Genomic DNA, 144,179 nt, shown 5'->3' with positions numbered 1-144,179 from the left:
TCTTCCTAAATTGCACCCCGGATGGCTTTTGCCTCTTCATTAATTCGTTCTTCAAAGTTTATTGAACACACACACACACACTAACCACACTAACTAGCATGTTCTGACGAAACCAAGGAGGTAGGTACCCCTTCCGTTTTCGATTTTTGGCTCATTTTACCCTAATGTTAGATTTATTTTTTAATGTCAAAATATTGGTTGGAGATATAGAAGGGGCGCCAAAATATACGCCCGGGGAAAAAAAAAGAAATTATAATTGTGTTTTTTTTCCTTTTTTTTCTTCGAGCGCATTATTTGGCACTCCCCCTCTAGTTGGCGCTCTAGGCGGCCGCCTATACCGCTGTAGGAAAGGCCGCCCCTGCATGCAGACATTACATTTATAGCACAGATCAGTAGAGAAGCATTCATATTTATTTTATTTCATCATTCTTAGTTCGGCTAGTTATTCTGCCTCCCTGCCCGCACGTCCCTGACGTGCCATGGATGTTAATTTAAAAAGGAATCATTACGGAAAACCCTCAATGCTAGTGACTGAGATCGCTACAATATGCTTTTCCTCAAACCCTCAGAAAAAATTACTACGTTTGTTGGCTGTCTCACACTGTGATAAACGTGTTAAAGTGACAAAATAATAATCAGACAGTGGTAGTACAGTAGGTAGAGAAGTGGTTTAGTAATAGGAAGGTTAACGGTTCAATTCCCATGCCTCGCAATCAAGTTTGTAAGCGCGCGTGTGTATGTGTGTGTGTATATCCTATGAAATGTGATATATAAATAAACTTGAACTCGAACTTGTGTGTGTGTGCGCCCTGTAAGCAAAATGACGGATCCGCGATCAATTATTATATTATTTTTTTCATTTAGCTCAGCAAAAACGGTCGTTACCCCCACCGTGCCTGCTACATCTGCGGTGCGTCCTTGAATAACGTCCCCAGGACGTCTAAAACACGTTTCCCAGAAGTCACCACAATGCCCTCAGGACGTTCTTGCAACTTCCTGCAGAACCTCCCCAGGACCTATAGAAACACGTTTTCCAGACGTCACCGCAATGTCCTGGGGACATTCTTGCAACGTCCTGCAAAATGTCCCCAGGTCCTATAGAAAACGTTTCCCAATTGTCACCGCAACGTCCTCGGGATGGTCTTGGAACGTTGTGCAAAACGTCCTAGAGTTGTCAAGGGAACGATACACATTTACGTTTTTAGAACGTCCAGAGAGACCATTACAGGATGTCGAGGGGACGTAATTTTGCTTACAGGAGTATCACTTGGTCCAACGCAAGCTTGGGTTTTGGTTTATTATTTGATTTGCACCATGGAATTTTAAAAGAAAGCTTCGAAAAAGATCTAAAGCAGGGATGCCAGGGTGAAATTGGACAGGGGGCCAGATTTTTTTCAAGTGAGATCTCAGGGGGCCGGATTACACTTTTGGACTGAAAAGGCCAAATACTGACTTTACACATAGATAGGTAGGCTATTTGAAATGATTCATGAAGGCCTACACATCAATAAGAAATTGAATTGGCACCCAAATTGCCTTACAATGAGGCCTACAATTACATAGCCTCAAGCAGGAGACAGTTACTCTCTAAAAACTTAACATTTTCATATCCATGCAAGTAGCCTACATATATAAATTAGAAAATTAAAAAATAGACTAGTAAACTGTTGTATTGTATATATTGTATTTTTTTTTCAGTATTTATTTTGTATTGGTTTAAGTCGGTATTACAATATCTCATTAATAAAAACATATATTTTTTTAATTTGATAAAAATAAAATTAAAAAATAAATTCTCCCCTTATCACCCGTGGGCCGGATGTGATGTACAATCGGGCCGAGTGTGGCCCCGCGGGCCGTAACCCTGGCACCACTGATCTAAAGTAAAGATCATCACACGTTCACAGTGAGTATGCCGGTGTCTGAACTCAAGATCATCACACGTTCACGGTGAGTAGGCCAGTATCTGGGTCCTGACCTGCAGCAGGTAGGCGATGCCCGAGCCAGCTGCCTATGGCGTGATGCTTATTCATCATGACGTGGTCAATGAGGATCGCTCCTACATGCCCTCCAGTGAAATACCCATTAGCTTTCTGTCGCTCACACAACTTGCTGCTTACTGGGGGCAGGACAGACAGTGCCAATGAGAGAGAGAGAGAGAGAGAGACAGAGAGAGAGAGAGAGAGCTGTACAGGTTTCAGTATCCCCATGCCTCACAACTGGGTTTTGGGAGTAGGACTATATTCTTAGCTTTTAGGATCCTCTTTGTAAAGGCACACCACAAATCTCTCCAAACGTCCAAAAAACTGATATGAGATAGTTGTCTACGTATATTAAAATATGTGCTGTGTTTTGAAAAGCTCAGAACATTTCCTTCCTTTTGTTAGAAAGGTTTCGCCATATTGAAAGGTATTTAAACCACTATAAAAATGAAGTTCTTTGTGTGAAAAAGCAACTTTCAAGAGTATATTTCACTACAGTGGCCAAGCTGCCTTAGTTTGAGACATTCTGATGTTATTTTATAATGAGGAAAAGCATCATGAGCACTTAATACATTGATAGTGTAGGCCTACACCAAGAGGCGTCCATAGGCACCTCTTTGAGAGCTTTAGCTCAATAACGTCACTCTGGACTGCAGGGCCTGTTACGTGGGTGATGAGTGGAAAACTGAGATGGCTTTAACATTCTCCAAACATTTGGCAGGAGATGTAGGTTCCTCTAATGCGAGCTGTGCCATCCACCTCTCTCTCTTCTGTCACGGGGGAGCAGTGACGCGTCTGCATCCATCTCCAACACCCACGCCCTTCTGCTCCACACTGGGCTCTTCTGTGGTGTTGGCCACCTGTGTCCGCTGCCAGATCCGCATCATTTCAGAAGAAATAGCTTTGGTCAGGCCGCTAAACTCAAAACATATCTCTTTGGCTCCAGAGGTACATTTAAGAAGTGATAGACAGGACGCCGTGACCTTGAAGAGTGACCTGCATTTGCATGGTGTCTCTTCTAAATCCCCATATGAATCAGACTGACTGAGCCATAGCAGTTGCCTTCTCTAGCAGTCAATTCAAGCTGAAAGAAATCCTCTTCACCTACACCGACTTTCTCTCCACAATTCCCTTTCAAAACTCTGAAAGTCAACCCTCAGCAGGTGGTAAATAGATTGAGGGGGAAACATGTTGTTCCTCTTGAGATCCCTAAAAATTGATACGCCCTTTGCTTTGACCTCAAAATCAGCAGTGTAGACGGCATGACCGCAATTTTACTGCAGATTATTTTGTAGAGGCTCTAGCATCGTCTCACACCCAGTCCAGACACTGATATCTCAGCATTTGGTTATTTAATATTCACGCACAAGGGGAGAGGGATTTGGCCAGTAATACGCATGGCATGGATAATCTCTACACATTTAATTTCAAAAAGCACGTCATTGAATTTGCTGGGAATAGGTATCCCACAATGCTCAGAAATACCCAATTAACACTGGGAAAGATCTGGCGCTGAAGTATTTGGGGAAATCTAATTCCTTTTAAACTAGCTCTCTCAGGAAAGGAGGCCCTTGATCAAACACATGGCAGGAATAATTAGGTTATTGCAGTCCTGCCTGTTGTTGCTCAATAATTAGGCTAGTCTCCTATGGATTTGTGTAAAGGACATGTTAACCTTTAGGGTAAAAAAGAAAGAATGGTACAGCAATGACATCCAAGCGAAGGTTATTAACTCCAATGCTGCAGGTGTATCCTGATCACGTATTGTGTATTCCTGCATGGGGAAGTGATGCGGTGAGTGAGCTGCTGGGAGAGTAGGACACCATGCAGATGAAAAGGAATATGTGATGAAGTGCTCTCAGGTCCTCCTGAAAACAATTCGGTGTCTACTCCTCTGTTCTTCCTCCTCTCCTCTCCTCTCCTCTCCTCTCCTCTCCTCTCCTCTCCTCTCCCATCCCTGCGCTCTCTCTCTTCCTAAAGCATTTCTGCTCCCCCTGTTTGGTCTTGAGAACACAGCACAATGAGTAATGTGTCTAGTGAGACTATCTGTTGACCTTTTGGGTGAACCTTGAGGAAGAAAAAAGATTTCCCCCTCAAATCTGTCTCTCTTCATCTGTGCTGATGGATTTAAACCAACAAGATCAAGGTCTTCCACACTGGCGACATCCATTGGATCACAAATTAATCAGTTCTATATTTGTAGTTTTTGCAGTGACTTTAATGACTGAGAATACTGTGAGGATGTTGGGGTTGGGGTGGTGTTTGTTTTCATTCACACCAAAACCCCCCGCTGAGATTAAAATAGGTCATAAAGGATTAGAGCTGGGGTAATAACTTTAAAATAACATGCTATTTACACTCCATCTGAGGACACAATGATTTATTATTGAAATCTGCATTATGTGAAAACCCCTTCGTAGACAGATTAAGTTATATGAATATTCCATGGCTGTTTGACAATAAATATACGTTTATTTTTTTATTTTTTTATTTACAAATCTGAATATTGGAAAAGTAAAAAGGCACTGAACCGCGGAGGGTCAATTCCATTTTCTCATTTCTAGACAAAGAGCATGTTTCTCAGTCATCATCATGATGCAGTAGATTAGGACACTGGACAGGACAGCACAGGACATCAAAGAGGATGTTTCTCAGTCATCATCATAATGCAGCAGATTAGGACACTGGACAGGACAGCACAGGACATCAAAGAGCATGTTTCTCAGTCATCATCATAATGCTATACATTAGGACACTGGACAGGACAGCACAGAACATGGAGCTGGGAGGACAGGGGTGAAATCAGTCTCCCCCGAATCATACATATCCAGCAGGGATGCCGTTTGGATGTTACATTCTGAGCAGTCTTACACCAAATGTCACTGATCCACTCAGCTCCACGTAGCTCCATGTGATGGGTTTATCACTGAGGGCAACATGACTGCGTCGGTTAGGACACAAAACCAACAGAGGTCCTCGGTCTGGTTCATGTGTCAATTAGGAAAATTGCTTCAAAGATAGGAAACCCAGTTTATACTGGAAAAGCACATTTCAGTAAAGGATTGTATGTCTATTGTGGCTATATTTGTGTTTTAATGATAGCGACAACGAGTTTCACCAGTTTACAACAGACTAGAATGATGCTGTTTTATTCTGTACCTAATGGTTTGGCTGCTTGACTTGAATGAATAAATACAACAAGCCACATTAAGCTTGGGTATGTCATAGACCATAGACCATGTGAGTGTGAGTGTGAGATGTTGGGAGTATCAGGTTACTACGCAGCATCAGTGAATAATTTGGAACAATATGAATGTTTTCAGAATGGCAGCTCAGATGACACATTCCAGGTCAAGAGTGTGTCTTCCAGAACATCACCAGACCTTGAAAGCTGAGCAGTCTCTGACTGCCATAGAGGGGGAATCCACATCTGTAATGGAACTCCAACACCCCGTCTCCTCCAGTATCACTGCCTCAGCCGTCAGGGGTCATGACCTCTCTCAAGAATTAGCAGGTAGCAGCAGAGGCCATGGCAGGGCAGTAGGAGTCAGGTCAGGGTGCACCCCCATAATTAGAGAGTGTGTCGGCAACAGTGTGGCGTGAGATGGAGGGTCTTCTCCCTGCCTGCCTGCCGGCTCACGAGGGGTCAAAAGTTCCTCTGAGGACCGCCACAGATTAAGCCCTGCCTCAAATCCAGGGAGATCACAGAGATGCACTGGTGAGTCTGAGTCTGCTCGTACTGGTGCCATAAAACACAAGCAATTATCCCCTTTAGGAGGAGGGGGATGGATGGGGAGCTGCTCATGATACAAGATTGAGTTCAACCATATCCGTCTATAGCCAGAATATCCATTAAGTTCAACCATATCCATCTATAGCATCATATCCATTGAGTTCAACCATATCCATCTATAGCCATCATATCCATTGTATGTGTGTATGCAGGGGCGGAGTGGCCATCGGGAGCACCGGGATTTTTCCCGGTCGGCCGGTCGGTCAATAATCTATCGAGGACCAGCCTGCAGACCGGCCTTCGCAGCCATCGTGTCAAATTCATGAGCGGCCCATCGAGTTTGCATATACGTCAAATCATGGTCCCGTGAAAATCTCTAAGTTCTCCAAGGGTTGTACAGTTCAGCAGTCCAACCACTATTTATAGCACTATTTGTCTCTGTACATCACACCTATGGTGTGTGTCAAACTCACTACCATTAATCCAACCTTCTGATTTTTGTTTAGCCTCCTATATTGATGTCATTCTTTTCATTCAGACGCTCCATTACTTTCATGACCACAAATATAAATTGGCCAGCGATTTAATTCGTTTTTTTGTTGAATGTAGAATGGTCGGAGCACAGCCTCATGGGAAATGCGTATCGTTCTGCCTTTATCAAGTGAACCTAGGGAGATAAATTAGCGGCTATCAGGGAGAGAGAGCAAGTGAAGCGGACCTGATGAAGGGACATATTAAGAGAAAGGAGAAAGGAAGGGGCAAAAAGGCCAGACTGAAAAAGAGGCGGATGCTGGAGGAAAGTGCATCAAAATGTACAAGAATTACGGATGTATTCAACCAGCCGTCAACTAGATGCGAGTGAGTTGACAGGACACATTGTTGCGAATTAGCATAACATTTGAGCCAATACGGGACGCGATTTGTTCCGTATTTCCATAAATGTACATATACAAATACACTGTCACTGTCATGTCTGTCATCCACACATCAACACTAGGCTAAATCTAACAATAATGATCAAAAGCCGCCCGTTTGTTTGTGTAGTTGATATATGGGAGGTGGAGGGGATGCGGGTTGGGCCAGTTTTGGGCACGTTGTGGGCCGGTGGTGGGCCGGTGCAGTCAGAATTGTCCCGGTGGATTTTTGTGTCCCACTCCGCCCCTGTGTGTATGTGTGTACTATTTTGCCATTCAATTATGTAAATGTTCACAATACCAACAGTAATGCTCTTTATCTTTTGGTTTACAGTATTTATGTCCATGTTTTCAACAAAATACTTGTATAATGTCTGTGTTTATTCCATTACTGAAGCCGTCCGCAGCTATATTCTATGTGCATTTGTATTCTCTGTGTTTGACTATGGCATGAAGTGAAGATACAGTAAAACACTGAATCTGTTTGTGTGGAGCAGACACTGGGACACTGCAGGAGGGTGGAGAGCACTGAGTGTCCTGGTTTATGAGCACACATGCAGTTGCTGGATGACTGCCCCCATTACGGCATGAGGTGTGAGCGACATTTCTGGACAAAATGACAAGAGCGTCCATCCCGGTGGGGTCAGAGGGATTTTGGAAGCCTAGGCCAGCCTGTGTCCTGTGTTTAACCACAAAGGCTGTGGAGGACGGCCATTGTTCTCTCAATCACAAGGCTGTCTGCAGTATGTGCCTAGGTCCAGCCCCCCACTGCAGGCCATCTTGTTTGCTAATTTGCGAACTCTCAAACTTGGTTGAACTCAGTACACATACAACCACACAGGTGGGAGGTATTTCTATTGCTTCCAGGAATGCACTGAAGTTTTGACATAATGATGTGGCACTTACATTTCATCCAAGTTTATTAAAAGATAATACTGAACACTGTGCTCACAGTCATCTGAGGTAGATCCTAGTCAATGTCTATCTGCTCATGAGTACTTAATGGAGATGTACACAAGAGATGGATTTCTGGAAATAACTGTGTTGCTGTGGTTCTTCTTCATTGCCACCCAGATACGGCTTTGAATAATATAGATATTACTTGCCTTACTTGCTGTTAAATGCTCAGTAATGAATGCCTTAGATAATTCTATAATTATCTGAATATTAAAGATGAGTCTGTGAGTTATCTGTAACAATAACCAGTTTTTGGGCTGTTTATATTTGTTAAGATAAATGAGAGGACCAGGCTTCCTCCATTATCTGATTTGAGGTGAGTAATCTAACTCTCACTAATCAATAAAAATGATGGAGCTTTCACTTACTGCCCCAGAAAACATGCAGAATATCACAAGAGGTCCAAATGCTTGATATGATAAATGTGTATGTGTGATAAATACAACATGGCTCTTTGAAAAACAGTCAACCACGGTAACCCAGGAGGTGTTGTTAGTTGGAGTGAATTTCCATTGGATGTGGGGCTTGAGTGTTGATGTGTGCCTCCTGGAGGGTAAGGCAGAAATGGCAGAGCAGAATGTAGTTCATGTTGAACTTCCCTCCCCAGCACTCCATGCTATACACACTGAATACAGTGAAAGATTGTTGCGCTCGTAGGACTTTGGAGGAAAAGTGAACCTTGGACCTTGCCTCCTGGGGGTTGACACAGAGGACCCAGTGTCCCTCACTCGCAGTTTCTCTCTCTCTCTCTCACACACAAACAAACACACACAAACACACATGCATTCACGCACGCACACACACACACACACACACACACACACACACACACTCTCACACACACATACACACACACACACACACACACACACACACGCACACACACACACAGAGCAAGGTCTCTGTTCTAATAAGGGCCTGGTATAAACAGGGCACGGGGAGCGAGCGGAGAGAAAGAGTGAGTGAGAGGGAGGATGCAGCTGGGCCATCTATCTGCGTCCTGAAAGCGGAGAGAAAGAAAGAGAAACAAAGAGAAGGCAAGAGAGGCGGATTAGAGGGGGGCACCATTGGAAGGACAGAACACAATGAGTGCACCTGGCTGCCGCTCCACCACCCACACAGCACCACCATCACCAGCCCCCTCCTCAACCCCAGATGTGTTGGGGGGGGGGGGGGGGAGCTTAACCCACCTCAACCATACTCCACTAGATTCGCTTTGAGCCAAAAACACACTCTCCTCTCCTTTGTGTCCTTTGAAATCAATGGATTCCGTGCGCACTTTGACGAGCTTCCTGGGAAAGTTGTGTGGGGTTCACGGTGACCTGACACAGGGACCAGTAAGCAAGCAGCCGCAGGACTCAAGCTGAGCCTGGCCTCAGATGCTTAAAGACACAGAGGCAGTCTGCAGGCCTGAGAGGGGAGCCGACCACCTCCTGTGATAGTGCTGGGTCACTCCCTCCCTCCCTCCCTCCCTCCCTCTGGCCTTGTCTAGCTCCTCCACAGTCAATGTGCTGATGGGGCAGCCGTCAGGAGATCGCGCCGTAAAAGGAGGCATTAATGGAAGGGCATCGAAGGTCACCTGTCCAGCATACCTTTTTTTCACGGGACGGGGGAGACAGAGTATCAGCCTCACCAGGGACAACATGTCCCCAAGTCGGACGCAAGGGTGCGAGGCCAAGAACAGAAGGTTGAGGAGGAGGGCGGAGGCTACGACCTCAGACTTCAGTCCCTCAGCAGCAAGGGGGGGTCAAAGTTCAAGCCGAGGTATGTGGAGGAGGGAATGTCACTCCTCTACGCCATTGGTCGCCCACTTCTGAACCCAATGGTTGACTCACTTGCTCTGTGTGTTGGTGTGTATGTGTGACTGAGTGTGTTTAGCATGTGTTTCTCCTCACAAATTCGAAAGCAAAAGTTGAAAGGTGTTCATAGGATCTAAATAAATAAAAAATGCCAAGCTATTGGCGTGATCAGAATTTTTCCAGTCCATCTTTAGTCTCTCTCCCTCCCTCTCTCCCTCCCTCCCTCTCTGGATATGATCTCAGAGAGTATATACACAAAATCAGGAGCAGACCCTGGCCTTCTAAAACAATCTGACTCGCTTCATCTAAATGTGCTGTTTGATTCTCACTGCAGTCATGGTGGGGATATGTGAACAGAGAAGAATCTGCTTTCACGGACCAGTGCTTATTTAATTAGTTATACCCAGGGTTTATATGATAAAGCCTCTGCCGCTCCAGCTTAAGGACAAGGACACGCAGCACACACGGAGCGTTCAGAGTCCTTCAAGAAACAGACCTCACACCTCTGAATGGATCTGATCCACACTAGCTATAGTCCATGTCCACAAGGATTTGTACTAGCATATTCTTTGTGTATTGCACATGTTGTATTTAAAACCACTTTAAAACAAATATTTGGACTAAATTCCTTATCTAAGGATGATGTCAGACCCTATCTTGCTTGGCGTTCTGGAAAAACGGAAACAGTCCCTCCTTATATAGAGGAAATGCTTTATCTAGGGACATGAACATTTGATTCACATTCAACGGGTTGTTCAAAATAGGTCAGCTAGCGGCCTTGGCACACACACCAGTCTCACTGCAAACCCTGATATCAGATTATAGACCGCAGAAACAGACAAGGACACAACAGGCCAGTGTATGTGTGTGTCCTGCCATGGCTGTCAAATCCAATGGGTGCTGGAGGAGGAATATCGTCTAAGTAAAATGGCCTTTCTATGGTGCATTGGAGAATGCAGATACATGCATATGTCCCATTAGCTGGGTCTTTATATATATCTTAGAAATGTCATGTTTGTATTTGTGTGTCGCTACAAACAGCAAGACAACAATGAATGTTTTGCATTAGCATGTTGATAAACAGCATGTGGGGATAGTGTAAGGGAGGTCTCTGTGAAGATGTCTTTTTAAGAGCAGGTGTAGAGAGGGGTGCTCGCTCGGAGATTTAAGAGCTTCATTTAACCACATCTTTCCCTCCATTCTGCATGTGGCCAGTAATCTGCTGACAAGCTGGGAGGCTTGCAGATTAGAAAGCTGCTTCATTACACCCTGTCACATCAGGCCAGATTTATGAGTCCTAATGGAGAGAAGCCTGTTTGGGCAATTTACTGACCCGGGGGAAGGAGATGGGAAATCAATGGTTTTACAGCCTGGCCCCAGTCAACAGAGTATTATTCTGGCCCAAGAAAAAAGGGTTCCCCCCCCCCTCTCTCATTCTGTCTCTACTGAAGTATTATATTATCTGCCTTTGACTAAATGAGTACCCAAATATGCAGCGTTCACACTGTGCCATCCACAACCCTTGGACAGGTAGGAGCTGCTATTCCTCAGACATCTTTTTATGTAATTGATGAGTAGTTTGGGGAAATGTATCTGTATGTCTTACAGGGTGTGTTCAGGTACCAAGCATGGTCAAGGTTATCATTGATGTCACCTTTAATAAACATAGATGCGTTTGCATATTGTAGGTATTTAAAGGTGACCTTTCCTGTGCCTTTTAGTTTACAACAAAGTTGAATTAATTTGGTGATAAAGGAGGAAAAACTCAAAAAGAAAAACTTGGGTGCTCTGTTGAGACTAATGACAACAGTGCCATCTTGTGGAACTAAATAAATCATGCAGTTGGCAATTTCTCACAATCCTCCGGAACGTCAAAGGAATCCAAAGTGAATGTCCTCGTCTCTTACGGTAATATAGCACCAGTGCTACATTACAGGCAGACAACATATGACACACGTTACAGGTGACATACAATATTCCTTGAATAGCCTATAACCTATCGATTAATGTAGGATGGAATTATAGGGAAAGTATTTTAAAACGTGTTTTCAGTTTTCAGTTTTTTGCATAGGATATTTTATGAGTTGGTTTTTATGAGGATTTTTTATGAGGTGGTTTTATGAGGTTCCTAAAATAGGCCTCCCTGTAGGATGAATTTGCGGAACCAAATGGTCAACACTGTTTACATCATACCTGAAAGGACACCATAATGTTCTAATCATGTTTCGAAAACTACATGGGCTAATTTTACCTTTAATGTAGGCCATTTGGAGTTAATTTAGGGTTCAATCCAGGGTCAATCTGGGTTCATGTGATAAAGTGTGCTAGGTTGAAACACAGTTTCTCTGGATAATGATTTAGCTTATCACTTTCAGCAACAGCTCATGAGAGCAAACTTGTCTCTTCCAAGAGCTTTTTGGAGATGCAAACCAACGAACCGGTGCTTTGGCGAGATGTTTGTGGTTGTTGTTGTCAGTGGGTTCATAAGATAGCATTACTTGCATTAGTTGGTCTTAACTGGTATTGCTTGCTTATGTGTTAAATACCTGACTTATTTCGTTATATGATTTATAAGCAGCACCAGAGAAAACTTAGCCAAGCTTAAAATGAAACAGCCATGTATGGCGAAACAAGAGTAGGTGTTTACAGGTGAAATCACGCCAAAATGGTGGACTCACACTGTTACACAACCGTGTAAAATTGTACTTCAATAGGGGTTGATCCTCCATCAGGGGAACTGCAGTAGACTACGAGAGAAAGGCCATGCGTCACCGCCCAAGAGGCATGGATAGGCCTGACTAATGGCCACTCAGGTCTTCACACTGATGGGGGAGGAAGGATGCAGTTTTTTACGAGCTATGTGTTGCTCTGTTGGCTGTGGAAGAAAACACAGAAAGACAATTTGATACACTTATTTATCCAGGCATCGGTTCCTCCAACTAGTGCACTGTTTATGGAAGTTACTGTCAAATACATGATCTGTCTCTGTTTATAGAAATCACTGTTGAATACAATATCTGTCTTTGTTTATGGAAATCACTGTCAAATACATGATCTGTCTCTGTTTATAGAAATCACTGTTGAATACAATATCTGTCTTTGTTTATGGAAATCACTGTCGAATACATGATCTGTCTCTGTTTATAGAAATCACTGTTGAATACAATATCTGTCTTTGTTTATAGAAATCACTGTTGAATACAATATCTGTCTTTGTTTATAGAAATCACTGTCGAATACATGATCTGTGTCTGTTTATAGAAATCACTGTTGAATACAATATCTGTCTTTGTTTATAGAAATCACTGTCGAATACATGATCTGTGTCTGTTTATAGAAATCATTGTCAAATACGTGATCTGTGTGTGTTTATAGAAATCACTGTCGAATACATGATCTGTGTCGGTTTATAGAAATCACTGTCGAATACATGATCTGTGTCGGTTTATAGAAATCACTGTCGAATACATGATCTGTCTCTGCGGGTGTTAAGCGATGCAGCACAGAATAGATTTGGTCTCACCACATTCAAGATTTCATGCTCCCACGCACAGTTTGAACTCATTTTTATAAAGCAGCACATCACCATGACAGTATTCGCTGTGTCTTTAAAGCAGCACATCACCATGACAGTATTCACTGTGTCTTTCTTGATGAGTGTCGCTTTGTTCCACTGGAGGGCGCTGTCTATTAAATGCTACTTCCTAATAATTAAGACAATATAGCAAACAAACTGAACCAATAGAACACATCAAAATCAGATAAAAGATTTCCAGCAAAAGTGGGTTAAAACATTTTCAAATTGACGTGGGCTGTGTGCTTAAGAGCTAGGACATTAGGGCATTAAAACAAATGCAGTTTAGAGTGTGCACGAGAGACCTTATGCATACGCCAGTCATTTGAGTGGGTTTGATTGGGTCCATAATTCCAGTCCAGCATCATTGAGATATAAGGTGTTAGCTTTCCACCAATGGCCAGAGATGTTAGAGATGGCCAACCCACTTTATCAAGGATGCAATGGTCAGTATCATAGCTCTCACCAGTAATAAATCCAATGGCAGAATGATAGACTGTGTCCATGCGTTTAAGGCAGGACGGAGCAGTATTTCTATAAATGACATCTCCCCGACTGACATGAAAACCACTTCAACAATCCCTTCTCTACTATTCATAGGGAACCTGGACCTCTATTTATGGAATAGAAGCCAATTTGCAATTTGTAGACCTCATTCTCGAACATTTTCTTAAGTATCTTCTTAAATATCCTCTTCCGAACTTCCTAAGATCCCCGCAGGATTCATTAACATGTGGGAATGTGTTCTTAAACCGCCAAAGTGTTCTTAGCTGTGCACTGATTCTTAAATTGAACGTGCATTCTCAAACACCTCGATAGATAAATATATAAACGCCCCGCCAGCTCCTTATAAGGGCCTGCAACTATAGAGCCGTGTGCACACAGACTCCACAGGCAACAGGAAATCAACTTGAGACTGATCAAAATCATGTCAAAATGAAAAGCAACTTGAGACTGATCAAAATCATGTCAAAGCGGGAAGCAACTTGAGACTGATCAAAATCATGTCAAAACGGAGAGCAAACACAGATGGTGCACGGGTCCCGTAAACACAGACCTAACTTCACCTGTACAAAGGTGGAGGTATTGTTGCAGAATGTAGATGTGTCCATTCTATTCCACTCGTGATTGAGTTTAATGCTTATTTATTTATTAATTCTGTGCCATTTGCAGTGTTCGTGTAGTGCTTTTATTTAATTGAATGCACCAACACGGAGTTCTGTTCCAAAACTAGTAAGCCAACTACCTAAAAGGCATGCCAAAACCTTGAAAACACCACCAACAGCCCAATTGACACTGCTAGAAGCATGCCAATACACTAACTGGTGTCTTTTGGCAGTATAGCTGGCAATGTCATGCTGTGAAAGCTTTTCTTCCAATTTTGCAGGGTATTCCAGCCCGGCACACAGAACTAGGGCGTATCCTGGATGGCTAGTGGGAAAGTCACAGGTGTGTATCTGTCCTTCACATGACCACATGCTATCAAAAAGAATTTGAGGATGGTATCAAAACTAGTGGCCTATGAAACGGTGTCCAATTGTAGCAATTCTATAGTGCTCTAGTCATTCTTGCATGTACCCCTCCAACTATATGGGTATTACAGTGAGCGTAGAGGACATTTGATCTGTGAAAGTACAAATATGTTGTTAAACATCTAAATGTACCTGTTTTAGACCTATAGTGATAGTCAAAAATAACCTTTTATGATTTTTGAGAGTCTAAGGGCCTGATTTACTAACATGCGACCGCTGCTTAATCTGCGATCACACATTAACGCACAGTGTTTTTGCGCATTTTCCGTGGTATTTATCAAACCACATCCGCGCTGGGCGCTGTGTGCTTACTCCGCCCTGTAAAGGGCCTGATTTACTAACATTGATTTGTGACCGCAGCTTAATCAGCGCCTTTGCCAGGCGCACATTAACGCACGGTGTTTCCCCGCATTTTCCGTGATATTTATCAAACCAGAATCGCGCTGGGCAATCATTATTTAGCGCCACCGTTAAAAGACTGGAGAAATTGCCTGCAAGTTACTGCCACCATGGAGATTCGAGGAAGAAAAAACTAAGGTTCAGCGAAGAGGATATAGATATATTGGTTCACGTTCGCTCAATCACTGAACCTGATTCAATGGGTAATATTGTTGTTTTGCCCGCCATCACCTACAGCGAGATGTTTAAAAGAACATGATTATAAATAATATGCTAATAATACGTTCTACAAGGGACATGGGTTCACTACAATATATCCCCACTGAAACAAATACAAGTAGCCAGGCCTCTCCAAAATCACCGTTGCTCAATCATGGATAGATGGCACTATTCCGGAAGATAAAACTGTCATGGACAGACCACTACCACGTAAGTAATGGTCATGTTGGCATCACATATGACCTGGACATTCATTGAATATGTGTGCTTTCTGTTTTGTTAAACGTGTTCGTGGATTGAAGGTGGGACTGTTTGCATGTGGGTGCGATGAATGGCTCCAATTACGTTCGGAAAGTTTAATTTCAGCTATCGTAGTGGGGAAATGTATATTGACCAGTGCGCCGTAGCAATGCGTTGAGTACCTGGGTGAATATTTGGCTGAGTGAAGGCTGAGATATACCAACTGCTGATGCTATAACTGTTTGAAATGATCCGATGCCAATATTTGCAATGTTGTCCGGAGTTTACCAACTGATTGAATGGAATGTGATCTCCGGTTGGAGGGTTTGATGTCATCTCTGATCTGGTTCAGTAATTGAAGTATTGCGTGGCTGGTTAACCTGTACCGTCTAATGATTTGTGGTTCGCTTAACTGAAAATGTGTTATACGAGTTGAAAAAATTATTTCTGTGCGCTGTCTCTGTCTTCTTTCTTTGCCTTGCTGCCATATCAACGTTTTCAGACTCAATGGAAATGCGCTTCCTGGTTAAGATGTGCTTTTATGAGGCGGAGAATTAGCCCGCAAATCAGAGACGTGCGCTCGCCAAGCAGTTTAGTAAGTACCACGCAATACATCATTAGGCGCACTCCTCCCATTAAAGTGCGCTTCACGCCTACGTTACCACCCACGTCTCCGTGCCATCCCACCTGTTGGCAGGTACACACCCTTAAAGCGTTAATATACGACTCTACTCAAATGCGCCCCCTTAGTAAATACCGTTTTATGTTTACGATCGCTATTTTACACCAGAAATGGGAGCAATCCTGTTAGTAAATCAGGCCCTTAGTGTGTTGTAGTGTGGTGCTCCTTTGTGCCTGATGACCTTTCAGCTGTCCAAGCATTTGAACGACCTCAATGAACGAAACCTGACTTGTGAAAGCCTACGTTTTTTTTGCTTCTGGCTGTTTCTGGCTGCATGACATACCAACGAAAAGCACAAGCAACAGGAAGGTCAACCTGTAATTCATGTTGTCACCTTATACTTAAATTTGTCTATTTCCTGAACTCTACCCATAAGCTGCCAATCAGGTTTGACGGGCGCCATCTTATAAATCCAGCGGCTCGGAGTGCGGTCTCAGCAGACGAGACCTGAAGCGCCGCCATCATGAAGCTGCTGCTGTGTACTGTGATCCTGGGGCTGCTGTGCTGCACAACAGGTGAGGATGAGCCTGTTAGCGCTTTTACATCACAGTCCAATGATTCAGATATTAATGACTAACAGAATTGTCATTTAAATTATAATACTTAACTTAACAATATATTGTTATCGATTTGTCACATAACTTTATCAGCGTAAAGATTTTTAGTATACTACTACTATTTTTAGTGTACTACTTCAAAGTTTTTAACATATTGAAAATATAGAGGAAACATGCTGATTATGAATGGTGACAGAGCATGATGGACAGAGCTAGTGCTGGATTGGGTGTTCTTGTGTTAGGATGTATTTAAAACATCAGGGAAGTCAATGGGTCAAGCGCGAGGGGTCAAATCTACACATCTGCACCAGCTGTGCAAAAGTGCCTCTCATTCATTTTACTTTATTGCTTGTGATTCACTGTTATGGAAACATCTCAGGTCACTTTTTGGTTGTTGTTTGTTTTAAATATAGGCTCTCTCAGTCCAAATTAGAAGGCTTATAATAAAGAACTCCTAAAGCTTTTGTAGGCTAAAGAGAACAAACTATTCTGGCTAGATTATCATATGAAACAAATACAATAAAAAACAATACGTAAATGAAATAAAAAACAATACATGTAAATCATAGTTCATCATCATAGTTGGTTCTCTTTAGCCTACAAAAGCTTCAGGAAATGTACAATGAAATTTGTATTCTGCACCTGTATTCTGCGTTGTGTAGGCAAACATAGGCCACTTTTCAGAGTGTATCAGAAAAGTATACTCCCCCTGACACAGTCTGCACACAGTGCATGACGCAAATTTCGTCATCAGCACAGTCCAAGTTTCAAGCACTGGCTCGTGGTCAAGAGAAAACGAAATCTAATGACAATATGTATTCATTTAGCAGTACAGGGTCAGAGAGTATGGGAGGATATCTCATCATTAAATTACGTCACATACCAAATGTCATTATGCTTCTTAGAAATGCTAACCCAGGTCTAAGCTATTAGCATCATGTCCATGAATTGCTAGGGTCAGACAGGCCTTGGTAGGGGTGACATGAGTAATTTCTACATATATCAACATATGACAAATATGTGATTCAGGGGGTGGGAGTAAATCAAATAATAACTTTGAGGGCTCTGCCTTGTTGTGTTTTACCAGGAGGTTGAGCCAAAGATAAAAAAAAAAATGACATTCCCGAGGGCGTGGGAGGTGTCATTTGTTGCCACTGATATTCTGCATCATAGTTCGATGTTATATGCCAAAGAGCATTGGTCTATGACGTGTGTTTACTGGAAATGCCAACCCTTAGTTTAATCTTAGCTCTGTGTCCATGATCGACATGGGTCAGACAGCCTTGGTGGGGCTCATATCATGTGACACATGTGTGCTACAGGGATTGAAAATGAGTGTGTGCTGAATGTGAGACCTCTAGCTGGTTGTGTGCTACCAGGAAGGGAGGCCATGGATAGCATCAGGGTCTGAGAATAGGAGGTGTGATTTGACATCCTCCCATATTGCTCCCATATTATGCCAACACCACCAGCGGACCACTTTTGCTTGCCAACATGCTAACTGGTGTTGGTGGCGAGAATCCCCCAAAACATGTGTGGCTTTTAGACGGGTGGGTGGTCTTCCATTGGTTTGATGGCGACACAAATGTTAGAAGGAGAAGCACTGTTCCGTGAAACCGTCTGATCTTTGACCCCCACAGTGCACACGCTGAGATGCTACACCTGTGTGGGCGAAGACTGTAAGGTGGAGAATGATTGTCCAGCCGAGAGCAACTTCTGCAAAACCATTTCCACCCGTGAGTATACCAGAGAAGGCTCCAAGATGCCTGAACCTTCCAGAGTGTTCTCTGCCTTCCCCATGTTCTCTGTGATATGTTCTCTGTCTTACCCATGTTCTGTGTGTTATGCAGCGGACGAGTTCAGCAGAACATGTGAGGAATTCTGCGTGCCAGCATTCAACACATTTTGCTGCATGAGCGACCTGTGTGGTTGAGCAGCCCTGGGCCCTCCTGCAGCAGCACACGTACACACACACTAACACACACACACAAAGACAGACACACACGCGCACACACACACACACACACACACACACATACACACGCACACACTCACCCACACACACACGCACGCACACACACACACACACACACACACACACACACACACACACACACACACACACACACACACACACACACACACACACACACACACACACACACACACACACACACACACACACACACACACACAACAATGGCACGTTATGTCATGGAAACAGACAAATGTGTCATGGGCTTGAATACCTAACGACTTTAAAATCAGTAAAAGTTGATTAAAACCATTCATGCTGTCTTGTTTTATTTCAGTGGATAACTTTATCAGTTATGTAATGTCTCTATATTTTACTAGACCAGAATATTATCAACAGTCACTGGTTACTGTAAACACGCAGAACAGATATAACAAGATACACAAGTAAACCATGTCATCTGAAAGTACCACAGGATGGAAGAACTGAACTCATTCTACAGCTTATAGCATGACCTGTTGGTCATGTAGGAGGCCCACTTTATACATTAACCTTTCCATATATATACAGTATATGCTCCATGCGTATCAGACCCAAGACATGGTGTGGATAGACCCTTGCTGTACTGATTGAGCTACATAACAACATAAGTGATCAGAAAAAACACAACACTTAGTACAATAAAATCTGACCACATTCAACCAAACCAATGTTTCATCTGTTATTTCATAGAACTTTGTCAGATGACAGATTATGTAGAACTTTGTAGAACAATTCAGGCATTTATCATGTGGCCAAATATTTGTTCTGTACAGACTGTCCTGCAAGCTTGTATTGTGCACAAGAAAATGGCATCCTTACTACTTGTAATAAGATATCATTAACCGTCCAATCCGGCATCCTTTACACATTAAACAAAATCAAACTTCATATGAATCAAAATGGAATCACTGAATATGGTGCTTTTTGCTTTTCTGGAGTTTGATATTTGTGAGGCCACACTAGAGAAACATTTGATACGCAGGGGAAATACTACTGTTTGTGTCAGCGCTACGGAACCCTATCTGGACATTATGATAATGCTAGGTGTGAAAGACAAAGGGATTTGAGCAGCACTTCAACCCAGCCCTCCATCTAGAGAGGGAGCTCCTCTTCAGACTCAGAGGCATGGCACCTCCATCTTGAGTGTGAGCTCCTCCTCAGACTCCTTTTCTCAGAGCCATGGCACCTCCTCTAGAGAGTGAGCTCCTCCTCAGACTCAGAGGCATGGCACCTCCATCTTGAGTGTGAGCTCCTCCTCAGACTCCTTTTCTCAGAGCCATGGCACCTCCTCTAGAGAGTGAGCTCCTCCTCAGACTCAGAGCCGTGGCACCTCCTTCTAGAGAGTGAGCTCCTCCTCAGACTCAGAGCCATGGCACCTCCTTCTAGAGAGTGAGCTCCTCCTCAGACTCCTTTTCTCAGAGCCATGGCACCTCCTCTAGAGAGTGAGCTCCTCCTCAGACTCAGAGGCATGGCACCTCCTCTAGAGAGTGAGCTCCTCCTCAGACTCCTTTTCTCAGAGCCATGGCACCTCCTCTAGAGAGTGAGCTCCTCCTCAGACTCAGAGGCATGGCACCTCCTTCTAGAGAGTGAGGTCCTCTTCAGACTCCTTCTCTCAGAGGCATGGCACCTGTTGTCCCTGTGCTTCCAGGGATTAGGAGCTCAGAGAGGAGGCAGAGGATGGCAACGCCACATACATCTGGAGCAGCTGGATTATCTGCTGTAAATCCCTCAACAAATACAGATATGAATGCAATCACACACATACACACAACGGCACAAAAACACATATACACTACACTACACTTAACACTAGAAAAAATGGAGATAAATATGAGTCTAAACTTCCTGCACTATGGAACATTAACCTTCGGCACGTATACAAATATACCATCAAACATCTGCACATATACACATATACCATCAAGCTTCTGCACATACACAACTGGAAAAATAAGTATTGATCACCATTTTTCCAGGTGCCATTTACATGATGTTGGTAACAACCCATGTAATCCATACGTACAAAGAAACCAAAACAAATAAATTCAGAAATTATATTACATTAATAATTTGAAATGACACAGGAAAAAAATATTTAGCACATGAAAAAAGGGAGGTGCAAAAAGGCATGGGAAGCCAAAACAACAGCTGAAATCTATCAATATTTAGAAAGCAATCAAAATCTGAATTAATATCAGCTGGTTCAGTCCCAACTGATGGCATTTAAAAAGGTGTCTCATTACCAAGGTGTCGCACAAGAAATATCTCATGATGGGTAAAAGTAAAGAGATCTCTGAAGACCTTCGCAACCTTATTGTTGCAAAACATACTGATTGCATTGGCTACATACGCATTTCTTAACTTCTGAATGTTCCAGTGAGCACTGTTGGGGCCATAATCCGGAAGTGGAAAGAAAATCATTTCACCATAAACTGGCCACGACAAGTGCTCCTCGCAAGATTTCTGACAGAGGAGTCATAAGAGACTTTAACAAAGGAAATCTCACCCGCGAACTCCCCAAATACAGACAATTTATGAAATGCCCTACCAGAGAGGATCACTGCTACACCACAGTTAGCAGTGCCTATCATGCCATCCCCCGGCCTGCAGTGGGACATGGTCCATTTGATCCCTGCATACAGGCAGAAATTAAAACTCTGAAAACCTGCTGTGAGGACATCTAAGCAGTGGACCAGTGAAGCTGTGGAGGATCTTCAGGCGTGCTTGGACTGTACTGATTGGGAGGTCTTCAGGTCCGCTACAAACAGTCTGGATGAGTATACAGAAGCTGTGACATCATACATCAGCTTCTGTGAGGACAGCCGTTTACCATCACCCACCAAGGTGAGTTATAACAATGACAAACCCTGGTTTACAGCTAAACTCAGAAAGTCAAGGTTGGAGAAGGAAGAGGCATTCAGGAGTGGGGACAGAGACAGATATGTAGAGTCAAAATACAGGTTTAGAAAGGAGGTGAGAGATGCTAAACGTCTTTACTCTGAGAAACTCCAACACCAGTTCTCAGCCAACAACTCTCCCTCTGTCTGGAAAGGGCTTAGGCAGATAACAAACTTCAAGCCCAGAGCCCCCCACTCCACTAACGACTCACGCCTGGCACGCAAAGCAACCCGGCCAGACTCTGTCTCTCCATCCATCCTAAAGCACTGTGCTGAACAGCTGTCACCGGTGTTTACATTTCAGTGAGGTGTTACATTTTTAACACCTCACTGAAGTCATGCCACATACCAGCCTGTTTTAAGACCTCAACCATCATACCTGTTCCCAAAAAAACAAAGGTCACAGGACTTAATGACTACAGACCCGTAGCTCTCACCTCTGTTGTGATGAAGTCATTTGAGCGGCTTGTGTTTCGGCATCTCAAAACTGGCTGGGAAAACATGTCTCTGACCCCCGAACCATCAGCACCGGTTCCCCTCAAGGCTGCGTTCTTTCCCCTCTACTTTTCTCCCTGTACACCAACAGCTGCACCTCCAGTCACCAGTCCGTCAAGCTCCTCAAGTTCGCGGATGACACCACCCTCATTGGGCTCATCTCTGGTGGGGATGAGTCTGCCTACAGGTGGGAGATTGACCATCTGGTGACCTGGTGTGGTCAGAACAATCGGGAGCTCAATGCGCTGAAAACAGTGGAGATGATAGTAGATTTCAGGAAGAACCCAGCCTCACCCACCCCCATCACCCTGAGAGACGCGCCTGTTGACAGTGTTGAGTCCATCCGCTTCCTGGGCACCATCATCTCTCAGGACCTCAAGTGGGAGCTAAACTCCCTCACCAAAAAGGCACATCAGAGGATGTACTTCCTGCGGCAGCTGAAGAAATTCAACCTGCCAAAGGCAATGATGTTGAACTTTTACACCTCCATCATTGAGTCCATCCTCACCTCCTCCATCACCATCTGGTACGCTGCTGCCACTGCCAAGGACAAAGGCAGACTGCAGCGTGTCATGCGTTCAGCGGAGAAGGTTATTGGCTGCAATTTGCCATCTCTTCAGGACCTGTATGGATCCAGGACCCTGAGGCGTGCGGGGAAGATAATGGCCGACCCCTCCCACCCTGGTCACAAACTCTTTGTGACCCTCCCCTCCGGAAGGCTGCGGTCCATCAGGACCAAAACCTCACGCCACCAGAGCAGCTTCTTCCCGTCTGCAGCTGGCCTCATTAACAAGGCCCTGGACCCCAGCCCCCCAACACGGACTAATCCTGAACTCTTAATTGCACACTAGTCCTGCATTTTCCATTTAATATATTCTGTACATTTTTTAAATATATTTTATATTTAGTTTTTCTTATAATTAATAACTTAATATGTGTATAATAACTAATATTTGTATTGTTTATTGTGTATGTTTATTGTTTGCACCAACGTCCCACAAAAAAAATCCTGGTAGGTGAAAACCTACTTGGCAGTAAAAACCTTTCTGATTCTGATTCTTATTCTGATAAGAATTATCAAGGACCACTTGTGGAGAGCTTCAGAAAGACCTGGAATAAGCAGGTACAATTGTTTCAAATAAAACAATAAGCAATGCAATCAACATCTCAAAGCATGTTGAAGCTCGTTTAAAGTTTGCTGCACAAGATTCTGAAAAGCCTGTGAAATACTGGGAGAATATAGTCTGGTAAGATAAGAGCAAAATTAAACTCTTTGGATGCCATAAAACACATCATGTTTGGAGGAGAAATGGCACTGCTTAAACCTAAACCATACCATACCAACAGTGAAGTTTGGAGATGGGAACATCAAGGTGTGGGTCTGCCCTTCAGCATACTGTACTGCAAATTTCACATAATTGAAGGAAGGATAAATGAAAAAATTAACCGAGACATTTTTTGATACAATTCTGCTGCCAACTTCCAGGATGATGAAGAGGAAACGAGGGTGGACATTTTAGCTAGACAATGATCGCAAACACACAACCAAGGAAACTCTGAATTGGTTTCAGAAAAAGAAAAAGCTGCTAGAGTAGAATCCAATTGAAAATCTATGGGAAGTACTGAAGACGGAGTTCATAGAAGAGGCCAAAAGAATATTCAAGATTTGAAGAACGGGCCAAAAAATTACACCTGAGCAATGAATATGACTAGTTTCTCCATACAGGAGGTGACTTAAAGCTGTCATTACCAACAAAGGCTTTTGTACAAAAAAATATGTCATTTTACATTATAACACATAACCTAATTTCTGAATGTATTTGTTTTGGTTTCTTTGTATGTATGGATTACTTGGGCTGCTTCCAAGAACTGGTGAACATTTCATGTCAATAGCACCTTTGGAAATATATTTACTGAGAAGAATGGTGAAGTGTTCAATACTTATTTTACCCGCTGTATATACATTTGAGAATCTTCCTAATAGACCACAGACGTCGATATTGTTGTGTATGCTTAGCATCTTGTTTGGGGTGGTGTTTTTAAAACCATGCAATCAGGGGCCCCCCATGAGTCTGTTACAAAGCTCTCCACAGAGCCCACAGTCAGGGGCCCCTCATGAGTCTGTTACATAGCTCTCCACAGTCAGGGGCCCCTCAAGAGTCCGTTAAATAGCTCGTTACACAGCATATTTATTCACTTATTCCACTTTACATTTGCACATACTCTGCACTTTTATTGCTATTTTGCACTTCTGGTTAGATGCTAAACTGCATTTCGTTGTCTCAGTACTTGTACTCTGTGCAATGACAATAAAGTTGAATCTAATCTAATCTAATCTAACCCACAGTGGATCCGTTTATAAATTACTTTTCCTCCGTGGTTGAGTCTGTGATGGAGTCGGTGTGCTGCTCACATTCATAATCAAACTTGGCTACAGTGGGGAAAATGAGTATTTGAACCCATGCCAATTTTGCAAGTTTGGCCACTTGCAAAGAGATGTGTGTTCTATACTTGTAATGGTAGGTGTATTATAACAGTGAGAAATAGAATATCAACAAAAAAAATCCAGAAAACTGCATTTTAAAACATTTAGCTCCTGCTCCTCATCTTCTCCTGCTCCTTCTCCTGCTCCTTCTCCTGCTCCTGCTCCTGCTCCTGCTCCTGCTCCTGCTCCTAGAAACAGTAGAGGAAACAGTAAGCCCAAGTCTGACTTTAAATTAGCCCTTGAACACACCACCTATACTGGTTAATCACCAATTCCTAGAAATAGGATTATTGACACTGCAGAGAAATAAAGCTCTTGACATGATTACAAAGAGACAATATACTAGAACAAGAGTAGAGTAGAGTGGAGAATGAGGAAAAAGGAGACAAAGTGAGGGGTGTGTTTGGGGTGTGTGTGTGCGTGTGTGTGTGTGTGTGTGTGTGTGTGTGTGTGTGTGTGTGTGTGTGTGTGTGTGTGTGTGTGTGTGTGTGTGTGTGTGTGTGTGTGTGTGTGTGTGTGTGTGTGTGTGTGTGTGCGTGCGTGTGAGTGTGTGTGTGTGTGTGTATGTGTGCGTGTGAGTGTGTGTGTGTGTGTATGTGTGCGTGTGTGTGTAATTGAAGCAACCCCAGTGAAAATATGTCCCCATGACCAGTAGATAACAATAGATGATCACTTTACCTTCCAGGTGCCAAATGCCATGGTTGACTGCGAGAAACCTGAGCTGAAAAAGGTTGCAGGAATGTAGCCAGCCTTCATTTAAACAAACACACCTAAGAAAGGTATCTGACTCTTTTTAACCTCATGTAGAGCAGTCCTATTAACAATGACTTTATTTTTGTTTTTCTTTTCTTTTCTTTTAAGGTGTCAAAGTGCATGAACTTTTTTCTTCTGGTAAAATTCACCTTCTCCCCCCTCCTAAAACCTTCCTAATCAGTAAAATATAGAATCTGTATGTCACTTTGGTAACCTTTAACAAATCTAAATGAGACCCAGAAGTCTGGCTCTGTTGTTTGATGTCTGCAGTTTTTGTCTGCCATTTGCAGTAACAGCCATTCGTGTGTTTGCTGTGAAAAACCCTTTAGTTGTAATGCTAGAAAACTAGCCTGCCAAAAATGTCACAAATGCTATACCGACGCCGGTCTAACCCATTTTTATTAGCTCCTTCTTCGTCTATTTCATGTATGTCAATGATGTTAGAGCACTGGACCCTGTTCAACCACTGCTTTGTACTGCCCAAGACTGTGAGGGCATTCTTTCTTCTGCCTGCCTTCCAGCCTGTCTTTATACATGTAGCAGTACGGAATTTAAGCTGACGTTACTGCGCCATTTGTTAACTTTTCTCCGTCTACCTAATTTGCCAGTAATTAGGTGCCACCCTTGTCAATCTCTACAGCCCCATAAATTCACAACGAGGTGCCAACTGGGCATGCGTCATACTCCACGGTACCTGTTGGCGTCAAGCTCAGGTCCACCGGTTTGTGGTAGGTTTGACCATGTCTGGTTGGGTCCTCATTCCCAGCCTTGCACTTTCCCCGGTTTCACTCCCGGGGTTGGATTGTGCGTCATTTGTGATCTACATAAAGGTATGTTTGGGTCCTTGCTCTTCACGAACTGTTGTGGTGATTAGCTAGCTACTCACACATACTTTTTATACTCCTATTTAGCTAGCGGACGCATAGTCGCTGCTGCCTGCGTCATCCTGTGTTCCGCACCTTTAGATGTTCGGTAGGTTATCCTGCTGTTCCCTTTTAATATGTATGAGTAGTGTTGTGTGGCGGTTACGTTTTATCTATCCCATAGGAATTGGCCTGGGTGGTTTGACGCCGCTGCTGTTTTGCTGGGAGTGTTCTGCTGCTAACTCGCTTTGCTTGTTGCTATTGTTTGCTGTTCGTCTTCATGCTTCAAGTCTTGTCCTCCTCCCAAGCAGCTGCTCTCTGCTGCGCGCGTGTGCGTGTCTGCTTTTGTTTTGGTCCTGTTTGTTTTCTGTTCAATGTTCTGTTGGCTGTGCTAGGTGCCCAAGGCTTAGTCCATCCTAACCTCCCCTAGTGGTGTAATATCTCTTTTTGTGAGTGCTTTGAGAACAAATTTGGTTCTCTTTCTAACATTCGTTCGGTATCTCACTATGGGACACGCCCCCTCGCGAGTTCCCCAGAAGGCATATATCATTACGCCAGCCAATAGTCTTTGGCTGGCCGTCTGACGCAAGCGACGTGGAGGAGGTACTTCCTCCCCCCTTATAATCCGCGGCGCAGCGTCAGAGCCTCAGTCTTAAACCTCTTCTCCCCCCCTGAGGCTTGCTCTCTCGTATACAGGTGCTGTGGCTAGGAGGCTTAACTGTTCATTGAGCGAGGTAACGACTCGGTCCCCGAACGCTTCTTACGCCGCTTCATCTTCGAAGAGCATTGGTTTGGACTTGGCTAGTCTGTCTCCAAACAGTAGCCTTTCCTCTGCTAGTCTGTCTCCAAACAGTAGCATCCAAACTTCAAGCTAGTCTATCTCCAAACAGTAGCTAAAGCTAGTCTGTCACCAAACAGTAGCACCCAAGCTAGCCTGTCTCCAAACAGTAGCACCCAAGCTAGCCTGTCACCAAACAGTAGCCACCGTTTGCCTATCACCAAACAGAAACGAACTAACATGTCGACGCCTGTGCCCCCCCTCCCCGCGAGGAAGTGCGAAGCCCCTGCAAAGATGTATTTGTGTGGGAATAAGATTGCGGCTGCTGACACCCACCAGGTGTGTATCGCGTGCCTCCGGCTGCAACACGTCCAAGCCGCGATTACATCCCCGGGAGTGTGTGAACACTGCGCCCGTCTTTCCTTCTGGTCTCGTCGACGCAGACTTACACACCTTGCCTGTCTCACCGGCGACGACCCCATGCTCGGAGCGGATAACCTCCCTCCCCTTGAGTCAGCTATTACCCAAGAGCCAGCCGGCACTGGAGGACAGGGCGCCAGCTGGGGTGACCAGCTCGACGCCCTATCACCTATGTCCGACACCGAAGTCAGCCCCACGCGGATGCTAGGTGCGACTGGCGATGCTGAACTCTACTCGGAAGAGGATTCTGTCGACATACTATCCCTCGGGGATGAGGAATGCGACAACCTATTCCCCCCATTCACTCAGACTGGAACACGTCCGAGCGGCATGAGAAGTGATAGACCCGCCACTGAGGCTGACGCAGCCGCAAGCGTGGGTCTTCACGACGTCTGCAAGAGAGCAGCTGAAAAGCTCGGCGTTCCCTGGCCGGAAGCCCAGATGGAGACTGTATCCTCTCGCTACGAAGGAAAGAGGCTCCCGAAGGCTAAAAGCTCTACAAGACAACTGCTGCCCGTCTTCCTCGAGTGCCTCAAGGAAGCGACACGGGCATGGAGCAGCCCATTCTCAGCGAAAAACCCGGCTCAAGGGGTCGCGGTGCTGGAATGGCCAGACATGGAAAGCAGCGGATTCTCCCACCTGCCCCCTGTCGAACCGCTCCTGGCCTCCCACCTCCACCCTGCACAGAAGTCTGCGATGACTCCTTCGGGACCCGCATTCCTCTCCAAAGCCGACAATTTCCAGTCCGCCATGACTGAGAAATGCTATAAAGCTGTGGCGTCAGCAGTGAGAGCCCTCAACGCCTCGTCTCTGCTCATGGCTTACCAGGCTGAGCTGGAGGAAGACTTCTCGTCCTCCCCTAACCAACCAGCGGTGTGGGACGAAGTGTGTGTGGTCACGGACCTCTGTCTATGGCTACACAGATGAGCGGTGCAAACTGCGGGGCGGGCTATGGCCCTCATGGTCTCCCAAGAGAGAGCTTGTGGCTCAACCTGTCCAGCCTCTCCCACAAGGAGAAGCCCCAGCTGCTTGACGTGCCCGTGGACCCCAAAGGCCTCTTTGGACCAGCCGTGGCCACTATGCAGAAGCGGTGCGAGGAAAAGAAACGGGACGGCGAAGCGCTGCAGCTATGCCTTCCGAGAAAGGCACAAGCCCCCGCTCCGAAAGCACCCAGGCAGACGTTCACCCAGCGTTTCCGTTGTCCGGTAATTACCGGTCTTTGTCCGGAAAAAATTTAAATGTCCGAAAATATTAGATCTCACCGGTCAAATTGTCTGATTGGAATTTCTTAAAAATCCCGTCCAGCAAACACAATCTGAATTAGACCACAATCCTAATATTTAGACCTATAAAGCAAACGTGCACTGCCCTTATTATATTTTAAAGGAACCGGTTATTCTGCCGCTTGAAAGTTATTAAACAACACGCATATGCTGTATTTTAAATAAAGCGCAAACCGTCGGTTACAAACGGAGCGAACTGAGTGATAAGTATCAAACATGGCCAAGCAGACTATGAGGGTGAACTGATGAGGGTGAACCTTCTGATGAGAATGAACCTGTAATACCTGCAGTGTTGCACGCGAGACATTTCATTCTACTGTCTATGTCCGTGCGTGAGAGCGCGAAGTTGCGTAGAGGCCGAGAACAGACAGACAGATAGAGATTTTGAAAAATAGCTCGCAACATATTGAAAAAAAGAACTTGAAAAGTACATTTTTTGGAGCTGTGAACTTAGTTCAAAATGTAAACTATGAACTGAACTAGTTCATGTAGAAAGTGAACTTTCCAAACATTGAATAGCCTACCTGAAGCCCTAGATGTTCAAACAGCTTTACCAGAGAAAAGGCGTTTTGTCCGAATGAAGTTCCCATGGCTAAGGTGCGAAGTAATTGATGGTAACAGTAAAATGTTCTGTTAGCTCTTCGAAATGGCAGGACAACGCAACGGATTCATAAGAGGGTCTAATCATTTTAGAATCTCCGCTGTCATTGAACATAGTCAGAGAGCAATGACCTTGTTGCAGCGCTCAATTTTACACAGCAGGCCATTTATTGACGCGCATCAGGCATTTATGTTTTTTTCCCATTGTAAACGTTAACGTTCCCAATCTAAACGACCTGATTATGTAATTCTTTAAGCTAAACATGGCGTCAGTTTTCTTCAATAGGCTAATTTAGAAGCAGAAATAGATATATGACCGGCTTATCATCAAAATGTCCGGAAAATGAAAACTCTGCCGGTCATTTTGACCGGCAACATTTTTCTCTAGCGGAACCTCTGCGTTCACCGCCACATCGGCGCCCGCGCCGCACTACTGCGCAGCGAGACGTCAGCCCACAGCCCAGACTGCCACTCAGAGCCTCGGCAAGACCCCCGAGCTCAAAGGTACCTGGGCTAAAAAGCCCTTCATCCCCAACGCGATGCAGGGAGGTCAGCAAAACCTCAACGTGGCGCAGGGAGCGAGGAAGAAGAAGCGTGCCTAGCCCGTTCTTTGCAGGCGAGGAGGAGCGAGTCCAGCCAGGCGCTCACCCCTCCTCGAGCCACACCGGCCCCGTTCCTGGGCCTGTTCAAGGTGGCACGTTCCCTGCCCACCAAAAGGCGTGCAGAGGCCACAGAGGCGCTCGCAGTTCACAGCCCACTGAAGCGAAGAAGAGACGTGGAGTGCCAGTTCAAGCCCCATCTGTCTCACAAACACACACCAGTGTCCCCCTTCACAATAAATGTTTCGGTACGCAGCCAGGCCGTGGGCCAAGGGCGTATCCAACATCAGAGTGTAAAACAATGCCAAACGAACAAAAAAAGCTCTCACACAGGGTTACGAGCCATGTTCGGTGGCAAAAATGTGCACGCACTCCCTAATAACGCTCCACCAAAGCTCCACCAGTGGCGACGGGCAAAATAAGCAGCCCACTACGGCTCGGCCACTAGATGGCGTTGTTTCGCCACTAACCGAGCGCATCCAGCACTGGCGCACGCATGTGAAGTCAGTCTGGATAATAAACACTATAGCGAGGGGCTACCGCCTACAGTTCGTTACCCCTCCGCCCCCGTTCAATGGGATAATACAATCCCACGCCACGGGGGAATCTGCTCCCGTTTTACAGGAGGAAATAACCTCCATGTTAAACAAGCAAGCGATCAGAATAGTCCCTTTCGAGCACAGCAGTCACGGCTTCTACTCAAGGTATTTTCTGGTTCCCAAGAAAGGGGGAGGTCTGCGCCCAATATTAGACCTGCACTCTCTGAACAGATACCTAAGAAAGTACAGGTTCAGAATGTTGACCAACGACGCACTGATGCGCTTCGTGCGCCCAGGCGATTGGTTCACCTCGGTGGATTTGACCGACGCGTTCCTACATGTCCTGGTCTATCCGCCTCACAGAAAGTTTCTCAGGTTCGCCTTTCGAGGTGTAACCTACGAGTGGCTTGCCCTCCCATTCAGCCTTGCGCTCAGTCCACGCGTCTTCGTGAAGGTCACCGAAGCGGCTATCGCGCCGCTCCGGGAAAAAGGTTTACGCCTGGCTACCTTCATCGACGACTGGCTGCTGGCAGCGCACTCGCGCCAGGAAGCACAGCAACATACAGCACTCCTAACGGAGCACTTAATGTTACTGGGTTTCAGAATAAATTGGGAGAAAAGCGTTCTGCGCCCATGTCAGATCACCACCTTTATAGGGCTGTCCCTAAACTCCGTCTCATTCAGAGCGCGCCTGTCAGCGGAACGCGCCACAGCGTTTCGCGCATGTCTCGCGCTCTTCCGCAGGGGAGCCACCGTGAAATTCAGAGTCTGCCTCAGACTCCTGGGTCTCATGGCGTCAGCCTTGGTAGTCATACCACTCGGCCGCTTACACATGAGGGCAATCCAGCGATGGGTGGCATCACTCAGACTGGACCCCTCGCGTCACGGCCACCACCGCGTCGCGATCTCAGCAGCCTGCTGCGCTGCGCTGCGGCCCTGGAAACGCCCACTCTTCCTCACAGAGGGATCTCCGATGGGCGCTGTCCTACACAGGAAAGTGGTGGCGACGGACGCCTCGTTGAGTGGCTGGGGAGCCACTCACGAAGGCAGGTCGATAAACGGGCTGTGGGACGCACACATGCGATCTCTGCACATAAACCGTCTAGAACTTCTAGCAGTCTGGCTCGCACTGAGATACTTTCTGCCCATCCTGAGAGGACATCATGTCCTGGTCAGAACAGACAACACCACGGTGGTGGCTTATGTCAACAAGCAGGGGGGTCTGAGGTCCCTCCATATGCACACGTTGGCACACAGACTGATTTTATGGAGCAGCACACTGCTCCTGTCACTGAAAGCCACTCACGTCCCCGGTGTATTGAATTTGGGTGCAGATTTGTTATCCAGGGGCAACCCTCGCTACGGAGACTGGAAACTTCACAGCGATGTGGTAGCTCAGATTTGGCAGCGGAACGGTCGGGTGAATGTAGACTTATTCGCCTCCGGGGAGAATGCGCAATGTCCGATGTTTTTCTCCCTACGCGATCAGAATGCTCCGCTAGGAATAGATGCGTTGGCACATCAGTGGCCATACGTTCTACTCTACGCCTTCCCTCCGTTGGAACTGATCACTCCAACACTCGCCAGGGTGCGGGAACGGGGCCTCTCACTTATCCTGATAGCCCCGCGCTGGCCAGGGAAAACCTGGCTAGCGGAAATCATCCCGTTACTCCGTTCCCCGCCGTGGCCACTGCCGCTCCGCAGGGACCTGCTATCCCAAGCGGGCGGGGAGATATTTCACCAAGTGGCGTGTATTTAATGATTGGTGCATTAAAACAGGGACTGTAGCCTTCCAGTGCTCTGTGGACGTTATCCTTACGTTCCTACAAGACTGGATAAGAACAAGTCCTTCTCCACTGTCAAAGTTTACCTTGCTGCCATCTTGGCATGCCATGTAGGCTTTGGGGACAAAACTGCGGGCCAGCACCCTCTCATACGTCAGTTTATGAAAGGAGCGCGACGTCTCCGCCCGGTCTCTAAACCACTGGCCCCTTCATGGGATCTACCTATGGTTTTGGATGTCCTGTCTCGCCCTCCCTTCGAGCCATTACAGCAGTTGGATCTTAAAGTGCTCCCACTTAAGACGGCTTTGTTGGTGGCCTTATCTACGGCTAAACGCGTAAGCGATATTCACGCATTGTCTGTGAATCCAGCATGTATGCAATTTTCTCCGGGTGACACGAAGGTTGTACTAAAACCCAACCCAGCGTTCATTCCGAGGGTTTTCAATCCGTCACTGTCGTGCCGTCCGCACATGTCTTGTGCGAAGTCACACCAGGAAGACCGCTCACTAAGCAGTGGCTATCGTGGCAATGGATCGTGGCAGCTATTGCCCTGGCCTATACCACCAAGGGGTTGCAACCCCCAGCTGGTTTACGAGCTCACTCGTGGAATGTTGGCTTCGTGGGCTTTATTTCAGGGTTTCCCCATTGAAGATGTGTGCTTGGCAGCGTGTTGGGCGAATCCAACAACGTTTGTCAAGTTTTACAGACTTGATGTCACAGCCCCGACCTTGGCGCATTCAGTGTTAGGCACTGAGATGCCTGGTAGCGGGGCGCACTGACTCATTGATGGGGATCGCAAGCCTGTCTGGCAATCCGGGAGTCACAATATCCCATAGTGAGATACCGAACGAATGTTAGAAAGAGAACTAAAGGTTACGACCGTAACCCCGGTTCTCTGATAACATGAGTGAGGTATCTCACCAGACCGCCCTCCTTGCCTGTGGCGAGAAGAGGTTGGTTAGCTAGACTGAGGCTCTGACGCTGCGCCGCGGATTATAAGGGGGGAGGAAGTACCTCCTCCACGTCGCTTGCGTCAGACGGCCAGCCAAAGACTATTGGCTGGCGTAATGATATATGCCTTCTGGGGAACTCGCGAGGGGGCGTGTCCCATAGTGAGATACCTCACTAATGTTATCAGAGAACCGGGGTTACGGTCGTAACCTTTATTTTCTACGTACCCTTCACTAGGTTTCTGTGTGTGTGTGCATTTGGTGTGAGCAGTGCACGTTTGCTGTGATCTCCTGGAGGTAATTCACCGCTATTTAAATACCCCTGCCTGACTGGTAAGCCTCAGTCCAGTGTCTGTGTTGTGTTGTGTTCATTTTGTTGTACCTGTGTCGTTCCTTGTCTGTCCCCTACTGTTACCAACTTCTGTGTTTGATATTTGTGGATTAATAAAACATATTTTTTATTTATGGAAACACGTCTCCAGCTTCCTCAGTTGACGAACCTGTGTGCCCCTAGTGTGTGTACTAGTTTAACTCCAACTATTTCCCTGGGTGCAACTCCCAGGGTGGCGTAGTCATGCTTTAGTTAGTCCCATCTCCAATCACCATATTGTTATGCCACATACATAAACATAAACACAGTACACAATAACAACAATACATCCCTAACAAGCATTAGTTCACTGAACGAGAGTCCACTGCATGAGTTAATAGCACATTGTCCAATGGACACTGCACAAAAAGCAAGATTATCGGGCCCGTATACGCTGTGATACAGCCGCGAATGATCACCATTCCTGGCTGATCGCGGACATTCCCCCGAAGTATCCGTCTGCCGCATACGAACGGAATTTCCCGGAAAGGAACCTGAGAGGGGAGGGGGGCCCGATGTGTTTAGCATTCTCACCTCCCGCTGACAGAGGTGCGAAATGCTCTTATTAGCATATTGACTGTCAGCAGTCTAGCCACACACACCCTGCTGCAGCCATTGGTTGAAAACGACAAGGAATTGAATTAAAACGTCTTGTGATGAGATGGAATGAGATTCTGTATAGGTCAGCTTTCAACTGACAAAACGTATCCCCTCCCATTTACAGCTATTGCCCCATAAAAACGAAATTAAAATGTACACGATGATAATTTAATTAATATTCTGTCATTTGGGTTTTGCTCAGGGGTTATCACATCTCTTGATTCGCCTTCCGTTTTCAGAGTTCTGTCTTCAGGGTTTTGATTTCGGGCATATCATCTTGCTTTGCCTTTCAGTTTCAGACTTCGAGGCTTCCAATGTACTTTCGAGGCTGTTCCACTCATATTCCAGAGCTTCCTCTCTGTAATGTTCTTGAGATTCACTTTTGGCATGTAATTATACAGAGTAGGGCTTACTCTGATATTGAGATGGTCATTTCGCAACTTGGGACATGTTTGCCACTCGTAAATATCTAACCTGTGTCTTTTCAGGTAGATTTTACGCGAGCTTCGCGACATTTGAACCTGCACTCTTCAGGTTAGTGGTACTGTGTACCTAATGGTGCTATCCGCTTAGCCACCTTTGCTGGTGAGAAACTAGCTCGTCGGTGCGACCAAGTACCAAGTACCCCTCTTCTGGGGTATTTCTGTTCTGTTACTGGAGCGTGCGAATTGGGAATTGTTTAGTGGACTTATGTGACGTTTTAATTATGTTCACGTAAAGGCGCCCGAGGCAACATTAGAAACTTTAGACTCGAATAATAAACGTTCAATTTCTAGTCTTTTTTACACGTAGTAAGTTTCAATAACACCATACCATTACATCGACATTCACAGTGGTGGAGTGGTCCCTGGAGAAGTGGGCATACTCTTTATTTATTCATACAGCACAGGATAAACACCCTGTTTTGAGAAGTGGGTATACCCAATGCTGACTGAAAAATCAGTGGGTATAGCCTACTCCGTATACCTGCGTATACACTGGACTACACCACTGGACATTCAAGGAGCAAAGATGAGACGTCGTTGTGTGGTGAGAACTGATAAAAACAAATCGCCTGCCTTCTGTTTTCCACGGTAGATCGCATGTTATGCTAGAAATGGCTTAGCATGGGTGGGATGGGGAAAGATAACACCTTTCCATCCAGACGCAAATTTAGCTAATCGGAATCTGTAAGTGGTTTCCAGATATATATATATATATATATATATATATATATATATATATATATATATAGTTGATCTCTCTTATTTGACGAAGCAGTGAGTTAGCTGTCTTTCAATGTCTCTTGTCAAATTATCTCACATGTTTATGGTGGTATGTGTTTAAAAGGCGGGTGGGGGGGGGGGGGGGGGGGGGGGGGGTGGGTGGAGTTGTTTTCAATCCAGGTCAATTTAATTAACAAAACAAAACCTAGCCTGGCCACGGGGAAGGGGTGGGGGGGCTTTCACACCAATGTGGGCTTCTACGGCAATACACAGGGTCAAAGACTGTCGTAAATCCCACATTTCATGCAGTGGGACTTGGTAAACATGAGCAAGTGTTTGAGGTAATTACCTTAGGCTGTGTATAGGTGTGTGTTTGGAAAGACTGGAAAGCTGAGCTCAGACATATTCTGATTTATCATATAATTTTTTGTACCAATACGGTATGTTGTATAGATGCATATGTTATGCATATGATAATTACCAATATCAATATATTTATATCCTGCAATATCAGTATCACCCCATATTTAATTGGCTGGCGTGTTCAAAATATGGTATTCCATTCGTTTTTGAATGGATGTGGCCATTTCACGCTAAGGTCAGGTTGTGTGTGTGTGTGTGTGTGTGTGTGTGTGTGTGTGTGTGAGTGCGTGTGTGTGTGTGTGTGAGTGCGTGTGTGTGTGTGTGTGTGTGTGTATGTCTGCGCGTGCATGTGTGTGTGTGTGTGTGAGTGTGTGTGTGTGTTTTCCCCACACACCGTGTCCTGCTGTCTGCTTCAGTCTCTCAGGCTTGACCTACATCTGTCAGCAGCAAGCTCAACTCAGAGGGGCTCCAAAAACACTGCTGTCACACACACACACACACACACACACACACACACACACACACACACAAGTCTGTCTGTTATCACACTTGCTCAACCAATGCACATAGCCACTGGGACAGGTGTCTTGTGCATAGCATTGTCTGTGGACTTTATTGGTGTTTCCATTTAAACTTCCAAAAACACCCAAAGGCAGACGCAGCCAGACATCCACACATGCTAATGCAGCAATGGCATCTGAAACACTGTAGTCAAGCATACTGCTTCTGCCCTTTAAATAATGACATAAAGAGAAATGTTTACAGAAAGAATCTGAGCGCCACGTGGAGAATGGAATGTGAGGAATGATGTTAGCTAGCAAACCTGACAGCTAATTGCCATTCCAATACGCTAATGATAAAAAAAAATCATTAACTTAACAAAAAACTGTATGAGGAAATCACAGTACATATTAATACAAACAGTACATTTTGCAAGCAGCTAAAATTTTACCAAAATCATCACAATGTACAATACCTAAATACACAGTACAAATAATGCATTCATGTTTTCAACAAAGATGACATTTTCCTTCAGGCAACTAAATTAATTGCAGAGAGTGCTTTTCAAAGTAGACCTACCCGCAGTCAAGCATACTGCCTCTGCCTGGCTACGGTACAGCACCACCAGTTACTAATTGTTTAATATATTAATTGTCATATATAATCAGACTATATTTCTAACTCTGTTACACCAACACACCAAGGTTATATTAGTTATCCATTTTGTTGTATCCAATATGTTTCTATTTAATCTGATTACAATAGAGGGGTTTCCTCAGGGGTGCCCGCAGACTCATCCATGGTATGACCACTCAAGAAAGCTGTGCCATCATAGAGTGTGCCAGGCAGCAGCTCATCGCTAAACGTACAGAAAGCATCAATAGACATAAACAGAAGTGAACCTCAGAAATGCAGAGCGTGAGACGGTGACAGAGGATGTACTGTGAAACAGATCACGTTAGAGAAATCACTTGATTGGAACATTGTCTTCCTAACTTAGCCTACTTTATAATCGTGTATTGGACTGCTACTGTAAAAACATGATTTGCTCTCATTATGGCATAGCTCAGATGCCTGCTGGCTAACTAGTGGCATCTAGTCCAATCTATTTAGTGGCATCTAGTGGTAACCTGTGTATGAGGATTTATGGTGGCTGTCCGTCGCCACAAACGCAGGGGCCTCTCTAGAGCCAGTGGTTTAGTATGTCCATTCTGAGCTACTGTAGAAACATGACGGCACAACATGACAGACTTTCTTGTGAATCTATGGGTACATAATCCACTATCACAGGTCAGAATCAGTTCCCCGCTGCATCGTTGTGTTACGCCAGCTCGAGTTCCAGCTCAACTTTTACGCCACAGATGCTGTTACCTGAATTGAGCATGCATTTTCTTGAACTGCTTCCACTATTCAATTCAAAATAGTCCCGCATAGGACTCCCACGTTTTCTCCCTGTCATATCTGACTTCTTCACCTGATAATAAGGCCCACTTTAATTAGTTAGCGTCCTGACATGAAACCTTGAATGGATTTGACGTCCGCGTCTTGAAACGTTATTTCAGATTAGATTTTTAGCAGTCATTATTAGTTTCCATTTGTTTTAGTTCTAAATCAAATCAAATCAAATCAAACTTTATTTGTACGGCGCATTTCATACACAAAGGTAACACAATGCGCCTCACATTAGGAAAGAAGGGAAATAAAGGGGGGGGGGGGGGGGGGGGGGGGGTTACAAATACTTGTAAAGAGACATAGATAGATAAATAAGTAAACGTTCCATAAATGTAAAGTAGATACATTTTACATGATAACAGGGCATCACATGTCAACAGGGCATCACATGTCAACAGGGCATCACATGACAACAGAGCATCACATGACAACAGGGCATCACATGACAACAGGGCATTTTGTTTTCTATTGTGTTCTGTTTGCCGGGGCCGTACATGCATCCACTCGGCAAACAGGAAACACATTTGATGTAGCGGTACTTAATTGGGGGTTACAAACACTTGTGAAGAGACACGGATTCGTAAATAAATAAATGTTTCAAATTTAAATTAATACATTTTTACAGTGAGTGATAAGCCAGATCAAAGAGGTATGTCTTGAGTGTATGTTTAAATGTATCAACCGTTTCAGCCATTCTTAGGTATTCTGGCAGAGTATTCCAAAGGCTGGGGGCATAGAAGCTAAAAGCTGCTCTCCCATGTCTCTTAGTCCTGGCTTTTGGTACTATTAGGAGATCAGTGCCGGAGGACCTCAGGGTTCTACTGGGTGTGTACCTTGAGAGCATGTCTGTTATATATTCAGGTGCTTGACTATGGAGTGATTTATAGACTAGTAGGAGAATCTTGAAATCTATTCTAGAACTAACTAGGTAACCAGTGCAGGGATTTTAATACTGGTGTGATGTGCGCTCTCCGTCTTGTTTTAGTGAGGACTCGCGCTGCTGCATTCTGTATTGTTTGTAGTTGACTAATGGCTTTTTTTGGTAGACCAGACAAAAGAGAGTGCGTGAATCAGTCTTTCGGTGTCAGCCTGAGCGAGAAACGTTTGCACCTTAGCAATGTTTCTTAAGTGATAAAAAGATGTTTTAATCTACATCTTCAGGTAGTTTATTTTATTTGAGTTTACAGAAATAACCTCAAACCATTTTAGTTTTAGTTTCATCTTATTTATTTTTTCAGTTTACGATAATAACCCTGCAACACACACACACACAAACACACAAACACACACACATATATACACACAAACACACACACACACACACACACACATACAGTATTTACACACAAACACACACATACACACACACACACACACACACACACACACATATATACACACAAACACACACACACACACACACACACACATACAGTATTTACACACAAACACACACATACACACACACACACACACACACACACACACAAACACACACACATATATACACACAAACACACACACACACACACACACACACACACACACACACACACACATACAGTATTTACACACAAACACACACACATACACACACACATACACACACACACACACACACACACACACACACACACACGGACACACACACACACGCGCACGCACGAACGCACGCACGCACGCACGCACGCACGCACGCACGCACGCACACACACACACATGGCTCGGGTGAAGCGCCGTGGTCACATGGCTCGTGTCAAATGGTTCATGTCAATTGGATTAACTCTTTCCTGAATCTCATTTTGGTTGAACTCTAGTGATTTATCATCTATCAAAGTAAGCTGCTCTGACAATGAGTCCCTGATGAAATCATCTTTTTTTTAAGAGAATTTGAGGAGGGTTTTCAGGCTGCTCTGCAGTGAAGCCAGTAGATGTTTAGTGGTGGCTGAATAATGTATACTGCACATGGATGTACTGAAGGATGTTTTCATGTCAGCTACAAGGAAATAGTCTATAGTCTTGTCTATTAACATTGTATGTGTGGTACTGCACACTGGAAGAAACATTACCAACCCAAATGATCTATTTTGTGAAAATGATTAATTATGGGTAGACATCAGGGTAACATTCAGCTTGACTCACGTGTCAGTAATGCTGACTGTCACTGCACATGGCATCAAACTAAAAGAGCTCTCTAGGGTTGGAGCCTTTAGGTTGGTGAACTGGAGTATTGATAAATAGTTGAACTTACCTTCTATAGTAATCCTCCCTGTGCGTTGTGCTGGGTGCCTCTTGTCTGAGTTCATCAGACTCATTCAGCAGCACTTGAGGCTTGTTTACTTGTTATCAGACTAGGAGTGCTGGAAGCTGAGGGGCTTCTGCAGTGAAATCTGTCCCGTGTGGGGATGGTCCCTCTCCATCTATTGGATTACGGCAGGGATTTCATTTAGTATTAATCTGGAGCAGTCAGCCTTCAGCACAGGGTGCAGCTGTTGGCTGTCTGCTCAGTGCGGCTATTGTTTGTGAATGTGTGTGTGTGTGTGTGTGTGTGTGTGTGTGTGTGTGTGTGTGTGTGTGTGTGTGTGTGTGTGTGTGTCTGTGTGTGTCTGTGTGTGTGTGAGTGTGTGTGTGCTGAGCTGAGCTGAGCTGAGCTGGTGGTCGCGTGGAGCTAACCCCATCTCTCTCTTCACTTCCAACCTGGTCTCCTCTTCTGTCAGAATGAATCTCTTCTGCTTCTCTCTGGTAAGATCAACATTTTGTCTGGTTGTGTTGTCTGCTGCTGACTCCCCCCAGGAGTACAACAGCCATGTAGTTAGAGTTAGATAGGGAGAGAAAGCGAATGAGGGGGGGAATCATGGAGGAGTAGAGAGCTACAGCCATGTAGTTAGAGAGGGAGAGAAAGAGAATGAGGGGGGAATCATGGAGGAGGAGAGAGCTACAGCCATGTAGTTAGAGAGGGAGAGAAAGAGAATGAGGGGGGAATCATGGAGGAGGAGAGAGTGAGGGGAGTGAGGGGAGTAGGGGAGTTTGAGTTTGAGTAGGTATATGCACTATGTTTGTCTGCTATCTCAGTGTGGCTGTTTGTCTTCTTTAGCATACTGAAACTATATGTGATCATGTTTCACATGTGTTATCATTTAATATGTATCCATAACAGTATCATCTAGGCAGAACAATACATGGTGTTCATTTGAACACATTTTACACATGGTTCATTAGTTTTGTCATCAAATACATCAGAGGGACAATGACTGACTGTTCCGTAATGTCTGCATAGAAGATATGTCATTAAGAGTATAAGGATGTTTTCATAGAAGATATGTCAAAAAGAGAGTACAAGGATGTTTCATAGAAGATATGTCAATAAGAGTGTAAAGATGTTTTCATAGAAGATATGTCAATAAGAGTATAAGGATGTTTTCATATAAGATATGTCAATAAGAGTGTAAAGATGTTTTCATAGAAGATATGTCAATAAGAGTATTAGGATGTTTTCATAGAAGATATGTCAATAAGAGTGTAAAGATGTTTTCATAGAAGATATGTCAATAAGAGCATAAGGATGTTTTCATAGAAAGATATGTCAATAAGAGTGTAAAGATGTTTTCATATAAGATATGTCAATAAGAGTATAAGGATGTTTTCATAGAAGATATGTCAATAAGAGTAGAATGATGTTTTCATAGAAGATATGTCAATAAGAGTATTAGGATGTTTTCATAGAAGATATGTCAATAAGAGTGTAAAGATGTTTTCATAGAAGATATGTCAATAAGAGTATTAGGATGTTTTCATAGAAGATATGTCAATAAGAGTGTAAAGATGTTTTCATAGAAGATATGTCAATAAGAGCATAAGGATGTTTTCATAGAAAGAGGGCAACGTGTGCATGGTGGTCAAATGGCATAGTGTAAAGTCCAAACCCCTGACAGATGCTGGCTATGTTTGGCATGAATCAGGATTAATATCACCGGAGTCTTTTGGATCCCTTTCAAGACCTGGATATGACTCTGAATGAAGTTGCATAGAGCCACATGAGTTGATTTATATTGTCCATCACTCGTGGATAACCATGTAGTTATGTGAAATCAAATATAATTTGGAGAAATTAGTAAACAACATATAGAGATTCATTCCTATACACTTCTTCACTCCTCTGTAAATGCAGGGTATTCTGAGTGAAACTGCATAAACAAGTAATAGAAGATTTTTGTGATTTGCTGACTGTCTCCTAAAATCAAAGCAATATCTACAGGGGTAGAGAGAGGGGGGCATACTTACAATGAGGCAGGTTAAAAAGAACAATTAACTAGTAATAACAGCCAACACCACTACTGTCCTCCACCATCCATCAAACAACAGATAACATTCTCTGAGAGAGGACCGTGTTGCCTGGAGCTCTACCTCTCTGAGCAACCATGCTACACACTAATAACATTGATTAACATTGGTATGATCCTGAGAGGAACAGCATCGCAGTCCTAATCTCTGTGCTGGTGTGTCCTGTGCAGGAGGGTTCTCTGGATAGTCTGTATGAGGCAGTACCAGACTCCAGTAACACAGAGGTGTACAGCATCCCCACCAGATCCCGCAGTCATGCCGCTTTGCTGGACGACAACAATAAGTGGCATGCGTCTCGGCACTCCAGTTCAACGGTACCAGCACACCTCTGACAGCTCCGCTACGACATACTCATCACAGACAGGAACTCCAGCAGTCAGCGGGCACACAACTACTCTTGCAAGATGTCACTTGATTGACTGTTTTCTTTACTTTAAGTTAACATCTGTGCCATGAGACGGCCTGTGCAATACATGACGTCTATAGTGTTACACCAGAAATCTTTAAATCAGTCCGTCACCACACCCACAGTTTCTACAGTCTGTGCAGGACCAACAAATCCACTGCACACTCACATAACCTGATGTTCAAAATGACAAACTGTAGTAACATAACTGGTAGTAACATAAGCACAAATTCTGACCACATTTCCTCTTTTTCCCAGGATCTCACCCATGCCTCAAAGAAGAAGACGAGAAGGTGAGCTTGGCCTACTGTGCTTAGACACTTTATTCAGTGCTTCAGGGCTATGGGGGAGTGAAAGTGTTGTGCCTTGTACACCATGGGAGCAAAATGGTCCCAAAGACCCTGGATCCTCTAGGAGATAATACCTATGGTTGAGGCTCTTTGCTTGAATCCTGCCGCTCGATCCTATATAGTCTTTACACTCTAAGCTTTCAAGCATCTGTCTATTTATACCCAGTACCGTGCTCTTAAGGATGAGATGGGAGGGACCAGCAAAGCTGCATTAGGTAGAGCACAGAATTCCTGGCATTTCTTTCAAACTAAAAGCATGGATAATGTTCATTAAAATGGGTTGTTGGTGTATTGGCTGTCTTACTGCAAAGCTGTTTGGAATTTGAACCACAGAAAAAAACACATTTATGGAATTGCTAAGTGCATGTTCCTCACACAAGCATTTTAAGTGGATTCGGCTCATCCATTTAAATATCCCTGTCTGACTGTTGAGGGCTCAGAAAAATGCAAATGCTCTTCTAGATCTTTCTAGATGAAGAAGGATGTTTGACTCACATACTATAACCTTCCATGGGGTGGATAAGCACCATGGAAAGTAAAGATGCCCCACTAAAAGTCCCTTCAGTGTAAAGAAGCCCCACTAAAAGTCCCTTCAGTGTAAAAGCTGACATGACAGGGTGACCCAGTGAGAGCTTAAGCCTCTCCCCACATCCACTTAAAAGCACTTCAGATCAGCAGCAAAGGCTGCACTGACCCCAGCTGCTACAGATCACAGCAAACCTGCATGGGGCAGTTAACCTGCATGGGGTAGTTAACCATGGGAAGGTTGGCTCTCACTTAAGCGTAATTTATGCTCAGAGGCGCAAGCGCAGGCACAAGAGGCCCTTGCAAGCCCCTTTTCACGCCTTGCGTGCGTCGGCTGATTTTTCTAGACTTCAACAACATTTTCAACAACATTTACACAAGCCTCGCAGCCTGCAAGGCTGTGATTGGTCTGCTGGTGGGTTGACTACGTCCTGTCTGGATGATTATAACCCATCGTAATGAACCGAAACCACTTGTAATGAACCGAAGTTAGTTTGAATTGTTTATTTTGATGAATATGCTATTCGCTAGCGCGGCCTCTATGGAATTTCCCCTATACGTTAGCATTAAGCTAACGTAGTTTCTATCACAGTTTAAATATGCAATGCTATGTGAAACGAATGTTACGACATGAGATTTCTAAAATGTGTTCTGCATGCCTACTCAGTTTTACAGTGCTTCCCAAGTTAAGGTTTGAAAGAACTTCAACCTTTAGACTTTCTGTTAGAGAACCTGTTATCTATCTGCCGAGCAAATGTCAGGCTCCTATACAAAAACATTAACGTGAATTAATTGATGCTAATACCTAGCGCGGTCTCAATGGAATTTCCCCTATACATTAGCATTAAGCTAACGTATTTTCTATCACAGTTTAAACATGCAATGCTATGTGAAACGAATGTTACGAGATAAAGGTTTGAAAATAACTTCAAGCTTCAGACTTTCTGTTAGGGAAACTGTTTTCTATCTGCAGAGCAAATTACCTATTGTTCTGGAGGTGAATTGCTTTGCAACCCAGGCAACCTTTTAGGGAGCATGAATTGCTATGAGTACATTTACACAACATTTACACAACAATGTGACACCGTAGCAGAAGCATGCTGGCCCCTTTAGCTGAGAGGACAGACTCTAGCCTCTGTAGGGCATGCAATGTCCTCTCCTCTCTGCACATATAGACAGACCCCATACTGTATGTTCAGAGTAGGAGGGAGGACTCAAGTTCGTGGCCATATGTTTGTGTGTTTTTATGATGACAGGGATGTTTCTGTATGAACTCATTTATGTTTTTGTTTCCAGAGAGATGATGTCACACTCTGTATCTGACAATGAAGCACTAGGTATGTACAGTGAATTCAAGCTAATCTGTTCAAATTGGCTACTTCGGGAAAGTTATTAAGAGCAGGTTTGTTGAAAAATGTACACTGCTAAAAAGAGATTAAAATCTTCGCCAGAATAATCAAATATTGCAAACAAATACCTGCCAACATTTAAGTTTCCTGTCCTGCCCTGGCATTTAAACAGCATCTAAATTAGCCAGCTTATTCATTCGGCAACTGGCCAACCTGCCTACACATAGAGTGGGTTGTGGGTTACGGGTTGCAGTTAAAGATGGGTTGAAATTGCTTGTAGTGTGTGGATTGTGTGCGTAAATTGTGTTTAATAGAAAATCTGGCATCTTGAGTAAGGTAAGACCAACATACAAAGTCTATGGATCCGTGTATGATGATTATTCATAATAAAGTTTGAGGGACGGGAACATTTCCCAGATTTCCCCTGAGTTTCCCAGGAGAAACAACAAAACTGGAGGGTGCTGGGAGATGGCCTTGTAATTCAGAACAAACACGGTAGTGTTGGCAAGTACACAGCTGCTCTCTGGTGTTCCAGAACTGTCCACATAGGCACAAATAATGAACATTCATTTTTAGTTTGAAAAAAGAAAATAGACTTATTTTGGTACTGTGGACGTTGACCATAGAAAAGAAAAAGGGGTCTGTAATCAAGTCACTTACTTCTACTGGCTGAGGTCTGCCACACAAGGTTGCACACACACATTTACTAGATAAAGGGAGGGGTAATCCAGACATTGTAACCTACTTGTTGTCTGGGCAGCAAATGTGCTTCATCTGTGTGCTCTGAGGGTCATGTGACGTGCTGCAGCTCATCAGCAAATCAGAATATAATGGTTTTGCTTTTTTTCCTTCCTGAAGATAACGCCTCCAGCAGTAATGGTCCCCCACTCTGGCTCCCCGCCAGAAACCCAGAAGATGTCCTCCACATCAAGACCAATCAGAATGAAGGTAAATGATTTACTCCACATCAAGACCAATCAGAATGAAGGTAAATGATTTACTCCACATCAAGACCAATCAGAATGGAGGTAAATGATTTACTCCACATCAAGACCAATCAGAATGAAGTTAAATGATTTACTCCATATCAAGAACAATCAGAATGAAGGTAAATGATTTACTCCACATCAAGAACAATCAGAATGAAGTTAAATGATTTACTCCATATCAAGAACAATCCGAATGAAGGTAAATGATTTACTCCACATCAAGAACAATCCGAATGAAGGTAAATGCTCTGAGGATCTGAGCGTTTCTCTTCACGCCCACAAGCAAAAGTAGAGTGTAGTATTTATAGTATTGCTGGCCAGATAAAATAGTATAGCATAGTATTTATAGTATTGATGGCCAGGTGAAACTGGAATGGCAATGGCACCAAATCCTCCGTGGAGGCGATAGAAGAGGCAGGCAGACATCAGTTCTGAGAGTGTTTCTTAAGGCACTTGGCTGTCATGTGCAGGATTAATCAGGTGACAGATGGACTTTCTGAGCAAACAGATTCTGCAATGGAGCCTCCCGACATGAGCCCAAATCACAGCTTACCCTGAAACACAACCGATCCTAAACTGGGTCGCTGGGTCGGACCACCAAAACACTGACCATGCGGACGTACAGAAACAGACATACATCTTTAGGTCTTTAATTCTCACCAACATGAGCTGAATAGAAGGGAACAAATCCTGTATCCAATGGCAACCAAAGGCAGGCAGACACTTTCCATAATGAAGCTCTGTGGACTAAGCAGCACTCATCAAGGGGAAGTGATTTCCCTGCTGAACACGGGGGACTTTTCCCCTGATTCAGCAGACATGGCTGTGCCGCACTAACAGGACTCGTGCTGGTCTAGTGGAGTCCCTTATGGCACAGTTCACTCATTACGTAATCCTTCCCCTTTGTGTTTTAGTCCTGATTACATATACAACATCATTTCAAAGAAACTGGGTGTTAGTCTGGATGTTTCCTTTGTTTTATATTTAAATACTGATAATACTGAAAATAAAGCACATTCATATCTCATTCGTAGTGGTCAAAAATAAACGGACAAACCATGAATATTTTATGGAAAAATAATGTTGGTTTTAATGTCTTTTTCAAATGATTAGAGCCGGCAACCTCTCTGAAACAGTTAGACCACAGGACATCACATGAAAACCTACACCTGAAGAATTCAGGGCCAGTGAAGGTGAGCCCTTGTCTTAAGTAAGAGAAATACTGCTTGCTCAGACCCAACGAGTGCAACAAGCTCATTTGTGTTTTTCTTGTGTGGCTCCCGGATCGTCTGTTATGAGGAACAGGACCCCAACCAACAGCTTCAAAATGGCAGAGAGAGAGATCCGGTGAGTTCCTCATCCTGCCACCGCCTCCTCTAGCCACGGCCCCCCTCTCACCCCCCTCTCCCCTAGGCATGCTTGTTGCCCTAAATGGGGGTAATCACTTAGGGCAGATGCTGGGTGTAAATGCTGGGCAGATGGTGCAGAGAAAGGGAGAGAGGGTTCTCCTGTACTGACTTGTTAATCCTCACAGTACATGTTGAGAAGGGGCGGGGGGGGGGGGGGGGGGAGAAGGAGAGAGTGAATAAGACTGTGTGTGTGTGTGTGTGTGTGTGAGTGTGAGTGTGAGTGTGTGTGTGTGTGTGTGTGTGTGTGTGTGTGTGTGTGTGTGTGAGTGAGTGAGTGTGTGTGTGTGTGTGTGTGTGTGTGTGTGTGTGTGTGTGTGTGTGTGTGTGTCTGTGTGACTGTGTGTGTGTGTGTGTGTGTGTGTGTGTGTGTGTGTACATGTACTGGATATAAGTGGAGCTGGCACTCTATCCTTCATTTTTGTCTGTTCCATTGAGTACTGGCAAAGGCAAAGATCTACCAGGCCAAATGGTACCTACCATGTGGCTCATGCCAAGACTTGGACAGACAGCCTGGCAAAGACTGGCACCTGACAGAATGAAAGGTTGGCTGTGTTGGGACTCTGTTACAGTCAGCCCTCTGGTGCCATCTAATGACATGTATTTTTATTTTTGACCTTTTAATCACTAGACTGTCACAAACAAAAAGCAAATAAGACAGCCAAGAGGAACCATCAGGAGAAGTCAAAAGGCTGGGAAGAAAGGGAGTGGAAATGTCCGACCAAGAAGCATAAGCAAGTCCACAGGTGCCCCAAAGAACACAATATCTGAACATCTTTTCAATTATTTTCAATAGCAATGATATTAAATATTTAAATGTGAATAAAAAAGATATGGGTGTTCATTTTGTGATTTTTCATGTACAGTACGAAAGAAATCCAGGTATGAACAATGCCCTTAATAAAATAAAAATGCAGCCTAATGGTTTCTGTCTGCAGGTAAAGGTCACTCAAATGGTCGTGGCCCAAGCCCAGCTGCATGCAGAGGTGTGGAGGTGCCCCCACCGACCACAGAGAACGGCATCCACAGACTGGACCTCCGAGATGGCGGCAAGGCCCCAGGCTCCAGGGAGCGCCAGAGCTGGAGTGCCCCAACTGAGGGGACCCAAGCCTGGTGTCCCTCGTACCACACCTGCCGGAGACCCAACACTGATCACCGTGTATACTCCCAAGACCTCACACTGCCCACGGGCAAGGAGTGGACCAAAACAGACCAAGACAGACGCTTAAGGAGAGACGGACCCGTCCATGCCAGTATGGTTCACTCGGTCACAGATGTGGATCTCCAAGCCTCAAAAGTAAGCAATAAAGAGTCAATTCCACTTGTTTCCCTTTGTTAGGTTTTGCTATGTTCCTGAGTGAAGGTGCAGCTCAGCACACTTTCTGCTTTTAAGTTGACAATCTTCCTAGATTCCTAGAGTAATCTGGTTTGTGTTCATCATGGTGAACACTGTTCTTTCATGAACGATGAGCATGTGCACTTTATGTTTGTGTGTTATGGTGCAGCCAGATAGATTAAAAGCCTTAATCCTGGATTGCGACTCCAGCATGCCTGATTGCACAGTGGATTAGGTCATGCCATTGTCCATAGGGTGTTCTGGGGACCAGTGGCCTGGCTGGGTCACCTCCATGTACATATCTTATAGGCTCAAGGTACTGGGTTTGCTTTACATGGCAAACAAACACAAATGATGATCAACTTCCCTGCTTTCATCTTTGCTAAATGATGAGATGAAGAGATGAAAAGTCATTGGTATAAGGAAATGAACAGATTTGTCCTGTGAAAGTAAAAGACAAGGGCCTCATTTGCCTAAACATTAATGCAATATAAACCCTTCAGTAAATAAAACAGACAAGAGTAGTCTCATAGACCAGTAGAGTCAGTGGTTACAACATAATGGGTCCAAATTTGTTAAGGCAACGACTTGTGTGTTAAGTGTGTGACGTCATGGTATTATGCAAATGAAAGCAAGCAACATAAGATATGTAAGGGATAACGGCCGACGAGCTGTCCAGTTATACGAATTTAATGGACGCTGCGGGGCAAAGAACACCACGACGCGAACACCATAACTGGACAGCTCGGAGGCCGTTATCCCGCTTATCTCCCGTTTACAACATCCAAAAATGTTTTTATTATTATTATTTAGAATTTCCTTTATCTTTAGGAAATTTAATATGCATAATAACCTGATGAATTCTTGATTTGAAGCCTAGTGCTCCCGTTAGAGAAAGTAGTGAGAAAGTAGTGCGTGGAACCGGACCTTTAGTTTCCCCAGGCGTTGCTGCAAAGTGACACTCATGAGCTCACCTCTGTAAAGTAAGCGGACACACGGACACAGGTATTGTTCATAAGGTTTTACTATTTACAGTTGAACTCCACGTTTCCGTTGATGGTGAAGTTGGACAGAGCAACAGGGAGGTCAAGTTTAGTAATTTTGGTCGAAGGCTAGTTAGCCGTGTGAGCTACCATCTGTTACAATGTTTTTTTTTTTCTAAGCGCTAACAGCCGCCTACAAATAATATTCGAGAGTTTCAGTTAAGAATTCCTATACTCTGCAACATTTGTGTAGAACATAAACAACTAACCGAGTAAATTTAGACGTATAAAAAGTCGTGTAGATAGCTTAATTGACATAAAACATTGCCCACTAACTTGTCCCAACACGCCGCCATCTTGGTTCAAATTATCCTAGCTGTCAAAAAATAAACGTTACGTTGGTTGTCAATGGTAACCATTCAAGAGCATTGATATGGAACGGCGATTTAACGTTTCTACTGGGACTACGTCCAAGGTGTCCATCTATACGAACTTAATGTACACCCCATTAGCCAATCAGAAAACAGTATTTCGTTCCAGAGGGAGATAATAGGGAAATGATTGGAGAAATGATAATGGAAAGGTAAGTTAAGAGGTTTGTAGGAATGGGTAGGCTCATTTCTTTAGGGCAAAAAGTCCCTTTGCCACCCATGTGGTGGAGAAAAGAACACACTGGATCTGCACTTCAATCAATAGACCAAAAACATTAAGATCGTCTTCAAAGCATTTTCTCGCCAAGTCAATAAATATTCAGAGTTTAATGGCAAAAGTGTCTCAGCCACACAACAGAAACACAAGAGAAAAGTATTGATACCTGTGAGGGACCAAGGCGGCCACCCCACGTTTGGGATGTTGGCTGGCTGGAGCTGGTGTTGAAGATGGGACAAAACAATGGGTAGAAGATGGTGGCTTTCTTTTAAATGCCAAAAGGGTCCACCCTCGAAGGCACTTAGGTCTGTGCACAGTTATGAAATTACCAAATGAACATGCACTGGTAATCAAAATAGCTTGTTGCTAACCCATGTTGCGCATCTATCAGTGACTTTCCGCTTCCTTCTGGTCTGTGTGTCATTCAGAAGATGAAACTTCCTGTTCCTCAAATGCCAAGTCTGAAGTTTTGCAATCACAATTAAAAGAGAAAGGAAAGTTTGCTATGATGCAAAAAGTCCTTTTTTCAGGAATCTTCCAAAGACATCTGACACATTTAAAAAATATTATTTTAATAGACAAATTAAATCTACCACCACTACTACTACTATAAATACTACTTCCAACAATACTAATCATAATAATAATAATAATACAAATAATACTAATACTAGTTGTAGTAGTTTAATAATGATTTTCCACTACAATGTGAGACTACATCCAATTAATTTGGCAGTAACTCTTATTGTAAATTGCAGATATCCATCTTCCTAGAAATGACAGCATAAGAACTTGCTCAACACAGAGCACAAACTGCACACCCAAGCACTTAGTGTTTCCTCTCTGAAACCCCATAACAGACAGAAGTGTGACATGACTTCCTGTTTCATTTGAGGAAGCCATCAAACAGAGACTCTAGTTCCACTGAAGAGTTCCATTTCTATTTGGTGTTCAATGGTCAACGTGCTCTTTAACAGACAGGGACAGTGTTTTTTTTTTTTTTTTTTAAACCTTCAACTCCTCAACAATGCTCCAAAGGGCCGCTTCAAGTGTGTCTGACAAACCCAAAAGCCTGAAACCAAAGGTAGGTCAAAATGAGACTTATGCAAGTCTGTCTATATTCAAAATACTGGATGTTCAAATTGAACTTCTGAAACACCATCAACTTCCACTGTATCTGTGTTGCATTAAAATGGATGAAATGGTGATGACCTGAGATCCCAAACCATCCGAGACCAGTGAATCTTTAGCAACGGGTGAAATCTGGTGGTCAAATGAAGGCAAATTGATTCTTAGTGTCCAATGGTTGTGAGCGAGTGCTTAAATTGACTAGGATTGTGGGGTTTGCTGCCTTCTTTTTTTGGCCGTTGTGATAAGCAGCTGTCAATCTTTAGAAGATAGACAGCATTGAAAGGATCCTATAACAACTCAACCGAGGCAGTGTGAATCTATTCCACTTTAGAAAAGAGTTTGAGTAGAAGAGATACTAGAAACATTTTGGAAGTTTTTGCACTTCTACTGTAGAACTGAGCATTTTCTAATCTTTGGCACATTTCACACAGCGATCCACCAGCTTTGGAAGGTTTGACAAACACCAACCACCAGCAGTGAAACCTCAGGAAAATGCAACAGCTATGGTAAGCATATTGTCTAAGATTTATAACTTGAGTTGTAGAAACATATACTATGAGAGCATAAACCTCAATGCGTAGGCTTCCATTTTCCCTTTTTGTCTAAGATGAAAACATTGTGCTCATTTATATGCAGGTATATTTGTACTTATAGATATATGTTTGTGTATGTAGATGTTGATAAGTGTGAATGTATACTTGTTGTGTGTGTTTATGAGTCATGCACTGTATAAGTTGTAGAGTGTTTGTGTACATATGTTTGTGTTAATTGCGTTTTGCGTTTTGTCTTTGCGTGTCTGCTCATGACCCAGCTTGATGAGGGAAACTCCACTCCTGAGGATTGTGAGCCAGGCAGACAGGGGACTTTGAGTAAGAAGATGAGGGCCATATCTCTTACCATGCGCCTCAAGATGGGCAGGAAATGTGCCAAGAATCTCTCAGAGGACATGGTGAGTGACTCACTCAATCTGATCTGAATCTGATATTATGACAGATTGGGAACAGCATGTCAAAAGTACAAATTCAACAGTAATGGGGAAGTACACGTGTTGCTGAATAGGTAAAGGAACATACATGTGGTCAACTGAATTAGCTAATGGACAATGGAAATTACAGAACTAAAAACACCATATACCATAAACATAAATGTAAGGTTTGTTAATATTCTATTTGTGAAGAAATATACAAATGTCACAATAACATACAAAGCAATGGCCGCTTTAAATTCTGTCAAAGGTTTTCTTTCTTTTTTTGAATCCATTTCAATCACTTCTCCAGGTTGGCGAGACAGACAAAGATCAAGAGGAAGAAAAAGAGATCAGTCCTAGCGATAAGCCGAGTGACTCTTCAGAGAGTCTGTACAGCGGACAGAGTTCTACCAGTAAGTGTGCATCTCCATCACATACCTTACACACTCAATCACTGCTGTTGTTAACATCATAGCGATCAGGTTTAAAGACCTTTCAAAAGCCTTTTGACTATCTCTATTCCAACACATCTGAGCCAGTGTTATCATAGCCGTGTGCCTGCCTCATGTGTTACTGGCTCAGGTGGTGTGGTGAGTGTTATCATAGCCGTGTGCCTGCCTCGTGTGTTACTGGCTCATGTGTTACTGCCTCTTGTGTTACTGGCTCAGGTGGTGTGGTGAGTGTTATCATAGCCGTGTGCCTGCCTCGTGTGTTACTGGCTCATGTGTTACTGCCTCTTGTGTTACTGGCTCAGGTGGTGTGGTAAGCAGCTCTGATCGCTCCAGCAACAGAGACAGCCTGAGACTGGAGGAGGAGCTGCCCTACTCTGGCCAGGTCTGCGGACGAGCCCGGGTACACACAGACTTCGTTCCAAGCCCCTATGACACAGACTCCCTCAAGCTCAAGGTAGACCTGCCAACAACATTGCACACTAATTATCACCTCATATATGAGATAAAGCTCAAGGTAGACCTGCCAACAACATTGCACACTAATTATCACCTCATATATGAGAGCCATAAAATCTGCTTCGGCATTGGTAATAGATGGTCTGATGGAATTTGCCAGACTGTCAAAGAGCTGTTGAAGTTCAGTTGCTTGTTTCTTTGTATTTGCATTTGTGTCTGTTTTTTAAGCACTTGAATTTGCCCTCACAGGTCGGAGACATTATAAGCGTCATAAGTAAACCCCCTATGGGCATATGGACAGGCATGCTTAACAACAGAGTGGGAAACTTTAAGTTCATCTATGTCGACATGCTTCCTGAAAAAGAGAAAGACGAAGACACTCCCAAGATAAGGCCTCAGAGACTTTCCAAAAGGTCACGACCCACAACCCTCCTGGAACTACTTGAACGGCTGCAATTAGAGGTGAGTGCTTACAAGGTCAATAACTAAACTAAAATAATTAATATTACTGTGAAATAAACGGCTCACCCCCATAATGAGATTAAACCCTTTAATTCTATATTTAGGTGAGGATCATTACCTTGCAAATGCTAATACTAAAATCCCAACCATTCCCTCCTCTCTGATTCAAAGGAGTATGCCTCTTCACTGCTACTGAATGGCTACCAAACGGCTGATGACTTGATACATCTACAAGAGAAACACCTTACAGAACTTAACATCACTGATCCTGAACATCGGCGACGGCTGCTTGCTGTCGCTAACGTCTACTATGAAGTAGGAGGTGAGAGGCCGATATCTGATAGTCATGACGTCCATTTTATGGAATGGAAAAAACTGATTTTATAGTGCAATCTAGGCCTACATGTGTTCATCAGGTTTTCAGTCATTGTGGACACACCACAACCTAGAGTGAAACTGCTTGCAAAGAGCAACTATTTCCTTAGATCTTTTTTTTAGCTGTGAATGCAAAACAGCTTAGACAGTGTAGGCTAAGACCTGGATACCACATCTGCTCCTCTGCCTAGACAGTATCCACTTACTCAGCACAGATATCAGTCATACAGGGCTTTTTTGGGCTTAAATTTAGGTCAGCAAAATTGTTCCGTTCATCTAATGTGGAAACAGGTGGCATTTGTGTGGGCCAACTCTATGGGTTGTTTTAGTAAACATGCTGCTATGAGCCTCCGAGACAGCCAGTAATTTCATTAAGCTAAAAGCCATTAGGGGTATGCTGTGACTAACCTCATTTATCAGCCCGAGATGGAATTAACAGACAGGTGTCCGTTTGGGAATCCCAGTGTGTATTTTTAATATATCACATTTATTTACCACCATCAGGTGATGACCGCAACAATGATAAAGAGGACGAAGAGACGAATGACTGCCCGCGGGACTCTGGCTGTTTTATTCCATCAGAGTGTTCCGACAGCAAGGATGATGTGGAAGGTCACCCAGCAACACCTGATGCTCCGGAACACTGATGATGACATGTCGCTTGCTATCCATGGCTATGCCCTTGTATATTCTATAATTAATTTAGCACGTGTGTCCCCAGTCATGTTCTCATGGTCTTTATTCAATTCAGATGGCCATGAGTGGTCTGCGTTTACAAAACATGAGTAAGCCTATTAGATGTTTTATGTTTTTTTATTTTTCCAAATCACCTTGAATGGAGTCAACATTGTCTGTTACAAATATCTTTTTTTTCAGATTGACTGTGAAAAGGTTTGTGTGTGAGTGTGTGTGTGTGTGTGTGTGTGTGTGTGAATGACAGAGAGAGGCTCTCTTTTTTTATTAACGTTTTATCGTAATATATTTAATCAGTGTACATAGTCAACCTGAACAACATAATAAAACCAATAAAATATTTACCATGAATACTTGCCATTTGTCCACTTATCTGACCAAATATGTATTCATCAGGCTTCTCCTCGTGTTCTGTAGCAGAGTTGAATTTTGCAGTTTTGTGCCAAAGGGCTGTTTGACTCAGATTGGGTCCAGCATGTTTGGGGTGAACTTGACCAGGTCCACCACAGTGAGTGCATAGTCCATACAGTGAAGCATGGAGGTGGGAGTGTGCTGATATGGGGCTGCATGAGTGCAAAAAGTGTTTGGAAGATGACATTTATAGATCATGAATGCCGGTGGAAACATCAAAATACTGGCTGACAAGATGACTCAACCCACACTCAATGGCTTCCCAACACCCAACACTAACATCAAAAACCTTGGTGTAACTATCAACCAAGACCTCCTACTTGACTCACACATAAAACAGACATCAAAGACATCAAAGACATCATTTTTTCATTGACGCAATATTGCCAAAATTAGAAAGGTCCTATCCCTCCAAGATGCAGAAAAACTAATCCATGCATTTATTACTTCCCGCCTCGATTACTGTAATGCTCTCCTGTCCGGATGCAGCATCAACACAATAAAGAGCCTTCAACTTATACAGAACGCTGCTGCTCGTACACTCACCAGAACTAAAAAAATATGAACACATCTCACCGGTACTCGCCTCGTTGCATTGGCTCCCCGTCAAAAGTAGAATCGATTTCAAAGTACTCCTGCTAACATATAAAGCCCTAAACGACCTGGCTCCAAACTACCTCAAGGAATTAATCGTCCCCTATTGCCCTTCAAGGCTGCTCTGTTCCCAGAGAGCAGGCCTCCTGGTAATTCCAAGAATTTCAAAAACTAAAAGTGTATCCTGTTTGCTGAGTGGATGCATGTACGGCCCCGGCATAACAGCTTATACTTCAATGTAACGAACAATACAGCCAAGACATTCCTCTTTAGTGCATCTTATAGCCAAAAGAAATTGCGTCAACAAACCCATCACCTGCTGCGCTAGCCAAAAGTGTGTCCTGTTTGCTGAGTGGATGCTTGTACGGCCCCGGCATAACAGCTCATACTTCAATGTAACAAATTATACAGCCAAAAGTAACTGCGTCAACAAACCCATCACCTGCTGCGCTAGCTAAAAGTGTATCCTGTTTGCTGAGTGGATGCATGCACGGCCCCGGCATAACAGCTCATACTTCAATGTAACGAACAATACTGCCTCCCGGTTTGTCCACACCATCATCTCACCGTCTCAAACATTGCCGAGTGGATGCATGCACGGCCCCGGCATAAATAAATAAAACCTAAGAAGAACAATAGTGTGTTTGCAAGCACACTAACAATATATGCCAGCATTACTACATATATTTTCTCCATTTCTCTCTCTCTCTCCTTCCATATCATATTGCTTTTGCCTATAATAACACTGATAAAATAGCCATATTGCCTACTGTTAAATCTACTGCCCAAATGCATCTCCCTATCTGTCTCTGAAATTGTTGTCTACTAACATAAATGTTCTCTCTCCCCTATAGCATGTTCCAATCGCTGATGGAAGTGGAACTATCGCTCCTCACCCCCACCACGTAGTCTCTCTACCTGGTCTACCTGGAGAAACCATCGGCCAATCGCACCCACCGCCACTGCATTGCCGTACACCTACCCTACCCAATGCTAGCATTTATAAACAATATACATTATTGCCTCCACTGAAATGTTTCTCTGTCCCTACATCCCTTACCCCTGTAACAGTAACCCTATTGCCATAGTAATCTAGTCTTGCCTGTATCATGTATTTACCACCAGATGTATGTATACATGTCCAGTGACGAAATGCTGGCTGTGTATAACCCCTGTTGCTTCCTTTCCCCTTCTGCCACACCACCCTTCCCCTTCCCCCCTTCCCCCCGTCCCACCTTCCTGTCTCCACCCGGCCGACCTTAAGCGGATGGGTCCCCCCTTATGTGCCGTGGTTCTGCTTAAGGTTTCTTCCTGCCCAACAGGGAGTTTTTCCTTGCCCCTGTTGCCGTTGTGCATGCACTAAGGGGGTTCAGGCTCTGGGCTCTGTTAAGCGCCTAGAGGCAATTGTATTGTTATGGCGCTATACAAATAAAATTGAATTGAATTGAATTATTACTAACCATATCTTCTCCCTTTCTCTTTCTCTCTCTCTCTCTCTCCTTCCATACCATATTGCTTATGCCTATAATAACACTGATAAAATAGCCATATTGCCTACTGTTAAATCTACTACCCAAATGTATCACCCTCCCTATCTGTTTCTGAAATTGATGTCTACTAACATAAATGTTTTCTCTCCCTTATAGCATGTTCCAATCGCTGATGGAAGTGGAACTATTGCTCCTCACCCCCACCACTCCGCATCTACGCACATGGACAGCTGAACTCTCCCACTCACTTTCTTCCTTTTCTTCCCTTTTCTCTCCCTACTAATCAGGACTATCTCCGCTATGGGACGCTGCTGTAGTCTCTCCACCTGGTCTACCTGGAGAAACCCTCGGCCAATCGCACCCACCGCCACTGCATTGTGCATGCACTAAGGGGGTTTAGGCTCTGAGCTCTGTTAAGCGCCTAGAGGCAATTGTATTGTTATGGCACTATACAAATAAAATTGAATTGAATTGAATTGAATGACTCAGAAGCAAGGGCATGAATACAAATATTCCAGCATGATAGCAATCCAAAGCACACTACCAAAATCATGCAAGAGTTTCTAAAGAAGACAACGTTAAAACTATATGACCTGGCCAAATATGTTGCCTTGAATCCCTTTAAGCAGAACACCTTAAAAGTATTTTAACGAGAAAGATAGAGCAACACAAGCCGGCCCCTCCAGCAGAACAACTGGAAATATTGTCCTAAAGGTAGGCAGAACATCTCTCCAGAGTTGTGTGCAACGTATCCTCCATGCCAAGGAAGATTGAGTTTGTCATCAATAATTAAGGTGGACATATAAGTATTGAAAAAATATCTCTCTTCTGTTCCTACTGTGCTGTATTTTAAATAATTGACATTTAAGTGATATTGCATAGGGATGTACTCACTCACACTATTCTTTTCCTTGTTGATTTTGTGGTTGTTGGTGAACAGCAGTTTGTGAGTAGTTGTTTTTGAGGTTGTGAGCTTTAGTAGGCCTACCAATTGGTTCAGAGGACTGTTTTTTAGGATTCAGTCCGTCAAATGAGAGCGAACTGGATTTAAGAATTTCTTGATATATTTTAGATAAACATCTTGGAATTTTGAAATACTGTACATCAACACAATTTCACATATAGAGCTTCAGTTGGATGGCCTTCAAACTAATTCATCTTCAAAGATATGGCTCAACAAATCCACTGAAATACACAGCTGTGGGTGTCCACGCAACATCTTAACTGAACTCTGAACTATTACTGTTAGCTTGTCGCGAAAACTTTAACCGAAAACCCATTGGAGCAAATAGTGGCTAGCTAGTGAGTTGCTAATAAGTTTCATATACTTGAACATTTGCTACAGCCAAACTGAATTTTCTGACCACGCCCCCCAGGCAACTAGTCGCATGGCGACTAAACGCAAGACATATCTATCGTGGACACCCACCGTGAGCGGAGAGGCTGTGCATAGACATCATATAGGTATATATAGCTATATGATGTCTACGAGGCTGTGTAGCGCTCATGTACCCGCTGAGCGCATGCTCAAATGGTGAGGAAGAAAAGAAACGTCGCTTAGCTTCAAGATGGGCGAGTGGCATTCTGGGAATGGTGGTTCTTCACCTAGGAAGTCGACGGTGTGGTTAACATATCGTACTACAGTATCCAGAAGTTAATGTGGCCATTAGGCTGACGTGTACTGCACGCTGTTTACCATCTTCCAATGTCTATGCTGTTTAGTCATCACTGAATTTGCCGGTAGAAAGAAGACACGTTGATTGAAAAGGTTTTATTGTTGTCATTAGTTTACTGCCTCCACATAGTATTTTCGAAATGGCTGGGGAAATGTCTGCAATTGGTAAGTAACAGTGGAAATAACGGAAACGATCGTAATGGTAACCCATTGCATGTTACAGCTAACGCTATGTCAAGTTACGTGACTTGTTCAACGAGCTAGATTAGCTACAGACGGGTTGATATACTTGCCATAGTTATTTATCTCTTCATGTTCTCTATGCCCTAGTAACGTTATGATAGGGACTGTCACTTTCTTATAGCAATCGGTTTTAGTACGTTAGCCATTTAACAGCATTATGCTAGTCCTCCATCTATATGGCCTTATATAACTCTTTTGTGAATTTTAGGATCCTTCATTCTGGCTCTTCTCCTGGCCGGCTATCTGGGACAGCAATATCTCCCTCCTCCCAAGCCAAAGGTGGTAGGGTTAGACCTTGGAACAACGTTTTGCTCTGTTGGTGTGTTCCACGCCGGTACCGGTGAGGTGGAGGTGATTGGAGACGAGGAGGGTCGGAAGAGTATCCCCAGTGTAGTGTCATTCACTGCTTCGGGTATTCATGTGGGACATGATGTTCAGGACTTGGTCGACAGCAATCCCCAGAACACCATATATGACGCTAAGAGATTCATTGGGAAGGTTTTTGAACCTGATGTCTTAATCGCAGAAAGTGCTAGATACCCATTTCAGGTAAAGACTTCGGCCTTATTATCATATTGTAATATTCAATAAGTATTATTTCAAAAATAAATGATAGTTGCAGATATCACAGTCATAAAACATGCACAGATGTCACTTCCACTGAATCACTGTTGGCCTGATTGATCCTTTAGGTGACGAATAACAATGGAAGGGCAGAGTTTCTCATCACCACAAATCAGACTTTCACCGTCAGTCCAGAGTTCATCGGATCCCAGCTGCTGTTGAAGATGAAGAAGATGGCTGAAAAGCATCTTGGTGCGCCCATTCACAAAGCCGTCATCTCTGTGCCGGCAGAGTTTGATGAGATCCAGAGGAACTACACCGTAAGAGCAGCCAACATGGCAGGTGGGTCCATGCCCTGAAGCTGTGCCTATGTCTAACTCCTCTGCCCAGAGATTCACACAGACATTCATAGGTGTACAAATCTCCTCAAATGATCCTCACCTGCTGAGATCATCTTACCACCAATGTCTCATCCTCCTGTGTTATTGTGTCATCTCTTGGAGGACTGTTAAACACTTCAGCTCAGATATTTTGCAAACACATTACACTAGCAGTGCCAACATCAGGAAACATCAGTGGTTGTTATATATATGCCTTCGCTGTACACTAACCAACTCCAGATACCATAATGAATATGTTGTCACACAATGCTATGAGTTTAATTCATTATGATGAATGGTCCTTTCATGTTTCTTACAGTCTTGTGCGGTAATCTGTCTTTGACTGTTTCTAGGGCTCGACATCCTTCGGGTAATCAATGAGCCCACTGCAGCTGCCATGGCTTATGGGCTGCATAAGGTGGATGTGTTTAACGTGCTGGTGGTGGACCTAGGTGGAGGCACGCTGGACGTGTCTCTGCTTAATAAGCAGGGGGGCATGTTCCTCACCAGGGCCATGGCAGGTGAGTCCCAAAGACAAACACTCAACAGGAATGTGATTTATAATACATGTGAATTCCTCCTCTACTCATAGCAGTTGCAGTGTCTAATTTCTGGTGTCCATGATTTGCCTTTTAGCTTTAATTTTGAATTGGGGATGACAGAATTCAGGAGCAATTTTAAATGCAGCATGTTATCTGGTTCCCTCACCAAGTCAAGGGCCGATACGTAGAAAAGCGGGACTTTCACCATCATATAAACTCCCTTTTTTTCAGGTAATAATAAGCTTGGAGGACAGGACTTCAGTCAGAGACTTTTCCAGTATGCCACGGAGAGAGTGAGGCAGCAATATGGGGTGGCCCCATCCCTGAAGGAGGACATCGCACGCTTGAGGCAGGCTGTGGAGGAAGTGAAGCTCAACCTGACTGTTGAGTCCAGGACGCTGCTCCGTGTCCCCCTGCGAGTGCTCACCCATGAGGAGTCTGTGGTCTTCCTGGAGCCCGTCAGCCGTGAGCTCTTTGAGGAGCTGAATACTGACCTCTTCCAGAAGATCCTCACCCCCATCAAGACTGTGCTAGAGGAGGGTCACCTGAGCAAGAAGGATGTAGATGAGATTGTGCTGGTCGGGGGCTCCACCAGGATACCACGTATCCGCCAGCTCATCGCAGAATACTTTGGAAAGGAGCCCAATACCTCAGTGGACCCAGACCTGGCAGTGGTGACTGGTGTGGCCATCCAGGCGGGCATCATGGGTGGTTCATGGCCTCTGCAGGTCAGTGCCATGGAGATACCAAACCGCCACCTCCGCAAGATGAACTTCAGCTGATCTAAGGCTAACTACAGTTTCCACAAAGTGGGATCACTGAGTTTAATTGCTCACTTCGGACAGCTACAGCCTGCAATCTTCATGTTTATTTCTGAGTAACAGTTTCTTTGTCGTCTGGGCCTACCATTAAGAGCAAACTTAAATGATTCATGTTTGGTGAGGTTTATCTCTTCTGTCAGCTATGTACTGAGCCATTTCCAGAAATGTATGGAAGTGTGCAGATATTAATGTCATATTCATGGCAGAGTGTGCTAGTCACTCGCAGATAGATCCAAAATGAATTTCACACACATCACACCGCTTTTTTGAACTGTCAGGTTGTTTGGTCTTTTTGGAAGTGCAGGGGAATTATCAGCCTGACGCAGGTGGAGTCCAGGCTGAACAGTGACTTGGCATGTCTCTCTCTCTTGGGTATGGACATGTCTGTCTCTCGTGAGTATGTCTGTCTCTCATGGGTATGGACATGCGTGTCTCTCATGGGCATGTCTGTCTGTGTCTCATGGGTATGCCCTACTAGGGCAGGTAGGATCCACTGGTGTCTTTGCTACTGTAGTTACTGAAATAGCCTTTCTGAAACTGTAACTGTAACCTGTACTCCTGTAGGTATGAATGTCAGAGTCCTTGATGGCTGTAGGCTTGGCTACTCAGCAAATCTTTTGCAGTTGTCATTGCAGTGCTGCTTTCAAGCAGGATACCACAGTGGTAGTTTGTTATTGGATCAGTTGGAAAGTTGGTCATGAACAGGGCCCAAGAAATGTAGTCAGCTATTTATTTATTTGTATTTATTTATAAAGCTGTTTACTTATTGCCAGTTGGGGCATTCTGCTTAACGTGCCTTTTAAGATGGCCTATATTGTGTTCTGCTTGTCTGCATTGAGTGGCTGATGCTTTTAGTTTGTGCAGATTTTTAGGGAAGTTGTGTGCAGGCGCCTCTGTGAATGGTGAAGATCTCAGAGATGTGAGAACAGAGAAGGAAAGGTGCTGTGTACTGGTCCACTGCACTTTTGTGGCGGATCACAAAATGACTGAAATAATGACTCAAGATGGACATGGGCCAAATGTGTGTTCACCCAAGAGAACATGTGAGGACCAAAGAGAGATGAAGCACTATATGGAATTATGTGTAGAAGAGATGCCAGTGCTATCACAACGTTCGTTTAGTTAATTTAATTTAAACAGTTAAGCTGAAACCATGTTATATTACCGTTATCACGTACATTTAACTGTTGGGAAATCAATGCCTATAAAATATTCCAGTGTGTATCGGTGAGTATCACCTGGGACCACCTTCTTGTGAACCACAGCAATGGATTCGGTAATATGGCACAGGCACATGAAATGGTTGTCTTTTGTTTGGGTAAATAAAACGGATATTGACATGAAAAAAATATCTATTTTTGTATCGTCTGTAGGACATTCATCTGTATGTACAACTGAAACTGATGCTTTTAAAGTTGTTCATTAAAGGTGAATTTCCTAAGCCATTGCCATGTGATGTAATTAGACATAACACGTCATTAGATGTACTTAAGCAAAAAAATGAGTGTCAGTGTTTCAACTCCACATGTTTCACACATATGAAGTAAGCTGACTGGGCGTGAAGAACTGTTACCCCCTGTGTAGACGGAGATAATCTTTTCAGCAAAAGTTCATTTTTCTCTTACGGTTGTGTCATCTTTACCACACTACTTTGGCTGACTTTTCATGCTTATGCTCGCACATAGTCAACACTACTGAAACTCCACATCCTTAATACTGATACTGAAACAACAGTTTAAAATAGTTTTGAAGTGGTTTGTTGTGAAACTTATCTCTAGGTAGAGCTCTGCCAGTAAAGAGGAAACAGCGTTTCCTTCAATGTTGCTGCCTTTAATGGCCAACTGGACTAGTATGTGAGACTTGTGAATGGTGCGGAGTGTAGGCCAGCTCCACTGCAACATACAACACAATCCGTTTATAAGAGGCTTTTAATCATCGACTTCTGAGGCACATCAATACCATAAGAATGAGGAGCGGAGGGATTTTTTTAGCGATTTCTGATTTCTCACGTGCCCTGGTCTTACCAGCACACATGCACTAGTCCTGTTCCAAATCAGGATCTTCAGGTTTCAGTGACTGGCCTGGTGTTCAACACTTCAGTCAAACCCATAAGAATGGTGAGGAACTGGATAGGGGCGTTGTTCTCCTCAGATCTGACGGGAGCCGACTGCACACAACCAGTTCCAACCCTCCAGCCACCAGAATCACAGAGTTCAGTTAAAAACAAAACCACAAACACATTCAAACAGGTCCATTTGAGGAGGAAAAAAAGCCTTATTGGCTCCACTTGATATGTGTATCACATGCACAGGGGCAAGGGGGAGAATGTCTGTTGAAAGGATCAAATGTCTGTTGTTCCCCTTGGGGAATTTAGAACCTGGCCAGTTCTTATTTTCCCATTTGTTCTTCCAGTCCGTTTCAGCTTCAAACAGACGTGTTGGACTGGTCATAGCATGCTAACGCTGCTGATGTGTGTTCACACAAAACACTGTACAGTAATTACCTCAAAGGAAAAGATGGACTCCTATGGTCTTCCAGTGCGTGCATACTAAAGGTTACATCTACTGCTGGAGAACCTAGTCTGTCCGAGACAAGAGGCTCCATCAGATAGAACACTTTAAAGAAGGCAAACCTCTCACACAATGCAGTGTCATGACTTCACCAAAAGCAAACAAAAGATAATAATAATAATAATAATAATAATAATGACAAAAAAAACATTCTTCATATTTTACAAAATATACAGAGCATTGGGTGATCCCCATATTTCGTCCCTTATTTGGTCAGCAGCACAAGTGGAAGTGGACAGCAATGGTGCGTGTGCTGTTCTGCCAGTAGTGAGTCCTTCGGTAAAGCGTGTTCAGGACTGAACACCTGTCAATCAGTGCCTCGGTTGGTGTAGCAGTCAAAGCCGTTCTCCATGTAGAGGTCGTCTGCACCTCCAACTCCATTGCTCACCTCTGGAAGACCAGAAGAGGAGGATGTCAAAGAGAGAGTGTCAGTATGTAGGGGGATACAACCATCCTTTATGCATAACAGAGAGTACATCATGCTGATATGACCAGCCTTCATGCATTACAGAGACTACATCATGCTGATAGGACCATCCTTCATGCACTACGAGACTACATCATGCTGATATGACCATCCTTCATGCATTACGAGACTACATCATGCTGATAGGACCATCCTACATGCATTACAAAGAGTATAACATGCTGATATGACCATTTGGTTCAAGCTGCTGACATTAATCAGGTAGTTCTAATGCCAAAGTTGGTTTACATTCAATATAATGTGGCTGTAAAATGACTCAACCAAATTCTATTCACAATGTTACACTTGAGTGAGTGAGTGAGTGAGTGAGTGAGTGAGTCAGTAACTGTAAACTATGTTTGAATGTGAGTGAATGTTCAAGATCCTTGAGTGATTGAGTGAGTGGGAGTGAGAGAGGGAGTGAGAGAGGGAGTGATGGAGTGAGTGAGTGAGTGAGTGAGTCAGTAACTGTAAACTATGTTTGAATGTGAGTGAATGTTCTTTGCAGCATGGGTGACACATGGACAGGACACCTGGCAGGGGCGGTGGCTGGTGTGGCCGTGTTAACACACTCACCTCTCACCACCCCGCGGCAACACACTCAGAAAACGCTTCCCAGATATGGTGAGGAAACGAGAGGCACACACGAGGAAGGGATGGAACACAAGGATGGACTGATGGATGGAGAGATGGAGGGGAGCACACATGGATACATGGATGGATGGATGGATGAAAGTCAGTTGAAAGGAAAGATTCAGCCATAGATATGGAACGAGGTGCTCAGTGCGACTCTCTCTCTCTCACAGCTGCGGCTGACCTTTAGGTGGGGTGTGGGGATATTCAGGAACACTCAGAGAGAAGCATGCCCTAGGCAGACACATCCATACACCCACACAAACACAGACACACACACACACACCTTCACACACCCACATGCTCACATGCACACACACATGCTCAAACCACACACACGTGCAGTGAGAGGAGCATATTAATAGACATCACACAAAATGAATAAACACAGCAAATACACACCCATGCAAACATACCAGAGAAGATGAGTTTCTCCTTCATGATGTTGACATCGCGGCTGGACCTCCTAACGGCAGCACTCAACATGATCTGCTCCGGGTTGTAGCTGCGCATGCCACTCATCCGCCACCTACACACACACACGGACACACGCACACACGCACACACGCACACACGCACACACGCACACACGCACACAGACACACACACACACACACACACACACACACACACACACACACCCACACACACACACAGATTATTACACTACTTCTGGTGACTACTGTGCTGCTGCATCTGACTGCATGGCCTACACACACTGGCCACATGTCCCCTCACTGCTTCTCTTCTGAGGCTGGGTGAAGTCTTTGAACTAGCACAGATCACTGATTCTGCATGCTTCACTCAACATCCCACTGCACTCATGAGCTGATGACAGACAAGTGACAGTGTGGGAACTACCCTGAAACTGCTATCTATAGTGCATCAGAGCAACAACACAGATGAACTTAAAGAATGGCTATTTAGAGAACTTCCGGGAAACCGTCGTAGAGATTGTCCTGATGCAGAACAAGCAGAACAAGTTGAGTGATTGATTATATAGTGTATAATTGATGTTCCATATTTTAGTAATTGTGTCCTCAGGGGAAGATTACCCAAACAGGATAGAGAAGTCTTAAAGTCACACCCTGGGTCATGTGGGCATGGACTATAGAACTACTTTGACTATAGCCAAATTTTATTTAGTCATGGAAATTATCATTAAAGCATCATTATTTATATAATCATTTATTTATTACCATTAAAGGTTTTATTGTGCACAACTGTCCCTTTTTTCTGTGCTAGTTAAGACTTATACCCAGCATACTGCAAATAACCCAAGTACATAATGTATTTCCAGGCCTGACAAAACATTAACATCCCTATGCTGGCCATCTTTCCACAGGGTACATAGTGATCGAACAGCGTGCATCTCCAATAGCAAGGAATGCAGTAACAAGATATGAAAGCCATCAGGGTCCCCAACAGAGCTAAGGGGGAGGGGCTGGGGGCTGAGCTCTTTTCAAATAAGCTTAGGTTTGTAGGGTTAGCAAACAGCGCCCTCTAGTGGGGCAGGCAAAGCGGTGGCAGCAGTGCGGCAGCAGCAGTCCAGGTGACTGCAGCATCATAGAGCAGAAGAGGCCCCACCCCAGAGAGGGGCCAGAGGGCACAGAGAGACTGCACAAGGGGGATGGAGACAAAACACAGAACACGCACTTAAAGCTTCTATACAAGAAGGGAAAGAAAGAAAAGAAAAAGTAATAAAAGACAAGAAACGAAATAGACAAAAGAGAAGGAAAGACAGACAGACAGAGAGAGAGAGAGATATATGCATGTAAAAAGAGAGAGAGAGAGAGCGCTCTGAGAAGGCGACCCAGTTACCTGATCATGTGAAAGCTGACAGGCCAGAATGCAGCAGAGGAGAGGAGCATGCGCATCAGGCAGGAGAGGAAGAACAAGAAGAGGAAGAGGAGAAGGAGGAGGATGAGACAAAGGAGAGAGAGAGAGAGAGAGATCAGAGGTCAGATTAGAAGCTAGAAGCAGTCAGCAAATCATCCCGCCCAAAGGAGCTGTGGCTTTTGACAGTTATACAGAAATACTACCAAAACCTGCTTTACAGAACACAACACAACAGAGAGCCATCATTCAGAGATAGAAATACTGCTTTACAGAACGCAACACAACAGAGACCCATCATACAGAGATGTCACATGTGGGGGAGGGTCTTGCTTCAACTACCTCACAGAAGTGGATCATTTAAGTTCATTCAGGAGATGACCAAGGCCATTATTACACTGCATTCCAGTTGTCCAACACCAAACTAAATAGCATGCACACATGGGAGGTGGAGTCCTTTAGGAATACAGCACCCAACACAATCATATACATGGGAGATGGAGTCCTTTAGGAATACAGCACCCAACACAATCATATTGCCTCATGGGAGATGGAGTCCTTTAGGAATACAGCACCCAACACAATCATATTGCCAATGTTGATCTCTGATCTCAGGTTTTACTCTAGGTTAAGGTGATGCACTTTCTGATTTGTTAACATTTACAAAAGCCGCTTAACCGGTTTCCCCTAAGGGAAAGACAGACAGAAAGAGGGAGAGAGAGAGAGATAGAGAGAGCGAGCAAGAAAGAGAGAGATAGAGAGAGAAAGGTGGATTCAAAAAACATGAATTCAGAAAGAGGGCACAGGGAAGACAACTGACAACAGAAAAAAAGCTTACAGTGAGGCAGAGAAAGGGACAAAGGCAGAAGAGAGAGAGAGGGAGGTAAACACTGCATGAAATGTGGGATTTACGACAGTCTTCGACCCTGTGTATTGCCGTAGAAGCCCACATTGGTGTTAAAGCCCCCCACCCCTTCCACTTGACCAGGCCTAGGTTTTGTTATGTTAATTTAATTGACCTGGATTGAACCCCCCCCCCCCCGCCAGGGGAGGCACCCCGTCACTGCTTCACTGATTTAAAAAAACGGAAAGTCACAGGTTCGATCCCCACTAGTGGCAACCATGGCCCAAGTTGCTTAAAGGTACCGTATGTAACAATTGTACCTTAAAATAACAGCTTGAAAAAAATTGTGTCGCTACAATGACTTTTAATAGGGCGATTTCCGCCTCCTTCACTGCCATCGGGGGTCTGTACTCAAATTACTACGCTATGTAACTTTCTTGGCAATGCCCGCCGCTCGGGTGGAAGTAGTTCGACCTGCTTTCTGGCTAGCTTATAATAAATTACACGTTCCAATGTCATTACACTTTCTAATGTAAATTCTGAATTTGTAGCTTTTTGGTGTTACAATATTGTATTAGATCGCACGTAGGCGACTCCACATTCAAACACTTAGAAAACATTGTAGGCTCAAAACACGATCGGTATTTCTTCTAAACTAAATGTTGTCATTCTTTTGGTTGAATTAGCATTCATCTCCGATATCACAATGAATAAAACTCTGCAGTCATATTTCTGTAAAATCTTTGAATATTCTTACCTCGGTTGACATATTCGCTGTTTTCTGATCACGTCTTCACTGACTCCACTCACCGGTATACAAGTGAATGTGTTTTTACGACACTGGAGTAAACGTTAATACTAGTAAAAACCTTTAGGGGGAGCTCAAAGGGAATCCTGCATATTATGCCTTTAACGACTGTTAACGACTCTTAATGACTGTTATCAGAGTAAGCCTGACTCTGTATAATTACATGCCAGAAACGAATCTCAAGAACATTAAGGTGAAATAATAATATATAAGTTAGGAACATTACACATAGCCTAAGTTAAAACTTTTAAACACATACCACCATAAACATGTGAGATAATTCGACAAGAGACATTGAAAGACAGCTAACTCACTGCTTCGTCAAATAAGAGAGATCAACTATATATATATATACGGAAACCACTTACAGATTCCGATTAGCTAAATTTGCGTCTGGATGGAAAGGTGTTATCTTTCCCCATCCCACCCATGCTAAGCCATTTCTAGCATAACATGCGATCTACCGTAGAAAACAGAAGGCAGGCGATTTTTTTTTATCAGTTCTCACCACACAACGACGTCTTATCTTTGCTCCTTGAATGTCCAGTGGTGTAGTCCAGTGTATACGCAGGTATACGGAGTATACCCATTATTACCCACTTATTTTTCAGTCAGCATTGGGTAAACCCACTTCTCAAAACAGGGTGTTTATCCTGTGCTGTATGAATAAATAAAAAGTATACCCACTTCTCCAGGGACCACTACACCACTGTGAATGTCGATATGTAATGGTATGGTGTTATTGAAACTTACTACGTGTAAAAAAGACTAGAAATTGAACGTTTATTATTCGAGTCTAAAGTTTCTAATGTTGCCTCGGGCGCCTTTACGTGAACATAATTAAAACGTCACATAAGTCCACTAAACAATTCCCAATTCGCACGCTCAAGTAACAGAAGAGAAATACCCCAGAGGAGGGAGGAATGATAAACCAGGTACTTGGTCGCACCGACGAGCTAGATCCTTACCAGCAACGTGGCTAAGCGGTTAGACACAGGTAGGCTACACAGTACCATTAACCTGAAGAGGGCAGGTTCGAAGCTCGGCGAAGTTCGTGCAAGATTTCAAAATTTACCTAAAAAGACACAGGTTAGATATTCACGAGTGGCAAACATGTCCCAAGTTGCGAAATGACTATCTCAATATCAGAGTAAGCCCGACTCTGTATAATTACATGCCAAAAGTGAATCTCAAGAACATTACAGAGAGGAAGCTCCGGAATATGAGTGGAACAGCCTCCAAAGTAGCCTACATTGCAAGAATCGTGATATCCCCGAAATCAAAACCCTAAAGACAGAACTCTGAAAACGGAAGGCAAATCAAGAAATGTGATAACCCCGGAGCAAAACCCTAAAGACAGAATATTAATTAAATTATTATCGTGTACATTTTAATTTCGTTTTTATGGGGCAATAGCTGTAAATGGGAGGGGATACGTTTTGTCAGTTGAAAGCTGACCTCTAGACAGAATCTCATTCCGTCTCATCACAAGACGTTTTAATTCAATTCCTTGTCGTTTTCAACCAATGGCTGCAGCAGGGTGTGTGTGGCTAGACTGCTGACAGTCAATATGCTAATAAGAGCATTTCGCACCTCTGTCAGCGGGAGGTGAGAATGCTAAACACATCGGCCCCCCTCCCCTCACAGGTTCCTTCCCGGGAAATTCCGTCAGTATGCGGCAGACGGATATTTCAGGGGAATGTCCGCGATCAGCCAGGAATGGTGATCATTCGCGGCTGTATCACAGCGTATACGGGCCCGATAATATTGCTTTTCGTGCAGTGAAAGAAAGAGTGAGAGAGAGAGAGAGAGAGACAGAGAGAGAGAGAGAGAGAGAGAGAGAGAGAGAGAGAGAGAGAGAGAGAGAGAGAGTCACGGGACAGCGGTGAAGCTGCTGACAAGGCTGAGAGTAGCAGTAGTGTGTGGATCAGTGCTTTCTGTTGACTGGGGGTCAGCACTTTAGAGAGAGACAACGGCAAACACACAACACTCCCTGCCATAGTGACAGCTCTAATACTGACAGCATCTGACACACACAGCACAAACACACAGCACAAACACACATCACAAACACAACCACAACCACAAACACACATCACTCCCTGCCATAGTGACAGCTCTAATACTGACATCATCTGACACACACCAAAAACACACATTACACACACACACAAACACATCAGAAACGCACAACACAAACACTCAACACAAATACACAACACAAACACACAACACACACCACAAACACACATCACAAACACACCACAAACACACACCACAAACACACAACACAAACACAAACACACAACACAAACACACAACACTACCTGCCATATTTACAGCTCTTCTACTGAGAGCTTCTGACACACACCACAGGCATTTGAGGATTGGTATACTGTGCTGTCTGATATGACACCTTACTATATGACTTGTAAACTAGGTAATGAGCAAATTCAAATTTAAAATGCCACTCTTACTTTTGGAACACGAACACTCCAAGCACGACGGCGAAGGAGATGACATCTGTGGCAATCCAAATCAGACAGTACTCATCCGGACTCTGCAGGAAGATTCACACTTGCAATGAAGACATGTGAACAGTAGGTGGCAGTATATCACAGGTTAACTGACTGTTATACCCATAAAATCACATTTGCTGAACACCAAATAATCTCATACAATACATTATACACAAAAATGTTTTATAATCAACCCCAACAAATCAAATGCAAATGATATGCTCTTCTATCAGTAAGTGACATGGCCTGATGGTTTAACAGAGACGGAGCTTAACCCTAACCTTGGGTCTGAGGTAGCAAACTGGCTCCCTGCTAGGATGGGCAGGGCAGAGCAAAAGCACTGGTAAGAGAAGGAGAGACGGTGGAATGGAGAGGTGTGGCTGCCGCACTGCTGCCACCACTTTGCCTGCCCCACTAGAGGGCGCTGTTTGCTAACCCTACAAACCTAAGGGACATGAGTGTGAGTGTGAGTGTGTGTGTAGGTGTGTGTGTGTAGGTGTGTATGTGTAGGTGTATAGGTGTGTAGGTGTGTGTGTGTGTAGGTGTGTAGGTGTGTAGGTGTGTGTGTGTGTGTGTGCGCGTGTGCGTGCGTGCGTGCGTGCGTGCGTGTGTGTGTGTGTGTGTGCGTGTGCGTGTGTGTAGTGGGGGGGTGGGGTGTCAGAGAGACAGACTAATAGCGGAGTGGGGGTATGCAGAGAAGGGCAGGGGAGATGAATGCATGCGTGGGGTCTCACCATGAGCCAGACGGGGGCGTGCATCTTGAGCAGGGCGTGTGGGGCCTCTGAAGAGATGGAGGGCACCCCACTGCACCAGAGCACAGAGAAAAGCCAAGGCTCATTCACCGTGTACAGCGTCAGGCTGATGTTGTGACTGGAGAACTCCCTGTGTCAGAGGAGGAGAGACCAGAGAACACATATTTACTAGACAGATTTATCTGGCTCTGCTGATCTAGCTTTTGCTGCCTCGTGCTGCTATTGGTTGGCCTGTGGATAATCCCATGCGGTGAGTGGAGTGAGGAGAGGAGAGGAGCGGAGGGGAGCAGCCCTACCGGATGTCGCGCTCGTTGGCCTGGTTGTAGCGCAGGAGCAGGTGGCTGATGCCCCTCTCATGCAGCTCCTCCACCGGACGCTTCTCCAGAGACGTCTGCTGGAAGCCTGGAGCCGCCGCCTCCACAAACCCCCTCCCCCACTCCTCCGTCCACATCACCTGCAGCACAGAGAGAGAGAGAGAGGGCCAAGAGAGAGAGAGGGAGAGAGGGAATCAGTGTGAGGAAACAGGAGAAATGTATAGATCGAGTGAGTGAGTGAACGTATGAAGGAATGCCTTTATGAATTTTATTTGGTTGCTAATCTGATACTGCATGGAGAGGATGTGTTGTCCTTTCCTGCTGAGCACAAGTATGACATGTCAACCTATGGCTGGAGCTAAATGATATTCATGCTTTTAAAGTGCACTCCTCAAGTGATGGTAACCAGGCAACTCTCCACTGATATTCTCATTTTAGAATTTTACCATCTACTCAACCCACGTGGTTGCCAAAGAATCTTTATTTGGCACCAACCAAAAATAAAGAGCTTTGGAGACAATTAACTGTATGAAATTAAGAGAACGGGACAAATGTTCCCTAATAATCCCTCAGAAAACAACCCCTCTCTCTCTCTCTCAGAAAACTAACCCTAACCCTAACTCCCTCTCTCCAATCCCACCCTGACCTTCCCATCTCCACCCCCTCCACTGGTACCATGTGCTGAGGGATCCCAGACAGGCGGATGCTCCCCAGGGTGTCGTTGAGCCAGCTCTGGTGGCGGGGGTGCTCGGGCGGGGGGCGGCGCAGGCGGAGGATGGCCGTGCGGTTGGAGGAGGCGGCCAGGCGGAGCATGTGCTGCAGACTGCACACACGCTGGCTCTCCACCTGCCGCAGCTCCCGCGGAGACATCGACTGCACCGTCCAGAAGGGGTCATCCTGCAGACACCAGTCACACACAGCAATAATGGAGAGCCAGAGTGTGTGTATATACAGTACCTTGCGTAAGTATTCACCCCCTTGGATGTTTTACCCTTTTATGGCTTTTATAAATCAGTCATGGTCAATATAAGTTGGCTTTTTGGACAAAAAAAATCACAAAATAGCTCTCTTTAATGTCAAAGTGAAAATATATTTCTACACAGTTATGTAAATTAAATACAAATATGTAATGAAAATAAGTGATTGCATAAGTATTCACCCCCTTTATCACCCCCTTTATATAGACTGACCTAATTCAACAGAGGTCCAGCCAATTGGTGCTAGAAGTCTCACAATTAGTGATATGGGGATCAGTGTGCAGTAAATGTGTCTCAAGTGATTGTAGTATAACGACACCTGTGTCTGGAAGGTCTATTCACTGGTCAGTATTCAGTAATCAGTATTCCTGGCTACTGTTACAACATGAAGACCACAGATCACCCTAAGAAACTCAGAGAAAAGGTTATTGAAAAGTACAGGTCAGGGGAAGGATACAAAAAAATGTACAAGGCACTTAACATCCCCTGAAATTCTGTTCAATCCATCATCAAGAAATGGAAGGAATATGGCACATGTGTAAATCTGCCTAGATCAGGCCGTCCTTACAAACTGAGTGACCATGCAAGAAGGAAACTAGTAAGAGAGGCCACCAAGACACCTATGACTACTCTGAAGAAGTTTCAAGCTTCAGCAGCTGGTATGGGAGAGACTCTGCATACCACCACTGTTGCCTTGGTTCTTCACCAATCAAAGCTTCATTGAAGAGAGCCACTGTTGAAAAAATGCTCCACTTTGGTCTCATCAAACCACAGAACCTTCTTCCACTTGACCATGGAGACTTCCACATGCCTTTTGGCGAACTGTAGTCGATCCTTTTTTTCAACAGTGGCTCTCTTCCATAAAGCTTAGATTGGTGAAGAACCAAGGCAACAGTGGTGGTATGCAGAGTTTCTCCGATCTCAACTGCTGAAGCTTGAAACTTCTTCAGAGTAGTCATAGGTCTATTGGTGGCCTATCTTACTAGTCTCCTTCTTGAACGGCCCCTCAGTTTGTGAGGACGGCCTGATCTAGGCAGATTTACACATGTGCCACAATCCATCCATTTCTTGATGATGGATTTAACAGAATTCCAGGGGATGTTTAGTGCCTTGGACATTTTTTTGTATCCTTCCCCTGACTTATACTTTTCAACAACCTTTTCTCTGAGTTGCTTAGAGTGATCTTGGGTCTTAATGGTTTAACAATAGCCAGTAATACTGATTACTGAATACTGACCAGTGAATGGACCTTCCAGACACAGGTGTCGTTATACTACAATCACTTGAGACACATTCACTGCACACTGACCCCCATTACACAAATTGTGAGACTTCTAGCACCAATTGGCTGGACCTCTGTTGAATTAGGTCAGTCTATACAAAGGGGGTGATAAAGGGGGTGAATACTTATGCAAGCACTTATTTTCATTACATATTTGTATTTAATTTACATAACTGTGTAGAAATATATTTTCACTTTGACATTAAAGAGAGCTATTTTGTGAATTTTTTTGTCCAAAAAGCCAACTTATATTGACCATGACTGATTTATAAAAGCCATAAAAGGGTAAAACATCCAAGGGGGTGAATACTTACGCAAGGTACTGTATATACAGTATATCAGTATGTACATTTGCTGCACTTTTTGCAATGGGTTGACCATATTATGGATGTTTCTTGCTGACTTCAGCACTTTTACTGTGTTACCCCCCCCCCCCCCCCCCCCATGCTGTTCAAGAATAAATATTTAGTGTAGTCAAGTGAAAGTACTGCACAGCAGCTTTTTCTCCATCCGTTGCTTCTTGTTGACAAGAGGAATTCTCTGAGGTGTTGATTATCTGGTGCACTTCCCCTGGCCTACAACGTGGATGGTAAAGAGCTACTGCATGACTTGGATGCTGATACCTTACCTTGATGAACCAGTGGCCTGCATTGAGAGAGAGGAGGTCTGTCCAGTTGAAGAGGGATGCATCATCAAACTGCCGCTCAGGAAACATTTGCTCCACATCTGTAGTCCTCCTGAGGGTGCTGTCCCGCATCAGGAAGGGTACACCATCCAGACTGGTGGGACAACACACAAGCACACAATTACACTCAAACACACACAGAAACACATGTGAAGGGTACACCATCCAGACTGGTGGGACAACACACAAGCACACAATTACACTCAAACACACACAGAAACACATGTGAAGGGTACACCATCCAGACTGGTGGGACAACACACAAGCACACAATTACACTCAAACACACACAGAAACACATGTGAAGGGTACACCATCCAGACTGGTGGGACAACACACAAGCACACAATTACACTCAAACACACACAGAAACACATGTGAAGGGTACACCACCCAGACTGGTGGGACAACACACAAGCACACAATTACACTCACTCACTCACATTCATGTGAAAAGAAATGCACACACAATGGCATAAATACATCTAAAATCATCAGGCACATATAACAAACATACAAGCAGACAGACAGACACACAGACAATAACAAACAACCTCACTGCAATCAAAGAATCAGAATCAACCACCAATTAGAACCCTGTAGTCATAGCGATGCTGGGAACCAAAAGCTACTATTTGGACCTCATCCTTGTGCTCTTCTCACTAAAGACTGTATGCCCTCCCCAACACATGGGTCACCTGCACACCCTGCCCCAAGAGGCTGCCGTCTCTGTCTCTCTCTGTGTGGAGCCATGGGTCACCTGCACACCCTGCCCCGAGAGTCTCTCTCTCTCTCTCTCTCTCTCTCTCTCTCTCTCTCTCTCTCGAATAGATACATAAAAAAGTAGTCATTACAATTCATTAATTATAATAATTACATAAAGAATAATAAAAAGTGGACGTGCGAGTGGTGTGCTGCGCTGCGAGAGACGCGTGAGTGAAACTGTTGTCTGTGACAGAGACTTTTCTTCTAACTTTATCTGCTGTGCGTTGCATTTATTTATTTGTTTGTATATAGCATAATTATTTGTCAAAAAAAAGTTTTGTGCGCTGTGTTACTTAAGTTGCGGGGGTGCGCTTCAGCACTTGCTGGTCGACCACCTGCACCGCGTTTGTGAACAATGGAGTCTTTTGCGTGTTTGACGAGGTGTCACGCAAATAGGGTAGAATCCCAGGTCGGAGTGGATTAGGTCTTCCCTGATACCTGTACTTCCCCTTAGCAGTCCTTTCCGAAAGATACTTCTTTCTAATGTTCCACCCTTCCTCAGTGATGAGCAGATTGTTAAAGAATTGTCTCTTTTTGGCAAAATGGTGTTGCCGATAAAGATGTTACCCGTTGGCTGTAAATCGTCTAAATTAAAGCATCTTCTGTCTTTCCGTAGGCAGGTTTACATGGTTCTCACTGGTAATCGGAGCGCGCTGGATGTTAAAATAAGTTTCAATGTTGGTGGTTTCAACTACCTCGTGTTTGTAACTTCAAACGTGGCTATTAAGTGCTTCCAAATGTGGAGAAGTCGGACATCAGAGGCAGGACTGTGACAGGGGTGGGAACACAGGTCAGGCTGGACAGGGCAAAGCGCAGGGAGAAGCTGCGGGCGCAGCGGACTCTGCGAAGCCCACGAGCGAGGCTACAACACCAGAGCCTCATACGCCTGATTCCCCTGTTAGCTCTCCCAAAGCATCCACAAATGGTTCATATACTGACGACATTACTGCTACAATGCCTGGTGAGATTGAGACTCTCATGACTGGTCCTACTGTGCCTACTCCTTCCGCAAACGAGTCATTCAAATCGGACTCATTTGCGGCCGAAGTGTCTGCGCCTCCCGTAGGGCATAGCCCTGAGACACCAGTTGAAACCGGGTTAGGGGAGGAGGGTGTTGGGGTGGAGACTGCTGATAAACCTGAGTCAGCCGAGGCCGTATCTGTACCTATCTCTGGTGGTCAGATTGCGCAGCCTCTTGATGAGTTGATACATAAGGAAGTCGCTGAAATGGAGACTGAGTTTAAAAACCCAGCATGCAAAAGAAAATTGAAAGATGAAGAAAACGAGCAAGTAAAGGTTAAAAGGGGAGAAAGTGGATTTGAAGGCTCGGCTGAGGCTGAGGACTACACCTCTGACTCTAGCTGGTCGGGTTGCTCTCAAATGGATTTATCAACGGTGGTTTATACAGCGGAAGAATTCATGCAGTTTCTCATAAAAACTAAGGGGCATAGAGAGGTCCGTGTTGTAGACTATTTTCCGAATAAAGAGCATTTTGTTAGGGATGACACGTTCTGGTTGAGAGAGGGCGAGATCCCTAAGCCAGAGTATTATCGGCTTCGGAAAAAAGTCAGTGAAGTGCGGAAAGAGTTGCGTAGCAGGAATGTTGCCAGCTGATTTGGTTGTTTATCATATTTTTTTATTTGAAGTTGTCCCTAATGCTGCGAGCTCAACTTGACAGTCAAGATGATGACTTTTTCTTTTAGTACTATTAATGTAAATGGTGCAAGGGACATTAAAAAGAGGATGTTGCTTTACGAACTAATGAGTTTAAAGCGCATAGACGTGCTGTTTGTGCAAGAAACGCACAGCGACGGACAAAATGAAATTGATTGGAAAAGGGAGTGGGATGGTTTGTCTGTTTTAAGTCACAAATCTTCGACAAGTGGCGGTGTGGCCATCTTATTTTCTAAGCATTTCATGTCACTTCACTTTGAAGTAGAAGAGATTGTCAAAGGACACTGCTTAAAGGTTGTGGTAAAGTTTGAGGATACGACTATGTCTTTTTTGAATATATACGCGCCCACAGTAGGGGCAGACAGGCTTTTGTTCCTTAATGCAGTTGGTGACTCTTTGAGTAAGTTAAATGCTGACTGCTTGCTATTTTTAGCTGGTGACTTTAATTGTACTGAGAATGACTACTTGGACAGGAATCATTTGGAGCCACATTCTGCTTCTAAGAAGGCTCTCAAACAGATAATTGAAGCTTATGACCTTTGTGATGTTTGGAGGAATCTCCACCCAGACATAAAACAGTTTACATGGACACACTGCAGAGACAACCACATGTCCCTGGCAAGGTTGGATAGAGTCTATGTCTTTAGCCATCAGAATAGCTCTGTAAAGTCCTGTAGAATGTTTCCAGTTAGTTTCTCAGATCACAGTGCAGTTATCTGCTGTGCAAGTCTAACACCCTTTAAGCCTTGCAACGCCTATTGGCATTTCAATGCAACTCTTGTAGAGGACAAACGTTTTTTAGGAATTTTCACTTTATTTTGGGAGAATATAAAAAACAGAAAAGAACATACTCCTCCCTGCAACTGTGGGGGGACTGTGGAGAAGTCTTAATAAGGCAGCTTTGTCAGCAGAGACACTCTAAATGTGACAAAAGAAGTATCTCAGTCTTGAGGACTCTTGAGAGGGAAATTCTGGGCAAACAAGACTTAGTAGCATCCTCTCATAATGAAGAACATATTAATGCTCTCAGGTGTAAAAAGAAAATGCTTGATGATCGCAAGAGAGCGGTTGGTTTCTATGCTGATTTGTTTAAGTGTGAACTAAATGATATGGAGGCTGTAGCTTGCACTTATTATGATGATCTACCGAAGGTAGAAGATGAGTCTGCTACAAAACTGGAGGAGCCAGTGACCCTAGGTGAGCTCCATTCTGCACTCATGCGGATGGAAAATGGGAGATCGGCTGGGGGAGATGGCCTGACAGTGGAGTTCTTTAAAGCATACTGGGGGCTAATTGGGCAGGACCTATAAGAGGTCCTGGTGGATAGTCTTGATAAGGGGTTATTGCCACTAAGTTGTAGAAGAGCTGCCATCGCCCTGCTACCCAAGAAGGGGGATTTACGAAACATAGCAAACTGGCGGCCCGTCTCACTCTTGTGTGTGGACTTTAACATTTTGTCTAAAACCCTGGCTACAAGGATGCGTAATGTAATTGGTCAAGTAGTTCATATTGATCACACTCAATACCTCAAAGATCAATTTTTGATAATGTTGCACTAATACGTGATCTCCTGGACTTTTCACGCTTAACTGGCGTTAAGGCGGGTCTAATATCTCTAGACCAACAGAAAGCCTTTGATAGGGTTGAACATTCTTTGGCAAACTCTTGAAGCCTTTGGTTTTGGTCCTTGATTCAGGGCCATGATTGAGACCATGTACAGAGGCATTGCAAGTGCTTTGAAAATCAATGGGGGGTTGAGTGCTCCCTTTAAAGTAAGCAGAGGAATCAGGCAGGGGTGTGCCATGTCTGGAATGCTGTACTCCCTTGCTATCGAGCCTTTACTCCATAAGCTTCGAACTGAGTTACAAGGTTTTTCAATACCTCATTGTAATAGCAGACTGTGTCTGTCTGCATATGCAGATGATTTAGTTGTTGCTGTAAATGGAAATGAAGATGTTGATAAACTTGAATGTATTGTGCATGATTTTAAAAAGTTTTCATCAGCTGCAGTAAACCGTGCCAAAAGTGAAGCTTTGCTAATGGGGAACTGGGGTGGGCAGCCTCCCAGATTACCTGGTGGGCTGGCATGGAGAAGGGATGGGTTAAAGTATCTTGGTGTGTATTTGGGTAATGATATTTTTTTAAAGAAGAATTGGGATTGTGTTGTGGAAAAGGTCCAGGGTCGTCTTGAAAAATGGAGGTGGATCCTGCCTCAACTATCATACAGGGGGCGGACACTAATAATAAACAACCTGGCCCAAATTCAAAGACATTTAGTGGACTTCTTCTGGGATAAGCTCCACTGGGTCCCTCAAAGTGTGCTCTTTCTGCCCAAGGATGAGGGCGGGCAGGGTCTTATCAACCTAATCAGCAGCCAAGCGACTTACCGTCTGCAGTTTGTCCAGAAACTTTTGTGGGGGCCGAGGGACCTGGTCTGGAGACCTCTCGCCCAGGCAATGCTACGCAGGGTGAATGGAATGCTGATAGACAATGCACTGTTCTTGATGGACCACAAGAGACTCGACCTGAATGAACTGTCATCTTTTTATCAGAGCTGCTTCAAGGCCTTTGGACTCTTTAGGCAAAGCTGGTCGGCAACAGCAACATCACTACACTGGCTGCTTGAAGAACCTGTTACTCTTGGAGCTCGTTTTGACTTGTGTGGGGAAGATAACCCAGGACTAACGAACATTCTGTGTGATTGTAACTGTTTTAATTTAAGAAATGTTGTTGAAAAAGCAGGACATGATTTAAAGAATGCCGGGACCTTGGCCTCTGCTTTAGGGGTGAGGTCTTTGAGGTATGCAAGCAGAGTTCTTGCGAAACTGCTTGGTTTTTTTAATGTTAGAGAGGGAGCCCTTTTAGAGGGTTACTGTTCGGGTAACATGTTGCCAAATGAAGATGATCCCTTTCCTGATTGTGTCCTAAATACAGATTGGCTGGAGCCTGGTTACACTAGTCCCCTGCTTAATCTGGGAATTGATGAAAACCTGAACTTGGCCACTGAAAATGGGAAGGCAGTGTACAAGCTCATGGTAAAAGCCTTAAACAAAAATCATCTAAAGGGCCGCACTGATACAGTGTGGAGGGAGAAGTTAGTGATTGATGGAAAAACTAGACCTGTTTGGAGAGTTTTCTACAAGCCACCATTGACCAAAAGGACAGGAGTTCTTCAATGGAGGATATTGCATGGGGCCATAGCAGTTAATGCTGTTACGGCAGTCATGAACCCTGAGCTGAATGACAAGTGTCTATACTGTAACGAAAGGGAAACTATCTTTCATTGCTTTATGAAATGTACCAGACTAATGCCTATGTTTATTTTTCTTAAAAGTTTACTTAACCCTTTAGGGGTGGTGTGTTCTTTGCAGAGCTTTGTACTTGGTTTCCCTTACAGTCAGAAGCAAAGCGCTAAATGTCAGCTGATCAATTTTATTGTTGGGCAAGCAAAACAAAATGCGTCAAATGACAGATTGCCATGTGGTACCTGTTTTGAGGAATCTGATAATGTCGAGAGTCTCACTTGATTTTTGTTTTTTTAAAGCCATGGATAATTTGGACAGTTTTGTTGAGCAGTGGTGCTGCGAAATTGCTGTGTGCTCAGTTGATAACGATGATTTAGTTTTTAGTTTTTGATGTTTTTGTTTTGAATAATGTGTAAAACTCTGTTTGCCCAATAAAGTTTTTTTTTTTTTAACTCAAAATTCAAAATTCTTGCGTAGTCCACCACACTACTTCCCAGGGATGAACAGTGGGTGAATTTGCCCAGAGAGTCGCCCCTTGTTCTGCCGTTGACAACATAAAGGCCAAGGTCTTGTTTATTTAGTATGTTATCAAAGGTCAGTCTATGTGTACTCACAATGGTGTTTTGTTGGTTTTGTGCGTTTAGGTCTCCCATTAGGAGGATTTTACCAATTGATTGAAATGCAATAATTTCTGATTTTAAGTTTTCAAATGAGGTTTTGGAGTAGTATGGTGATTCATAGGGAGGAATCTCTCTCTCTCTCTCTCGACCTGAGTGGACGTGCGTGTGTGAGCTCCGTGAGTGAGTGTGAGTGAGCAAGTGCTACTTCTAACTTTTCTCCCTTTGTGTGTTGTTTATATGTGTTTAATCATTTAATTATTTTGGTGGCACTTTAGTTTTACAACTACTGGGGTTTTGGTTTAGCTGGGTGTTTGTAAATATCACTTCTTGTTTCCCCGTGGAGTCTGCGACCGGCTTGTTGCTGGGAGTATGGCGGCCGCGGGAAGCATGGATTTTGACAAACTAACTCGCCTACATGGTATCAAAGTTGAATGCACCGCAAGTGTGCAGAATGTTAGTTTGGCGGTTGGCATTTGAATTGGGCACGGTAACGTGAAGTCGGCTTCACGAATGAATAATGCGGTGGTGTTGTTTCTCAACACAATTGAGAACGCTAATGAGGTAATTGTGAGGGGTATAGTACTCAATGATTCCTACATGCCAGTCCTCCCACTCAGTACCCCCGCCAAGAAAGTTATAATTTCAAATGTACCCCCGTTCATCAAAGATGAGCTTATTGTTAAAGAGTTGCAACGCTATGGCAAGCTGGTTTCATCTGTTCGAAAAATCCCTCTGGGATGTAAATCGCCCCTACTTCGACATCTAGTGTCTTTTAGAAGGCAAGCATACATGGTCCTAAATAGTGGCATGGAGGAGATTGAGCTTGTGTTCAAATTAAGGGTGGACGGGTTCGATTATGTGGTGTATGCAACGTCAGACACTGCGTTGAAATGTTTCAGTTGCGGTGGAATAGGACACATCGGGCGTTTTTGTCCCGGTAAAAAGGGCAACACAAAGGAGGACACTCCAGCCAAAACCAATGTGGCTGAGTCCCCCATAGTTGTTCCCCCAGACACTGAGGTAGAACCCTCGGAGGATGGGACCGAGGGAAGCGGACTTGAGGGGGGGCTTCAGTCCGTAGTGGATCTGATTGTGCTTTGCCCCGAAGCCGTGGCCGGTGATTCGGTGCTGATTGAGCCAGCCGTGGCAGAGGTAGCTGCGGCTGGACCAGGTGAAACTGCTAATGAGAAGGGGCATTCAGTAAAGACACTGACAGTGCCTCAACCGTAGTGAATGTGGCTCAGGCTGAGGCTATTGACATAGACCCAGTCTTTAAAGTACCGGCGAAGAGAAAGATAGACCCGGTGGAGGTTACCGGGTCTAAAGTGAAAAAAGACACACACACGAGTGGTTATCTGGATAGCGATTGCGAATCCATTGACTCAAACTGGTCCGAGTGTTCGCAGGGAGAGGCACAGCTCTCCAGCGAAGAAACGAAATATACTGCAGAGGCAATTAACAGTTTCCTACGCGACACGAAAGGGTTGCGGAAAGTGGAGGTGGAACTGTATTTTCCTGATTGTTTGCAGTTTGTTAACGATGTTGTCTGTTTCATGAGGGAGGGTGCATTTGAGGATAACGATGTTTTTCGTCTCCGGAAAATATTGAGCAAATTGAGGAAAAAGTTGCGTGATAAAACAACTAAGCCTACTTAGTTTATATGTATGTGTAAGGAAGGGTTTTGTATGACTTGTAATATTGTTTGCTCCTGTGTTGGAATAACTGAGCCTGGTTTCAATTGTGTGTTATAATGTACAGTGATTTTTGTTTTCTGCAAACCAATGGCAAATATTTCTGTGAAAAAACTGTGTGCTCATTTGATGATCATTTCCGTTTGTTTTGAATAAGGTGTACAATACTGTTGGCGTTACTGTTTACAAATAAAAGTTTTTTATAAAATCAAAAAAAAAATCTCTCTCTCTCTCTCTCTCTCAGATTTCCAAATTTCCAATAGCCTCCTCCCCACCGCTGCCCGTCCTATGATACTATCCTGATATATAGTGATACATGAAGTCATTTGTGGACTCATCAGACTCTGCTGCCCTGGGGCTACCTGACCCATTCAGAGAGATACTCACTCAGTCTCCACATGCCTACAGGCTGCTCACTGAGAGAGAGACAGAGAGACAGAGAGAGAGAGAGAGAGAGAGAGAGAGAGAGAGAGAGAGAGAGAGAGAGATACTCACTCACTCTTCACAGGCCTACAGGCTGGTCACTGAGAGAGAGAGAGAGAGAGATACTCACTCATTCTTCACAGGCCTACAGGCTGGCCACTGAGAATCTGGGTCAACAAGAGCTGGCCGGTGAGAATGGGCAGTATTGGGCACCATCCAGGACCAGATGTCCACACACACACACTAAATAATAGGCAGGCCTGAGCCTGAAGAAGAACGGATGATGCCCATACCATAGGCATCCACACAGACAGCCACATGACATTTGGATCTGCATGTTGGTTGCTCCCAGTTTAGTTGATTATATAAGGTACTGCACCATGCTGTACATACCAGGATTTATTATTGCTGTTATTGCCATCCTTTTGCTTCCCATTGTTCCTACAGTTTTTTTTACTGACATAAGGTTTATATAAACTCCTCAAAAAAAGTTCAGCCGTTTTTTCGGTCGATTATTCCTCCCCTTTATTATACCAATTGGTATTGTATTGTATATCGTTGGAAATCCTGATTAGTCACCTTTACAACGACGTACAAATTGTAAGGTTTGTGCATTTGTGGATCGAGCAACACAGCCAACCGTGTGGGTAGCAGCCCCAAAAAAATTGCCAAAATCCCCTGCAATATTCTTCTGTTGGTATTCACTCTTGTTTTGAGTTGCTTGGTGGATTGGATGATTCACTGTCAGGGACCTCAGTAGCGTGTGGAAGATCCATACGCAGCCACAATAGCTTGGCACCTCCTCCTCATGGTCATCAGCCTGGTCACACACTGCTGTGGGCATCCTACATCTTGAAGTTCGCGAGACTCCAGAGTGTCACGACCCAGCCTGGTCTGCCCCGCCCCCTGCTATCAGTGCTCTGTGTTCTTCCACAGCTGATTAGCAGAGTCTGCGCAGCTGCCCGCAGGTGTGAGGAATGAAGACCTGATGAGCTCCACCATATGAGGGCCATGGCGGACAGTGCAAGGATCTCTCTCTGATCGACGCGTCGTTTATGTTGTTTGTTTTGGACACATGTACACTACTCTGACACCCGCTTACACCACACCTTTATTTGCTTACATTTACACTGACTGTTCTATTATACTTTAAATAAATCCTTTTATTACACAACCTGGCTTCGGAACTCCCGTTCATGTAACATGCAATGAGCCTTGTGTGTTACAAGAGGCACCAGCGGCTTCAAACACCTGTTTGCTGCTATTTATTAGCAATTTAGTGGCTGCTCTCTTGACCCTACGCATTTGTTTGGCAGAAATCTTCCATATTTTGCCTTTGTCTGAACGAACCCGCTTGTGCTGTGAATCAGTGACAAATTTCTTCACCGTCCGATGATCACGCGCAATTCTTTTGGAAATATCCAATGTTGTGATACCTTGACCAAGGTTTTGCACTATTTGCCACTTTTCAGCAGCAGAGAGATCCTTTTTCCTCCCCATTTTGCCTGAAACATGTAGCTTGCTTAATAATGTGGAACATCCTTCTTAAGTAGTTTTCCTTTGATTAGGCTTACCTGGCAAACTAATTATCACAGGTGTCTGAGATTGATTTCAATCATTCCAATAGCCCTGACACACTAATAACATCCATGAGTTTAATTGAAAAACAAAAAAAAATATGTTTATGACCCTTAAATCCAATTTGCATAATAATGTGGAACGCAGTCTATACAAACACACACACAAACAAACAAACACACACACACACACACACACACACATCTGGATGCTAAAGTGATTGTATTGGGTATTGAATGAAAGCGTGGTATGAAGGGTTCACCTGATGGTGACGTCTCCCTCCAGGCCGCTGACGTTGAGACGCAGAGCTCTCTGGAAGGACAGGGCCGTGTTCTCTGGGGCCAGCTGAGGAAGCAGGGAGGAACAAGGAACCAGCCATCAGTGGCACAGTCAAACATGGTAACCAACAAACAAACAAACAAAAGACACAACCACCAAGCACTTCCAATAATATCATAAATCATATCATAAAAACGTATATTTGAATGCTGCTGTTTTCTACTTTTGTACTGTAATTGGCAAGGTATTGAGTGACAGAATGCATGACATATTGGATTAAGTGATAAAGTGGAGGAGGACGGGGCTTATACCCCTCTCTGTAGTCATAGGGAAAATCAATACGCCATTGAGTCAACTGATGCATCCACTGCCCCGCACACGTGTGAACTGCAGAGCTAAAAATAAGAATGTTGAATGAAATCCAAAATGCTCTCAAGAGTGTTGAGCTCCTCAGTGTTGAGCTGGCATGAGGAGTGTGTGTTTGGGATGGAGCTAATGAGTGGATTCCAAAGCCACGTGAGGTGGAGAGCTGGTATGGAGGCCTCAGGTGGCCTCATGTGGCCTCAGGTGCTTCCCACCAATCACTTCCCCATCGGCGGCACAGGAGCTGCTCTCGTCCACACAGACAGGCTTCGACTGGTTAACTGGGCTTGAACACCAGCCAGTGATTGAGCGGGTTTATGAGTTGCCAAGGAATTTATTGCAGTGCCTCTCAGGCAGAACACGTGATCTGTCAGTTGCGCCTGTTAGAATGTTCTGACGCTGTAAAAACAAAAGTTGTGTAACCTTGTCTGATCATTGTACACCGAACACATGGAGGCTTGGTATGACTTAAACCTTTTTATCCTTTTCCCAGGCCCAAAAAGATTATTACCCAGACCAACTGACCTATTTGCTTGAGTTAAGACAATGAAGGTGGAATTTAATTTTGTTGAACTGAAACGTATTGCTCACATTTTCATTCACACAATGAGACTCATTGCTGCCTACAGGACACCTAACAGTAGCACAGGGTGACGTGTGTACACACACACACACTCACACACGTCACCCTGTGCTACTCAAGCCCTCCAGAAAAGAAAGTTATTACTGTGCCCAGCTCTACCAAAGAAAATTCATACATCATAAAAAGGTGGGCTCAGCACCTGTCAGTGATAAAACCCCTCCCCCCACACTGATATACTGGAGCTATCATTGTGTGTTTGGAACCTGATGACTCACCATGGGGGCACCCTGATGGCCAATGATATGGGGTGCTGGCTTGAGACTGCTCTGGTCCATGATGCAGGGGGAGGTGATGGAGAGAGGGGCCATGTAGAGAGCCAGAAGCACACTAAGATACAGCACCATGACCAGCACCTGGAACCCTACACACACACACACACACACACACACACACACACACACACACACACAGGGTTAAACAGACTACCCCCCCACACCACGTAAGAGTGACTAAGACCAAGGCTAAGTTCAAGCCACTCCACACCCTGCTCAAGGACCAGCCCAGGAGGGAGAGAACTTTTAGAAGTGATTTTTGGCACTGCTGTAAAAATGTGCACATGTTGAGGTTGAATAATAATTATAACTAGAATGCGTTTCGTGAACGAACTGCGAGAGTGTGCTTGCTCTGTTGCGGCCATCAAGCACAAGCAACTGCAGTGGCCGAGTGCGCATATGTTGTTGAGGGGCCTCACAGACTGATATCTGAGAACAAAATCTGTATAGTACTGTGTTTTCTGTGTTCAGTACAACGTTGAATGCAGGTTGTAGGATGAATCTGCCAGCCTTCCAGTGTAACCGTCTGCAGTGACATTGAATACACCTTTTTGTTTTCAACCAATATATTTTAGCAAGCAACCAAGCTCAACCATTATATTTTGGCTCCACTGACGTTTAGACATATGAGGGTATCTTTGTTGTTCTGTTTTTGTTTGTTTGTTTGCTTGTTTATTGTGAAAGGGTCTAGTGTGTTACATTTAGCTTGGAGAAGTCTTAAAATAGGCTCCAAGTGACATTACCTCTTATGGGGTGTAATTATTCCTCCAAAGGTCGTGTTAATCAATGAGTGCACCTGAATTGTGCGGTATTTGTTGAGGGAGACTTGGGCTTCTTTTGATTTTGTATTGGTTGCGGATGCAATAAATCTTGTCTGTGCTTCAAATGTAAATATATTTATTGTCTCTCTATGGTGGAAATCAGATTTATTATGAAACTTGCATATTTACTAAGCACAAACATTTCAGGTGTAATGGTCATAATAGTTCCAGAGTTTCGTTATACTGACTTACTGAGCTAAGTGAATTGTTGAAATTGTTATCTTGGTAAAAGGAAACATCTCTGCAACAATATTGGAATGAATGCGGTTACATAGCCAGCTTTACTTAAAGTTTACTGTAAGATATAGCTTGTTAGACTTAATGCAAAAAACTCATTACAATTTAGTCTAGTTTTAGGCACATTTAAAATTCCATATTATAGCCACATTAAACTCCTTCCCTTCCCTTCTCAGGCCCAGGGACCTCCTGTGTTGTGTCTACTGCATAGTAGTCTAGCTTGCAATTGTGGATGCAATTAGTCTCCAAGATACAGATCTCATGCCTACAGCTGAATTCCAATTAAATCAATGTAAATAATAATTTAAGGCAATACTTGATTAACAGAATTGTCATTAAAATATATGAGAATATCACGTCTAGATTTTGAAAATTCAAATGATGTGATGGCACAATACAACTACTATGCCTAGCTGGCCTTAGAGTTAAATCAACCACATATCCTCCATATGAAATGCTGTGAAATCTCATAACCAACAGATTTAGCTAGATGGATAGTTTTGACAGTTGAAAGTGGTGTCAATGATAATAACAATTGCCCAAATAGACAAGGCTATTCAAACCAGTCACATATTCATTTATTTTTTGCTTGATTAATGTTGTGCGTAGCCTGTCCTGTAGTCCATACTGCAATGAGTTTACTAGCTAGCTATCGATAGCTTGTATAACTTAGCTAGGATATGCTACCTCACAGTTAGCTAACATTAGCTAGCTAAACGTTTACCGAGGCTAACGAATTGCCCAAACAGACAAGGCTATTCAAACCAGTCACATATTCATTTATTTTTTGCTTGATTAATGTTGTGCGTAGCCTGTCCTATAGTCCATACTGCAATGAGTTTACTAGCTAGCTATCGATAGCTAGTATAACTTAGCTAGGATATGCTACCTCATAGTTAACTAACGTTAGCTAGCTAAACGTTTACCGAGGCTAACGTGAAGCTTCAATCGGAAATGATTAGCTAGCTATCCAAGCTAGCTGACACAACCTAAACCCTCGACTGCCCCTTTGAAGTCAACTTAACGTTGGCTAATATATTCTAATAACTAGTTATCATTGACAGTTACTAGCTAATTTACCAAACTCCTTTCTTGTGAAGCTTCAATCGAAAATGATTAGCTAGCTATCCAAGCTAGCTGACACAACCTAAACCCTCGACTGCCCCTTTGAAGTCAACTTAACGTTGGCTAATATATTCTAATAACTAGTTATCATTGACAGTTACTAGCTAATTTACCAAACTCCTTTCTTGTCTTAAATTGAGCAGTTGCTGGTGTGAGCTACAGTATGGGAGCTAGCAAAGCCATTTCTAGCTCTACTTCACAATATTGCTGCCTAGTGTAATAAGTTACTTTTTAAACATTTATGTTTTACGTTATCAGACATAAACAGGATACAACACACCAGTTACCAATTGATATTATGTGTTTATATACCGAAAATGTCAGTAAATCGAGATGATGCTGCTGTTGGTCCCGTCGAAAACCATTCATAGAGTGTAGTAACTGTCTTTTTATATGGCTCTGGCCCATTGTTTGCGATCGTCGCTCTCATTTGAAGGAAGTTCAGCGTGTCATCATTATATGTTCACATCAGTCGCGACCCTGTCACTTGTTTCCATGTGAAATCAATGGAATGCTTCACTTTTTGGCGCTGTATTGACAACTGTCTGTCACTCGCACACTGTGCTCGTAAATAATTTTTCAAGTTCGCACGTACCTATTTTTAGGCGCATATGCGAGTGAAATACTCACACTGTAGAGCCCACTGTAGAGCCCTTAATATTCCTAGTTATACAGTTGAATGGAGAGGGACAGAGACAAGAGGAGCCTTGGAACCTTGGCGCAGGTGTCAGTGAAGCACAGGTGCAAGCTAGTTTTAATGACCCCATTATGATGTCATAATCCACAGAGTTCTGCCATGCAAGTCTATGGGGAAAAAAGGTGATGAAAAAGAGGAATAAAAATGAGTGGCAAGGAGTACCGCCACGAAAAGATATAGCAGGTTGCACCGGATCGGGCCGGACGTTTCGGTGTTTGAACGGCGTCTGTACCTCGAACGGGCAAGGCCTGATTCGATGCAAGAAAAACGGGCGGAATAAAGAAAACTTGAAGAACAATACTGTGCTTCCCTTTGGGCAAGCACACTTATAATGTATAATAATATAATAATGTATAATTAAGACCTTTGTCAGGTTTTTAATGGATAGATAAGTGTTGAATGTCCAGCAGGCTGAGGCTATAGTAGATTAGGGTTAGGGCAGGCCAGCGCTGAAGGCCATGCTAGTGAAAGAACAGTGCTGGACACACACTGTGCCCCGGGCATGATGCAAGTGTGAAGGAATTCACTGTTTGTGAGAAACAGGCCTTTGTACTGTTACTGGCTATTCATTATTAAAGACACTGTGTACATAGCATCCATTATTAAGAGCAGCCCTGTGGGTTTTTCCACCGCTATTTGTTAAAGTTTGACCTTTGACTCTGCCATGAGAAAGAGCGACAGTGAGGACTGACAGAAATAAAGAGGGGATGAATGAAAGATAGTGACAGAGGGGAGGACGGATGGGAGGACAGAAAAAGAGGTGAACAGACAGAGAGAGAGGAAAGGGAGAGAAGGACAGTGCCAGAGTGAATATAAGTGAGGATAGAGGAAGTAGAGAAAGAGAGAGAGAGAGAGAGAGGGATAGATAGAGAGAGAAAAGATGGGAGTACTTACGTGTTTTCTCTGCCCGTGCCACCTGTCCTGCCACCAGCCAGGATAAAGCCGTCACTGCTGCCAGTGCACCTATATGCAGGAATGGACCTGTGGCCTGGAGCACAACCACAACCACACAAGATAGAGTTCATCATCATCATCATCACCACCTGCAACCTAACCATCATCATCTTCAATCCAAACTCAAATGATCATAAGGATGCTGTTCTTCATCATCACTCTCAGAGCCAATACAGAGAGGTACGTATGTCACACTCTCAGAGCCAATACAGAGAGGTACGTATGTCACACTCTCAGAGCCAATACAGAGAGGTACGTATGTCACACTCACAGAGCCAATACAGAGAGGTACGTATGTCATCATCACTCTCAGAGCCAATACAGAGAGGTACGTATGTCATCATCCTCAGAGCCAAAACAGAGAGGTACTTATGTCACACTCTCAGAGAGGTACGTATGTTATCACTCTCATATCTCGTTTCCACCGGGGCCGGCCCGGAGCCGGAGCCGGGCCGGTGCCCAATCTGGCACCAGTTCTTGTGTTTCCACCGGGGCCGGGCTGGTGCCGGAGCTGAAAATCGGGCTCCGGCCCGGCTCCCTGGAGGAGCTAGGGCCAGATCGGGCACCAACTACGTCACAGAGGTGGGCGGAGTTAACCCACCAGAAACAGAAATTTCCGCCGCCATTTTTTTTTTGCCGTTACTCAAGCTGATGAGTGAAAACGGTGACAACATACATGGAAAATCGATCCAGCAGTGGACCACGGATTAAATAAATACCTCGACAGCAATTTAGCCATCAACAGGAATGCAAGACACACTTGAAAAGGCAGGTAAGAAAAGCTAAATTATATGAGGAAATACGGTGAGAGTTGGAGATAGCTGGTTCAAAAGGACAACCGACCAAATAACAAACACATTTTAAACATAATAAAGAAAGCTTAAATCCATCAAAATGTGTTGGTTTGTCTGCCTAGTAGTAACTTTCAATATGGCTTTTTGTTTTTGTGTGATACCACACTTAACATTAGCTGTTGTCTATGCAAGTTCGTGTAGCAGCTAGCTAGCACCAGCTGCCAGCTGTCGTGAGTTATTATGTGCTACAGTTGTTCTGCTAGTCGACTCCCCATCAAGAGCTACATTGCCTGCTCGTTTTTGATCTACGTGAGGAAATATAATAAAAACCCGTAGTTGCATCATTACCTGCTGAGACCGTAATGTAGTGCTGGTTTTGTTTTGTGTATACTGTAGAAGACGCTTGAAAACGAAAACTCAGTTGTATTCCCCTCCACTCAGATCCAGGTGTAACAGAGTTGAAATATACCCCTTATTTGAATTATGTGAATTCTCTCAAAATCAGTTGTATGCATGTGTAACAGGTTAGAAAGGGCAGTTTAATAATTGCACAAGTTACCTGTATTTCAGTTTCTTTTTTGATCTTTTATTTTGATATCACTTGTATTGGGGGTCTCCCCCCCCCGCCTCCCCTTGTATTGTTCCTCTCTCCCCCCTTCCTCTTTCCTGTTTGATTAATGCTCGAATGAGGTAGGTGGATGAGTTTCAGTGGGATAGATACATCTAATAAATATTGCCTTTAAAAATAGGCATCCATGCGATTATATATCCGCAAAGCACTTATTACTATTATATGTATTATATATCTATATTAGTTATGAGAAATAACCTGCTGACATATTGTTTATATGATTTTCTTTTTGCTATATGTGGGGGCTAGCATGTCAAGTGAACTTAGCAGGCTGATGGCAAACCATGTTCTGTTGGTGTGCTTAATACAGGTGTGATACGGTTTTTACTTCTCTTTCTTAATTTATATATTCTTTATGTATATATTTTCTGTTTGATTTGTCTGTTTGATATATGCTTGAATAAGCATGTAAAGAGAACCTAGCAAGCTGGAGACCAAACAATGACCAAACAATGTTCTGTTGGTGCACTTAATACAGGTTAATAAATATCCATCTTGCAACTGTTCTCCACAAATCAAATATTTGATATTTAATTAAATTAACACGTTTTCTTTGTAAATTATTGATTGAAGACATGTACAAGTTGTGTTAACTGATGTTCTCAACACTATTTTGCAGTGGGAAGGTCAATCAGAAAGTGTCCAACATCAGGCCCTGAGATGGTGACCTCTACTCGGGCGACATGAACACTTCCTGCAGACTCTACACACATCCTCTCCTCTCCCCTGTCCCCTACCTCTCCTCTCCTCTCCTCCTGTGTGCACTGCAAACAATGCTTTTCTAACCTAGTGTTATTACTCTTATATTGAGATGAAAAATCTAGTTGGTCTTGTTTCTAGCTAAATTGTTCTTACCAAGTGCCTTCTTGGTAAGGTTATTTTTACCTATTTCAAGCAAATATTACTTATTTTAAGAAATCTTAACAAGCCAAATTTGCTTAACGCACTGGCAGCCAAAATTGCTTGTTTTAAGCAAAATCCTGCTTAAATATGTAATTATTTGTCTTAAATCTAGAGGGGCATTTTTTGCAGTGTGGACACCGCCATCTTCCTTTAAGCCGTCCAAAGGCAGTCTCCACTTCTGAATGACATGAATTTAACGCCCCATTCATGTCATTGGCTGGTCGCCGGCCTCTCCTCTCCCCTGTCCTCTACCCCCTGTCCTCTACCCCCTGTCCCCTACCCCCTCTCCTCTCCCCTGTCCCCTACCCCCTCTCCTCTCCCCTGTCCCCTACCCTCTGTCCTCTCCCCTACCCCCTGTCCTCTCCCCTGTCCCCTACCCCCTGTCCTCTCCCCTGTCCCCTACCCCCTGTCCTCTACCCTCTGTCCTCTCCCCTGTCCCCTACCCCCTGTCCTCTCCCCTGTCCCCTACCCACTGTCCTCTCCCCTGTCCCCTCCTCCTGTGTGGACACCCCATCTGTCTCTAAAAAAAGTTGGCCTTTTCATTCTGCCATCCGGGACTGGAATGTGTTGCGGAAGAAGCACAGCAACGACAGCATCAGAGAAATCCCCCACTGATCTCAGGACTGTGCTAATGCTGTCACCAAAATGATGACTCACGGTTCTGTATTCGTTGTTGGTAGCCAGCCTCCAAAGTGAGATGGCAACTCGCTTTCTCACAGGAATACAAAGGCGATATATCAAGAAGTGGAGCTGGACGCATAAAGATGGGGTTAAACATACAGCTCCTTGACAAGACAGACATACATATTAAATGTGACCAGGCATGGCTAAACCAGCCACAAGTCGTTTTGAGACATTTTGAGTTATTCACAGATTCTGAAAGTGTAAGTGTAAAGCTATCCAATGATGTCTCACTCATGTAAATCTGGTAATATTTGTATAAGTTGTGATCATTTGAATGTATACACCTCTGAAAAGCTTTTGTTGAGAAAAGGCACCTCTAAGATTGTCTGAATCACCTCACCTGGGACAAAGGGAAGACAGTTGTTCTCATTTGCATCTCATTGGGATTAGCCCTCCTCACAGATGTCACACTGACATCTGGTATCTGTAGCCCTTCCCCCTAGGTGTCACTGAAGACTCAATAATTTTATCGTAGCCCGACCTATTATCCCGCAAGCGCTGGTACACGTTACTTAATATTGATTTCGGTGTCATCCAGGATCCCGGATTTCGGAAAACTTAAGTCCCTGCCCAAAAAGGGTATTTAAATTAGCTTTGTAGCAAAAATGGCACATATACAGCGTATTGAAGTGTATAAGATAGTGTTGTAATACTGCGTGTACAAACCAGCCTGATACAAATAGTAGAATTTTGATTTTGCGACATTCGGTGTAAATTCTTTTTCTTGTTGAGCTTTATTTCCAACGGCATTTTAAATCAATGCGGGATAATAGGTTGTCGTCAACTTTGTTGCCATTTTGCGACTGTACAAAACAAATTGGAAAATACTGTAAGAAATGTTCCTGCTGAGAGTCAAACAAGACTTCATACATTGTCTACACACCTGTCACTTCTGAAATATGTTGTTTTTGTTTGGAATAAATAATCAAATGTGATAATGAAGTACGTTAGCCTACGCAGCGTCTTAACTGAAGCGCAACTCAACCAGCTAGCTTGCCGCTAACACTAACTGAAAACACGTTGGAACACATAGTGGCTAGGTAGCTAGCTGCTAATAAGTAACATATAAGTAACACATCAGCAGTAATGAATCAAGTGTACTGATATTAAATGTACTACTAAATGTACTACTAGCATGCCATTCTCAAATTAAAGCCAGTGACATGATGGTTAACGATTAATGAGTTAACGATGGATACCGACAGTTAGCAAACCTAGCTAGGTAGCATTACCATTGGATTTGAATGGTAGTTATGCTAGCTATGGCTATCCAGACAAAGGAGCCTTGTTTCTGGACACGTTTCACTTGACGAGCGGGGGCAGTCCTCTGGAAAGTTTAAAGTGATACTAAACGAAGGGAAATCTACTGTATGGAGATATTTCTGCTAAGTAGACAATGCAGATTGTAATTAGGCTGGTGGATATGTCCAATGTAAGTTTTAATGAAATATGATGCAACTCTGATGATGCAACTCTCCACAACAACATGGATAAACCTTGCTGGGTGGATGTAGATAGTTTTCAGAACGAACGTCTGTGTGCAAAAAGATCTTCAATGGTGAGCCTCTGTTTGTGTCTCATAAAACGTGAGTTTTATTAAAGCATAGCGTGTGTAATGTGTAGCTATTTCATTCCGTTTGTTAACCTTTCCTGCTGTCTGTCTATGAACGTAGAGATTGCAGGGGAGTAAAATGACAAAAATAACAAACACGATTCAACAGTTCATATGGAAATTAGGTAACACCCCCAAAGCGCGACGAGAGCGACGCTGAATTTAACCAAACTGTACCAACTTCAACGACAAAATGTATACTTTTAAGGTAACCAATACTGTTATCTGAAACATGGAGTGGCTTCTTCATGACTTCAACTTGCACATTCTGCAAAAAAACGAAAATCACTAATTTTGAAAAAAAAAACTTCAATTGTGTTTTACTCAAAATTGTCTCGACCGACTTGTTCCCCCTTTTCGCGTGCCGGGTCACAAATGTGAAATTTGATACCACCCAAATACTACCTTGTCTGTTTTTAAGGCGGCGATATACATATTGAAAGGCTTCAGGAGAGACTGCTAATTAACGCAAGCATTTTCAGACAACATGTTTGTATTTCCAGTAGTTTCCTGACATAGCTCCTGTTCAGATACTTAACTTAATAATAAGTTTGGTACGACTTAAGCATTTGTATCACTTTTTTTGTATTTACTGTGATTGTTTGACCTTGTAAAGCACCTTGAGACTTATTTGTATTTTATAGTGTAGTATATAAATAAAATCAATTATTATTACTATTACTATATTTCTGTTTGCCATGTCTTTTCACGAGATAATGTTTCTCGTGAATAACTCACCATTGTAACCATAGGAACAATTGAGATTTTCAGCTTAGCCGTCAGAAGTCGTCAATCTTAAAAACGTTAGACGTTAGAAGCTAGTTAGAAGCTAGTAATATCAGCAATATCAGTCGGAAACATGTCAGAAAAAACGAATAATAAACAGTGGACCACCGAAGAAACTGACATGCTCATTGGAATATGGACATCATCAGAGATTCAGGACAAATTAGATGGGGCGGTAAGAAAAAATTAAATTTACGAGGAGATACGGAGCGAGTTGGCGATAGGTGGGTTCATTCGAACAACTGATCAAATTACAAATAAATTAAAAAAAATAAAGAAAGAGTACAGAGACTACAAAGCAGAAACCTCAAGAAGTGGAGCTGGTCGAGTAAAGACGGGGTTGAACATACAGCTCCTTGACAATATTTTGGGCTGGCGACCAGCCAATGATATGAATGGGGCGTTAAATTCAGCAACGGCCACCCAATTACTGGAGAGTATGTGCGACACCTCCGTTCATGAACAAGGTAAGCCTTCATCCATCAATGTGTGTTATACAGTTACAGTAACTCTAGCACTAACCCTAGCTGCTCGCTGTCGTGAGCTAGTGCTACAGCTGTTATGGCAAGAATGTATAGTGTTGTAGCTAGTCAACTCCTGTCATGAACTGCATTGCCGCTCGTTTGATGCACGTGATAAAGACAACCCGTAATTGGATCATTTACTGAGACCGTTATGTTGTTGTGTTGTGTGTACAGTAGAAGACGTTGAAGACGGAGGCACGGGAAGTTTTGAAAACGGAGACGACTCGGTGGCACCACGCTCCTCCGGACCTGACACAGAACCCCCACCACCCTCATCAAGTACTAGTCAGGCAAACGCTGGAATAAGGGGTAAGGAACCATTTATGTGCATTTACACCAGATTATGCTATGGCATATATCCCTTATAATCTTAGGAGTGTGTATCGTATGTGTGAGGAGCAGTGAATAGTTGTAAAGAAAGAAATACACCAATTGTGATTGATCAGAAGTTTGTGAAAAAGGATGGTCGAAATGTCATTTCAAAAGTTAAAAGCTATTATTCTGTGTTTTTGTAGGAAAAAGGAAGTCCCAACAGCATGACCTCATTCAATATATGGAGAGGGCAGATGAGAGGTTCCTGGAGCACAGCCAGAGGCTAACGGACTCTTTTCTGACAAGGATGGAGGGCACAAACAATAATTTATTGGGCCTCCTCGGCAGAATAGTGTCAGCCATTGAAAAAGAACAATAAAATTATCACACACACACACACACACACACACACACACACACGTAATTCTTATACATACACAAATATTTATGAACTATTTTTAATATATATATATTAATATGTATGAATTGTTTATAATGTATATATATATATATATATATATATAAATATATATTTATTCCTATTTATTTACTGTTTATAATATATATTTATTAACATGTGTTGAACATTAAACTTGGACAATTGTATTCAGTGAATTCAGTCATTTTCTTGGTTAAAATAATGCATTAATGCAGCTCGGACATCAGCTCCTTCCTGTTGGCCCTGGTCAGGTAGAGCTCTTACAGGAGGTTGCATGTTAACATGTATGTCTGTCTCGTCACAAAAGCGGTCTCCATACTCTTCGCAGATGTTGTGCAACACACAGCATGTCAGAACCATTTTTTTAACCATTCCTACTTTGCAGTCGTTCCTTTTCATAAGACACTGCCATCTTCCTTTAAGTCGACCAAAGGCAGTCTCCACTACTGACCGTGCCCTACTTAAGCTGTAATTAAATTTGTGCTGCTCTGGAGTTAGTCTGCCAGTGTCAGAAAATGGTTTCATTAGCCAATTTTGTAGTGGATAGGCAGGGTCTCCTATCAAAAAGTGTCCCACATCAAGCCCTGAGATGGTAGCCTTGTTGGTGCCTAGGATCTGTCCATCACCCAATCTCTCCCACAACTCAGACTGTATTAGTACTCGGGCGTCATGAACACTTCCTGGATACCCTACGCACACATCCCAAAAGAGACCTTTAACCGTCCACAACGCCCTGAAGAATAATTGAGTGCCATCCCTTTCTATTAAAATAGTCACCTGGGTACTCCTCTGGTGCAACTATAGGAATGTGGCTACCATCAATGGCCCCCACACATTGCGGGACACCCCATCTGTCTCTAAAAAAGTTGGCCTTTTCTTCGAGCATCCTGCCATCCGGGACAGGTATGTGTTGTGGAAGAAGCACAGCAATGACAGTGTCACAAAATTCCCTCACTGATCTCAGGACTGTGCTTCTTCCTACGCCAAAAAGGTGACTCACGGTCCTGTACTCAGAATTGGTAGCCAGCCTCCAAAGTGCCATGGCAACTTGCTTTCGCACAGGTGTACAAAGGCGATAATTTGTGTCCCTTCTTTCCAGTGTGTTTTTAAGGCTGCGACATATATATTCAAAGGCTCCAGGAGAAACCCTGAAGTTCTGTATAAATTGAGCACGGCTGAATGTAGGCACAATGGTATCCCACCAATGGCTCGTTCGTGGGTGTCTCCAAATAACCGGCGAGCTTCTCCTGACGTGCCATAACATCTAAAACAACGAAAGATAAAGCATAACATTTTTACATTTGTTTCATCGTTCCTTTTTGCCTACTATTGAAAACGTGATGACCTCATTAATACCATGGTTAGGCAAGGCTTTTAAACAAAATCAATTGCCTCTAATAATGTTATATTCATATAGATTTCTCTGATCATTTAACTGGTGGTGACTGCTATATGCTAGTAGGCTAAACATATACAAACAGCTGGACGCTACGTTGTAACGTCAGCTGAACAATTACGTAGTTTACGCACCCTTCGTCTGTAGGCCAATCTCCGCCTATGGCTCACGCCGTTCATGTTCATTACATGTTGCCAGCTTTTGAACTGAATTTCAATCAACTTTAAGATGACGTTAAAGATCAGGGAAAGGAGAACATTTCTGTTTGCCATCTTTTTTTCCCGGGATAATGTTGCTCGTGAATGACACACAACTGTAACCATAGGAGCATGTCATAACATTCCATGACGTTTAGTTTTGGTGCTGGAACCGGCTCCGGCGGTGGAAACGCAGGCCAGTGCTGAAAGGAGCCGGCTCCGGCTCCGGCTCCGGACCGGCCCCGGTGGAAACGAGGCATCAGTGAGGTACTAATGTCATCACTCTCAGAGAGGTACGTATGACATCACCCTCAGAGCCAATACAGAGAGGTACGTATGACATCACCCTCAGAGCCAATACAGAGAGACACGTATGTCCTCACTCTCAGAGCCAATACAGAGAGTTACGCACAGTATGGTCACACTCTCAGAGCCAATACAGAGCTGATGATGATGCTAATCCTGATCACCATCGGGTCAAATTGGTTAGTTATGACAGGAAGAACATGGGAGGATACTGGTGTACAAAGTACGTGTGAACAGTCTTTGAGCAGTTAAGGTGTGACTGTGACTTCACATGGAAGACTATCAGTGTGGCTGAGGCTCAGGGTTGGCAGATTATTGATTGATTTGATTATTGATTGATTAGGTGTTGAAAGGTTTGACAGGCGCAAGCCCTCTGTGTCCTTTGTGTCCAGTTTGAATTATTTTTCTGCATTTCATTATTCATACCTGGTATTTTTTATCAGTAATTCATTGGATGAATGCATTTTTTGCCAACTCACTCACTCATTCATTAGTGTGCCAGAGTGTGACTGGAGTGCGTGCTGGAGAAGAGGCGGTTGTGGTAAACTGACCTGTAGTGAGATGTTGATGATGTCCCACTCCTCCCCCCACATCTGGTTGACTGCAATGACACCAATGATGGTGGTCAGCAGGGCGGCAATCACACCAATCTACCAGAGAGAACACCAGTGAACACATATCTCCCCCAGTCTACCAGAGAGAACACCAGTGAACACACAGTTCCCATAGGCGGAGTTTGACATTCGAGCCAGGGGGGGCAAAATAATAAAAACTCATTGTAACAGCCAGGGTTCGAATGATCTTTTTGTCTCTAAGGGGGTCTCTGACATACAAAAGTTATCTCTACCTAGATAAAACCTATAATTTTTCCTGTGACTCAGCACAACTAGGGGGGTCTGGGGGCATGCTCCCCCATAAGATTTTTTCGGAAAATATCCATTTAAATAGTGTCCTCTAGTGGGTTTTAGGAAGAGAAATTAACTAATTTAGATTTAAAATATGGCACAAAAATAAACATTTAAAAGATATCTGCTGAGATAGGTGCCAATTATACTGCATGGTAGGGATTTGCAGTTCAAGTGAGTAGGTAAACGTTGTAAGCTAGAGATCACTAGCTAGTTATAGCTGGCGGAGCTACTGTTATATCCAGCAGCTGATTACGGAAGCTATCACCGTCTGTCTGCAGGCTCGCGAGACTCACTTACTCACGACCAAACAGAGCAGGGCGCTTGCCATCACAGTCTCAAACAGGCTGTGCTACTTGAGACTATTTTATTTCGTACTCTAAACATTTTACAAATTAAGTTCACTAAATAGGTTGTTACGTGTGAATTTGACGATCTAATAATAGGGCTAGAAACGCCACTTGTCTTGTCATTTGCAATGCAATAAAACGTAAATAATTTGAAGACGACATACACATTGCACTCATGACTGCTGAGAGATCGCTGGTTCAAAAGCAGGACGTGAACTATAGGAGTTGCGCTGGAAACGTGGTGCAATGCCCCTGTCATAGTGACAGACAAACCGTTTGCCTTTAAAATGAAATGATCTTCCCATATATTTTCTACTGGCATTGTAGTATTACCAGTTGGATGACAACATACCGTAGCCTAGCCTACTTGCTTAGGTAGCCTACTTGTCGCAATATCAGAGCAGAAGCCGGGTAAACCAATTTTTTAAATCATGTTGATGCTTTGTTTCTCGACTTTATTTCTTGATTTATTCCCTTTTGAGGAAGTTATTCTGATAAATGAGGCGAGAAAAACAGGGTGACTGCTTTTATTGTCAGCTCCAAAAGTAAGGCTACTTTACTGCGTGTCTGAGAAAAAGTTGACCCAGATGACGTCTACGTTAAGCTGGCAGCAACGTAGGTGAGTTTTAAATCCGATAAACACAAATCAGGGCTTGTCTCCTCGCCGATTTGAACAGCCATTCGAGAAACAACTGTCTGGCATTTTACTCCCTAAGTCAGACAATTTAAAAGCGGAGATATTAAACCATGCCAGACGTAATTATTCCACACATTTTTGTACCAATGTAAGGACTCGGCAGTGCCCCCCCTGCACCCCTGCAAACTCCGCCTATGTCAGTTCCCCAGTCTACCAGAGAGAACACCAGTGAACACACAGTTCCCCAGTCTACCAGGGAGAACACCAGTGAACACACAGTTCCCCAATCTACAAGACAGAACACTAGTGAAAGGTAGTGAACACTGGCTTTTCCTCTTCCACTGTCCTGTTTTCACTCATGTGACCTTCCTTCACCTCTGCCTCATGCCCACATCTCTACCCATCCATCTCTCCACCCCACCCCTCTCTGTCTCTCCACTCTGTAAATAGCCTCAGGAGCCTGGGGAGGTAGCTCTAAGGCCCGCTCCACATCCCCTGGGGTGTGCTGAGGTGTCAGGGTTCATTTGGCTGCACTGTGCCTGGCAGACAGAGGTCATTGGGTGCAGGTGCAGCCCTGTGGGAAGAGTGACGTGTACCTTGTGGAGCCAGTGCAGGTTGAGCTGTTGTCCCACAGCCACATGGCACAGAGCTAAGATCTGAGAGAGAAGGAACAAGCCAAGGACAGGGAGAGGGAGATAGAAAGAGCCAACGGAGAGATAAGGTTAGTCCACATATTGGGGGCACAGTCAGAGCCAACTTCATATTAATGATCTATTTGGATCATTAAACTAGCTTTTGATCATTTACGTCCCAAATAATCAAATACATCTATTATATTTGCCAGCAGAAACTTCATGGGTTTTCAAACAGACAGATCATAAATATTGAGTCCCAACCAACAGCCATTGGGGGATGGCTGTCAGATCCTGAGAATAGAGTCTGAGCATGAGCTCCTAGCCCACGGAGTCATTAGCTTCACAGGAACTCACCATTAAAAAGGCTATGTATGTAAAGCCAGCTGCAGTGGTGGCCAGGATTGGAACCGTCCCATCGCTCCACTCTCCTGAACGGTTATATAAAAACCTGTTGGAGCAGAGAGGAGTTACACAAGCAGCCTTACAGGTTACACATCACACACACAGGCTAGCAGCTAGCAGCCTACCAGGTTACACACACACATGCTTGCAGCTAGCAGCCTCACAGGTTACACGTCACACACACACAGGCTTGCAGCTAGCAGCCTTCAGGTTACGCATCACACACACACAGGCTAACAGCTAGCAGTCTTACAGGTTACACATCACACACACACAGGCTAGCAGCTAGCAGCCTTACAGGTTACGTATAACACACACACATAGGCTAGCAGCTAGCAGCCTTACAGGTTATGCATCACGCACACAGGCTAGCAGCTAGCAGCCTTACAGGTTACAAATCACACACACACATGCTAGCAGGTGGGAGTCCTCTGGATGGGGGAGGAAAACCCAAAACTCAGCTCTGGATGGGGGAGGAAAACCCAAAACTCAGCTCTAGAAGTTATACATATATGCTGGGCAGCCTCTCCCTCTCCCTGTAGATTATATTATGCTTTATACTGATACTGTTGAAGTGGCCATATTACCTACTGTAAATTGTTTTCCTAAATGTATCTCTTTATCTGTTTATCAAATTTTCTCTCTCTTGTATAACGTGACCCCTGCTCACAAATGCCGATGGCTGTGGAAACATTGATCCTCATCACCATAGCCTTTCCATTAAACATATATTTGCACTCTACGAATCCGAACTCCACCCACTCCTTCCGTCTCTCTTCACCTCCTATCTCCGCAGTGGAATGCTGTGCAGTCTCTCCTCCTGATCTCCACCTACCCACCCCCACCATACGCTCATGCACAGATGCAATGGAAATAATGCCACCATCGACATTTTCTGATCCATTGCTCTACTTACCCTGGTAATAGTAACCTTATGAGCACACTGCATACCCACTAAGCTGTTCTACAATACTTAAATGCTCTCTCCCACCGTATCCACTATCAGTTTTGTATGTATATCCACATAAAAAGACATATTGCATTATGTTTGGTGGACTCCCCTGTTTGATGTGACCATCCGCTAGCAGTCATGTTTGACCAAGAGGAGAAGAAAAAGAAAAAGGTATATCCCAGGGGTAGTCTGGATTTAAAGCTCTCTGTGTGTGTGTGTGTGTGTGTGTGTGTGTTGTGTGTCTCCTGAGACTAGCTGAAGGCCAGTGGGGGGGGGAGTCACATCAGAGAGGTTCAGAGCTAATTACATTCCTGAAGTCTTATCTTTCCTGCCGCTGGCACCGGCCTCAGGGAGATCACCAGGGGGAGGGCAGACACACCACCGCCGCACCAGCCAAGGACAAGGCCTCTAATCACCGCTGCTGCTTCTCTCTCTCTCTCTCTCTCTCTCTCTCGACCTGAGCGGACGTGTTTGTTGGAGCTGCGTGAGTGAGTGGAGCGCGTTGAGTGTGAATGCGACAGGTTTGCCGTCTGTGGCGTTCTCACTTTTCTAACTTTGTTTGACTGTTTGTATTGTGTCTTCTTGTATTTATGTATTGGTGTGTTGACCTTTAGGTTGTCTATTGATTTTGTGTCGTTCGCTGGTTTTCCCGGAGGTGCGTACCGGTTTTGCCGGGTACACGGCATCTCGGGGAAGAATGGATTTTGAATGTTTAACCCGCCAACATGGCATTAAAGTGGAGTCGTGGGTTAGTGTTGAGCAGTGCTCTCTATCTGTGGGAAGTTTAATTGGCCATGAACATGTAGTATCTGCATCAAGAATGAACAAAGCAATTGTTTTATTTTTGAGTTCAGTCGGAAAAACCCATGAGGTGATCCAAAATGGAGTTGTGATTGGGGGCGTAGTTACGCGTTAGTAGTCCTTCGAGAAAAATTACTCTGTCAAACATTCCACCGTTTATCAAGGATGAGCTTATTGAACGTGAGTTATCGCGTTATGGTAAATTGGTATCCCCTATAAGAAAAATGCCCTTAGGGTGTAAGTCACCCCTTGTCAAACACATGGTGTCTTTTAGAAGACAGGTTTATATTGTTTTTAACAATGGCCAGGAGGACCTCGACCTTTCTTTAAAGTTTAAAGTGGATGGGTTTGATTATACTGTGTTTGCGACATCAGATTCCATGATGAAATGTTTTAGGTGTGGGAAAATAGGGCATCTAGCGAGAGCTTGCCCGGGAAAAAGAGAGGAAGATCGGGATCAGGATGCCGAGTCGACTGCAGCTGGATCTACGGACACCCCTGCTGACTCCCCCACATCGGTTCCACCTGCACCTGATTCCCTTGTTACAGACGTCCCTGGCCCTGTCGTGTCGGACTGTCCAGCGCCTCCGGTTGGTGAGCCGGCCGCGGGTGGGTCTGTTGTGACTGAGACTGGTGATACTGAACCGGTGGTGTTTGACCTGGCGGTGAAAGAGGCTGCTGTGGCAGGTTGTGAGGTGGCTGAGCTCATTTCCCTTGAGTCAGTCACAGACTCTTCTGGTCCTCCGGAAGAAAAGACTAAAAGATTTATGTCGGGTGTGGGGTCAGAGATGGCAACGGAGACAATGTTCAAACTACCTACAGCTTTAAGGAGAAAATTGCCGAACAGGAAGAAAGTGAACACAACTTGGTCTCTATCTGACGAGGAGTACTCATCTGATTCCAGCCTGTCAGGTCATTCGTCTGATTCTAACTGGTCTGCTTGTTCACAGACGGATAGCAGGTCCGTTGTCTACAAAGCGGAAGAAATTAGGAAATTGCTACAGGACTCATATGGGAAGAGGGGGATACTGGTGGAAGATTATTTCCAGGATAAGGTGCAGTTTATAAAAGATTCTAAATGCTTAATTAAAGCTGGAGCCTTTGATGAGGTTGAAGTAATTCGACTTAAAAAAAAGTCGACGTGCTACGCAGGCAGCGCAAGGCGCAGTTGAGTGCACTCTCATAGGTCGTGAGTCCCGAGGTGGGCGACAGGGTTTTTTTTTTTTTCTGTCCGTAGAGGGAAACGATAAAGTATACTGTTTTCATGATTTGTTTCTGTTTTACCAAAAGGTACTTATTGAAGTCGGAATTTGTGTTTGTTTTTCTTTTTTTTGTGGGTTGATAGTTGCAGTTGAGTTTTTTGATGAAGTATGGTGCTGTCATGGAGCTCATTGTTTGGGGTTTCATGACACATTTTCTTTTTTGCTCCTTTGAGGGAGTAGTTTATGCTTATTTATGGTATTTTTGTGGTTTCATGAGGAACTGTGTATGAGAGGTTCTTGATTATGGTATCAATATAGTTTTTTTTTATAAAATCTCTCTCTCTCTCTCTCTCCCTCTCTCCCTCTCTCTCCCTCCCTCCCTCCCTCCCTCCCCAGGGCTTGACACTACCTTTTCGACTTTTCGTATTTGTAACAGGTCAGGGCCAAACAGACATGCCGCTTATTTTAGTTAATCTATATTCCATTAGGCTAATTTAATCTATAATCCATTCATTCTAATTTATAAGCGAACATCAGCACCTGCTACAGGTGGAAGCCTAGAAATTAATAAAAGAAAATCGAACTCTAGATATCGCATCAACATTGTATTGTGCACCAAAAAACAACATGAAATCAAACACAGAACTTAGTTGCCGTAGGCCTAGGCCTATTTGTGCACAGCAAACAAGCAAGGAAATAACACCAGAATATACCCAAAAGGTAGCATGCACTCAAATCAAGTGACAAAACATGCAAACAAGACCACTCAGCTAGGCCTAATTAAAATAGGTGATGCTTCAGACATGTAAACAAATAGGTTCAAATAATGTTCAATATAATGATTCAAATAATTGGAAAAATTATTTAAATCTGTGGCTGCAATCTATTATCAACATAAATAGCACTTCCTGGGCAGTAGTTCGAATTGGTAGCTCTCCACAGAAAGGCATGTCCTCTTGGGGCCGTATTCACAAAGAATCTTAGGGCTAAAAGTAGCTCATAAGTGGCGAATTTAGGAGAAACTCCTAAAAATAATGGGCGTGTCAGTCTTAAATGTAGGACTCCTATTTTTTTTTACTAAGAGCAATTCACAAAATATTTTATCCCTAAAAGTAGCACCTAAGTCTAGGACAGCTTAAAACTCCTCATGAGGACTCCTAAGTCACTAAGACCTATTCACAAAAAGTCTTAAAATGGCTGAAGCCAGACGCAACGTATTGGAGACAATGAACGACTCTGAATTGTTGAGAAGATATCGCTTAAACCGTGAGGGAATCAACATTTTACTAGAATTAGTGCGGGATGCAATCACGTCTCCAACTAATTGAAACAACCCAATCAGTCCGGAAGTTAAATGTTTGATAACATTAAGATTTTTGGCTACGGGGAACTTTGCAACGAAGACAACTACAGAATATCGCAATCATCAGTAAGCCGATTCATTCATCAAACAATCACCGCACTCTGTAGACCACACATTGTTCAACAGTTTATCTGGTTCCCTTTGGACAATCGCCTACTTCAAAGGATCAATGTCAATTTCATGGCGATTGCAGGAATGCCCGGTGTCGTGGGTGCCATCGATGGAACACACATTAAAATAATTAGGACGTCTTTGTAATCCGCAAAAAGGTACATTCAATTAATACACAGATAGTGTTTGATCCAAATTTCACAATCATAGATATTGTTGCGAAGTGGCCTGGATCTACTCTACGATTCGGGCATTTTAATGGATAGCGGTCTGCGCCAGCTTTTTGAGCGGCACCATGTACCTGCTGGATGCCACTTGTTGGGTGACAGTGGCCATCCATGCAAGACATGGCTTTTGACACCCTTCCTCAATCCACACCCGGGAGCACAGCTGAACTACAACATGCAAGTATACGCATGAGGCCTATTTTGGTGACACAATACCTGTAGCCGCGACGGCTCTTTTAAAGTCCACTCCGCAATCTCCATCCTACATTGTGACTGGAGCGCATACCACCGCTTCTCGCAGTCATCAACAGAGCGACACACGGCAGGGAATGAAGCATTTATGTTAACACATATGTCCTCCCATGCCTCACGCTTCTTTTTTGTGGTCACTCCACAGCCAAATTTAGCTTTTATAACTCCCTTCCTCTCCAGCACACACTGGGCCAACATGGACAGTTGGTCCTGGGACCAGTTCGACTTTCTCTTACGTCTCGCCCTCGTTTCGTCCATTATGACATGAGGACTTAAAGAGCCGTATGGACTGATATTTGAAGTGTTTAAGGGCTGGAAATATGCCGATTACCTAATAGTTTGCAGGGAGCTTTAATTATTACTCCCTTGATTTCATGCAATTTCCGTGTTTTTTTCGGCAATTTCTCTTTCTCTAACGTGCAAAGCGTCATTCTCGTTGGATGCACAAACTTGTCATCATGCATGTGCATTCTGCTAAGTGCACTATCCATAACTATTTAATATGACTTCATTTGAAGCCTAGGTTATTCTCTTATTTTCTGTTGATTTAGTGGGATCGTTAGGGGGATGTTAGGACTGAGTTTTGAATGACAGCGCCTGTCAGCAACCAATCACCGTACGCACCGCTTCTAAACTCGTGCATGAGAATCGACGTCATCCATAGCAACGGAGTTTTTATCTTAAGCTTAGGAGTTGGTATTATCCTTAGTATGAGTAGGTCTCAGAGCCGTTGTGAATCACTTTTAAGAAATTACTCCTACGTAAAAGGTTTTAGCGATAGTTAGGAGCACTCCTAGTGGTAAGATAAAAGGCTTTGTGAATACGGCCCCTGGAGAATAACACTCCAATAATAATGCACTAAAAACAGCACTAATGCAGCTTTACTGACGTCCGTCGACTCGTCTAACTTGTTTTAAAAGGAGCGGGCTGCCTGCCTTTCATCTGTACGTGAATGCTGGATGTCACGTCTCCAAATGTCGATTCAGATTTGAGCGCCTCATTAGACAGCTTTAAGACAAACTCAACACACTGCTCTTGGGCTCAACCTCCATTCACAAAACCAAATATAATTGAATCAGGGTTGTATTAACGCTGAATATTAATTGTTTTGGTAGTAGTTCTTTCGCTTAAGAAACTTCTCAATTTCTCCCCTAATATCGCCACAGACCAGTGACGTGCCGTGAGGTTCGCAGCTGGTGCGGCACAGACACCGGAAGTGATTACGTCATTCCGATTGCTAGTTGTTTAAAAAAAAATGAAATGTATACATCATACATGTATATATGCTTATGGTTTAAAAATTGTCATCTCACCAGAACTGAAAAAACGTTATGTTTTATTGTCTAATACTATTAGTTTTAAACGATCGTTTTTTTTATTGTAGTTATGCGGCTCAATAGTTATTAAGATATAAGATATTAATAGTTACAAGGTAGCGTATGTAGCCCTCCCACCAATGATATGGCTCATTTCATTTTGTCTAGGGAAAATATAACTATGTTGGTGGGATGCTAATTTAAATTACCTTTTACACAACTCGGACACTTGAATTCACAGTTTAGAAAAAAAACAATTACATATTTATTTACACAACGTATTAACAAGCAAACTGTTAAACACCGCAGACATAGCACACAATACCAAAATGTTCTACTGACCGGTACAATTTAAAGTTGGTGCATTTCGTTGGAGCTCTTAACTGTCAATTTGAGGTAAAACCAAAGTAATCCACTCTGTTGTGTACAGTTCAGTAGAAATCCGTTGTCCTTTTCATGAATATGTCCCGTTGGGAAACTTGAAACACTCCACTGCAAATGTCAATACCTTCTGTCCCGTCGTTTAATGCAAACATTTTAGCTCCGCCATTGGTCTCCCATTATTAATCATTTCACGTTTGGACTGCAAGTCCAGTTTTGAACTGCTTCAGCTTAGCAATACAAGCAAGTGTAGAAGAAGACCGACTTTTAGAACCAAAATATACTCGACAATTGCGCTCTCGCTCGCCTCCCTTCTTGAAGCAGTGGTACTGTCTGCCTCACTAAACAATATTTTTCAATGCGTTTTGATCTCAACTCAAAAGGTTCTACGCTTGCGCGCGCATGCGTTAAACCCAGTTTGGAGTGATTGCGCAATCTTTAGTGCGGCACTGGATCAGCTGCCCATAGACAGCAATGCATCTGCCTCCCTTGACGGCACGTGCATGTTCATTGGCTGATCACTGTCACTGGGAACCGGAAATGCACAAATTCAGCGATTTTGATAATAAAAATGCTCGAAATGATCGGAATCATGCAGAAATGACACTCGTAACACAGATAACTAGAGAAATATGAATATTTATTTTATAATACATAAATATATATTATTATTTATATATTTTTTTTTTACTTTTCAAAATGACAGGGGAGGCTCTGCCTCCCCTGCCTCCTATGACTGCACGTCCCTGCCACAGACTGGTCTAGCTATTTTCCTAGCGAAGTCGTGGAGTGTGGGTTGGCGACCATAACCTGTCTCTGCTTTCTGTCGGGTGCTTTGCATTAAGGTGATCACTTAAAGACGAGCTGCTTCTAAATTTAGCTTTCAAATGCTCCATTCAACCTTAGTTTGGTCGATTGTTCCGTCATTTTGCCTCTTAAATAAAAAACTTTCCGCTCAGCTCTCCCCATCTTCCACTACCGCTTCGTTATCTCCTGTCTAAATGACTGCAGGTACGTTTCGTGTCGTGTCAACGCAAACCGAAAGTAAACAAAATTGCGTTACCTGCGTTATAATATTTTATCGCATTAAGCCCGTCTACAATGATATCATAGATTAACGCATTAACGTTGATAATCCAAATTAATATTGCTGTCAAGTAAAAATCAGTTCTTCTTGGAAAATTAGTGGGGGGGAAAAACACCCTGAAACCCGCAATTTTTGCCTTTTTCTATAGGCGCACGCGTGCGACTGTGATTTCAAATCAAGTCGCACGGCCAAAATTCCAGTCGCATGTGCAACCAGATCAGTCGCTCTGGCAAGCCCTGCTCTCTCTCCCTCTCTCTCCCTCTCTGTGTATGAGAGAGAACAGAGAGCCACGAGAGCCTAGGCAGGTTGAGAGGATGGCATTGAAGAGTCATGTGACCAGTGATGGGATACGAGAATAACCTTGAAGCACAGCAGGAAATTACAGCTTACAAGCACAGTTTCACTCCTTTTCTGTGCTGCCCCCCTCTCGCTCATCCGTTTCATTGTCGACAGCATTATTACCTGCCGCCTGGTGACCCAACAACATCGCCCTCCATCTGGGTGACAAATGGAAAAGGCCAACGTTGCCCTCTCTCCAATAGACAATGTGTCTACAGATCCCAACATGTCTACTGGAGAAGAATGTCTGCTTGATTAAGCCCTCACTGGAATCTAAATGTGAGGTAATGGTGTTCCAGAGCACTAAAACAGAAAGGAAAATGGCTGGTGGCAGTTTGCCATTTTCAACCGAAACGTTGCTAAGAGTGCTGGGGAAGGATGACAGAAGCAATGTTTGTAGTAATCTGTGTGGACAGAGGGCTCCCTTCCACATACCAGATTAATGAGAGGGAAAAAAACAAGAGGATTATCCAAAATGAGTTTAGGGCAGCACGTGTAAGTAACAGCAATCCCAACCCTGTGTTTGCTACCAGTCTTGCCTCAGGGCCAGACGTCTCCAGTGATGAATCCACATCCAAAGAGGGAGATGAGTGCTGATGACATTTAAAGGGGAAACACTAAAATAGGCACACAGCAGTAGCCTGACGATGTCATACTCATAATTCTAGTCAGAATATGAGTCTGAGTCTGCTCCATTGAGCTGTGATTATGGGGCGTGTTTCAACGAACCAGGAAAGAAAATGCCTCTCCGCTCAATTGGATACCTAGAACTAATCAGAGCAACTTAGTATGACCATCTGATACATTAAACTTTTACCGGATCCCGTAGGAAGGACGGCAAAAACATCTTTTCGATTGACAAATACCTTAACCCTTCAGGGACAGAGGCCTGTTTGACTTTTTTAGGAAGTCTAACATGCCTTGATGTTTTTGTATATTTCCCCTAGCTATAAGTATTGATGCACAAGTGGCTTATATGATTATATTATTATCAGCAATAACAACATTAGAGTAAAAGGAATGTAGTACAATCAAATTGTATTTAAATCAAATGTTAAATCACCCTTACAAATACCTTTATTCAGAGGTGCTCAGAATTTGTACAAAAAAACATTGTAAAGATTTCGAGCTAAGACCTTTGAACTCTGAAACTTGTAAACATAGGTGTTGGCTATACGTGAGTTTAGCATTCAGAAACTGTGTGTGGTTTTACTACTACATATTTATAATAGCAGTGTAACCTGTTTCTCTCCCAAATGTGTCTCCCTACAAATGCATATTGATGAGTTACCTGGCAGACCTCAGACAAAGACAATGGCCATTGCATAATGGCCCTGGAATGTCTTTGTGGCTCACTTCCCCCAAAGGTTTTAACGCCACACCATGGCCCAATGGAGATCACTGAATCACCATTACTTATCATATGAATGGCTGTCATTTGCTAATGAGCAGAAAACTCACTGACAGACTGAAAAGTGCATCAGCTCAGCTATATTCTTTTTACAAAGTACTTATTTATATTTTATTTTCAAACTTTATATATTTTAAAAGAAAAGGGTCCAAGGTTCATGTGGGTTGTCTTTATATGTCTGTAGGACAAAAACAACCTGTCCCAGAATGGTTAATCGCGTTTCTCTGTTCCTCTTTCAAAATGAATGCGCCGTCAATATCTGTGAGATGTGCTTGATCATGTTTTACTATACGTTTAGCAGCGAGGCTAGCTAGCTACTATGTTTTCAATGGATTTTCGGAGTAGGCGTTAGCAATAACCTAAAAATAATGGTCTAGGGAGCTTTAGTTAAGACCAACAATATTCTGCAACATTCGTGTTGCACATACACAACTAACCGAGTCAATTTTGACATTAAAAAAGTCGTGTAGATAGCTTAATTCACATAAAATATTTCCCACTAACAGGCTCACAAGATGCCGCCATCTTTGTTGGATTTCGAATCTACCGCTTGATCATCTGTCCATCATCGTATAAAGCCTACCCTGGCACTTTGATTGGCTGTACTGTTTTCTACCAGGAAAAATTTCTCCCCAACGGTCGAAGAGCCAGACCGAACTTCCCAACCAAATTTTTTTGTGGGCGGGGTTCAGGCTGGTATCCAGGCTAACAAAGCAGGGTTCTCTTCTGAAATGCCAGGGCTATTGAGGAGGGAGAGGCTAGAGCGTCAGGGCAGTCTTTTTCCTTTCCTGACAGATAAACACATCTGGATGCTTTTGGAAATAAGTCCCAACTGGGCTAACAGCTAACAGGAGGAGAAAATGCTCATAGCTTTGCCTGGCGACTCAACAAAGCTATGCCACCGTTTCATCCAGGGCTCGAAATTGGCACCCGCCAAGCGCCAATGGCGTGTAGATTTTTGGGCTGGCGACTAAATTGTCTCCGATGCTCCGCCACTTGGCGAGTGACATTGCGGAGAAAATCTCCCGACTATTGCGCCCGTCATGGTTAAAAATAGCTTGCAACACCAACACGAACAGTGGGAGAAGTGAAAGGGTAATATAAAGTTCTTAGAATTTTAATACAACAATAACAATTTGCACGCGAATACAATGTTCTAATGTTTTGCCAGCGAATACAAAGTTCTAATACTTTCAGCCTATAAAGTTCTAATATTTTGAGCACGAATCAAAAGTTGAAACCGACTTAGTTGACCACACGCAGGTTAACGCAGTTAAACGAAAGCTAAAATAATGTGCCTATTCATTGCCGTTGCATCACCTCAAGCAAAGGTGCAGAGAACATCTAGGGAGGAAGAAACAACAGCCACAACAGCAGCTACAGCTACACCAAGAGCATGTTGCAGTAGGTAGCTCATTACAAATAATGGGGAGCCGAAATACGTTGACGGTGGTAGTATAAGCTTAGTAGAAGAGCAATGGCTGAATAAGCTTATCGCCGACCAGTGGGCTCTCGCACGCCCCCTTCAGTGAAGCAGAGGTACTGTTTGCCTTACCTCTGTTTTTTTCAATGCGGTTTTTTGTCAGATCAGTAAGACTATAGTATAATAAGCTTTTGAATATCTATGCTGTAGTGTTAGTTGGACAATATGTATCCATCATATAGGTGTCATTTAAAAGCTTAATTTAGATTTTTTTTTAGTAGACCTAATGCAGCGCTTCTTATGAGGTTAAATTAATTCATCTGAAGTACATTTTTAATAGCCAACTCTTGAATGTGCTTTTAAAAAAAAGGTCATGCAAAAGTTAATTAAATAATTAACGTATCGTGAAGGAGGGCCTTTAAGGATTTCCGGGTCTGAAATGGCAGGTTTAATTTTGGCTGGTAAAAAATATAATTGGCTGGTAATTTTTTTCATCTACCAGCCATGTTGGCTGGTAAGGCAAAAAGTTAATTTCGAGCCCTGGTTTCATCCCTCGTCTCTAAATGTGGGGCTTGAGGCAGACACACTCTGTCCATGTGTCTCTGTATGTTCTCCCAAGAGCCACAGACCTCTACATCCTTTTCTGCTTTAAGACAGGAGGTCTAAGGAGTTAGCATTTCCCTGGCTGACGACAAATCCCACTGAAGAAATGCTAAAGATAAAGAAATACAGAAAGTGCTTTTCTGCATCCCCACATTGAGCCCGTATTCTACCTGCCTCGGTCAGATGGTTATAGTCTCTTGGAAGAGGGCCCTGGTGATTGAGCATTAGAACATCTCAGTCAGTAACATCATGAGTCCAATAGGGAACCACTCACCAGTTAAACTCAGTAACATCATGAGTCGTATAGGGAACCACTCACCAGTTAAACTCAGTAACATCATGAGTCGTAAAGGGAACCACTCACCAGTTAAACTCAGTAACATCATGAGTTGTATAGGGAACCACTCACCAGTTAAACTCAGTAACATCATGAGTCGTATAGGGAACCACTCACCAGTTAAACTCAGTAACATCATGAGTAGTATAGGGAACCACTCACCAGTAAAGCTCATGTCAGTAACATCATGAGTCGTAAAGGGAACCACTCACCAGTTAAACTCAGTAACATCATGAGTCGTAAAGGGAACCACTCACCAGTTAAACTCAGTAACATCATGAGTCCAGTAGGGAACCACTCACCAGTTAAACTCAGTAACATCATGAGTCGTAAAGGGAACCACTCACCAGTTAAACTCAGTAACATCATGAGTCCAGTAGGGAACCACTCACCAGTTAAACTCAGTAACATCATGAGTCGTATAGGGAACCACTCACCAGTTAAACTCAGTAACATCATGAGTCGTATAGGGAACCACTCACCAGTTAAACTCATTGTAGTCATTGTGGGCTTCCCACCAGAAGTAGAACCAGACCAGCAGCAAGGAGAAGGTTACAAACAAGATGAAGGACCACAGGAACTCCCACTGCAAACAGAAAAATATATACATTTACATAGACCACAAACATATGATATGAAAATTTGTAATAATAACAGTATTTAACTAGTTAACTAATATTGCAATTCAAATTGTATTTATAGGTTCTGTCAGAGCTTGGCAAATAGGATAATCACACACACACACACACACACACACACACACACACACACACACACACACACACACACACACACACACACACACACAGTGAGCCCGTCATATTCACATCTCATCATTTAAAAAAAAAAAACAGTGTTACCAGTTTCATCTGCCTTTCCACACAAAATCACTTCTTGAATCTTGCATCCAATCTACAGGCCAATACACGCCAATATGTTTATTGAGTGTGTGAGTGGGGTCAACCACAGGGCCTTAGTGTACAGACCGCTACCATATAGAATGAGAACATGAACACATTTCAGCTCAATACCACTGATCCTACAGGCAAACACAGCGCACTGTTTCAACACAACAAGGAACAGACAATCCCAGTTGTAGGACTGACCAATCATGGAACGCAGTCCTGCACATGCACACCCTGAGAGAGAGCGAGAGAGAGAGCGAGAGAGAAAGAGAGAGAGAGAGAGAGAGACAGACAGCCAGACAGACGCACAGGCACAGACAGTGGTGAAGGGTTATACATGGTGGGTCCATGGCATCGCTGGCACGTGCCTAAGGCGAGCTGTTGCCCCTCGGAGACCTGGAATGCCCTCCACTCTCTCTCTCTCTCTCTCTCTCTCTCTGGGGTAAAACACAGACTGCATTAAGGGGGCATAAGCCCCACGTAAACATATCAGCTGCCTTGCCAAGCTTGGATGGAGTCGTTCTGAACTGGCCTTTGTGGAATGACTGCTGCCAGGGTTATCACTGGAGAGCGCTCCACACCACACCACACCACACCACACCACACCACCGCCAGCTCCTAGGAATGTGGCTGCATGGGTACTACATCAAAACACTGTTTCAGCCCCCACATTGTGTTTTAACATTACAAGCTTGGATTAACCTGGGTGTCCAATCAGTGAAACAGGGGTGGCAGTACTTTAACTTAGGAAAAAAACACATCACTGGTGCCTACAAATCCCAACCTGTGTCATTCTACTGATGTTTGCTGAACACACTACACTACACACCTGTTTGGCTCAGGGCGTAAGTCCCACAAACTCAGAGCCAGCCTACCTCTTTGTCACAGTTTGGACTGGATGGGGTGTCCTGGGGACAGGGTGGGAAGTCAACAGCTTCAGCTACTTCAGCGCACAGCTACTTCAGCGCACAAACACGTTGAGCTGAACAAAAATAATGTTCAGTCATGTTTTCACGTCTTCTCAAAAATATTTCAAATGACTTCTTAGGAACACCTTCTGAGGTGCGAAGCAACACTTGTGGTGGCACGGAATAGAAACTGCCAGAAGGCTGCTATGACAACAAGAACCACAGGGTGCTGGTGTAGAGGCTTCATCCACGTGAAGGAGGCTATCTGCATACCTGGCACAACACATCTATGACAGCCAGCTACACCATCACTTGGCAACACTGGAGATGACTACATCCTTTCATTACCAGGGGTGTGGGAAGACCAAGTCAACATGTGCTCACAGGAGCTCACACTCATCACGAGCGTCCTCCCCAGGAATAGACCATGCTAGCACAAGGCAGGCTAACAGCTTTGTGTGGGAGTCATCAAGCCCACTACACGGCCCTGACTCACAAGTCCAAGAGGAATGTTCCGGAGAACCAGCAATAACGCACCACAACAGACCCCTTCCATCACACACCATCTCTCCGTAACGCCTACTTACAGAAAATGCAAAACCCTCTCAAAAGTAGAGTTCCTTACTCACCAAGGAAGATACATACTGTATTTAATGCTTTAAACATGGCCGTGCCATTTGGCTAACCTGACACACAGATAGAGCTCTATAAAAATGACCTTGGAATGGTGAGGGGAGTTTCTTTGCCTGATTAGACATGCTTTTCACACAGCCTGGGCAGGAAAGGGCTGGGAAGGGGAAGCGTAGAGGGAGTGAGGAGATGTTCCTGGCATAAGTGGGTATTGCACTCACATTGCACTCATTCAATTAGCGAAAAAGGTTGTACATCAGCAGAGAGAGTTCTCATTGGCAGTATCCATCTCTGGAGGAGTAAATCTGTCAAGTTCATTAGCAGCCCCCTGGTGACTCAGACAGAGGGTGGCACTCTTGGTCTCCCACTTTCTGGCCCCTTCTGGCTGTGCACTGCCTGCCCTTGAATGGGATTGTCGGGCCCCTTACAGTCCTTTGAAGTGTTTTCACAATGCTGAGAAACTGAAAACATCCAGAGTTCACCATAGGCTATCATTCTTGCATCAATAACACAGCTGATACTCATAAAAGCTAGATAACATGCTTATTGAGGTATTTTGGCAACAGATTTGGCCACGCTGTTCTGTAAAAGCGTAAGTCACACTTTTATGGGGGGTTTAGTGACAACAGAAAAGGACTGACTAATCACGTGTGCACTGCTTTCAAAAACAAGAAAAAAAAAAGTAATAAAATGGTGCAAATATTGCTTAAAATAAGCATTATCTGCCAACAGAACAGGAAGATTTGACTTACTAAGGGTTTCAAAAAACAATTTAAAATAGCTAGCCTCAAAGAACCCAAATATATCTTAAAACTAGTGTGGCCAGACTAAAAACAAGTACATTTGTCAAAATAAGTAAGAATTATTTTCTCAAAATGTAAATAATTGTGCTGAAATTTGGCAAATGTAAGCACCATACTCTTGAAATGAGGCAATATAAGGCAATTTATCTTGAAATCAGTACAACTACACCTAAAACAAGTATATATGCCTAAATTAAAATAAAATAAGAATTATTTCCTCGAAATGTAGAAAAATGTGTCTGTATTCAGCAAATGATAGCAACATCATCTAGAATTGAGGCTATATGCTAGGCAATTTATCTTGAAATAAGTTCAGCTTCTCTAAAAACAAGTGCATTTGCCTAAAAAAATTAAGAATTATTTTCTCGAAACATAGAAAATATGCCTATATTCAGCAAATAATAGCACCATCATCTTGGAATAAGGCTGTATGTTAGACAGTGTTTCTTGAAATCAGTAAAGCTATACTAAAAACAAGTACATTTGCCTGGATACCATAAGAATTATTTTCTCAATATCTAGGACAATTTGCTTAAATTCAGCGATTTTGTTATTTCATTTTGTGTTATTACACATTAGTGTAGCTTGACTGATTTCAAGATGAATTGCCTAGCATGCACACTCATTTCAAAAGTATGTTGCTAGCATTTGCTGAATATAAGCACCTTGCCCTGTATATTGAGATAATAATTCTTAAATATTGTTCGAACACAAAAAATGCTTGTAAGAAGTAATAACTTGTCAGACAAAAAACAAGCACACATTGCCTTGATTAAAGATATTTTATCTTACTAAGATTCCACTTTTTGCAGTGTGTTTGTCTTTTATATGACCATATTTTAACATTTATTTGAGGATGTTATGAAAACAGTAGCTCCACAGACTCACAGACATCCTCCATAGTGTCATTTCAAACGGAGCAGTGATGGTTTTAAACAAGTGTTTGAATGCTGAGCTCCGTTATTGGCACGGTAGTATATGAGGGTTGGCAAACAGCTTGTGGTTACATCACTGGGGACAGGGGCAAAACCGTGTGGTTTTATACCAAGATTTTAAAGCAGCTTAGAGGACTCATCTGTGTGTGTCTGTGGTGGTTAAAAACAAACACGGAACAACTGGCACAGATTATGGAAGCCCCCCCCCCCCCCCCCTTATCTCCTGCTGCTGTGAGAGCAGGCCTAGGAATGTGTGCTTTGTACTCTTCACACACCCAGCTTGGTCTAGCTATGTGGGAACACTTCCTCAAGGCCACACAGGTAAGACACAACCACCCTCAATCACATCGTTCAGACTAAACCAGTCAAGGAATGTTCAGGGAAAAGCACACTAGCAATAGAAATATCAAGGTCAAAGTATTTGATGTCCATTTAGACACTTCTATTCACATCCAGTAGTTGTCATGATGTAAGTGTACCAAAAGAGATGTCTTGAACATGGGTTTGAAAGCTGAGCGACATTATTGACCCTGTATTGAGAGAGGGTTGCCAAACAGACACTATTGACACTGTATTTAGAGAGGCTTGCCAAACAGCTTGTGGTTACATCACTGTGGACAGGCACAAAATCATGTGGCCTGATTTTACCAGAAAGGCTTCCGGTGGCTTATAGGACTAGAGTGAGTGTGTGTGAGTGTGAGTGTGAGTGTGAGTGTGAGTGTGTGTGTGAGTGTGTGTGTGAGTGTGAGTGTGAGTGTGAGTGTGTGTGTGTGTGTGGGTTTCGGCGGCATGGCTTTAAGCAAACCTAAAATCCCTCTTTCTCTCCCACTCACACATGCGCAAATACACACTCGCATCACACACACATAAAACATTAAACCATAACACCACCAACTGCTTACTGAATATTGAACAACCTGTGACAGTCTTAAAGGCACAATATGCAACAATTATGCTTCAGGATTAGGGTTAGGATAAGCAGTTTAACCTTAAAATAACAGCTAAAAAAAAATTGGGGCGCTACAATGACTTTTAATATGGAGAATTGCGTCCGTGCCAATGGCATAGCAGGGTCGATAGGCATATAACTGCCTTCTGTAGTTTTGCCTGCCGATGCCCGCCGACCTGACTTTGATTACCTTCTGCCGATCTAGTAAGTAGCTTATTTGCCGTCTTGCTTAGTCTTGTGTTGCACATGATTGATGTTTGACTGTGTAAGGACAGTCGTTGAGTAATTAGTTTGTCATAATGTCAAAGTCAGCACATTTCAAGAGATTTCGTTAGTTTTAGCTGCTAGCATACCTTTAGCGAATACCTATTTATCCTTAATGCACCTTTAATGTCTTCCTTACAGAAGCCATTCAATCATCAGTGAGGAGAGAGAGCCATTCCACTCCACTGCTGTGGGGTTTCCGAGAAAACCATCTCAGGTCACACACACACACAAACACACACACACCTCCAGAGTCTCAACAGCACACATACGGGCCACTCATAGGTTTCATACGTCAGCTGAGGAGGTGTGAGAGTGTGAATGATGCATGGCACCCACACACACGCCAGTTAAATGCTCATAACTATTTACCGCCATGACTTATTCAAGCAGCTTGTTCAGACTTCATTAATATTCAGAAGTCATAATAACAAGCAGATGTATGAGGAGGACATAAAACAACCTAGTTATTCAACCCCAATCAAATCAGTTTGGTTAAAAAAACACCTCAGTATCTTTAGACAGAGTGCCATGACTAAAATGAACATTGACATTCACAATACCTGCAACTAGGGCTGTAACGATATTGGATCGAACCGAGAAATCGCGACACTCTGGGCCACGAACCTGCATCGCGATGTGAGGAGGCAGAACCGCGACATGCCCTCAGCGGTCACGTGATACAAAAAGTTTGGTTCGCTAGTAAGCCTACACGTGTGCTGTGTAGATTAATTACTAGGAAAATTACTAGGAGAGGGGCAAAAAAATGCCCCCATAATTTTCTGTAATAATGAACGTGTCAAAAACATCGTAGCCTATGACCCGGTCAGTTGCCATTTAATGTTTTGATTTTCGCCTTGACTTGACTGACTGTTGCGTGATTAAACGAACGTTCTAACAAAAAATATTTGGAGCGCTTTCTAATCAGACCTGTGACTTCGAGAGTGAGGAGAAATAAGGATCAGCGCAGTCTCTGTCACCATCTCAGGTTCTAAAACATAAAATTCACACACCCAGCGACTGTCAAAAATGAAAGCTAGATTGGCTTGGGGTGGAGGAGGACGTCGACGAAGAGAAAAAGACCCGGTTTTGTTTTCAAGGCATGTCGGAATTGTGGACAACGAGTTGCCCAAATCGTTGTCAAACCAGCACAGGCAAATTCTTCTGCTGACTCCATCAAGGGGATCGAAAACATTCAGAAATACATGGCATTTCGTCACCAAGCGCCAAGCAACACGCATCGCCTACGGTGAATGATAACTAGTAATAATACTTTTAGAAATGATTTAGTTCGGTTAAGCTAGTTTAATGTTAGTTAGCTAACGTTAGCTATCTCTGATCGTGCGTTGGCTACAAAGGCTTGCTTGCAAGCTAGCTAACTAGTCTAATCTGTTCCTGTAGGCCTACTATGGTACGTACATGGTTAAAGGTAACACAAAAATCCATAAATATAATGTGTTATTATTATTAAAAAAAGAAAGATAAAAAAACGATTGTTAATAGTTTTTACCTTTAATTTTTTACCTTTAATAAGATTGTATTAGTTGTTATTACAACTAATAACCACAAATAAATAATAATACAATTGATTATTATTGCCATTTGATGACAATTGTTCATATACGCCTACTGTAAGCCTAAATAAGTGTGTCTAAATGATTCACAAGACGGTACAGGGGGTAAACTTTCATTTGAGACCAAGATTATGCTTCTACCAGTTTGGGTTCATGTGTAGTAAACCTTTTGATTACAGTATACATTTTGGGTAACCAAAGGTATTTTTTGGAGTCTCCAAACGGACTGTGACCAAAGCACATGGACATAATCATTACAAAAAATAAGCTGGAGCCTTCATCTTTCATGCTTTTTTTGATCAGATATTGTGCTCTCTAGAGTAGGCGCAGGTCAAAAACCTCAATAATGGCAAAAAATTGCCTGAAGAAAAAATCGCGAGGTAAAAAAATAAATAATAATAATATCGTGGGGTGTATCGAACCGTGGGTCAAGAATCGTGATACGAATCGAATCGTGAGGTAGGTGTATCGTTACAGCCCTACCTGCAACCTTCTGTTGCTCAGAAACAGGACAAGAATCATGTTGTTTTAGCTTTGACAACCTTTTGCCAGAAGTGGTCAAGCAAACACTAATCATTCAAGACAAACTACCGCTGGGTAAAAGTTATGGGTGACCTGAGTCCCCTCAACAAGAGATGACAGGAGAGGAGAAGAGAAGAGGAGAGGAGAAGAGGAGAAGAAAAGAGGAGAGAGGAACGAGGTGCTTTTTACCATCAAAGGCATCTCCATTCTTTTTTTCTCTTCTTATTTCAACCTTTCAGCCTGGTCAAAATACATAAAATGTCAGCTCAAACTATATACCGTAATTTCCGGACTATAAGCCGCTTCTTTTTTCCCACGCGTTGAACCTCGCGGTTTATACAATGACTTATTTATGAATGTTTCCCACTTTCACAAGCTAAATGCCTGAGGGGAGGCAAACAGGAACTCTGCCTCAATGAAGGGGCCGTGCGAGAGCCTGAAACTGGACTTTTAATCGAAACGTGAAATGTTAAATAATGGGAGATCAATGCCGGAGCTCAAAGGTATGCTTCAAACTACGGGACAGAAAATAACTCGATCGACAACTCACATTTAAAGCCAACTTGCTTTTGATAAATGTTGGAACCTCAAGAAAAGATTTGGCTTCAGACGAAGAGCGGAGACTAAAGCATGAGCAATATTTGCTAACATGACATTGATTTCAGAGTGAGCCCTTGCTCTGTCGATTTCCCATTATTTATCTTAGGATTGTTTATAGTATCCATGTGAAGCCATTTAACATTCCACAAGTGGTTGTAATCACGTGGTTATCGAATTGCTGTGCTAGCTAAAGAAACTTTAAATAACCTTAGCATAAACGATTTCAATGGAAGAGTTACATTTGCATGAAATGATAGCTAGTTATCTAGTATCCTCGATTTAACTCATAAAATGATAATGGGAAGGGGTAGAAGCCCTCAGGGTGCCTGTGCAACTTAGTATGAAAGAGTTCATATTCACAGATATTAACTCGAGTTCATCACAAGCTAGCAGCTGCCAACTGTATGTACCTTACCTATGTGTGTGAAGAATGATAATATGAAATATGATACAGTACACAATGTGCGAGCTGCCAATAGAATGGTGACGTTTGGTGACATTTTACATGTTGCTGGTGTTTACACCTTCGGCTAAAACAACACGGCGACACAACTGTCTTTTATTCTTTTATGGTCGAGATTGGATATTTTGAACCCAAACCAGTTCCAAACGACAGAGGTGCCCCCTATCTTTTTAACCAATTCGTTATCATCCTGCTCTTGAGCAACATCACTTTCTCCGTGTTCGCTCATCCTCGATTGTTCACTTTTGCACTTATAATAAGCTATATATATATTTGTATAATATTAGTACGTAGCCTGCCTACTAACTGTTCTTGTTACAAGCTGTGTTTCGTTAAAGCCCCAATATGCAACAATTATACTTCAGGATTAGGGTTAGGATAAGCAGTTTGACTTTGACTTTTAATATGGAGAATCGCGTCCATGCCATTGCGATAGCAGGGTCCATAGGCATATAACTGTGTTCTGTAGTTTTGCCTGCCGCAGCCCGCCGACCTGACTTGTTTTCTTTCTGCCGATCTAGTAAGTAACTTATTTGCCGTCTTGCTTTGTCTTATGTTGCACTTGCTTGATGTTTGACAGTGTAAGGACAGTCGTTGAGTAACTAGTTTGTCATAATGTCAAAGTCAGCCCATTTCAAGAGATTTCGTTAGTTTTAGCTGCTAGCATACCTTTAGCGAATAGCCATTGTTCCGTTGTGCTGCTTTAAAGCTTGTGTAAAGTTCATTTGCTTTCAATGTACCGGTAGGCACCTGCGGCTTATAGACAAGTGCGGCTTATTTATGTTCAAAATAAGTATTTTAAAAAAAAATTCAGCGCAGCTTGTATTCAGGTGCGCTCAATAGTCCAGAAATTACGGTAATAAGAATTGTCTGAGGTCAACGAGATGAACAGAACATTCTACCTTTCCCTGTCCCTAGTGCATGTACACTTCTCCATCAGGCGCCCACACATACACACACACACACGCACACAATCACGGGCCCGCACACGCACACACACACTTTCATCTCGTATCACTCTTTCCCAGGCCAGCTCAACGTGTGTGTGTGTGTGTGTGTGTGTGTGTGTCTATGGATCAGGCAGGCAATGGACGTGTGTGTGTGCGCGTCTATGGATCAGGCAGGTGATGGACAGAAGGTGTGTGTGTGTCTATGGATCAGGCAGGCAATGGACAGAAAGAGGAGATCAGGGGACGGTCCCACAGAAGGACAGCTCCACCTGCCACCCCACCCCACTCCACTCCACCACCTACCCCCTCCTTCTGTCACCCACCTGGAGCAGTTCACTTCACAAGAGCCAGTGGGGGATTCTGGGAACTTACAGTACAGAGCAAGGCTGTGCCGTTAGCTAACAGAGAGGAAGCTCACATGTCTCCAGACATGCAGGTGTGTCAAGAGACAAAACAAATCCATCAGAGCATGTGCTGAAGAGCACTACAGTTGATAGATGACTGACGGGAAAAAGGACAGCTTTCATCTGAAGACACCCTGAACCAATCTGTGCCCAATGTCAGAGATTTTATACGTATCGATTTAATTTGGAAAGGAGGATATTAAGCGGTCAATAAATCATCTGCCAAAAAGAACCTGCTGCCAAATGCATACATCACAATAGACATCCAGAAATCCTCTGTAAATCCTTTCCAGGTATTTTGATGTGATAGGTCACCATGTGAGCGGGTATGAACAATGGGCAAGGCCATGGAATAAACAAACAACAGAAAACTAGCAAATCTCACCTGAGCTAGTTTGGGAGTGCTCAAGTGTCATGACTCATGAGCCTTTAACAGTAGACACAGAGTGATTGAATGAGTCATTTATGAAAGGAAGAGAAAAATGGCATGCAAACAACCCCCACCCCAGAGGGGCCAACACAAAGGCAATAGCCATGGTGACAGCCAGGGGGGATTAAATCTGACAGTCCAAGCACATTCCAGATCACCTTGGAGGACAGAGGGAGAGAGAGGGAAAGAGAGAGAGAGAGAGAGAGAGAGAGAAAGCGAGAGAGAGAAGCAGAGGATGCTGAAATCTAATTCCCTCCAAGCTTGAATATTGAGATACCTGCACACTCTGCTGTGGACTTGGGCCTGGACACAGACTGGCAGGAAGCCCAAATGCGATTAGGTCGCCCTCGATACCCCGAGCCGTCTTTTCAACACTCTCATGTAGTGTAGTTGCGCATAATATTGCCTTGTGCCAGGATCCCTGTCATCAGTGCAGTTGAGTTGTTTTTTGATGTTATTACTAATAAACACCACACAAAACACATCAAATCCACAGCACTGTGGATGCGCCACCAGTTTTATTATCTCACTCCCTGAGATTATTACCATCACACTCCCAGAGATTATTACCATCACACTCCCAGAGATTATTACCATCAAACTACCAGAGATTATTACCATCACACTCCCAGAGATTATCACCATCAAACTACCAGAGATTATTACCATCACACTCCCAGAGATTATCACCATCAAACTACCAGAGATTACTACCATCACCCTCCCAGAGATTATCACCATCACACTCCCAGAGATTATTACCATCACACTCCCAGAGATTATTACCATCACACTCCCAGAGATTATTACCATCACACTCCCAGAGATTATTACCATCACACTACCAGAGATTCTCATCTAGCATTTGCACCAATAATGGCCCCAAAATATCAAAGACCTTATGCTGTTTCTTGTTTGATATGTTGCCACAAATCAGGTCATATGTTGTAAAGGTGTCTGAGAGGGCAGAGGAGCTGGATGAGGCCCGTGTCTTGGCCCGTAGCTGCTGTGTGACAGGTAAAGACAGAGTTAATGGAAAAACTCTCAATTATTACTGAGGTCAGATCGTCTTTCAGTGTGACAGGCAGCCCACTATACAGCACAGCCAACCTCCTTGCCACACACAGGGCCTCACAAAGGGAACGCTTTTACACAAGGGCCTTTACTACAGCTCTCAGGGAGGGAGGGAGAGAGAGAGAGAGAGAGAGAGGGAGACAGGGAGAGAGGGAGACAGGGAGAGAGGGATACAGGGAGAGAGAGAGAGAGAGAGGGAGAGTGAGATAGATAGAGAGAGAGAGAGAGAGAAAACAATCGTATAACCACATGTTAGGCTAATGGTCTATCTGTGTAAAATAAAAGCTGGGCTATATATAGTCTACATGTAATCGATCAAGTCCAGCAAAGACGAAAGACGAGAAAACCTACACCCCAAAGTCAAGATAATGGTCTTGGAGGACTGGCACAGAATGGAGTCGGAGTGATCAAACATTAATGTTAATTACATCATTAGCATTTGACTTCTCAGGCTGTCCAATTCATCTGGAGAGCAGATTTCTGGGGCCCAAAATACCAATGCTCTGGTGCCACTGTCTGCAAGCAGGACACAACACCAATCTCATCATCCATCGCATAGCCAGAACAACAGGATGGTCGCGTGACAGTGAGAGATGTTCCAGACACCATGGCAGGGGAAATAAATGACTGCAAACAGAGAGCAAAACTTTTTTTTAACTTAGACTGACAAGAAAAAACGCGTTGTAGCATTTAAAGCTGAGGCAGATTGGGATACAGTAACTGATCATCTAATATCACCAGTATTCAAAGATTGGATGCTATGCTTGAGACACCATCTACTACTAATACAATGTTGCCTGCAGTGCAGTGCAGTCCGGAATCAAGAACCAAATGCCCTCTCAATCAGGAAGAGATGATGGTTATCTGCTCCACATGCATCCACCCCACACTTCAGATCAGGAAGAGGTGATGGTTATGTGCTACCTATGCATCCACCCCACACTTCAGATCAGGAAGAGGTGATGGTTATGTGCTACCTATGCATCCACCCCACACTTCAGATCAGGAAGAGGTGATGGTTATGTGCTACCTATGCATCCACCCCACACTTCAGATCAGGAAGAGGTGATGGTTATGTGCTACCTATGCATCCACCCCACACTTCTAATCATGTGTTTGAAATGCAGTACCTGAGGACCCACACATTTCCCAGCAGACTCTACCAGTCTGTTGCATACTGCTTTTGATGTAGAAACATGCTGCACAAGAAATTCCTTGAGGACATTTGGAATTGCCTCACCTTTGTGAGTATTTGTTTATGGAGCCTGAGATATGTCTGGTTTCATGGGATGATATAACTAAAGATTATACCATATACCAAAAATGATATACCATTTACCAAATATTATAACCCATATACCAAAGATATGACCTTTTCTACTGAGCCACCTTTTACAAGCACATTAGCCTTTATGAGGGAGGAAAAAGCTACAACGTATCCGCCAGTAATGTTTTGAGAATCGTCAATGCAGAGCCACTGAAGAAAAAGCTGAGATGGCACTTAAAACAATAGGCTACTGATCAGGCTAATTCAAAACAGATAAACAGGTGCATGAGAAGTAAAATTTGTATTCATTCATTTATTTTGTGAAAATGAGGACGGACCGATCTGTTAGCTGGTGACAGCTGCTGTGAGCCCTCAGTGACACGGCAGTATCCCATATGTGGAGTGTGACCAGACCAACGCCTATGCAGTCATTCAGCCGGCAGGAGTGGAGCTCCGGCCAGAGGCAAGGGCTCAGAGGAGCTATCCCCATCCATGCACAGACAGCTGACTGGCTCTTTCTCTCCCCAGCAGGCCAATTCAAACGCAGCACACTGGCCAAAGCTGCAGGGAAACTGCTGACAGGGCCGCTGGCCTGCTGAAAGGTCACGCTGCACACAACAACCTCCCCTCTGCTCAAATTCCTCCTCCATTAAACACCATCTCTCCCTAAAAATCTATACTAATCCATAGGAGTGCAGATCATTTACATTGACGAATCTTCAGCATTTTGGCTGCCTTCAATCCCAGCCCATTGTCTGGGGCTGCAGAGGCACTGTGAGAGGTGATTGGGTGCAGTGTGAGGGGAATCAAGGTCAGATGAGAAGCATCCAGAAGCAGAGGATCTAGGTGACAAGAGAAGGCTCCAGGAGCAGAGGGTGCAGTGTGAAGGGAATCATTGTCAGAAGAGAAGGCTCCTGGAGCAGAGGATCTAGGTGAGAAGAGAAGGCTCCAGGAGCAGAGGATCTAGGTGAGAAGAGAAGGCTCTAGAAGCAGAGGGCACACAAGCAAACACACAGCTGCTGTTCTGCCATGTGGGCTCCCACTTCAGAGACACACACAGCATCCAGGCCTGTTTCAACTCAGTTAAAGGTACTGCGTAAGTCTTCTGTGTGCTTCTCAAACACGTGCAGTACCCTTTTTTACTGTGCTCTGTTCTGCTGCATCCATCAACATCTCCTCAGCTCAGCTGATCTCCTGGGCCTCTGCCTCTCTGAGACACTGGGAAATGGAGAGCCCTGCCCCGACCTCCCTCTGACCTCCCGCTCCTTCCCCAAATCTCTCTCTCTTTCTCGCCCTTCTTCTCTGTCCCTCTGTGTCTGGCAGATTTCATCTCTGTAGTAAAACATTCTCTGGGCCAGATCATTAAGTAAATGCCGGTTATTTTATTCAGTTTTCATTAATTTTCCTTTAGAAATCATAGCTGCAAAGTAAATAAGCTTGGGGTTAGGATATTCAATTAAAAGGAGCAAATACACTCAGTTGAATCGTATTGATGCTGTTATCAGAGTTGCAACACAAAACGAGACCCAGCTCAAAGACAAAACATGGGGGTGGGGTCACATGGGTGAATATGATAACATCAGATAAAAAGATACACAAACCACAAGCCTATTCAATAGACTGGATCAATGAGGCCGATGGCCAAAGTAAGAGCCACACAGTGCAACACATCAGGGAATAGATTAATCTGATTGTGGCCTGTTCAAACCAGCCAGGGTTATCCATTTGGTGGCCCTCTACCATGCCAAAGGAAACTTATCCTGCAGCCACCAAAGTCTCCTTCATGAATTAGGCCTATAAGGTCTCCCCAGATAGTAGGGAGAGGTTGGCCCAACGTTGGCCCAATGTTGTCACAGACGTTGGCATGACGGCACATGCCAACGATGGGCCAACGGACTTTTGGCTGTCGGGGACACGTTGGGCCAACGTTGGCAAATAGGAGTGAGAGTCGGTTTTGGTTGGCTTTTAACCAATTGCCAACGTTGGCTTATAACCAATTGCCAACGTTGGCTTATAACCAATTGCCAACTTTAGCTAGTTTTTGTTAAACCAAGCTATTTTTCGCTTTCTATGATTTTACAGAAGTCCACCCGATGTCTATTCAATGTCATAATTCAATAATTCAAATCAGGATAAGGTGTTACAATGTCCCATAATCCAAGGACGGTCATACTTCTTGCCACCACATTTAATGCATCCAAAAACTTAAGGCAACCTAAAAAATCCGCTTAACAAATATGTTTTTATCAATATAAATATGGTTTAATGAATCAACCTTACATATTTCAGAAGTGACAGGTGTGTAGACAATGCACGAAGTCTTGTTTGACTCTCAGCAGGAACATCCCCTGCAAACACATACAGTTGGGGCCCACATGGGCCTCATCTGGGCTAGTTGGGTGTTGTCTGGGCATGGGCTTCGAGTGGGCTTTGTTGTTGGGCCCCACATGGGCAATAGGTGGGCATTACATGGGCTAAACTAAGCATGGGCAGCGCGTGGGCTTTGTCGTTTGAGCCCACATGGGTAATAGGTGGGCCGTAGATGGGCTAAACTAAACATAGGCAATAAGTGGGTTCCACATGGGGCCACCATGGAACCCCGGACAAAACTGACTGGGGCCCAGCTGGGCAGCCCAAATGGGGGCCACTCACCAGCTCACATGCAACCCATATGGGCCCCACATGGGTGTGTTGGCAGCTTACCGTATTTTCCGATTTGTTTTGTACAGTCGCGAAATGGCAACAAAGTCGATAGCCTATGCACGGCCCGTAAGGAATTTAAACAGACAGCAGTTACATACAGGTAAAAATAATTTATTGTAGGCAACACGCAAGCAAAGAAAAAACAAGCGAACACACAAATAAATTAGTCTTGGTAGGCTAGTCCGCATCAGAGCCGTCGCTGGACACATCACCAGCCGTAGAGATAGCTCAGCTGCTAACTAAATGACAGGTAGCTAGCCAGCTAACAAAATCACGCTTAGCGTAGACAAGAATGTGAATGCTGCGCCTGCTTGCGTTACCTAGTCGATAGTGCTACGTCTTATGTGGTTAATTAACGATACGGTTCCTATACCTTTACTGATGAATGTGGATCAAAAGTTTAAATTACTTGTTGAAAATTGAAATGACTCGCTACAGTCAGAAACAAGAGACGAAGGCAGTTCACAATATCTGCTAACGGTTTTTAATTTTAAAATAAGCTCGTGGCTATTTGTATTGTTACGCAGTGATACAGAGATTCTGAAAGTGTTTACAGAGACGCGGAATCACAATGTCTGGCCATCAGTAGGCTTTTAATACTCATGTTTACCTTAATAAAACCAATATGCCCTGCAGAAAAAGGTGGAATGGTTAAAAAAAAAAAAAAAAAAAACACAATCAAAATGTTGGGCAGCTGACGTTGAGCCAACATGGACCCACCGTCAGCTGCCCAACCAATTGCATTTTGATTTTAATGTTTGGCAGTTGACGTTGGGTCAGTGTTGGCCCAACGTTGGAATTCCAACTCCAACTGTAAAAAAACACAGAGTTGGAATTCCAACCTTGGGCCAACGTTGAACCAACGTCAACTGCCCAACCATTGCATTTTGATGTTATTGGTTGAGCTGCCGACGTTGGTTCAACGTTGGCCCAAGGTTGGAATTCCAACGCCGACGTTGCCAACCATTGCCGACGTTGGGCCAACCTCTCCCTGCTATCTGGGTCTGCTTCAGTAAGGAGGACCAGATGGAACTCAAGTCTCATGCCTTAAAACTTTGATCATAACTCAAAGACTTCTACTAAGAAACAAGTGTGTGGAAAACATATAGGCCTACATACAGAACAGCCTCCAGGGCTGGCCATTTGGAAACAGTGAGGCTGGGTACCCACCTTGGTGGTGTCATCATGTGACCGCTGATAGCGTTTCCAGCGGCATCCGTAGATCCCCGTCAGACATGACAAACAGAGCTGCCTCTCGTAGACCTGTAGCGGCTGGTGCTTCACCATGCTCCTTCAGTCTGTCCTCCACCCCACCACACTAACATCCCAGAGCAGCGATCCTGAGGGAACAAGAGGCACATACAATTGATATGGCTAACAATGAATGGGAGGCCAACAGAAATGAACATTCTATCTATACTCTCCAGGAATCTAATTCAGTTAAAAGGTACCAAATCATGAGAGCTAGCTTAGAAGATGTAGGTGGCCTGCTCACTGAATGAAGTGCTATAGGCCCTATTCAAGAGGGCTTCTGCACATGACTCAGCACTTTCAACACTTCACTGCTAATAAGCAGCATGTCACACCAAAGGAACCAGGTCATCCACACAACATCTCATTACATGCATCACACTCCCAAGATTCCAAACAACATCTGATGCATTCTAGAGAATAAACACTATGCAGGTCTACCTTTAGCTTACTGTGGATGAGCTAATAGGCTCCCATTACAAGCCCAAACTCTGATGACCTTGATCGATGATGGTTGGGAGGAGCTACATGCATGCAATCATGTTCACAGTTCAACGGGGTCACACATAACTAGCCATTATGAACTGGCAAAAATCCATACATGATTAGATTTCTATAGTATACGATAGTGTTTTAACACACAAATGATGGCCTCTACTTTACAGTAACATAGATAAACAGGGTTTTTTATAAAGTGTTATAAAGGGCATTAGCTTAAGGCATTAGTCATTTTAGTATAAAATGTATAAAGCTCTTTACCACAGATTTATCATGCAAGTATTAAAGTATGATATATTTATACATGGCAAGTGGAAATGCTATGTTTATACAGACCTTTTCCATATGGGACATTCTAACAAAAAAGACACACACACGCACATTCATGAGACATACATCCGTCCCATTTAAATGCATGTATATGGCATGCCAACAGATGGTAAAAACACAGCTCTGTCCACCCACTTAGTGCACAGTAGGAGGGGAAGAGAGACTATCTCCACTGTGAGATGCTGCTGTAGTCTTCCCAACTGAAACCCTCTGCTTACAGCTGCCCATTCCCACCAAACTGGAATGCACATTTTCTACTTTTCCTGATGTTACATCTACACATGGTGTGTGCCAGCCTATTTTTTCGTAATAAACAAAATGCAATCACTGACATAGTAGTAACCTTATGGTCATTATGTATACATGTTGCATGAATGCTTATGTGTTTTACCTCCTCTCCTCTCCTCTCTTCCCTTCCCTTCCCTTCCCTTCCCTTCTGACGCGCGCGCGTATCCTTCCCAAACAGGAGTGTATTCTACTGATCACAGAGAGCACGTATCCTTCCCAAACAGGAGTGTATTATACTGATCACATGGAGCATGTATCCTTCCCCAACAGGAGTGTATTCTACTGATCACAGAGAGCGTATCCTTCCCAAACAGGAGTGTATTCTACTGATCACAGAGAGCGTATCCTTCCCAAACAGGAGTGTATTCTACTGATCACAGAGAGCACGCATCCTTCCCCAACAGGAGTGTATTCTACTAAACACAGAGAGGAGCACGTACCCTCCCCAACACGAGTGTATTCTACTGATCACAGCGAGGAGCACGTATCTTTCCTCAACAGGGCCAGTAGTGGCTGCCTTCTCTCCACACCCTGTGTGAGTGCTTGCATAAGACCTGGCTAAACACACAGGTCATAAAATGATAAGGATTAGCCAATGTTGATATGATTAAGTGTTGACATATAGCCATCACTTTGTCTGGGCATGCACTCTTGCTCAAGGAAAAATTGGAAAAGGCAAAACAAGTGGTTATGTAACCCAGGTTGGATAACATCCCCGCTAGGGTAAATGGAAGGCGTCAAAATCAGTGTTGTCCAACATGTTGAATCCAACAAATGGGGGCCAACACATAATGAGCTGCTGTTCCATATTTGGAGTGGATAGAGTAGAGTGTTCTTGCCTTTCCTGTCTGAGAGCCTTCTTTCCTCAAGCCAGAGGTCAAATGAAAGGTCCCCTTATGCCTGTGTCAAACGGTCCAGCTTAGAGCAGCTGCAGGACTCCAAACAGGCAGCGAGTAGACGAGAGAAGAGGAGGGTGTCATGAGAATTATGAAGAAAGACATGGAACTGTGCTCTCCTTTTCTGCTGCCTCAGTTCCTGCATATGAAAACCAGGAGACAAACATGCCAGAGTGGAGGAAACGCTTCAGCACTTTCTGACAATAATAAGCCCAGTTTGACATGCTCCAGAAGGGTGGGGAGTGGAGCTCGGCTGGGAGCAGCTCCTCCAGGCTGATCAGGGGCCATGAGCAGGGTGGAGCGCCCCGGCAGAGGGCCACGGGGCTGACAGCAGCTCCTCCAGGCTGACCAGAGGCCGTGAGCAGGGTAGAGCACCCCAGCGGAAGGCCACTGGGCTGAGAGCAGCTCCTCCAGGGGCCATGAGCAGGGAGGAGCGCCCCAGAAGAGGACCACAGGGCTGGGGGAGCAACTCTCCCTTGTGTGTGCAGCGAGACACTCCACTCCAATCCACTCCACTCCAGCAGGATATCATCCTGCATTGAGTCGGTGGCAACACCTGCCTCGTTTCACAACAGCCTTCTAAATGAACACATCCATGGTACATGTAGCGGTAGGGCCCTATGCCACACAAAGCTGCAGCAGGAAGGCACACGTGATGCTCACAGAGCTCTATATCAGTGTTTCCCCTACAATGATATTAGGGTGGCGCCCCGCCCCCCCAACGGCCTCGCCCGCCCCCCCTGGAAGCTGAAGTAAAAAAAATTATATATATATATATATATATATATATACAGCCGCGGAAAAAATTAAGAGACCACTTCAAAATTATCAGTTTCTCTGGTTTTACTATTTATTGGTATGTGTTAAAGTAAAATGTACATTTTAGTTTTATTCTATAACCTACTGGCAACATTCCTACCAAATTTCAAATACAAATATTGTCATTTAGATCATTTATTTGCAGAAAAATGACAATTGGTCAAAATAGCAAAAAAGATGCAGTGTCTTCAGATCTCGAATAATGCAAAGAAAACAAGCTCATATTCATTTTTAAACTACACAATACTAATGCTTTAACTTAGGAAGAGTTCAGAAATCAATATTTGGTGGAATAACCTTGATTTAAAATCACAACTTTCATGTGTCTTGGCATGCTCTCCACCAGTCTTTCACATTGCCGTTGGGTGACTTTATGCTACTCCTGGCGCAAGAATTCAAGCAGCTCGGCTTCTTTTCATGGCTTGTGACCATCCATCTTCCTCTTGATCACATTTCAGAGTTTTTTTTATGGGATTCAGGTCTCGAAATTGGGCTGGCCATGACAGGGTCCTGATCTGGTGATACTCCATCCACACCTTTACTGGCCTGGCTGTGTGACATGGAGCATTGCCCTGCTGGAAAAAACACTTCTCAGAGTTGGGGAACATTGTCAGAGCAAAAGGAAGCAAGTTTTTCTTCCGGGACAACGTTGTACTTTGCCTGGCTGAGGTTTGTAAAAGACCATAAGGATTGAACCAAAGCCGACTGGAGGGTCTCCTAGTTCGTCTTCTCTGATGAGTCCAATTTCACAGTAGGTGCAAGACTCTGTGGCTTGTAGGCCTCTCCAGGTCTCCGTCTAACCATCAGACGACCATGTGTTGGGCAAAGCTGAAAATTGGACTCATCAGAGAAGACGAACTAGGAGACCCTCCAGTCCGCTTTGGTTCAATCCTTATGGTCTTTTACAAACCTCAGCCAGGCAAAGTACAACGTTGTCCCGGAAGAAAAACTTGCTTCCTTTTGCTCTGACAATGTTCCCCAACTCTGAGAAGTGTTTTTTCCAGCAGGGCAATGCTCCATGCCACACAGCCAGGCCAGTAAAGGTGTGGATGGAGTATCACCAGATCAGGACCCTGTCATGGCCAGCCCAATTTCGAGACCTGAATCCCATAAAAAAAACTCTGAAATGTGATCAAGAGGAAGATAGATGGTCACAAGCCATGAAAAGAAGCCGAGCTGCTTGAATTCTTGCGCCAGGAGTAGCATAAAGTCACCCAACGGCAATGTGAAAGACTGGTGGAGAGCATGCCAAGACACATGAAAGTTGTGATTTTAAATCAAGGTTATTCCACCAAATATTGATTTCTGAACTCTTCCTAAGTTAAAGCATTAGTATTGTGTAGTTTAAAAATGAATATGAGCTTGTTTTCTTTGCATTATTCGAGATCTGAAGACACTGCATCTTTTTTGCTATTTTGACCAATTGTCATTTTTCTGCAAATAAATGATCTAAATGACAATATTTGTATTTGAAATTTGGTAGGAATGTTGCCAGTAGGTTATAGAATAAAACTAAAATGTACATTTTACTTTAACACATACCAATAAATAGTAAAACAAGAGAAACTGATAATTTTGAAGTGGTCTCTTAATTTTTTCCGCGGCTGTATATATATATATATATTTTTATAAATATAGCGCCAGATCACAAAACAAGTCATTTAAGGTTACCTTTACCATAAAACATGTAAAATTATACTTATTTTTTAAGTAAAACTGCTTATCCTAACCCCTAATCCTGAAGTATAATTGTTGCATACTGTTACTGTAAGATGTTATATTGACTGCTGTCATTAAAAGAAACACATGAACATCATAATTCATTTAAGTGTTTGTGTCCGTGTCCGCCGCCGCGGTGTGCCGCGCCCCTGCCGCCGTCCCCCCCCCCCCTAAGCTGTAAACCTAGGGGAAACACTGTATATTATCATCTGGAGTTTATCCATGGCCTTCTTGACATTTCAGACATACTGAATCACTCCTAGGATACACACATACATAAAGAGAGATTCATGAGTTTTGCCCTTCAGACAAAAGTTTAACCAAATTGACCACACACCAGCATGCCATGTCACAATTTTGTTATCGAACCACTACCAACCATAGGATATTACTGCTTCCTGCCACCATTAGCTTGTCAGTATGAGACACATGAAAAGACAGGGCTCCACAATATTTATTTTTTATAACTAATCGTTCCCAGGCCTTTATTTGAATTATTCTATTGTCCTGCGTTCCTAACTCTAAACACCAGAGGCAAGGAATGACATGCTTACTGAATGTTTCTTCAATAAATGACTTTACTTTGGGCCATATAAATACAACTGAACTGAGCTGCATCTACACTTTCCTTTCATGCTTTGATCCCAAATGACAAGCAGCCCAATCAGTGAGCAGCACCTAATTTCTTAAAACCCTGAGCAGGGAATGAGATCATGTCTTGGATGCATCTCATCCGCCTGAGATAGGATGAACATGTTCTGGCCCCTTCCACGGCTCAGTGCTTTACTCAACCCCCTGCTCTCTTTAATATGTTTGTCTTTTCCTTCCTACTGCCAGCACCTCATTCCCTCTCCTCTCCAGCGCCTCCTCTCCTCTCCTCTCCTCTCCTCCCCTCCCCTCCCCTCCCCTCCACTCCCCTCCCCTCCACTCTCGAGTGCTGACTCAGCTCCCTGGTGGTGAGCTCACCTCTCCCCTCTCCCCTCTCCCTGGAGAAGCCATCTGCCTTCTCACCCTGACACCACACACACACAGCCAGTATATCACCCTTACACCACACATACTCACACAGCATACACACAGCCACTAGCTCAGCAATTACCGAAAACTCACACGTGACAATTTTAATTTACTTAATGGTGTATTAATCACTTTACTTTTGGGGTGAAAATGATTGACACTAACCAGCATTTTTTCGTTGTAACTATGAAAAGTCCACAATATGCATTTTAAGTAGCCTAGATAACTCACTGTCCACTGTAAGGTCTAAAGTTGAACTCAACTCATTTTAAGTAGCCTAGATAACTCACTGTTTACTGTAAGGTCTATAGTTTAACTCAACTTGTAAGTAAATGAGAGCAGGTAGCACTGCTCTTTACTAAACCTCAGACAAAACGTGTACCAAACCAAACCACACACCACTGTAGTGTGCAATATTACACATGTGCATTGCTTTCATTCTCAAAGACAGAACTGGATTCAGGTGTTGACTGGGAAGCTTCACATCAAGCCCACGTCAGGTGTTCATGTCAGCACACTGCCCACTAAGACTCTTAACACCTCAGCTTGGCACCACCTCTGACAGGAAGAGATGCTCCCACTGGCACTGGATGCTTCATCGCCGTATGTTATGTAATGTTATGTTTTGTGATGCTATAGAGGTTGGAAGTTGCTAGGTGGCCATTCATCAGAAAAGGATAAAGCCTCACCTCTGCAAATTAGAAAACATTCTGAAAGGAATCTGGAGGTTTTTACATTTACATTTTACATTTAGTCATTTAGCAGACACTTTCATCCAATGCATCTTACAAGGATGTATATACATTTTTTTTTACAGCTACACTGCACATCAGGAGCAATTAGGGGTTCAGTGTCTTGCTCAAGGTCGCTTCAACAGAGAGGAATCGAACTAGCAACCTTCGGATTACTTAACCACTTATCTACCTCCTGTACCACTGTCGCCCCCACTGTCGTTTTTCACACATGAATCCACTTGAAAATCAACAGTTCCACATGGTTAGGCACCCGTGGTAGGCTATAAGGGCAGGAGGGCCCTCTTAATGGTCTACAGTGTTCCACTGGCTGATGATGTGAGCGTTGGACCAGGCAACAGGGGTGGGCTCAGCATGTGGCCAAGAGTGCCAGCAACCGTAGCAAGAAAGGACTGGGTCAGTCCCACAGTCAAGGTCAAGAAGTCCTGACAGGTGTGCGTGGTCTTCCACAGTTCTACACAACATCCCCTGAGCTACAGTGTGCAACACCCTCCTGTGACTGCATACAATGTCAGTCTCCATAGTTACATGCCATCTCATCTGCTGAACACCACAGTGGATGGAGACACATTCCATCAGACACGGCTACACCAAGTTTAGATACTTTACCATCATGCAGTATCGCCTTGAAGCCAACAAGATGCTGAAACAGTACTTAAATCAATGTGCAACCTCAACAAGCACCTCAGATCAAAAAAAGAGCTCTGATGAGACCTCTGCTCGCATGATCAATTCCCCGTATTGATCCCTCTCTTTTGAGCCAGTGGGATATTGGCAGAGGAAGCACACTCTGATCTGAGTGGGGCCTAATCAGAATGCGGAGGGTGACATCACACAAAAGCAGGGGGCCAACATGAAATGACTATAAAAAGAAAATGAAGATATGGACACAGTTTCCATGACAGCACAGATTTCTCCACCAGGGTCAAACCACTTTTTTCTCTTTGTTCAACCATACAACAGTCAAACAAACATTCTGCATTCAGGAAAGCCACAACAGTCAAACAAACATTCTCCATTCAGGAAAGCCACAACAGTCAGTCAAACAAAGCCTCAACATTCAGGAGAGCCACCATTGCTCCTGCTTCAGTCACCCTCTGCCCTTGACTGCACATGCAAGAGGGGCATTTCCCAGTCCCTGTCCCTGGGTTCACCTTTACAGACACAAATGTGAAAAGTGACCTCTCACCTAGGAATGGTTTAAGAATGTGCCTGTACATTCCTGCACATACATCGAGTGGCTGGAGAGCGGCCCCTGAGGCCTACGCCTGACTGGATCACGGAGTCAAAGGGACATTAGGAGTATTACATTCATGGGGTTTCATGTGAAATGCAGATGTCTCAAGAGGTTAAATGAGTGAACTGCAGAGTCACTGTGACAAACTCAACAAAGGTGATATACGGACACTGACTTCCAAAAAAACCTCAGAGGTCGGACTTGTCTCTGGTGGTCTCGTGGTCTCTGTTTACAAAGCAAATATAATATAAATACTGTGAACAAAAGATGTGAATAACTATTCTGGTGTGACCATCCTTAGATGAGCCCCAACAAACTGGTAACCTTCAAAGATAGAGCCAGATAAGCAGAGGGAGACAGAAACAACGGTGTGGGCGTTTTTGATTTCCGTAAGATGTGGCACTCAGGAGAGAGCAGTGGGGAGCCTCGAGTATTCAGCACACAGCTGTGAGAAGATGAGCCTGCCCTGCACACAACATTCTAATCTGTCTGGAAACGTCCGTGGCGGCAACAGCCTTATGTAATGACTAAATACTAGGGATGCACGATCCGCTTTTTTCACCTACGATACCGATACCGATATTTGAGGTTTAGTATCGGCCGATACCGATCCGATACCGATATAAAAAAAACAGCGCAGAACTATGGTAACTGTGTGTATGTGTGTGACCACACGTGCAAGAGGGAGAAATGAGGAGTGCATGACATGAGATCTTGGTGCATTTTTTGCTTATTTGCTACTTAACATCATGTCTAGTCATCACTATCAATACATAACATAGGCTAAAAATAATCACAAATAATGTACGTTCTAACTAGCGCTAGTGTTCATATTAGTTAGCAATCATATATCCGCTAGCGTCAACTTTTACGTTACATTGTAGAGGCTCAGCATGGTGACCTGTTAATGTATTTGCTGGTCCTAGTCTGTTAAAAGACCCACGATTACCAAAGCAGTATTCTTTATCTCCCTTTAATGTGCATTAATCAATTTCCATTACATAACAATGCATGTGATCCTACATATGTGTGTGTCTGCAATGAGAATGGGGACTAATTAGCACTGCACTGAATTACTTTGAGTTATTGCTACACGATAACAATTACTCAACTAATATTACTCGATACATATAATTGTGGACATTACACAAGGCAACATGAATCTCATTCATAGCTCATCCAGTCGAAATCTTAACAGGATGAACCCATTTTTATTACAGCCAATCAACATCAGGACATAACTAAATCTCCGCTTAGCATGCTATTCGCTACTAATCGCAACATGCACTCGTAATACACTACCTATATAAACATAAACATTTTTTTTTTTTAAATTGTATCGTCACCGATGCCCAATCTAGAAATGTCTTCAATATCGGTACCGATACCGATACAAATATCGGATCGGTGCATCCCTACTAAATACTCAAATAGAAGTTAGGCCTACTGCAAGGAAGCTTGACGTCAACTAAGTTCTTATCACTGAAATTGGTTCTAATTATCTGGCTAAAGGTTGTTACCTTTACTACTCTTAATTTCAGCCACTTTGTGATTAGTTTAAATACTCTTTGTTTGACACCTCCCTTGCGATTTACAAGAACAAGGGTAAGATAAACTGCTTTATGAATAAGGGCCCAGTCAGTGTCCCTGTTTTTCGCTTACAAAGACAAAAACATTACATGTTTTGGAGGTGTTAAGGTATCTGAACTGAAATTGTCCCCGGATTTTGTCTCAGAAATCTGGTCACCTTACTTTTTGGCCATTCTCAGTATGTAGCCAGCATTTATTGTAACAGTATCATTAAATGTGAATTCGAGGCTTTCACACTTCTGCAACTATGCCTTCTTGAAAGAGGAGCCTATAGGTCTAAAATAACGTATTACACATAAGACTGCCATCACACAGTTTCTGAAATGTTTGTTTGATGAATATAATCAACAACAACTACAATAATATACGCCACATATATGCTTATATGTTTCATCTTAATTCCTGTATGAACTTATCTGAACTTATCTGCTCCACCTCTCCTCCCCTCTGCAACACCACCCCTTTTATTTCGCTACTCAACTGGCCCCAATCAGATGGTTCCCCCTGGGTTCAAGACTTTGTCCGGTTAAAAGGGAGTTTTTCCTTGCCATCGTCACCTTATTGCTTGCTAGGGGTTCAGGCTCTGGTCCCCCCATCATCTCCTGCTGAATCATTTTTGCATTGGCAAGAGAACAATCAGCACAGCACAAGGAGCCATCTGAAACCCAATCCCATTCTTTTGTGTTGTGAATGATAAAGGAGGGAGCCATGTAAAGTGAACCAGGGAGCTCAGGTGCCAACCGTGAGAGAATCAGGCCAGCTCTGCACAAAGGCAGGTAATAGGGCCAGTGACCAAGCAGAAGGAACACAGCCCACAGTAAAGACAGCGCTCTTCACCGTGTTCACACTGTGGGACAGGAATGATCAACCGGTATTTCACCCATGACAGCCAACGAATGATCATTGACAAGGACGACAGGCCATCCTGGCTTATGAACACAGCCAGAGAAATATGACCCTACACCATTCATATCCACACAGAGATATGATCCAACACCATTCATATCCACACAGAGATATGACCCAACACCATTAGTATCCACACAGCAGAGAGAGATATGACCCAACACCATTCATATCCACACAGCACTGAGGTCATAAGGCATCATAGACTGCTCATGGTGTCATCCCTCCATGTCTCATGTGGAAGAGAGGCTTGTGTCTTTGAGTGGGAGCAGACGTCTTCTCGTCCTGACACCCAATGATCACTCCCCTGATTCAAAATGTTTTTCTGTTCCTTGTGCCACTTGTTCCTCTCTGTACGCGTGCCTCTTTCTCTGTGTATTTCTCCTCTCTGCCTTTGACTACTCTAGAGCGGATGTGAAGCTGTTTCTTCTGCTGTGATTGATCCACATTGGGAAAGGTAATAAAGCCTAATGATGTTTCAGCGCAAGCAGACATTACTCTTACCCTTGCCCTGATCACCAAGAGGTCGTCTCTTCAAGGCTCTAAATACACCCATGGAGAAATATATAGAGCTTATTCAACTGTGTGAAAACAACACTTCAATGCTGTGCTTGTAGATTGGAGGTAGTGCTGTATGTGTGGCCCAAAAACATGTGTGACAAACAGTACACAGTGATTACAGCTCCATGACCACAGCTCCATGAGTCAGAGAGTAATTGTACACTGTAAAAAATCTAACTACGGTTTGTTCAGTATAGTTGAAATGATTAGTTTAGTGAAAGACAAGGAAATGTAAATACTGTAAATGTATGCAGAAATGCATGTTAGACCAACAATATGCAGCCTACTGATGTGTCAACATGCTTTAGAGAATAAGCCGAATTTAAAATTTGTCATTAGAAGAAAGTTGGTATGGTTTGTTCAGTATAGTTGAAATTATTAGTTATAAAGACAAGGAAATGTAAATACTGTAAATGTATGCAGAAATGCATGTTAGACCAACAATATGCAGCCTACTGATGTGTCAACATGCTTTAGAGAATTAGCTGAACTTAAAATTTGTCATAAGAAGAAAGTTGGTAGACGGACGGGGTTACACGGATCTCTCTAAGGGGCTTTCATCTCAAGTTGGTGTCGTGCGACTGAGCGTCACAACTGAAGTAGCTACGGAATGAACAGGTGTAAAATAGAAGACAGAAGAGAGTAGGCTACATAGAAAAGTGCGCGAACGCATCCAAGGTATAAGGGCAACTAATGTACGAATGTTAAATAACTAGCTAGCTTGTTTGTCCCCTGACTGTAACTTACGTTAGCTAAACGAAGGGTGAAATTGTATGTAAAGTTAAAACATTATTTTAAACTCATATTCATTATTTATTAATCAAGCGAGCCGAGCACGAAAAAGGCACCCCCTGGGTCTTCGTAAGATAATACGATGACGTTTCGAATCGAAACCATAGCCTTGTTGGCGCAGTGGGTAGCGCGTCAGTCTCATGAGCCGAAGGTTGTGAGTTCGATCCTCACACGGTGTAGACAGTTCGGCCATCCTAACTGCTTAAAGAGCAAACCTTGTGAGGGTGCGTGTAAGAATTGTCCTAACTCGGTCCTGCAGCAAAAATTGTCTGCCCTCTGAGGCCCACCGGAATGCTGTTAGTGAGAGCACAATAAATATTATTTATTTATTCTCAATTATCTTTTTGTAGTACTCTGAACAACACCATTCACTGAACGAAAAAATCTTTGTTGGCAGAACTGAATATTATTAATAAGGACAACAGTGATATTGTAGTTGGTACAATCACACAGTAAATTGTTGGGAAAACGCAAAAATCTAAATGCAGATGGTTGCCTGCAAATTTTAAATATCCTCAACAATTTTTTTTTTACAGTGTAGAGTGTCGTTGTGCCTTCCCAGCCTTAAGCAATATCAGACACCCAAGCTGTCTCATACCCCTCATCATGCAGTCGCTTCCCTCCCCAACGGGACAAGTCATAATTACACAGGCTCCAACACAGGCGCCTTCACCAAGATGACGGGACCTAGAGAGTGGGTCAGGCCCACCATGGCTATGAGATCATGTCTTCCACGCCCTAGTGTTTGATCACCCTTTGCCCCAACTCGGTCTGTCTGCTTGGGGAGGACAGGGTGTGATTTGGACCCAATGACCAGATGACAACAGACAAAATAAAAGACAGATCCAGAGACCTTCAGTGAAGGGCATGGCCTGTCTGATGTTTGGTGATAATTCAAATCAGCAGGGGTATTCATCACTGATTGGCAATAGTGAGACCAGTCAGAGGAGTCACCATGCCATCCACACACACGTGAGAGTTGCCCAATAGTGAGTTAGAGGAGTCACCATGCCATCCACACACACCTGAGAGTTGCCCAATAGTGAGTTAGAGGAGTCTCCATGCCATCACACACACCTGAGAGTTGCCCAATAGTGAAACCAGAGGAGTCACCATGCCATCTACACACAGCTGAGAGTTGCCCAATAGCGAGACCAGTCAGAGTCACCATGCCATCACACACACCTGAGAGTTGCCCAATAGTGAGACCAGTCAGAGTCACCATGCCATCTACACACAGCTGAGAGTTGCCCACAAGTAAGCATATGGGTGACACCTGTCAAAATATCCCACCTGTCCTCCAATAGAGCTCTTCCTCCCCGCAGCCAGTGCCCATCTTTAAGGCTCCAGAATCATTAGAGTAGCTTGTCATATACAAAGGCAACTTTCCTTTGGATGTGTGATTTGTGATTAATTTCAAAAGAGCCTCCAGTCTACCAACCCCACCACAGAGTGACAGGTTCAAGCAGACAAGTCTTGAGCTCATGAAAGACACACCAACCTTTAGCCTACTCTAAATGTCTGAGTCTTGGCTTCTCCCATTGTGGTTTCAAAAGTTTTGCTGACAGCAGGTCTAGTATATCTAGACATTGCCAACTCAAATTAAACCCGCTGTTCTGGTGTTTTGATGTTGCGAGGTTTAAGTTTGTTTCAAAACAAAATAGTGATCCCCAGACTTTTAGATGTGCTCTTGACAAACACCAGTCCCCGTGGAATGATAGATTACTGTGTGATGCATTTTATTACACCTCAATTATTCAGGAGAGCTGCTCTATCATAAAGACAATTCACTTTGGGTGTTCCGAAATGACCCTCACTCAACCAAGTAATTGCCTTCCTGCTCTATTTTTGTATTCATCTATTTTCAGATGTAATGGTTGGTACCTAATATGTCTGGAAGACAGACAAGAACCAGGGTTATGAATGCACTGGAACAGGCCACTGGACAAACAAGCTCATGAATCTTGAATCATGAACTTCTAATTTGAGTGAGCAATGTCCAGATATACTAAACCTGCTGTCAGCAAAACTTCTGAAACCACAATGGGAGAACCCAAGACTCAGACATTTAGTTTAGAGTAGGCTAAATGCACACCAATAAATACTCATTTTACAGTAAGCTAAAGGCACACTAACTTATAGTCAGTTTAGAGTAAGCTAAAGGCACACCAACTAATACTCAGTTTACAGTAAGCCAAAAGCGCACCAACTAATACTCAGGGAAGTAAGGTGTGTTTGTGTGTGATATGGGATTTCTTATCTGAAATGTGTAAGCAGATCTCCCTTGAATTAACGCTCTTCTTTTTGACAATATCCAAGAGTTATTTTGAATTGTTTTGAAATATCAAAGCGAATATATGAAAATAAAAAAAATTCAATGGTGAACTGATCAACATAGGCTCATGTCGCGGACCCCCTGCAATGCCAACACGGACCACCAGGGGGCCATGGACCCCCGGTTGAAAACCCCCGTCTTAAAGTGTCAAGTAGTGAGGTTTACGCACTGCACAGCACTGAAGCCACTGTCTGCTGTTACATTTCCCAACCCCCCCCCCCCCCCGAACCTCACTCCAGTGTTTCCCCTACCATTGTATAAGGGGGGCGCCCCGCCCCCCCTGAA

The 144,179-nt window shown here is 43.7% G+C and overlaps 4 protein-coding genes across 4 annotated transcripts; 3 read left to right on the top strand and 1 right to left on the bottom strand.

The window, feature by feature from the left end:
• Positions 1-16,484: 16,484 nt before the first annotated feature.
• LOC308370525 (lymphocyte antigen 6D) lies at positions 16,485-18,567 on the top strand. Its single transcript, XM_080845185.1, has 3 exons — positions 16,485-16,546; positions 18,229-18,324; positions 18,439-18,567. The coding sequence occupies exons 1-3, from the start codon at positions 16,495-16,497 to the stop codon at positions 18,519-18,521; spliced, it is 231 nt and encodes a 76-aa protein (XP_080701311.1). The 5' UTR covers positions 16,485-16,494; the 3' UTR covers positions 18,522-18,567.
• Positions 18,568-51,873: 33,306 nt separating this feature from the next.
• samsn1a (SAM domain, SH3 domain and nuclear localisation signals 1a) lies at positions 51,874-54,620 on the top strand. The gene is made up of 6 exons (XM_080844233.1): positions 51,874-51,955; positions 52,284-52,386; positions 52,728-52,879; positions 53,131-53,343; positions 53,515-53,665; positions 54,223-54,620. Exons 1-6 carry the CDS (start codon positions 51,884-51,886, stop codon positions 54,363-54,365), a joined length of 834 nt encoding a protein of 277 aa, XP_080700359.1. The 5' UTR covers positions 51,874-51,883; the 3' UTR covers positions 54,366-54,620.
• Positions 54,621-58,610: 3,990 nt separating this feature from the next.
• hspa13 (heat shock protein 70 family, member 13) lies at positions 58,611-61,092 on the top strand (the record flags this gene model as incomplete). The annotated part of the gene is made up of 5 exons (XM_080844831.1): positions 58,611-58,746; positions 59,033-59,373; positions 59,517-59,730; positions 60,122-60,289; positions 60,542-61,092. The coding sequence occupies exons 1-5, from the start codon at positions 58,722-58,724 to the stop codon at positions 61,090-61,092; spliced, it is 1,299 nt and encodes a 432-aa protein (XP_080700957.1). The 5' UTR covers positions 58,611-58,721.
• A 2,916-nt stretch (positions 61,093-64,008) lies between these two features.
• gdpd5b (glycerophosphodiester phosphodiesterase domain containing 5b) lies at positions 64,009-130,190 on the bottom strand (the record flags this gene model as incomplete). Its single annotated transcript, XM_080845393.1, has 16 exons — positions 64,009-64,091; positions 65,217-65,329; positions 66,622-66,636; positions 70,766-70,848; positions 71,542-71,689; positions 71,856-72,013; positions 72,549-72,770; positions 74,761-74,911; positions 85,076-85,158; positions 86,314-86,459; positions 90,145-90,238; positions 99,340-99,438; positions 101,277-101,336; positions 101,670-101,763; positions 114,005-114,108; positions 130,074-130,190. The coding sequence occupies 16 exons, from the start codon at positions 130,188-130,190 to the stop codon at positions 64,009-64,011; spliced, it is 1,770 nt and encodes a 589-aa protein (XP_080701519.1).
• Positions 130,191-144,179: the final 13,989 nt, after the last annotated feature.

The sequence above is a fragment of the Sprattus sprattus genome (assembly GCF_963457725.1).
Source record: "Sprattus sprattus genome assembly, chromosome: 9".
Classification (NCBI taxonomy): Eukaryota; Metazoa; Chordata; class Actinopteri; order Clupeiformes; family Clupeidae; genus Sprattus; species Sprattus sprattus.
The sequence above is the reverse complement of the archived record's forward strand: the minus strand, read 5'-3'. Positions and strand labels throughout refer to the sequence as shown.

Coding starts and splice junctions, on each gene's coding strand:
- LOC308370525 (XM_080845185.1), top strand. CDS start 16,495: ATGAAGCTGCTGCTGTGTACTGTGATCCTGGGGCTGCTGTGCTGCACA. Junction 16,547..18,228: donor GCTGCTGTGCTGCACAACAG/GTGAGGATGAGC, acceptor TGACCCCCACAG/TGCACACGCTGAGATGCTAC. Junction 18,325..18,438: donor CTGCAAAACCATTTCCACCC/GTGAGTATACCA, acceptor TGTGTTATGCAG/CGGACGAGTTCAGCAGAACA.
- samsn1a (XM_080844233.1), top strand. CDS start 51,884: ATGAGGGCCATATCTCTTACCATGCGCCTCAAGATGGGCAGGAAATGT. Junction 53,344..53,514: donor TTGAACGGCTGCAATTAGAG/GTGAGTGCTTAC, acceptor TCTGATTCAAAG/GAGTATGCCTCTTCACTGCT. Junction 53,666..54,222: donor CGTCTACTATGAAGTAGGAG/GTGAGAGGCCGA, acceptor TACCACCATCAG/GTGATGACCGCAACAATGAT.